Source organism: Tasmannia lanceolata, unplaced genomic scaffold, assembly GCF_043159265.1.
Source record: "Tasmannia lanceolata isolate RefF3 unplaced genomic scaffold, GAP_Taslan_0.1 ptg000019l, whole genome shotgun sequence".
Lineage (NCBI taxonomy): Eukaryota > Viridiplantae > Streptophyta > Magnoliopsida > Canellales > Winteraceae > Tasmannia > Tasmannia lanceolata.
Genome location: NW_027518696.1, coordinates 27,458,937 through 27,603,115, shown reverse-complemented (window position 1 = coordinate 27,603,115; position 144,179 = coordinate 27,458,937). Strand labels below are relative to the sequence as shown.

Genomic DNA, 144,179 nt, shown 5'->3' with positions numbered 1-144,179 from the left:
ATTATACATTCAAAGGAGACTCTAATGGTCTGCTCACAAAGAAGCAACATACAAAATAACCCTACACAACCATTGGAACATGGTTAAACTAATACCAACACAGGACATGAGGATTACTTGAAAATTAAATGGAACAATGCCATAACAGAATCCCAACCGTGGACATGTATAGTGCCAACACTCTTACAAAAGCAAATTAAAAACTGGGGAAACCTTGAGTTTTGATTCTTAATTGTGGAAGAGAACTTGAACAGCTCCTAGTTGACACCTCTAGTAAAAAGTGCTTTCACACTACTTTAATCAAACATCTAGCATACAAAATTCATGTATATGCAGCCACCTGCTCATTTCCACCAAGAATTTAAGTTTTAAAATCCAATCAAATTCAACAAGAGTAGGCCTAGGGCCATCATGAGTAATAAAGCCAACTCTCAAATCTAATTTTTTAGCCAATGTTTCCAAAATTGAATGGTCCAGATCTCAAGTCCTATCAACGGCTTCAATGGAATTCAAAATCACATGTCCTCAAACCTCTCACATAAAAGCTTTTGAAATACAATAAATGTACCGTGAAAAATTCAACACGTAGCCATGGATCTCATAAATTGAGGTGAGAACCCCCTATTCTTGCTAAATCCAGTTGATGATTAAATGTAAGAATAACTTTCTATTAAATACATTTGAACCATTGGCAAAAAATCCATGGAAAAATCTCTCAGGCACAAAATTTGCTCCATGTTTTAGCCACCACGACTTTTTTTACATTATTTGCATATCTACAATTCCAAAAAAAAAAACTACCAGCTAACATATTTCACCAAAATATGTTCACGCCAGTTCATCTCATTTTCAATGAGAGCTTCTGCTTACCTTGTAAGCACAAACTCCTATTAAGGCTTGAATCATACTTTTAGGTAAGCTTACATGCATTATATTATCCAACGGTCCTTTTCTTAGAAAATACAATCAATATGATTCTAAGTTGAATCCAAAATTTTCAGAGCACAATAACTAATACATCATATGTTAAGCAAAAGACATTAAACTAGCTCCTAGCACTCAAGCAAGACAGGGGCAACTCAAGCTCACGTACTTAAATATAAAATCATCCAACAATTTGAAACCTAATGTTACTTTAAACACAATTTCATCAAAAAAACTACGAAAATACAGAGATCATTGAAGAGATTTTTAAGTATTGTTTAAACTAAAAATGAGAAAAATAAAATAAATAAAAAATCTCTGAAGAAAATCATACCTGATATGATGCCCTTGTAAATCACTCAGAAAATCTCAGCTCCAACAAGAAATGATCGGATCTTTTTGAAAAATTTCACTGATATGATGCCTTGAGCCTTCAATAAGTAGATTTGTATAACCTACTTCTAGATCTAAGACTTTAGAGGCATGATGATTATCACAAGGTGTAGGTAATAGAGATTGAAGTTTAAAATCTTAGAATCTGAAAGCTTTAGAACTCAGATCTGGGGTTTTTTAAAATGAAAGCAAAGTGGATCGATCAAGCTTGAGCAAAGAGAGAAAATCTTGAAAGTGATGTCTGCAAAGGAAGAAAACAAGGAATTTTGATCGGAACTTTGGTGAAATCGCCGGAGAAATCACCCGGAGAAGATGAAGGTGAGTTAGGGTTTCAGATTTTCTCTCGTTCTCTCTCTCTCTCTCTAAAAGGGGGAAAATGAATATTTTTTTTAAATGAGCTTTGGTTTGGTATATTTATAGAGATTTTTGGGGATGATATTCACACTATAAGTGGATTGGGAGCGCGGATTTGCGCGAAAAAAGTGATTGGCGCACGCCCGAATAGTGTCATATTCGGCCATGCACGTCCTTTTCCAGGATAAATTCGCCCCCCTCTCAGGATAAATTCAACCCCCATCTTGCATTTGCACTACGACACTTACCTCGGCCAGTTCGCTAGGCAAACGTGCTCGGATTTCAATGAAATTTTACAGGGACCTTGGTAGGGCCCTAACCTAGCTTAGGGTGCAGTTTGAGACCCTAATTCATTCATTTAATAGGGTTTTGCACAAATTTGGAGGGTTTAGGGCACGGTCAAAATGGGGTGTCTACAACTTGAAGCATCGCAATTGAAGATCGAAGTCGTTTTAGAATGTAAAGATCCAATCTTAGTTTAGGTGTTTAGAGGCATAAATAAAGTAATCTCACACACTCCTAAATGTTTAAGAGATTGTCCTTGTGGTGTTCCAACAATTTGGAACCCTCATAACAATCCCAACTTGGTGTAGAGTTGGAAGCCCAAAAGAACAGAATTGAAAATCTGCTAGAAATATGCTTCTCGGAACTCCAAGACATTCCTCGGAGCTCCGAGAAATGGTCCAGTAACATTTTCTTAACTTCTGTTTGTATTCCCGGAACTCCGAGAGAAATTCTCGGAACTCCGAGACCACTACTTCGGGAAGAAAAAAGAGCCGTTGGTGTTTTTACCAGAATTACCACTATGCCACCAAACAGTCATATTTTGGTTTTTCTATATAAATGGGTATTCTAAACTTCCAAATTATCAATCCTAACACTCTAAAAACCTATTGGAATATCCTAAGAGTGAATCAAGCTTGTTTATGCCTCTCATCCCCTAGAATTAGGATTTGGATCATAGGCTCAAATTTGTACATCTTATTCAAAGTTTGTAAACCCTTGTGAGGGATTTTTTTGTTCTTTCTTTCTTTATCAAGAACATTGTATTCAGGCGAGTGTTCGGAGAAGCGGAGCCCACTCTCCGTGGTGAGGATTGCCACAAGGTTAAAGGTGATTGGAATTGTAATCGGCACCGATCTTCGCCATAGTTAAGAAGATCAAATAGTGAAGCCATCAACGGGTTTGGTTGGTGGAGTGGAGTAGGCCTCGCGTTTTGAGGACCGAACCACTTTAAATCTCGGGTGCACTCTCTCTTATCTCTTGCTTTACATTTGCATTGCACTTAGGATTTAACTTGTGTGCTTAATTTTCATCTTTGATCTCTTAATCTTTAAAATTGGGTTAGAAGTTTTCAAAAGGTTAAAACTTGTTAGTAACCTAATTTTACCTCCTCATTGTTGCCATTAGAGTATGTACTCGGGCCTACCCTTGGAATTTCAAGAACTGTCCGTACTCATGAAATATTTCAACTTGGAATCTCATCAAAGATATACAGCCCAAGTGTTCTTTAAGGCTCGCTCTATGACTTCATTTTCTGAAAAGTCTTCTCTTAACTTCTCATCAGCTCCATTGGATGTCTGATTCTCATCTCTCTCAAATTCTTGCTTTCCTACTTGATTTTGAAAGCTGATGGAGTCTTGCTTTGCACCACGACAGGGCATTCACTCACTTTATCCTTATAGGATCAAGCAAGACTACCCTAACCCATCTAAATAGGTTTATCAATTCTTCGCACTCCTCGAGAAATAAAGTTTTGCCAATCCATCCTTCCCGAGTTTCGAATTTCAATACCACTATCAACAGCTTCGATTTTCTCTTTGAGTGACTATGCTCAACGCTCTTCCTCTTATTTGATCATCTTTTAGATTTTGAGAAAAATTTTGTCTGCATTCTCATCCGAGAAGGTTGTCTTTGTTTATTTAGACATTAGATCTAAGAGTGAATTATAAGAATACTAATAACACTAGAATTAAGTGTTTATTTCAATGGAAGTTTCAAGTATATCGATGATTTTAATTTTTTTTTTCGACGCGCCTCAATGGGCTCTACATTGGATTCAACAAAAGACTAGACATTGACTTGAGGAAAAAGACTAACAGACTCAACATACTAAAGATTAACTCTGACATTACTTGATTTACCAACTTTGAAACAAGAGTTGGCATAAACTCAACAAAAGACAGACCCTAAAACTGGGCACTTCTTCATGAACAAGAGACTAGCACTGAAAGTTCCTGGGTAAGACACCTTCCTCTATGATAATGATAACTATAAAGTTTGATCCCAGAGTAAGAATCTCAGAAAAGGTATCCCCACAAAACCTGGGTTAAGTGGGACAATAAAAGGCTTTGTTGACAATGTAGGGGAAGCAATAGACTGCCCGGATCAAATGTGTCTGGAAATGATTAGTCTTTTGGAAGAATGGTCACTTGTTAAACTCATATTTTTAAATTGGAAGCACAAACACAAGATCAATAGTCATGGGGTAAAAATTCTTAACAAATTGAGATAAGAGTAATCTTGAGCATTTCTATTGGTATTTTGAGTTGGAGTATAAAAAAGAGACCGTCTATAAGGGTCAAAGGAAAATAAGCAGTGATAACATAACTTATACCAACAAGGTCTGTAGGAATCCTCAACCACTCCTTAAGTCTTCTTTGAATATGACTGCTCTCTTTTGGGTACGAAAGAATATGAACAATAAACACTCATAATCTAAATAAGTTTATATCTCAGCAATAATCATGCACTCATGGGATAGATAGGCAAGATTTAATCAATCCATTAGTGATCACGATATAAGAATGGTGAATCCGTGATAGAAAATATGGATCAATTCTATGTACAACAAATCAAGGGATAGATTATGGAAGAACCAATAATCTAATGATACTCCACAGAATGGATATATAGGAACAAACAAAAGAATCATGGTAAGGTGAACTCATAGTTTATCACCGACTTTGAATGATAGCGGTCATACTCAAAATATTTTAGGTAGAATTCAGCAGCATAACAGTTGTACCAGAGGAAATCTCGAAGCTAAACATAAGGGTATATGAATAGGTACTCAGTAATGCAGAATGCTCAGCAATGATATTCTCACTCAAATAATGGTGACAAGATAAGCAAACAATCGGTAAATAGAATATGGTTACAGGAGAAAGGTAATTGAATGAAGGACTGATCATAAATGAGGACATGTGACAATGGCTCAGATCCGATGACCGAAAGATTGAAGGATAGATCATGGCCATGGTAACGGCAAGTAAGAGCCACAGACCAAATCTAGACCTGAATAATGAATGGATATAATTGATTGAATTAGATAAGGAACCATAACTAAGAGGAGAGCCCTAATATAATTAACAGTATATATACATATATATCCTAACCAGGGGCACCAACCCTAGTCTAATCTAGTGGAGTTAAGAAAGTCTCGACTCATGACAGACTGATGAGTGTGCTAGGACCGTGCTGTAGCCACATAAGGTGAGCTACCCTAGTCTATAAATGGGACAAGGCTCCTAACTCTAGGCACCATATGTGTCAGTAACACATGTTCGTCCCTATATGCAAACAAGAGGATAATGCAATATATAGAAGGGGTAAGGCTGCGAGGTCCACCTAGCCGGGTCCATAGTCACTTGTACACTGTGACATAGTCTGGTGCACGAACTATGTCTGTTTTACACACGAAGTGTCCAAGTGCTGAGTATACTACTGGTGCGGTAGCACTAGAAGGCGAGTATAGCCCTCACGGCTCTTACTCATAGTATCTCGAATAGGTCATCTGATTGCATATCCACAACAAACCACAATAGAAAAGTAACCACAAAACAGGATAATATATGCAGGAATGAAAGTGGTGTGTGAGCCCTTATTTTATTTATGCACTTATTTGGTGCCCTTGGATTCTAACGATAATGTTTCCATTTAAAATGATTTTGGCTCAAATTTATTCAAAATTAATTAAAATGGCACGTTTAACAGAGTTAGGCAATGTTTCAAGAACTCCCCAGCAGAGTCGCCAACCTGTGGACCCCGATCCTGAGGGAATTGACGGGGATCTCGTATCCTCGCCGCCATCGTCCTCGGGAACGGGGTCCACAGTTGCTTGTAGTGTTGTGCCTTAGACAGGAATTTCACATGTCATATCGCCATTACACAACCCAACACAATACATGGCTTGAGGATCAATATGCACAAAGGAACCAAGTGCTTGCACATACATTTGAGAGATCATCCTCGGAAGATACTCAAGTCAAGAGCTCAAGTCAAGGATCCCACAAGCATGCCTAGCAAGTGCTAGTAGAAGCTTGGAGCTGAACAAGCATTGGTGACACCTCATGGACCATTCAACATGCTCAAGGAATGGAGGAAGTCACAAGCACTAACGAATGTTGAAGAGTTCACTCGCAAGTCAGAGATGTCCAAGAAAGTGCGGAGGAGCCAAGCAATCCAAGAAGACTCAAGGTTTTATCTTTTTAGATTGTATTTGGAGTCCTCTTGTTTTTGTATTTGCACTTTCAAAAAGGTTTTCAAAATAATTTTCATAAACAAATTTAATATCTTTGAAATCGATCTACACTCCCCAAAACATGTGTGAAAACCTTGGACAAAAGCTCAAAGACAATGGCCCAAGTCCCTGAAATTTTATAATTAAAACTGAGATTTCAAAGCAGGGCTGGTTGACCGAGGTTCTCCGAGCGACCTCGAAAAGGTGGCTGAAAATCCAGCACCTACCGAAGCATAGCGGGCCGATCGACCAGGGCATCCCTGGCGACCGCGGAAGTGTTCCTAGAAATCTAGAAACACTCCATCATGGTCGGACCGGTCGACCGTAGATAGGGAACTGGACAAAAATAAAAATATCCAGGTTGCACTTCCCGGGCGACCGCGATAGCTCGGTCGACCGCGGCGATAAGAAAGTTTAAAATAAAAAAGAGCGCCCAATAGGGGCGGGCCACCGCGACACCTCGGTTGACTGCGCCGATGCGGAAAACTAGCCATTGGGGCCTGCGCTGCTTGACTTTTTCAATCCCGTTTTTTACGGTTTTGCCCCCAAACGGTCATATCTTTCCATGGGCTATTTAAACCCCATCCTAGACCAACTGTAGACGCCCCATTTTGACCGAACCCTAATAAGCTTGTTTTGACTAAAAACCTTAGTAAACTAGTGTTCTAGAGCCCCAAATTAAACCCTAGAGTAGTCTATGATCCCATTTATGTCCCATAAAAATTTTGTCGAAATCTGCTAAGAAATGGCAGATAAGACAAGTGTAGTTTGTAGCATTGTGTGGTATAGTATAACAGAAGGGGGTGTATTATCCCGGCTATGGGGTTGCCTGGGAGAAATAAAACATGTGTAATTTGCAGTAAGGGGTGTCCCTGGGCAATGGAAAGGGCCGAAATTCATTTGCTTAATTTTTCATTAAGCATTTTTCAAATGGCCACCAGTTTGCAACCAAAACTAAAGCAAATTTTTTTAAAATGGGTTGTCCTATAAACTAATGGGGGACAAAAATTAAGGAAAACTCTATAAATAGAGCCTTTGGGCTCTCATTTGATAAATGAAGGCTCTTAATTTAATTTTAGAGAGAGGGAGAGAGAGCTTTCTAGAGAGAGAAAGAGAGAATTCTATAGGGAGAAAGGAGATCTAGAAAGAGAAAGAAGGAGATCTAGAGAGAGAAAGGAGGAGGAGAAGATTTTAATGAGAGATCTAAGAGAAGAGCACAAGGTTAGTAGATTTTGAGTTTTCTTTGAAAATCTAACCTAAAATGGAAAATCTAAGTGGAAAATGCTTAAAAATGGTTAGCTATAGCAACCTAGGGCTAAATTCTATCAAAATATGTTTAAAAACATGTCTCATATAAAGATCTAAAGCAAATCACCTTCGATTTTGAGTTCTAATTGAATTTCGATATGAAAATGGCAAAATAAAGTGCTGTCTAGGTTCGTTTTTGCCATTTCTCATTAATTTTTTATTAGAATTCTTAAAAATTTCTCACGAAGAGGTGTAGAGCTCGTTGAGATCTTTGATTTAGCGTATAATGGCCCAAAATTGGGAAAGAAACGAAGATGTTATGCCAATTTTAAGATTTCAGCTGAAAATTAGGGTTAAAATGATGAATTCTTTGATGATTTTTGTGAAAATCTTTAGATCTGATGTGTTTGGATATGGAATTCAAAAACTTATGTGTTAATATGTGTGTGATGTGAATATCTATTGAAATCCATGATAGATCTAATGTTTTTATGTGAAATGCTCTTGTAAGATGTGTGGGACCCAATCCCGCGAGAGGGATGGGGCGCGAGCCGCCACGCACTCTCTTGGTCTCTCGTACGCACGCGATTGGCGTGTGCATTTTTATTATTGATTTTAATTCATCTTTTATGTGAACTTGGGATCACTAAGGCAATCCGAATTCCACACAAAAGATACTGACAGAGTCGCCACCTAGATGTGAGATCTAGGACTCGTAATTAACCAGAAATCTAGACTCGCTACCTGGTTACAAGAATGGAAGGTATGGGGATTTATCCACCACATGCACCATTCTTGTCCGATAATCGGTCTTCGATTCCAAAAGCTAATTCTTTTAAATTTATTTTAAATGGCTCATTCAACTCTCTGTTAATGTGCTAACTACGGGACATGCATCCTATGATTTAATTTCAATGTGAATTCTAAATGTGTATCTTGATTTCTTAATTTGTCTGGATTCAATCTAAGTGAAAGTTCTCCTAAAATTCTAATTTCATGGAAAATCCTAAGTGATTTGATTAAGCATTTACAAGAAAATTAATATACAAAACACCACAATTTGTTGTAGTGCCGACTCGCGGTTGGTATGCCATCAGACATCCAAGCTGCCTACGTACCCAAGCCTCACTGGGATCAGAGTCGACGTAGTTCGGTGCACCTAAGCTAAGCTACTTATGCCTAACTCAACTAAGACACCGATCTAGACTGGATTGACTGTTTCAACAGTTTTAAGAGAACTTATTTAATTCAAGTTGAAGATTTTATTATTCTAGGATTTCATTTAAGATGTTATATGATCCTATCTAAGTGCAAGTTGTCCCTTAGACTAATGCAGGTTAACCTACATCCTAGGTAACTAGGCTTGTCCTAGGGAAAATTTGGGTGACTAGTGTAACTAGACCTATGGCACGGTTGCTATCCATAGCAAACGTCCGTGATGAGGCTGGACTCCTAACTCTAGGACTCCCTAAAACCTAAGACTCCCTAAGACCTAGGACACGACCTGACATAAGTGTTCCAAAGTTGGGCTCTAATGGTTCTTATATCGGAAACCATAATCCAATGGTTCCGAAAGACATGAGATAAATTGATTCAAGTTCTTGAAGTTAATTAATTTCAGATTTCAAGGATTTTCGGTTTCTGGACATTTAAGGAATACCAAAGGTTCTAGGGTTCTCCAATTTCGGCCTCGAATGGCATCCAAGGAAGGGAATCGTGCGCTCTTTCCTTGTGTAATTTAATACTTAGGTTATAGAACCTTATTGCCTGGCATATCTCAGGATTTCCGTGGACAGTAACCTCGGAGCCAATAACATGCTATGGCTTAAATATTCAAATTGTCAAAGATCGGTTGCAATTGGGATACGATTATGGATGCACTGGCCATTTTACCAGGGAAATCTAAAGATCCTAAGATTTCTATTTCAATGGATTAAAGAATTAATATGTAACAAAAATTTAAGGTTATTTAGAAATTTTGATAATGATTTTTAATTAATTTCAATTTTGAGTGGATTTTATCAAATTTAAACCGCAAGAGTGATTTTACAAGTGAATTTATTGCAAACGAATTCGAAATGGATTGAAATTTCTACAGCAGGAAGATGGGAATGTATGTAGCTTACTGAAATTTTTTTACAGATTTTTACATTAAGCTCCTATTTAATTTTGATTTAACAATAATATGACCAGATTGTTAAAATAACACAGAAACTACTAGAAATAGAAATTTAAATTCATTGAAATTTCTACAGAAATAAGATATAGGTAAACATAGCATACTGTGAGATTTTCATGAATTTTAAAAACCATTTACTACCAATTTCGGATTTTTCAATTTTAAGACCAGATTATGGATTTACACTACAACTCTTAGGAAACAAAATCCAACTCACTTGAAACTTTTACAGCATCAAGAAATATGAAATATAAGACTACTGTAAAACTTTGGAGAATTTTAATTGTGATCTGATGTCAGTAAACATTCTCACAAAATCTGATTAGTTTCAAAGAAAATATTAAATAATATATCAAACAAAATCCAAAAATTCTCAAAACTTCATGGTAGAATGTATCATTATTATATTATTTTTCCACGAAATTTCATTAATTTTGGAATCTGTTTAGTATATATTTTATTTTTCTTCGTCAAAAAGATGTTTTTGAAGAGTTTTCTATTTTTAAAACACGATTTTCGAGAAAATTACGACTCCGGAAAATGTCCTTTAACCTTGTTCTGATCTGATGAACACAAAAAAAATTTGAAATTCCACAAAACAAATCATCCTGAGATAGCTATTTTTTCAACTTTTGTAATTTCTCAGCCATTATTTTAAATGAAATTCTACTCTTCACTCAAATTTTCAAAATCCTTTGATTCAATGTCCGATCCGATCCGATGGTTATTTTAGTTTATTTAAATAGATCAGTGTTTTAAATTTCAGGACGAATCGGAATTGAAACACTCATGTAGATCATGATTTTGAGCACACACATATAATATCGAATTAAATTCAATTAATTGCTAAAAACCATGCAAAAATATATAAAGAATACCAAATAATCCTGGAAAAATCTGAGAATAGTGCACCTACCTGTGATGGAGATCCTCGCCGAATCCAAAAGCCAAAAATTCTGAAAAATCTCGCCGACGCTCGATCCTGCGTCCTTTCTTCCCTTTCTTTCTTTGCTTTTTTTTTATTTCCACCACGTTGATCGCGCTCCTTGTCTTTAGGGTGCGTAGATCCGAGGTATACGCTTTGTCGCACCCTTTTTTTATGATGAAGAAGACCCAAAGAACACTCCAATAATTATTGATTGTATAATGTCTTGGAGAAGAAGAAGGAATTCAAGAATTCCTTTTTTGAAGAACACTTGAGAGAGAGATCACACTTCAAGGGAGAAAAAAAAATTTCTTTTCTTGGGAGGAGAGAGAAAATGGACGAATTTGGATTTTTTTCCCCTTTTCTGGATTGTTTGCTTTGATTTTTTATATAAAAAAAAGTTAGGGTTAAGAGAGAAATAGCAATTTCCAATGTGAGAGATCCCTTTTTGGCTTGTTTCCAATCTTCCCCTCTTGCTTTCTTTCTTTCTTGTTTCCAAATTGGATTTGATTCCAATCTTAATTTCTTGTCAATCAAGACATGTTATTCTCATTCCACATTGCTTCTTTGGAAGAAAACCTTTTTAAGCAATCATTCCTCTTTTCCTTCTTTCCTTCTTTCCTTCTTTTCATTTTTTATTCTTTTTATTTTTCTTTTAACAAATATGATGTCACCATTGTGACATCATCAAGGTGGGTGCTCAACTCATGTGGGTCAACCATGTGGGCCGCCCACCATGGTGGTTGACCCATATGGGTGAACCCACATGAGCTCCATCTTTGCGGGCTTTAGCCCAATGGGCCATTTCACACGGGTTTCGGGTTTTTCCGTAAAAAATCAATAAAATCTTTCTAAATTCAACATTCTATATATGGACCCAACCCATTTGACATTTATGGTGTATCCCTCACACATGATCGGACCATCTTTTTGAAAAATAACTTTTCGGACCAAAATGCCCCTACTTGACTGTTAGACATCCAAATGCGACCAAAATACCCTCAGATTGGTTCACCCCTAAAGGGAAAAATTAAAAATGTAAAGTCTTTGTGGTCAAACTTCAAAAATAGAAACTTTTAAAATTGGGTCCTTTCGGTGAGCAATATTAAACAGAATCATTTGGTATCCCCTGAAAATACCCAAAATGCCCTCAACACTTAAAATTTCCAAATTAAGCGAAATTCCTGAGAAATTCTAAATTTAGCAGGTTTTTCAAAATTCAGGAAATCATTCATAATCTCTCAGACATATTTCGGAGATCAAAAGAATTACACAGGAAAAGGCCAAATTACCCCAAGGTGCTAGAATTTTGGCGAGGCTAGGGAAAACCCTGAGAAATTCTAAAAATAGCAGATTTTCGAAAATTTATGAACGGACTCAAGATTTCTTAGACACAACTTAGGGACCAAATATGATATGTTTGGAAATGTCTAAAATATCCCGAAGTGCAAGACTAAGAGAAAATCATGAGAGATCTAAATTTAGCAGGTTTCCCAAAGCTTACGAAATTACTCATAATCCATCAGCCGTACACTCGAGATGGTTTTGGACATATGAGAAATGATTGAAATATCCATAAGATGATGAAAATGTGGAAGCCCCATGAGTTTCTAAAAATAGCAGCTTTTTCAAAATTTGTAAAATCACTCAAGATTTCTCAAATATAACTCGGGGGTCAAACGAGACACATCGGGAATGACCAAAATACCCCTGCAGTGCAAAATAGGCAAAAATGAGGGAAACCCTGAAAATTCTAAAAATAGCAGGTTTTTTCATTTGCTTGGAAACTTTAACTTTCATCTTTCAGAGGCCAAAGGAACCCCCTAGAGACCTTCAGGATTGCGAATCAACTTCAAAACTCTCATAATGAAATGAAATCTACCCTAAAATGCATGGATGCCTAATCTAATGCTGAATACGGATATAAAAATTGATGATACTACCGAATCTTTTGCTTTTTAAAGCCTAGCAAAATGGGGGTGTCTACAGATGCCCTTCTTTGGTAGAGATGATGTAGTCATCGAACACCAAAGCAAAAGTGACAGTGCCATTTTGCGTAGCTTTGATCGACAAAGGACTCTCTAGACACAATGCAACCTAACATAATGCAAGACCCTGGATGAAATCCTAGAATTTGAATATATATCAAAATCATTTACTTTAAACACCATGAGATGACAGTTTAGAATAACAGAGAATCAGATTTATTCTGGGTGCAAAAATCTTGCAATCCAGAACAAAAGATGATTATGATGCGGCGCCGTTCTCGAACGGGCAATGAAGGAATGGGATACCATTTTCAAACGGATTTTCGGAGGAAAAAAGGAATACCGTTTTTGAACGGTTTCCGAGGAAATGAGACGCCATTCTCAAATGGTCTTAGAGAGAATAATTGATGACTTTCGAAAGATTTTTAATGAAAACGAAGCATCATTTTTGAATGAGCTCAGACATATTTATATGGATTCAAAGGACACTAGATATCATTTCGAATGGATTCAACAAGAATGAGGCCTCGTATTTGTACAGGCCCACAAGGAATGAGATATCAGAATGAGACACCGACTTTGTATGGTTTCCCAAAGAATGAACAACCATATATTTATGGATCCCAAAGAAGAATAAGAGACTATTTTTTAATAGACTAAGGAAGAATGAGATATTGTATTTGAACGGTGCTCAAGAGAGTAAGAGACCATTTTCGAATGGACCTGGAGAGAATGAATCAACGCATTTATATGAATTCCATGGAAATGAGACATCACATTTATATGATGTCCAAAGATAACTCAGAGATAATGGAACATCGTATTTATACGAATGCCAAGGAAAATGAGACACCATATTCATATGATACTCAAAGATAACTCAGAGATAATGGAATATCGTATTTATACGAATTCCAAGGAAAAGAGACATCATATTCGTATGATGTTTAAAGAGAAAAGACCACTTTCAAATGGACTCATAGAGAATGAAATGACGTATTTATACGGATTTCCAGAAAATGAGACACCATATTCATATGATGCTCAAAGATAACTCAGAGACAATGGAATATCGTATTTATACGAATTCCAAGGAATGAGACATCACATTTATATGATGTTCAAAGAGAAAAGACCATTTTCAAATGGACTCAGGGAGAATGAAATGACGTATTTATACGGATTTCCACAAAACGAGACACCATATTCATATGATGCTCAAAGATAACTCAGGGACAATGGAATATCGCATTTATACGAATTCCAAGGAATGAGACATCACATTTATATGATGTTCAAAGAGAAAAGACCATTTTCAAATGGACTCAGGCAGAATGAAATGACGTATTTATACGGATTTCAAGGAAATGAGACACCATATTCATATGATGCTCAAAGATAACTCAATGACAATGGAATATCGTATTTATACGAATTCCAAGGAATGAGACATCACATTTATATGATGTTCAAAGAGAAAAGACCATTTTCAAATGGATTCAGGGAGAATGAAATGACGTATTTATACGGATTTCAAGGAAATGAGACACCGTTCACAAACGGGTTCAAGAAGAAGACGAGACCATCACAAATAGCCTCGAGAAAAGAGGCACCGTTCACAAACGGGCTCGAAGAATTTAGAGATTTTTCATGAACTTGAATTTGACGTAGGATTGGATTTTTTGAATCGAGGATTGGATTTGATGAATTTTTTATTTTTGGGAAATGAGGCACCGTCCACAAACGGGCTCAAGGAGGACATGAGACCATTCACAAATGGACTCGAGAAAGAGAGACACCGTTCACAAACGGGTTCAAAGAGAGCATGAGACCATTCACAAATGGACTCAGAAAATGAGACACCGTTCACAAACGGGTTCAAGGAGAAGACGAGACCATTCACAAATGGACTCGAGAAAAGAGGCACCGTTCACAAACGGGCTCAAAGAAACAAGATAGCTTTGATTGATGAATTCAACAACGAAGAATTTAGAGATTTTTCATGAACCTGAATTTGACGTAAGATTGGATTTGATGAATTTTAGATTTTTTGAACTCAATGAAATCGGGGATAATATAGATCGTGCCCGACAAAGATATTGGAAACTAGGACTTTGACGAATGATGAAACGGCAAACCTTAGGAACGAAGAACCATTGCTAACAAGAATGGATTAGGAACACTTTTACGAAACTTCAACCAGATTTTTCTCAAAGAGACTGCTGGTCTTGTCTTCTGGGGATTTTGATAACTGAAACCTTGAACAAGATACTTGAAATTGGTAATCTAGAACAACGGCTCTCTTGGATATAATCATGGAAAGGTGGGATTTGCCTCTTGACAGGTGTTTAGATAAACATTTCTTGTCCAGGATAGTATTTAACTAACTGGAAGGAAATTCTGAATTTTAATGGTTAATCTTTCTGAGAAATTGGCTCAACCATCATTTGCATCTGAGGCTCTTCCAAGCTTAAGGTGCCTTCCTGGGGTATGAACTTTTTACGGAAACTGGGCTTTCTGATGTTTCTACTTCTGAACTCTTCTGAGCTGATCTTCTTTGAAATGAAGCTGCTTGACTAGATTCTCGAGCTCTTTCAGGTACAATTGCAAGGAGCTGATGAGGCCGGGCCTCCTTCACCGAGATAGTTGCATCATTTGGACACAAGGACGACGATTGACTCTTTCTAAAGAGAAAACTTAGATAAAAGGCGCTACTCAACGGATTGAGCAGGTCTGAAGGAGTGAGCTTAGAATAACGAAGATTGACTGACTATACTGACAAATAGAGTGATGCTTCTGACTTAGTTAACGTTTTGTTTGGTAAGTCTATCTTTTCAAAGAGTAGTTTCTCAATTAATAAACACTAGACTTCTTCCTTAAAACAGTAATGCCTCAAGGATTTGGTTACCATTCCTAGGATTGCTTAGCTTCAATGCCCCAGTTTTGAGGATGTCGCTTGAATTTGCTTGAACTTCAGTTGATCTTCAGGCTTGATGCCGGTTGTAGCCTTCTTATAATGATTCTCTTACCGTGACCAAGTCACCTCTTCAGATTTTTTAACTTGGCGGACCGTGCTAGCCTTAACTTTTTCCTGAACCACCTTTCTAGGTATTCGATCCAGCAGGCTATCCCCTTAGCTTTTGCCTAAGCCGCCCTTTCGGGTTTTCAACTTAGCAGGGGAATGATCTTAAATTTTGCCTAGACCACCCTTTCAGGTTTTCAGTCTAGCAGATCTTCAAACTCCGTTCTTTTTCTTATTCATCATTTTTTTTCACTTTTTGTGTTTCGGGACCTAGATCATTAGTTCTGAACACCAAAAGGACTTTATAGGTAGGATATGGCTTTTCAAAGAATGGCTTAAGGCTCAACAAAGATTTCGACCGAACCTGTGAACAGGTTGCCTACATATCCCAAGGTAGGAATCAGGTCGTGTGTAGTTCAGGGCGAATGCCCCTAGGTTGAAGATAAATTGTTTGAAGGTTAATTGGTTTTTATTTTTTATTTTCTTTCTGGAATAATTGATTTCTCTTCTTTTGGAACTTGTCCGTCTTTTTTTTTTTTGAAAGGATTGAATTTATTTTCTCTTTTTTTTTTAATCGACCGAACTCGGTTTAACCGAGCTGCCTACGTACCCCAGCGTAGGGATCAGGTCTTGCGTAGTTCGGGGCGAATGCCCCGAGTTTGATGGGTTTTCAAGAAAATTTGATTCAGGCTCGAAGGGTTTGCAAACCGGTATTCTTTTGACATTGGGTTCTGATTTTGGGATTTAATCGGCCAAAGGAGGCCTTCCGATGTTCAGATTGGGAATCGATCTAGGTTACTAGAGTCCCTCTGGTACTGATTATTTATTTCTTCTTTTTTTTTCGGAGTTTGACGGCATTTCCAGGTAAGAGATAATGGATCTTCTTCTTTCAAGATTCTAATATGTGCTTTCGACTTTCATAGAGCAAAACGTGTTCTTTGACATCCTCCATCTATGGATTTGTAACTCTTGATATTTGATGATCACTTTTCAATACTTGCTCTTGAACTTCTTATCTTGAATTTGTTGGCTTCATGTTATGAATTTGAGAACCGAGGTCATTGATTGGAAATATGAAAGTTGTTTCCGCTCTATGCCCCTTGTATAGCATATGTCTTTCACTTTCTTCATTCTCTTGAGCTTTCTATCTATGTCTTGCCCCTGGTATCGGTTGTAGCTTTTCTAGACAAACTTCTTATTCTTGAAATAAGTTTATCAATTCTTCACACTCTTCAGAGGGTAATGTACTTTTAATCGGCATTCACTGAATCAAAGTTTCAGTGCCAATGTTTACCACTTCAATTTCATCTTTGAAAGGCTGGGATTGACGCTCCTCCTCTTGTTCAAGTAGTTGTCGTGACTCAAGTGGAGTTTCGTCAATTTTGTCCTCATTTGAGGAGGGAGTCTTACTTTAAGATCAGAAGCATACTTAAGAAACAGACACAAGTGAACTATTGGAACTGAAATTTTTATTTAAAGAAAAAGCTATTACATCTGACGACCTATCCTGAACATGCTCAGGATTCACAACTCTAAATAAAAGGAAAGCAAAAGATAACTTGCCATGGACTAGGCATTGACCTTGAACCGTAAGACCGGACTCAACAATTGTACTGACCATGATGACTGACTCAACATAAAATAGTAAATGACTAAAACTTTAAATGCTGCAACTGTCTAGCTTCGGAGGATCGGCGAAAACTGAATCATCATCATAACAAGTGCCTTTTAACTTCTGGCTCTTCTCTTTCACTGCAACTGAACCTGAGCTTCTCAAACCCCAAGTGTCTAAACATCATCCAGCGGCGGTACAACATGGTTTTGCATAGGATTATCAACAATATTTGGCACTTGCTGAAATGGTAGCTTGCGCTCATCGATCAACTTCTGGATCACATGCCTCAGAGTTTTACACTGATCAGTACTATGCCCCGATCCTCGATGAAAATCGCAGTGCTCTTCCGCCCTCCATGTCCTGGGGAGCGGATTAGGAAGTTCCTTAATGCGAGGTAAATAGATATTGCCGGATTCCAATCCTTGCTGCAATATAACAGATGGTGGAAGCGGGAGGGGGGCGAATTGCCTACCTGGCTTTTGCTGAGGTATAGGTCTTGGTTGATCATATTCGATTACCATAGGCTCCTGTGACCAGTTAATCCTCTTTTCCCGTTCCCTAAACCCTTTCAGGATACCAAATCGTGGGATAGGCAAATCAGTGAATTCTCTTTTAGGAGTTTCAGATGGTGGCTCTTGGTCATAATCAAGAATTAAGGGCCCAACAAAATCATGCTGGTGCTGAGAGACAGAGTTTCTGGTAACAACATCTTGGGCTTTGGTATTTTTGTCAGCGAAATGCTCAGAGCCTTGGGACTGACAATACCAGGTTTGCATTTGTTGCTTCATCTGATGAACTTCTTCTGTTAGCGCAGCCATTTGTCTAGAGAGGTTCACAATTAGTTCTTCTGAACCCATAACCATGGAGAGGCTCGGATTTTTGCCCTTAGAAACAACAGTGGTTGGACCAAATTTCTCAGTAAGTTGAGCTTTGATGAATTGATTTTCTTCCTTCAATTCCTTCACATGTTGGACGAGCTGGACCAGGGTTTCTGTGACATGAAAGAGTTGAAAATTTTTCATAGAATCTGCCATAGGTAGGAAAAGGTGGATAGAGAGACTTCCAAAGAAAATGGGGAATTAGCTTCTTCACTGGCCACGAATAGATTCAAACCCAAGAAGCTTTCCTGGATTTTCAGCAGTGAACAATCCTGACATAGAAACAATAAACACGAGATGTAAGCTTGACATTCAGGGAATTTTTCCTTTCTATGATTGACATGATAATTATGATACGACTAGATAAGGAATGGGAAGTAAAGTGATGGTTCCTCAAAACAAATAAACACAACAATGATGACATGATAGCACGTGGGGAATGCCCCTAGCTCAAGGATTATGAGAGTGAACTCTGAAGGACTTAGCAAAATAATCTTGAAAAAGGTAGCCCCTAGAGGAGGAAGAGACCAAGGGTACAAGCAAGATTGGATCATCTGGACCAGGCATGATCAGATCATGAGATTGCATAATCGAAAGATTGTGAGATTCTGCTCCTGCCAGTTAGGGGATGGCATGAAGATACGATCGAATCGTATGACAGAAGAATGAAAGACGCACGATCAAAAGATTAGATGAGATAGCATAAGATTGCTTTCAACGGATAGATCATGAATGACTAATCCTATGAGATCTTTGGAAATGAATGGGATTTATATCCTAACCCCAAAGGAAAAGTTTTTTAATCTTCGCACATTTTATCAGTGTTACCTGAAGGCATCAAACCCTAATCCTAATCTAGCGGAGTGGAGATAGGATCTCGACTCATGACTTTGTTTGTGTATCTAAGGACCGATCGTAGCCATTGGAAGATGGACCACGGCCTAATCTAGACACAAATGGGTAGGATATCCTAAACTAGGCTCACACATGTGATGCACATGTGTTCGTATACTACATGCATGTGTGGGTTAATCTAGGGGTAGGCCAAGAGTTCCCTTAGCGCAAATCCATGTTCGATATACTGTACCAGTGTCCGACGTATCAGTACGTGAATAAGAGATCCGTTTACGTACCATAAAGGTACTGGGATAAGGTGGAATGCTTCTCTAGCACAGAGGCACCAGGTGATGAAATCCCAGTCAACCATGCTAGATAACACTCCGGGTTCCTAAAATAGGACGTGTGTGCACGTGAGATGCAAGGGTTTATATGCAAGTGATGTAAGTGTGTGCAACAAGTTCGCCCAATCTATGATGCCTTCAGGTTTTATTAGATTAAGTTCGAGTAAAATGTGATGAGAAAATAAAGCATACAAACTAATCTAATAAGCATAGAAAGGATAGAGTTTTTATGAGCCAGTTAAATTAAATTCAAATGAGTTATCTTTTGAAATTTTAATGAAGTTAGGTGGTCCTCAGCAGAGTCGCTAAACTGTGGGACCCGATCCCGCGAGAGGGATGGGGCGCGAGCCGCCACGCACTCTCTTGGTCTCTCGTACTCACGCGATTGGCGTGTGCATTTTTATTATTGATTTTAATTCATCTTTTATGTGAACTTAGGATCACTAAGGCAATCCGAATTCCACACAAAAGATACTGACAGAGTCACCACCTAGATGTGAGATCTAGGACTCGTAATTAACCAGAAATCTAGACTCGCTACCTGGTTACAAGAATGGAAGGTATGGAGATTTATCCACCACATGCACCATTCTTGTCCGATAATCGGTCTTCGATTCCAAAAGCTAATTCTTTTAAATTTATTTTAAATGGCTCATTCAACTCTCTGTTAATGTGCTAACTACGGGACATGCATCCTATGATCTAATTTCAATGTGAATTCTAAATGTGTATCTTGATTTCTTAATTTGTCTGGATTCAATCTAAGTGAAAGTTCTCCTAAAATTCTAATTTCATGGAAAATCCTAAGTGATTTGATTATGCATTTACAAGAAAATTAATATACAAAACACCACAATTTGTTGTAGTGCCGACTCGCGGTTGGTATGCCATCAGACATCCAAGCTGCCTACGTACCCAAGCCTCACTGGGATCAGAGTCGACGTAGTTCGGTGCACCTAAGCTAAGCTACTTATGCCTAACTCAACTAAGACACTGATCTAGACTGGATTGACTGTTTCAACAGTTTTAAGAGAACTTATTTAATTCAAGTTGAAGATTTTATTATCCTAGGATTTCATTTAAGATGTTATATGATCCTATCTAAGTGCAAGTTGTCCGTTAGACTAATGCAGGTTAACCTACATCCTAGGTAACTAGGCTTGTCCTAGGGAAAATTTGGGTGACTAGTGTAACTAGACCTATGGCACGGTTGCTATCCATAGCAAACGTCCGTGATGAGGCTGGACTCCTTACTCTAGGACTCCCTAAAACCTAAGACTCCCTAAGACCTAGGACACGACCTGACATAAGTGTTCCTAAGTTGGGCTCTAATGGTTCTTATATCAGAAACCATAATCCAATGGTTCCGAAAGACATGAGATAAATTGATTCAAGTTCTTGAAGTTAATTAATTTCAGATTTCAAGGATTTTCAGTTTCTGGGCATTTAAGGAATACCAAAGGTTATAGGGTTCTCCAATTTCGGCCTCGAATGGCATCCAAGGAAGGGAATCGTGCGCTCTTTCCTTGTGTAATTTAATACTTAGGTTATAGCACCTTATTGCCTGGCATATCTGAGGATTTCCGTGGACAGTAACCTCGGAGCCAATAACATGCTATAGCTTAAATATTCAAATTGTAAAGATCGGTTGCAATTGGGATACGATTATTGATGCACTGGTCATTTTACCAGGGAAATCTAAAGATCCTAAGATTTTTATTTCAATGGATTAAAGAATTAATATGTAACAAAAATTTAAGGTTCTTTAGAAATTTTGATAATGATTTTTAATTAATTTCAATTTTGAGTAGATTTTATCAATTTTAAACCGCATGAGTGATTTTACAAGTGAATTTATTGCAAACGAATTCAAAATGGATTGAAATTTCTACAGCAGCAAGATGGGAATGTATGTAGCTTACTGGAAAAGTTTTACAGATTTTTACATTAAGCTCCTATTTAATTTTGATTTAACAATAATATGACCAGATTGTTAAAATAACACAAAAACTACTATAAATAGAAATCTAAATTCATTGAAATTTCTACAGAAATAAGATATGGGTAAACATAGCATGCTGTGAGATTTTCATGAATTTTAAAAACCATTTTCTACCAATTTCGGATTTTTCAATTTTAAGACCAGATTATAGATTTACGCTACAACCCTTAGGAAACAAAATCCAACTCACTTAACTATTTTACAGCAGCAATAAATATAAAATATAAGACTACTGTAAAACTTTGGAGAATTTTAATTGTGATCTAATGTCAGTAAAAATTCTCACAAAATCTGATAGTTTTCAAAGAAAATATTAAATAATATATCAAACAAAATCCAAAAAATCTCAAAACTTCATGGTAGAATGTATCAGTAGCATATTATTTTTCCAAGAAATTTCATTAATTTTGGAATCTGTTTAGTATATATTTTATTTTTCTTCGTCAAAAAGATATTTTTGAAGAGTTTTCTATTTTTAAAACACGATTTTCTTGAAAATTACGACTCCGGAAAATGTCCTTTAACCTTGTTCTGATGTGATGAATACAATAAAAATTTGAAATTCCACAAAACAAATCATCTTGAGATAGCTATTTTTTCAACTTTTGTAATTTCTTAGCCATTATTTTAAATGAAATTCCACTTTTCACTCAAATTTTCAAAATCATTTGAGTCAATGTCCGATCCGATCCGATGGTTATTTTAGTCTATTTAACTATCAGTGTATTAAATTTCAGGACGAATCGGAATTGAAACACTCATGTATATCATGATTTTGAGCACACACATATAATATCGAATTAAATTCAATTAAATGCTAAAAACCATGCAAAAATATATAAAGAATACCAAATAATCCTGGAAAAATCTGAGAATAGTGCACCTACCTGTAATGGAGATCCTCGCCGAATCCAAAAGCCGAAAATTCCGAAAAATCTCGCCGACGCTCGATCCTGCATCCTTTCTTCCCTTTCTTTCTTTGCTTTTTTTTTATTTCCACCACGTTGATCGCGCTCCTTGTCTTTAGGGTGCGTAGATCCGAGGTATACGCTTTGTCGCACCCTTTTTTATGATGAAGAAGACCCAAAGAACACTCCAATAATTTTTGATTGTATGATGCCTTGGAGAAGAAGAAGGAATTCAAGAATTCCTTTTTTGAAGAACACTTGAGAGAGATATCACACTTCAAGGGAGAAAAAAAAATTTCTTTTCTTGGGAGGAGAGAGAAAATGGGCGAATTTGGATTTTTTCCCCTTTTCTGGATTGTTTGCTTTGATTTTTTATATAAAAAAAGTTAGGGTTAAGAGAGAAATAGCAATTTCCAATGTGAGAGCTCCCTTTTTGGCTTGTTTCCAATCTTCCCCTCTTGCTTTCTTTCTTTCTTGTTTCCAAATTGGATTTGATTCTAATCTTAATTTCTTGTCAATCAAGACATGTTATTCTCATTCCACATTGCTTCTTTGGAAGAAAACTTTTTTAAGCAATCATTCATCTTTTCCTTCTTTCCTTCTTTTCATTTTTTATTCTTTTTATTTTTCTTTTAACAAATATGATGTCACCATTGTGACATCATCAAGGTGGGTGCTCAACTCATGTGGGTCAACCCTGTGGGCCGCCCACCATGGTGGTTGACCCATATGGGTGAACCCACATGAGCTCCATCTTTGCGGGCTTTAGCTCAATGGGCCATTTCACACGGGTTTCGGGTTTTTCCGTAAAAAATCAATAAAATCTTTCTAAATTCAACATTCTATATATGGACCAAATCCATTTGACATTTATGGTGCATCCCTCACACATGATCAGACCATCTTTTTTGGGAAATAACTTTTCGGACCAAAATGCCCCTACTTGACTGTTAGACATCCAAATGCGACCAAAATACCCTCAGATTGGTTCACCCCTAAAGGGAAAAATTAAAAATGGAAAGTCTTTGTGGTCAAACTTCAAAAATAGAAACTTTAAAATTAGGTCCTTTCGGTGAGCAATATTAAACAGAATCATTTGGTATCCCCTGAAAATACCCAAAATGCCCTCAACACTTAAAATTTCCAAATTAAGCGAAATTCCTGAGAAATTCTAAATTTAGCAGGTTTTCCAAAATTCAGGAAATCATTAATAATCTCTCAGACATATTTCGGGGATCAAAAGAATTACACAGGAAAAGACCAAATTACCCCAAGGTGCTAGAATATTGGCGAGGCTAGGGAAAACCCTGAGAAATTCTAAAAATAGCAGATTTTCGAAAATTTATGAACGGACTCAAGATTTCTTAGACACAACTTAGGGACCAAATATGATATGTTTGGAAATGTCTAAAATACCCCCGAAGTGCAAGACTAAGAGAAAATCTTGAGAGATCTAAATTTAGCAGGTTTCCCAAAGCTTACGAAATTACTCATAATCCATCAGCCGTACCTCGAGATGGTTTTGGACATAAGAGAAATGATTGAAATATCCATAAGATGATGAAAATGTGGAAGCCCCATGAGTTTCTAAAAATAGCAGCTTTTTCAAAATTTGTAAAATCACTCAAGATTTCTCAAATATAACTCGGGGGTCAAACGAGACACATCGGGAATGACCAAAATACCCCTGTAGTGTAAAATAGGCAAAAATGAGGAAAACCCTGAAAATTCTAAAAATAGCAGGTTTTTTCATTTGCTTGGAAACTTTAACTTTCATCTTTCAGAGGCCAAAGGAACCCCCTAGAGACCTTCAGGATTGCGAATCAACTTCAAAACTCTCATAATGAAATGGAATACACCCTAAAATGCATGGATGCCTCATCTAATGCTGAATACGGATATAAAAATTGATGATACTACCGAATCTTTTGCTTTTTAAAGCCTAGCAAAATGGGGGTGTCTACAAGATGTTGAAAAACTTCAAAAATATGTGCTGTCCAGATTTATTTTTTACATTTTCACAAAAATTCGGTTGGAATTGAGTGTTGTACTTCACATAAGAGTTGTAGATCTTGTTGAGTTCTTCGATTTGGCATATAATGGCCCAAAAATCGGCCCAAAAATGAAGAAGTTATGCCAATTTTAAGATTTCAGCTGAAAATTCGACGCAAAATGGTGAATCTATGTGTGTTTTTGTAAGAATTCCTTAAAGATCTTCAAAACTGAAACTAACATGGTTAGATCTAAGCCTAATCAACATGTATTATCATCTATTTGTATCAAATTCCCATAGATCTTGTGTTTGAATGAAGTTTTGATGTGAAATGTTATGAAATTGTGTTGAATTACATGCTATCCAAATTTTATTTTTAATTTTTCACTAAAATTCGGTTAGATCTAGCAAAAGTGATGCACTGAAAGTTGTAAATCTTTCTGAGATCCTCGATTTGGCATCTTTTGGGCCTCGTAACGATGAAAAATGAAAACGTTATGCTACTTTTAAGATGTCAGCCAAAAACACTACATTTTCAGAGTTGAATTTGTCCGGAGGTGGTCATTTTCTGGCCACTTCCGGCAAGAACCAGCCAAACTTGTCAACGGAGAAAAGTATATTTGATCAATGTCCTAAAACTTTGTAGTTGAACACTTTTCTTGAAAATATATTTTTAATCCTTGGTTTTACAAAACCAAATCAGACCTTTTGAAAAATAAAACTGTATAAATGAAATCTGAAATCAGCCCAAAGATGACCATTTGTCGCTCACTTCCGGCGAGAACCGGTCGAAGTCCATAACTAATCAAATGTTTCCTGTTGTGTTCCCTACAACCTTTATGTGTATCACTTTTTCTAGGTTTGCTATTTGGATAGTGTAATGTTAAATACAAATTTTTAGCTTCCGTGTAGAATGCAAATGCGTGCTTTTGAGGCTTGATTCATGCTTAGCCTAGTGGGCGATGAAGGCGTTAGCCCAAGCCCATCCTTAGGAGACTTGTTTAGTCCGAGTATCTCTCCCCTCTTTCATTTAGAAGATTTGTTATGTCTTTTAGACGTGTTTAAACCATAGAATCCTTCATTCATTGCAAATGGCGATGAATGCGTTAGCCCAAGCCCATTCTTTTAGAGGGACTTACCTAGCTATGGTAGCACCCTTTTCCTTCTCTTTCTTTATTTGGAGAGTTTCTAGTCTTTTAGATATTCTTCTTAGTCATTTGTCTTTCCTTGCCTATCATCGCTAAGGCGATGAAGGTGTTAGCTCAAGCCCATCCTTTAAGGGGACTTACTTAGTCTCAGTAGTTTTTCTTCCTTTTTCTTCTTTCTATAGAGACTTTCCTAGTCTTTTAGATAGTCACAAGTCATTAGTAGTCCATTCATCATTGCAAGGGCGATGAAGGTGTTAGCTCAAGCCCATCTTTAGGGGACTTGCTCAGTCCAAGTAGTGTTCCCCTCTTTATTTAGTAGACTAACACAGTCTTTTAGATATCTTTTAGATAGTAGAACCCTTCTCATTGCAAGGGCAATGAAAGAGTCATCTAGAGTCCCTAGTAGGAAACACGCCCAGTCTCATTGAGACGATTTTCCTGTAGAGACAAGCCTCATTTAGAACTTACTCTTAGGGAGTTTACAGTAGATGCATTAGAGAGTTTACTCATAGGAGGCATGCCTTGCCTCATTTATAGAATCATTTCTAAGTTGTGCCCCAACTTGCCCCTACTGGTTGGAGACCAATTTGGTCTGTTAGTTGCCTTAGCTCTACTTATTCATTGCGCGGGCAATGATAAGGATACTTGGAGCCCACCTTTGTGTCTAGGAGACCTGCCCAGTCTCACTAACACCTTTGTTCACTCCCTCTTCATAGAGAGTCTTTGACTTATTTGTACCCCTTTAGAGTGTAACTCATGCTTTGATTTATTTGTACCCCCTTTAGAGTGTGAGTCATGCTTTGATTTATTTGCCAACTTCTTTATAGAGTTTTTAGTTATACTTGGACTTATACTCCCTTTTAGTGTTGATTGTTTAGAAGTCTATTTCATAGACTATTAGTTGGTCTTCTAGTTAGGAGTTGGTCTTTTTGGTGTTATTGTCTCCCCTTTGTTAGAGACTAGCTCAGTCTCTTTAGAGTTTATCTACTTAGGATCATAGATCAGTTTCACTTTCCTTGGGATATTAGTTTACTTGTTTTGAGGTTATTTCACTTTTAATGAGTTTGTTTGTTTGGGTTTTTCCCTTTGCCCTAGGGTTTGGCTCTAGGGTGTTGCTTTATGTGTTCCCTTAGGTCTTTGACCAAAATGGTGAAAATATCTTAAAATCTAAAAAAACATCAGAAATTTAAAATTTAAAAATATTTAAAAACATAAAAAACACTTGAAAATCTTTAAAAGAACCAAAAACACTGGAAATCATTTCAAAATTCAAATACATTAAAACTTTTAGAAAAGTTAAAGAGATTTTAGAAGCGTAGTAGGAGAATTTGTTTCCGAACTATGTTGGCTTGATCCTCTTCCACGAGGTACGTAGGCAGCTTGGGATTCTCGTCCCAAGTTCAGTCAAACCTTTCAAAATAAACATTTCAAATTTTGTAAATAAATCATTTTATCCATTTTAAAAATATTAAAATCTTTCATAAAACGTGTTTTCGAAAAGTACTTCCTCTAGAATTAGGAGTTTATCCTAAATAGAGAGTTTTAGAGTCAGGAGTTTGTCTTTGATATGTTGTTTGATTGTTGTGTGTATGGTTTGTGTTTGTGTTAGAGTTGGGAGTTTGTCCTAGCTAGGAGCGCCTCCGTCTGGTCCGTTGGCGATCCACATCACCAACTGATGACTAGAATATGATGCGTTAGTCTGCCCACTGTTTTCCTTAGGACACATAGCCTAGTTAAGCATAGGTATAGGAATCACCTGCATTAGCTTATGGCTAAAACTTGCATTTAGTTAAGGCATATAGGGTGTCCTAAAATCCACAATTCACTTGAATTTAAATAAGTGTTAAAGAAGCTTTAAAAATCAGTTTGGTCTTTTAGGTTGAGTCTAGTTTAGTGGTCTAGATGTCTTAGGCATCATAGTTTATAATAGGCGCGAAGAACTATATTGCTTTGATTCTCATGGAGGGGAGGATACGTAGGCGGCTTTGGATGAATACCAGACCATCTAAAGAATCGGGCGAAATCGTTTAGAGTTTAGGGTTTGTTGTATTGTGTCGTGTGTAGTATCGAGTCATATTGTATGTTTTGTTGTGTTTTCTTACTTTCATGTACAGACCTTATATGTTTAGCTGTAGCATGCATGTGTTTGCCCATAAGAACTTAGACACCCATTAGGCATGACACTCATAACTTAGCTATGCTTAGGTGACACTTCTTTTATTTATTTTGTATGTGCTTATTATCCCTGGGTCATGCATGTTTAGGTAGACATTTTCTCGGGGATATTCGTTCCCATTTCACATGATTTTCGCCCAAAACTCTTCAAAGTTAATAATAAATGGCATAAGAGACCAAGTGCTCGCACTCGGACGGATTGAGATGCTCTTCGGACCTTCCTCATCCGTAATCAAGCACAGACCCATATATATTTCTGGTTATCCATTGCACAGAGGATTTGTTTTTGGGATTCCATGGCCTATCCATGGATGGCAACTCTGAGTTATTTTAGGTACGTCTTGGTTTCGAGCCCTAGCTCCGGATCAAGAGGTATCTCTTTCATTTATCGCCACTCATGCTATGCTGTGAGGGTGGCACCGTTTCGAGAGTTCCTTGGTAGAGCTCTCCTTTCATGTGGATGATCCAAAGGACCGACGAGGGACCCGTTTTCCCGCCGCCTCCTCCGGATCGGGGTCCACACCAACTAAACAACCTTTTGGAAGATTATTTCAAATCCCTTTGAGCTTACACTTGAAAATCTAAGGTTTTTAGTTTTCCTCTTCACGGTTTAATTTGTGAATCTACATTCAACAAGATGATCTCCATAGGGCTTTTATTTGCATTATCTTTTGGAGAGATTGTGAGCTTCTATTATTGTAATCCGCCTATCAAGAGGCTTGAGATATGTTCATTTTAGTTCTTTATTATAAAGAGGGTTCTACGCTTCAACCCTATAGAAGAAGAAGCTTGATTGTAAAGAGGATTCTACGCTTCAACCCTATAGAAGAAGATGCTTGATTGTGGAGAGGGATTTTTGCTTCGGCCTTAAGGAGAAGCTTGATTGTAAAGGGTATCCGATTCAGCCCGTTAAGAAAGGAGAATTCATAGCAAAGAGGGTTTCTCCCCTCGGAGGTGGAGAAGGCGTTTGTAACCGAGGGCTCATTGATCCGGCCCGTTAAGAGTGAATGATCGCTTAGTGAAGCTTCAAGGAGGTCTTGAAGAGTGGACATAGGGCTTAGTCCCGAACCACTATAAAATCATTGTGTACCTCCTATTGTCTCTTCCTCACTCTATCTCTCTCTCCATTGGTGATTGGTAAATCCTAACTCTCTTGTGTGTTTGTGTTTAATTAAACAAGGGTTAGTTAATACATGATAGTAACATCCAACCCTAAATTGATTGTCTTGCTTATTTAAACAATGGTTAGATTAATTAGTGCTTAATTAATAAATTGATTTTTAATAATCCACCTAATTAAGCCAAAAGTTTTTAATTGAACAATTCACCCCCTCTCTTGGGTTGCCACACTTGGATTTTGATTTCACTTGTCTTGAGTCACAGGGTTATGTACATTCTTGAACCCCTGGCCCAGTATCCTTTATTACTAATCCCGAGTCACGAGGTTATGTACATCTTCGGACCTCTGATTCTTTGCCTTTTACTCTTCTAAGGTCAACCCCTTTGTTCAACTTATTTCTTAAAAATCCCGAGTCACAAGGTTATGTACACTTTTGGACCTCTGATTCCGGGCCATTTACTCTTCCAAAGGCACCCTCTTGTTCAGCTTATTTCTTAAAACTCCCTAGTCACGAGGTTATGTACATCTTCGAACATCTAATTCTTTGCCTTTTACTCTCCCAAGGGCACCCCGCTTGTTCATATTATTTCTTAAAACTCCCGAGTCACGGGGTTATGTGGTTATGTACATTCTCGAACCCCCTGACTCTAGGTCTTTTACTCCTCCAAGGGCACCCCCTTGTTTAGTTTATCTCCCAACATAAAATTCCCGAGTCACAAGGTTATGTACATTTTTGGACCTCTAATTATGTGCCTTTTACTCCTCCAAAGGCACCCCCTTATGTAGCTTACCCCTCAGCATAAAATTCCCTAGTCACGAGATTATGTACGTTTTCGGACCTCTGATTATGTATCTTTTACTCTTCCTAGGGCACCCCCCTTGTCTAGTTTGCTTCACAACATCAAATTCTCGAGTCACGAGATTATGTACATTTCTAGACCTCTGAGTATGTGTCTTTTACTCTTTAGGGGCAACCCCCTATTAAAATAAAATAAAAACAACAAAGCAACAAAATACCAAAAATACGTGTCTCATGTTGTCTTATTGTCATTGACTCCTCTCCTCTATAAAGCAGAGATTATGGCAGCAGAAGGACTTTTCGAATGGATCCGGTGTTACCATCGTCCCGAAAATTCTGAATCCCTTGGATGGTTAAACGGCCCCTATGTGCAATTCTTCCCTTTATTAAATTCCATTAAGATAGATTGGAACCTTCTTCGAGCAACAATGAAGTTCTGGGACCCCAATTACCATGTCTTCCATTTTGGTCTTGAAGAAATCTGTCCCATCTTCGAAGAATGGTGTACCCTGCTACAACTCCATCTTGATGGACCTTTGATCCAACCCACACTTAGAGGTGGGTACTGTACCATCTGCTAACAATTGATCTGTATGCCATGGCATGATCCACTTACTTTTATGTCTCTGAATGGTACTCTTACCGACCAGCTCATCCGAGCCTTCGCTCGCATTATAGACTTGGGAGACATTACCTATCGGAATCGCTACCCCAAAAGGGAAACAAGTGGACTAAAAAAAAGGAACCCAATACGACTCACAAAGTAAAGATACTTTATTCGACAAGGCCACATGGCCAAACACTATTTCTTCTATCCCTTTAGCTCCCTTGCTTGTGTTTAAGTTATCATGTCATCATGTCATTATCTGTACCTGCAAGAACTGTAGTAACTTAGTCAGCACGAGCTGACCAAGATCCCTTAGTGGGCTCACATAATAAAATTGCACAGTAATGAAATTGTATTATAACAATGATCCTTATGTCAATGAACATAAGAGGCAACAATTTGAATAGAGATATGGAAATTGAAATAAGAGTATGAGTACATGAGAACAAAGAAAGAGAATATCAATGGATCATAGTAGAGATAAATAACGTAAGAATCAAAACCTCGTGTTGAAGGAAAAACATAGATATGTTTTGTAAAAACAAAATCACATCGTATATCAAAGTACACGGTCTCAAATCTGAATCATCATATGTATATATCCCAAGTCATCATCACCTGTCCGAAGCGGGTGGAAGCATAGGTCTTTATATATATATATATATATGCCACGCCCATATATATATATATATATATATATATATATATATATATATATATATAACGTTACCATACAACGACAAGGAGTATATGCATAAGATCATACGTCTTTTTTTCAAATCAAATCCTTTCAAAACTCTCTTTTTTTTTCTTTGAAATTCCAAGGTACGGAAATATGATGCATGAACATAGGGAACAAAACTATAATATCAAAACCATTAAATGAACCATTATTATGAGAGTATACTATCACTTGCCTTAGTGTTTGACTGTAGAAGGAGATGAAAGGCTCTAAGTATCAATCGAAAAGCAACCCTGTACAATTTACATATCAAGAGTGTTACCATTGGTTCAAGTGTTTAATTCTTTTCTACTGAACTTGCTCGTATTTATACCAAATTTATTACTAAAACTCGAAGAGGCTTCAACTTAAACCTAACTGTTGGTTTCTTCGTAAACCAATTGTTATAACATATTGTATCATTATTTATAAATCTGATTTCTTTTGAAAACCAAAATAAAATAATTATTTAACCCCTTTTAGGTGCCGATTTTAATGAAAATCAGCCCTTAAATACACTGTTTTTGTACTGAATTTGTTGAAAAACTACCATAAATATCATATACGACATACCTAGGTATCATATCTTTCACGAAAAATATCTTACATAATTTATATGACAAGTACTCCATGAAATCTCAGAAAAACAATCACTTTTAAGTGCTGATTTTTAAGGAAAACAGTGACAAATCCTCTAGAAAATCACACGTTTAGGTTTAGACATCCAAAAATAATTCCTACTATTCTCTAGATTACTCTAATTAGGGTTTTTCATAAGTAAAATACAATACATATATTTTTAAGGCATAAAATTTTAAAAAGAAAATTTAAAATAAGTTTCTTAATTCAAAAGAAAGGAAAGAAATCAATAAAACATTGTTAAAAATCCAAATTAGGTTAAAACAAGATCAACAAAAGCAAAAAATTTGAATTTAAACAAAAAATTACAGAAAACATAGTTTTCGGGCATTTACTCGAAGACGAAAAACTAATCGATGCAAAACCGTAGCTTTTCTTCTTCTTTTCTCCTCTTCTTCTCTCTTCCTTTCCTTCAATTATTAAGTGATTAAAAATAACCCTAGATGAGTTTATTTATAAACTTAGCCTAGAGTTTTTTCAAGAAGGATTCCAATTATTAGATTCCTAATTATAGTCTAATACTAACTTAAGAGGGATGAAAATATCAATATTGGGTTTCCTAGCTTATTCTAATTTATTATTAGTATTTAGGTTATATTAGGTTACTTTTATATTTATCTTTTTTTAAATAAAACAACTTAAAAGTTGCCTAATAAGACAAAACTCGTAACTATGCCTAACCCTAACAGAAAAAGAGTCATAACTTGCTCAAATTATGTTCAAATTGCTAAACCTTTGGTCCGTTGGATAGGTATTCGAAATATCCATCTACCGGGACCAAAATCACGTCGAACGGATAAGATTTGATGCCCCAAAAATAGATATACTAAAAGTGATGAAAATACATTATGACCGTTGATTTTTAAGATCGTTTAATCTAATGCGGGATAGGAAAGACACAAGAAGCTTACAAATTGGGGATCTATCCAACATCTAATTTACATATCCTACCGTCCGAAAACTCAAAATCGAAGATCTAGCCATTAATCTTTGATCGAAAGATCTACGGTCTAGATTTAATTAGGATTTGTATCTTTATAGGCCCTTGTTAGGAGCGGGTCATTACAGATCTTTTGTGTGTACGCCAATTATCTCGCATATCAAAGCTCTGATGCAGCTTCCCCTTCCATTTTCAGTATAATCCAACAACTCTTTGAAGGAGCCAACCTTGTTCCTACAATTCTTACAGAAACTTTGAACGGACTGGATGATGTCTTTGAATCTCCTCCCCATATTTTTGTTGGATGCCCAACTCTCCTGTATATTTGGCTTTGTTTAAATCTCTGCATTGCTATTCCTCGATCCGAATGCCTCCATTTATAACTTGGAGTCCTTGAATCATCAGCTTTGCTTTAGCAGTGAATCCGAATGGAGCGCTTGGCTGGCAACTCGCACCTGTGATGACATATCTTGGAAACTACAAGGTTTCAACACGGTTGCCCTAGCAAGCCAAGATTTTGGCTTTGTCCACCTACTTGGCCTTAATAACACTTCTTTGTACATTCCTTACCGCATTGCTCACCAATACGACAGTAGGCAAGAACCATGTTTGGCCCTCACTCAGTTCTACCCTCCAAAAGGTTTCACTCTAAGGATAGCCAAAATTATTGCTTCTTCTTGGGAAAGGCGGAACATCACCGTACTCCGTAACATCGCCCGCTGCCCGTGAAAATGAGGTACATCAAGAGTACTACCCTTTGCTCTTCATGGAGCTCATTCCTGATGCCTCATCCTCTGAGCTTTCAAATTTGACCACCAAAGAAGATATCTAGGAGTCACTTCTCCTTTGCCTTTTATTCGCATATCTCGGGCTCTCGAGTCTTAAAGTCATCTTCAATACAGGAGATAGGAGCCACTCCTCCCTTTTGTTTACTTTTCTTACCTTGTAAAGCAGGAATGTAAATAAATAAAATTCAAAAGTCTCCAAAACTCTTGTCTCATCTCTTCATGTGGATGACTGCATAAAATTTCCTTGCATGGAAGCGCTTCAAAACAAATCACTAAACTAGTGTTTATGTTTTCATTTTCTAGGAGAAAGGACTTCCCGTCTTCCCACCATAGCTCCCAAGAAAAAGTGCATCCGTTTCTCCTCCACCATTCATCATGGCAGAACTGACAGATGAAACCCGGCCAATCTGAAAATGCAGCGAGTGATAGTTGACTTGCCTTGCAAGTTCAGCGTCTTAGCCGAAAAATACCCTGTTGGAAGCCCATCTTCAACTCATCGAAAGGTCTGGAACCTCTAGGGAACCCAATCCTTCAGCGCGGTTTAGCCAGTGGCACCACCATTAGACCCGTTTCTGGAAGAGCAGTACGCAGATGAAAACCATCAGTTCGCCCAAATACTGAAGTCATGGGAAGAGAAATTTTCAAAAGTGACCCAAGAAGTCAATGGAATCAAAACTCAAGGGTCAACTGACTGACCATGCGAAAAGTGTCCTTGTTTCCAAATGTACAACTACCGGCTAGCTTCAAATGGCCAGACATTGACAAGTACAATGGAACGGGTTGCCATCGCATGTATCTTGCAGTATTTGAAGGCATGCACGGATCTAAGAGTCTATCCCCAAACCAGTTAGCCTTGGTCTTTCAGATGTTCTTAAAAGGAATAGCACAAAAATGAATAAGTTTGACTGAATTACCAACCATGGACTGGGACCGCATAATAGATGAATTGGTCAAACAATTCTCCTATGAAGATGGTACAGAGGTCACCCGTTGAGACTTTGAAACCACAAGGCAAAAACCCATGGAGTTCTCGAATTTTGTGAAGTGTTGGCGTCAGAAGACCACCTAGATGCTTAAGAGTCTGCCTGAAGAAGTTCCCTTTATTGTGCAATCTATCTCAATCATTTTAGTGTTGTTATTTATAAACACACTAGATTACAGAAGTTCCCTTTATTGTTTAATAAATAAAAAAGCACTTCCCCTCCCTTGTAAAGACTTTCCTTTAATTTTCACTCTTCGATTTCGGTAATCGACTAGTTTGAGATTGCCTCCACTTCTAGGTGCTCATTTGACTTGTTCAAGAGGGCTTACGCCGAAGAAGTAGATCTAGGGGCAATCTCAATCTTTTCAGCATTACCGTCTGTCGAAGATTGAATTAAAGAAAACCATTTACTTTTCTGTATAAAATAAATCTGAAAGAGCTTTCTTTCATTTTACTTGCTTTCTTTACTGCTTTATGTATTCATATTCAATAATCAGCAAAAGACCACCCTTTCCTTTCTATTTTTACCCTTCCTTCTGTTTGAAATCCAACTGAGGAATAAGCTTAATTGTAAAACGGAGTTTAAAATCCGTTTTGTTAACGTTTTTCTAACATCCACTAATTCAAGTCAAGAGACTGGGTTTCCCGGGCATGAGGGGTGCATAACACCTTCCCCTCACGTAACGATATCCCTTTCCAAGATTTCTGTCAAGACCTTGCCGTAAAACAGACTTAATCAGGGGCTTAGGACCCAAACTAGATGGCAACATCGATCGTTTCCTTTTTTCATGAATTTCGGATTCCCATATCAAATTCACTAGAAATACAGATCACGGGTCCTGGGCCCTAACCTAGGTGGTGACTTTGAAAACCTCTCTTTTCCCATGAAATTCGGAACTTTATCCTAAGTTCATAGGAAACACGGACATAAACACACCCCTGACAAAATAGGGAACAAGAGAGAACAACACACCAAAGCACACACCACCAACACACCCCCGAGTGTGGGGAGATGACGGGGAAGGAGCGGCCGCAGCACCCTCTGCCATCCAGGATCCACACTCACATATGTAATGTTTCTCGATCCAGTGGAGAGCACAATTGATTGAAGGATGTCTATAGACCACCTCATGATGCGACCCCAATTCGGTTCACAACAGGATTGATCTTCTTAGACGGAAGATCAACCTCTTGATCCACTTCAAGGGAAGGATCAATCCTCCTTGGTGCACAAAGACAGACTTTTTGTCACATATTTTTTCCTTGATTTCCATTAACAGTATTCGTACTTATATAAAGCACTTAAAGATGAGCATAGAAAGAGTCGGAGATAAACATAGAAATGATAAATTCAAATCTAAATTAGTATCCTAATCTATATATCCTAACTACTAAATATATGAGATCTGTTAAGATATGATCTTATTCTCTAAAATGCAAGATTAATTTATTCTACTCTAAGCGGGAACGATCTATGCACGTGACATTTTTGGAACATCCTTTGTGAAGAAAGCCTTTGCTCTTTTTAATGCGGTTGAAGGAGCATGGCACCTTCAATCAAAGGCATAGTTTTCTCAATTAAAGGCGTTTGCGTATTTCTCTCAATCAAAGGACTTTCCCTTCTAATAGAACTCTCCAACTCACAACCTACCGTGATGTTGATTGGGCGAGACGTCCCAACACTCGTCATACTACTACCGGGTTCTGTATCATCATTGGTGACAACCCAATCTCTTGGAGGACAAAAAAACAAGAAGTAGTTTCATGCATTTCCGCTGAAGCAGAGTATCATTTGATGGTCTCCACCACTAGTGAGTTATCTTGGCTATGCTATTTGTTGCATAAATTAGGCGTACCTCATCCTCAGATTCTTCGTAGTGAGACCGAAGCTGCACAACAAATCCCTTCCAATCCTGTGTATCATGAATGAACCAAACACAATTGGGATTCTCATCTAGTTCATGAAAAAACATTAGTCTGGACGGCTCCAAATGGAATTCACTCCTCTACAACGACCGATGTCTTTATTAAGCCACTTGGCAAGGACCATTTTCATCGCTTTATTTGCAAGACGGACATGATCAACATCCATACGCCACCTTCCGGGGTGGGGGGTGGTTATTATCTTTCCTTATTCATCAAATCCCTCAAGAGATTTGACTGTGTACACATTACATACTGGGCGTGACTTGCATCATGCGTTACCCTCCGTATTTTTGGAATTTGATTTTATTGCATTTACGTGTTCTTTATCAATTCCATGATATAGGGATCTAATTTAACTCTTGTAATATGTATATACCCATTCTTATTGGAATAGAAACACACGCACTTTCCAATTCTTTTCTGCATTGCTATCACTAACTATAAGGCCTTTTTTCTTCTTTACCTTTATAACTTCGATTAATATTACAGAAATACAAGGGAATTTTTTTTCTTTTTTCTTTATTTTTTCTTATCATAATCCTCTTTGGTTTAAGTCTTTCTTTTCTAAGACATGTCAAGCATACTAGTAATGTGTGGCTGGCTGTATCTTTTCAACATATTTTTTGTGTGGATGAAGGGATACTCAATAGTAACTTTTCATTCCCCCCGGATTTGATTATGGGAATGATCTTTTGTTTTCTACTTGGTCGGAGGAAATGATAGCAGAACCCTGCAAACACCTGTATTTCGATGTATTGGAGAGAAATGTGTGGCTAATGCTAATGTGCGCCTAGGTTGGTTAGCGTCTGAAGAATACCGATTCCATCATTGGATTGGGCTCGACACAACACAATAGGAAGCAAAGTGCCATCAAGTGCGGCCCCCAACTTGAAAGTCCCTCCTATTATCTCTTTCATAGAGCTATCTTATCTCTTTGGATAGATATCTTGCTATCTTATCTTTCATTTTCTTGATATTCCTCATAGGCTTCATTTTAATTTTTTAGGCGATTTATTTATCTCCTTTTCTCTATCATTTTCTTCAAAATCCTGCATATTTCCGTCGTAAACCTAGAGGCTCAAGAATCCTATCACTTAAAATTGTCAATTGGGTCCATATCTTAAGGTCCACAATTATTTCAGCTTGTGACCCAGATGTAGCCAACAAATTTGGCCAGGCATCTTAGATCCTAATTGAGGGTGCCAATATATGAAAAAATCCTACTCAAAACACAAACATTTCATTTTCCAGCATTTGTTTCCATGACCATTCTCGTCTCTCCATGAGTTTCTTCCCTCTTTCCCCTAACCTTATGGCGATCCGAAAAGATCATGACCAAAATATAGGTGGATCCGACCCATAGTGGATCCATTAACTCTTGTAATATGTATATATTCCAATCCCCATTCTTGTTGGAATAGAAACACCCACAATTTCCAATTATTTTCTGCATTACACTCATTTTCTATATGGGCTTTTTTGTAGCCAATTTTCCTACCAAACAGGTTTTATTTTTTCTTCTTTATTATTATAACTATTTTCAGATTAAAATAGTTTATGGGCTTTTTCAGTTTATTCGGTTCCAACTGGACATATGGTGCACAACCATGGCTGTGTTATCCAGCAGGGTGAGCCAACTGTATCTTACATATCATTACTCAGTACATATCCTTCAATTCACATGTTCGACAAGCTCCCACAATGTTCATTTACCAGAGAATAATGTAGAGACCAATAAATAACTAAAAGCTGTTATTTTGGAAGCTGGTATCTGTAGACATCGTAGCAGGACGTAGATCCATTAAGAGGACATAATCGCATAGAGAATGAGTAGGGTACAGGAGGGATGAGGTACTGATCATGGACACATGGAGACCAACTATCATCTCCCCCAACACCCATATGCTTGTGGTCAAGATGAACCTGCAAAACAACACCACTCTTATTAGGGGAGAACAGAATATCAAATGTTACCTAAAACAATAAGATTACAGGATCATCTACTATTCCTTGAAGTTTAGAGCAAAACATCAGTTGCACCAGTGAGAACTTTTTAAGAATAGTTTCCTTCAGAAATGCTAAAATCACAGCATTTCAGTAGAAACTAGACAACCAGTCAACCAAAACATTCGCATCAAAATCACTATTTTTTTTTGCTATGATAAACTCCAGTTGACAATGATAGACGGACAGCACCTGGCAGTGAAAAATGAGAAAGATGTCCTTAGAGAAGAAGCACCTCTCTTCTACAGAGATGCCCAATGATTGGTGTTATATAAAAGGGTCACACCCACAAGTAGATAGAAGGGCTGTAAATTAATGTAGTAAGCTTGAATTGTAGCTATGATGTTAAGGACTGACTTTGGATTTGGATGCTCAAATTAAAAGGGGCTCCATATAATGGGCCACTCGAAAGCAACTTAAACATTTGATGCCATGTTGGTGAGCCTTGCTGTCCTACTTTTCAATCAAAGGACATCTTTCTCACTATGTTGGTGAGAGTGGCCCCAGTGTTATTTCGTCTATTTGGTGAGAAAGGCTCTCCCTGCATCCTTCTGTAAAAGTTACGAATTGAATCTAAATCCAAGAAAAATAGTTACCTCAATGTCATCTCCCTTGACAAGGTCTTCATTGTGTGTTGCTCTGTCAAGTTCTGCAGTGCTGTAATAACTGGCATTCATTTGCATAGGGGGAGACCCACCATACATGGAAGCAAAAAGGCCAAACCCATTGCTATTTTGAAATGCCACCCATCTGACATCTGCCCTACCCGAACTTTCTCCAGGAACTATGTACGGCACATGCATATCTGCCACAGTCTGTTCATATACCCCAACTTGGGCAGCCTCTTTCCGATCTGGATAACACTCGAATGGCCCTTTCCCATACCATTTAATCTGATCCAACGATTTGTCCAAATGGAATTCAACTCCAACACGTGGCAAAGGTGGAAGATCAGTGTTTGGGTGTACATTGCAATCAATAATAACATCTCCAGACCCATATATCAAGTAATTCACATCAACCTTGCATATAACTGAACTTTGATCTATAACCCCACCATCAACCCCTTCAGATTTCAGAAAAGAGTTTTCTTGATCTTTAGGAATACCAAAATAGAGTACTGCTATTTGCACAACATGATTTTTCAGCTTCTGTAAAGAGCAACTTTCGGTATGGAATAGCAAGTTATCAAGGAAAGCGGCCTTCCACTTGGTTGCATAGCTATTTGAATCTCCCCCCTTGTCGTTATCAGTAGGTGCCCTCCAAATGCATGGTAGTATGCCCTTTTGTAGGACTGGAGACCCTCCGACCTGCCATTCATCAGATCCTTAGAATGAATATATTTGAGCAACGAAGAGTATTTCCTCATGATATAAACTTGCATAATGTGGGAAAGGGTTTGATGACTATTGGAAAACAATAGATGAAGGAAAAATGAAACAAGCAGATACAAAATCGAACATCAGAGCGCGTGGTTGCAAAAAGATGCATATATTGTATCACTACTTAATTTACAAATCAAACATGGTTGAGTGCTGTAAACTATGTACAAGAAAATTGTCTATTCTGCAGAAATCATGTGGAATAAAGACTTATTAAGCTCATTTGGCATTTAAAAAAAAACTTCAAAAAACCTGAAAACACCTCAATTACAGCCATGGTTTTAAATTTCGACCGAAATCTAAGTCAAGACCGAAACAGAAATTTCGGCCAAAATTTCGTTAAAATGTTTTCTTCTAATTTTATTTTCCAAGATTTCTGCTGGAATTACAGAAATCTTGGAAAGTTCGGCAGAAATTTCGTTACAAAAAAATGGAATTTTGTTTTTTACAGAATTTCGGACGAAATTTCGGTATTTCAGCCAAAATTTTGGTTTCGGCTGAGTCCGAAAACGAGATTTAAAACTATGATTACAGCTTTGGAATAAGATGAAGCAGTGTACAAATTAGACAAGATAGTCACATCTACTTTTGTGAAGTTTTCTTTACAACTTTCATGATTAAAACGGCATGAGTCCACCAATTATAAACATGCAATGATGAGTCGATGACCTTATACATAATCTAGCATTCGTCTACTCTAGAGGCTAGGTGCATGAAACACCTATAAGCTAAAACAAACAAAAAAGTACGGTAAGAACTACCTTCCAACTCTCGATCATTCCTGTTTGAGTATTGACTTTTATTTCCCATACATGCTCACGGCCAACTGTAATAGTGTCTCCAAGACATTCGGTAAGCAATATGACATTTTCATTCATTTTGATGACCTATAAAAGATATACACTTGTAATATTGAACTGTTTAGAAGCCTGACTGAAATATTAAAAAAAAATTATTTAAGCCCTGTTTGGATTGCAACTTTGCAAGAGTTTTCTAGAAAAGTTTGGAAAGAAAAAATATTTCTAAAATTTCCAACATTTTTTTACTAGTGAAAAAGCATAACTCGAGCTAACCCTACTCAATTTTTATTTAGAGGGACCTTCAATTTCTCATCTCCTCCATGAGAAATGTTTTTCTTGCCATCCAAACAGGGCCTTAGTCATAGATATCTGAGCAACAGTCTGAGAAAAACATATACATGAGGAAGAATTTCTCTTTTGGAAGGCAAACAGATTTGGTTGGAAGTGATAACATGACGAGCTTTGGCCCACCGGTTGGAGTTAAGAAGTTTTCCCGTTATTGTTAAAAATGCTTCTGCGGCTGAAGAGGCTGTCCATAGAGAATACCATGGAGCTGACTCCCATTCTATATCATAACTACTCTGAGGTTCTATTACAGGGAGAGATAGTATCCCAGATCCCAAGTTGCATCCATCTCCGATAAGAATCCAGCTAAACTCTATTGCTTGTGTTGTCTCGAAAAACTGTGCATTAGCTATCTGCAAAACAAGAATGTTACAGTATACCCTCCTTTTGTACTAGAGATCAAAATTTGAGTGACCTAGAAAATACCTTAATGATGTTTTTGCTAAATGAGACCTTTATTGGTTGATATACATATTTAACTTCTGAGAGAATAGTCAAATTAATGAGTAACCACATCCTACTATATAAAAATAATGCACGAATACATAAGACAGTCACAGGTGCACAAAAACAGTATTACCATTAATTGCAGGATGCGGAGTTCGATCCGGCCATGTAAGGCCATTCAAGCAGAAGTTCAAATCATTAGGGGTGTCTCCAAAGTCACCTCCATAAGCCCAGTGTTTACTACCATCTGGACCCTCCTTTAGTAGGCCCTAAACACAGAATGCAAAGGTTATTCACAGAAGTGATTATCAACATTCTTCCCTGTATACAATAGAGAAATGCTAATGTTAATTCCAGGAACAGTTTTTACTACCATCTGGGCCCTCCTTTAAACACAGAATGCAAAGGTTATTCACACAAGTAATTAAAACATCTTAGAATGCAAACTTTATTTACAAGAACCATACATTGATCAAATCATTCAGTTGAGGGAGAGTTGAAACCAAAAAAAAAAAGATAAACCCTATATGAGTGTTAAAACTTTAAATCTTATGCCTGAAAGATGGCTCCTGATACATGTAAAGAGCATTTGTGAGGATAAATGAGAAGGAAACATATGATAGTTTCAGACAGAAACCATATAACAAAGTGCAGTCCCTCCATTTATCCAAAAGCAAGCTTCTCTTCCCAGAAACATTTTTCATGTTCTTTGTTTTCTGTTAACTGGTAATAAATGCATTCACTGGAAAAGAATATATGACATTAGGGAAACAGAGAGAAAAAACAAAGAGTAAACACCAGTTTAACCAGAGAAAAAGAAAATGAAATCCCCAGTAGGAAATGGAAAACAATCTAAAACACTAATGCGAACACCTCTTTGGCGTCAAATCAGCATCCAAGTTTGCCTTTTGACAAACATGAAGAAACAGACACGATGAAAGGAGCACGTAAGTCCTTAAACATCTAAGTCAGGTTGGAATAAAGGGGAAGCTTTTATCTGGAAAGAAGAATTTTAGTAACACGATGGGAGACAAACTCGATTGAGCAAGAAATAGAAGCTATAAGAGAAGATCACTTTTTTTTCCCATATTGTCGCTAGGAGTTAATTGAATATCATTAAGAGGAAGTTCCTTTTTTTCTACTTTTCATTTTGTTATGTAAACTGGGATTGAACCCATGATCTTATGCTTGCGATCAAATCAACTTCAAATTGAGCAACGGATGAAGCCAAGACAACATCTTTTTATGTCATTGGTGTACCAAACCAGGTTCTACCCAGCATTGCAAACTTTCGGGCGCACTGATGAGAATTTTTAGAATCACGGATGGGCTTAGGGCTCATACTCATATAAAGCCTATCAACGGCTGGTGGTTTGGCATATTGCACATTGCACACAGGGCTAATGAAATTATATGTGTTTGGAGTCACTGTGATTGAAGATATCATTTTCTAGTTTCTGTTTTCCAGTAAGACTGTATTGTATCTTAATTTAGGGGAATGATAAGCTCCCTCCTCCCCCCCCCCCCCCCCCCCCAACACACACACACCCTTTAATAAGGTTATTCGTTAAGTTTTACAAGCGAAGAAAAACGTTGGGTGAATTTATCCTCAAGCAGTGAACCATTCTCACAGAAACCGTTAAAGGGGGGGATTTTATCCGTTTAAGAAGGGGGAGGGGGGGGGGGGAGGATATCATTTCCCCTTAATTTATTAATAAAATGTCTTATTTCAAGTGAATCTATTTTTGCTTCAACATATACAACATAGATTTTGAACTTAGGTATTAATTAAAATATTTTGCACAAGGTTAGCCATCATCCACTTTGGCAATTTGATTTTAAGGGGCTCACAACCCTAGTATATCTTACTCTTATAAAACATAGATTTTGAACTAAGTTAGTAGAATATTCTGCCCAGGGCTAGCCATCATCCACGATAACCACATTAACCATGTGATTTAAGGTGCTCACAACCCTAGTATATCTTACTCTCTCATCACATTACCGATAAAGCCCCTGATTTCTTCCCCATTACTAACAAGGAATCTAAACTACAGTATGTATAAATGCATCTTGCCCATGCGAAGACAGAAGATAGTTATGGTAAAATATAATACTGATCGAAATATCACATTAGAGGTTGTAAATCACTGGTGACATTTAAGATAAAATTTCTTAGAGCTGTAAAAATTCAAAGACTATCTTGTAGCATCCATGGTTGAATGGTTAAAGTGCCCAACTCATAATCGGAAAATTCGTAGGTTCAATTCTTGCTGATGCACGCCATTAAGCATATCAACAGAATGTTCTAAATGATATCAGAGGTTTGTGTACCTGATCCACCCATTCCCAAATAAAACCTCCTTGGAGACCTACTGTGCTATCAATTGCTTTCCAATATTCATGTATATTTCCATTACTATTCCCCATTGCATGTGAATACCTGCAATTATAATGTGGGGGCAGAACTTATAAGTAAATGGGAAAGAAGATATATATTCTGAAAGCAATCTATAACTGTAGGCATATTTTGAGCTGATAATTAGGATCTGAGAGTAAAGGAAACATACTCGCATAGAATCAATGGTCTAGTTTCGGTTGGATCATTAGCAATCTTAACTATGTCCCACACACGCATATACATGGGGCATACTACATCTGTTGATGATGTTCTTGCTCCACCTCCTTCATAATGTAATAATCTAGAGGGGTCCTTCCCACGAATCCAACCTGCATTTAATATAGCCCATGGATTCAAATTTTGGTTTCAGTTTCGGTTTCGGACTCTATTGAAACCGATTTTTTTTTAAATTGCAGTCATTTCGGCCGAAATTTTAAAATTTCGGCTGAAATGAACCAATTTCATCCGAAATTTATGCCGAAATCCAAAAATTTTAAATTTCGGTACCAACCGAAATCTGAAATTTCGGATTTCGGTCGAAATTTAAAACTATGATATATCCATTAAATGCTCAACCATTAAATATCATTGTGATGATCATCAAACCCAAAAGTTATGATACCAGATAAAGCAGAATGATTAGGCCCATATCCAGACTCGTTTCCCAAAGACCACAAAATAATACATGCATGATTTTTGTCCCTCTCCACCATGCCAATGACACGATCTAGCATAGAATAGGCCCAGCATGGTTCTAAAGTAGGATGCTTTCGATGACCCGAAAGATTAAAACCATGTGTTTCGATATTGGCTTCATCTATCATGTAGATACCAAATAAGTCGCACAACTCATACCACCGTTGATGTTGGGGGTAATGGCTATTCCTCACAGCATTAATATTGTTTTGCTTCATCAAAACCAAATCCTACAAGCGAATAATACATGGAAATCTCAAAAACATGTCAACTAGAACAACTATAATAAGAGATGCAGATATACAAAGATTGTTTGGCACATGAAATAAAAAACAACATATCACCTTAACCATGCAGGACTCCAAATTTGTCTTCCCTAAGCGTGGATGGTGTTCATGTCTATTGACACCTCGTATTACTATAGGATGCCCATTAACAAGCATCTGTTTTGGGGCTTGTGAAATTTGCCTTATGCCTACTTGGCATGATTCACAATCGACTAGTTTCCCTGAACCATCTTTAAGGATGATGACGAGAGTATATAAGTTTGGCTGTTTGTGAAGGGAAACAGGAAATTATTACCAAGACAACAAATTAAGCAAGATGCATTGTCCGAATGATAATTAACACCTAAAGAAAACAAGGAGAAAACGTAGCAGACAATACCTCAGTAAAAAATAGCAAATACGTGATATGTCGTGACATATTTTCTTAACAAAAAAGTGTGCTATGAGGACAAGAATGTTCAAATCACAAGTTCTTGTTTGCACTTGATAATTACTAGTGGATATTAAGAGAAAGTATCATTGTACAGCTTCTAAGCAGATAATACCTCAGTAAAAAATAGCAAATAAGTGATATGTCATGACATATTTTCTTAACATAAAAGTGGGCTATGAGGACAAGCATGTTCAAATCACAAGTTCTTGTATGCACTTGATAATTACTAGTGGATATTAAGAGAAAGTATCATTGTACAGCTTCTAAGGAGATTCTAAATAGAGTTAGACTACTCACATTCTCTGCAGACCAAAGTTTAGGCATTTCTAATTTACCAACAAGATTGAATCCATAAAACCCATTTCTTTCTTTAGGGGATTGATCAAGCTCCATATGAGCCACTTCAAAAGAAGAGACATCCACATTACTTCCAGAATCATTCCACCTTGTAGTGTCGTATAGTACAGCTTCTATGGAGAAGTTGGAAAGCACGTCATATTCAGAAGTTTGCGCCAAATCATCAATTTTTATTTCAACCTGTATAGTGAATACAACCAAAAAGTTAAACTGTAGATGTTTTCGGTAGCACAGTTCAACAGACATGTACAATGTAGTAGTGCATTCCTCATGCATGGAAATTCAAAGCAATTACGAAAGAAAAGCTACCAAACAAAAAGCCATATGCTTAAAGGATTAGATCCACACTAAACAATTACTTAAAGAGGAGACAACCATAAGAAGCCCAAGTACATAACATTAAAGAAAGAAAGAACAATTAATTTTATGCCAAATTATTAGCAACCAACATATATGACACGTAAAACATAAAAGGTAGATAATGCCATTAACCCTATTGTTGCCAAGATGATGAGAAAAATGAATTGTTTTCCTGGTATGAGTTTGGGCCGTAATCCGAGTAAGGCGTCTAACTGGCGTCCACTCAAAGCAAACTAAGGAACCTTCGGTCTTGGATATATACCTACTGAAGAAGAAGAAGAAGAAGCTCTGGAAGAACTGTTGAGATTGAGAGATGAAATTCGCCGTACTGGAGGGCCCCATACTCTCTATCGATGAATGGTCACTTTGTCAAAGAAGGCGAGACTTCACCATACTATGGGTTTTCTGAACCATGGTATGGTTCGGTGACAGGAATTGTGGTACCTGGATTTGAAATATTCAATGGCCTTGCTCTCCCAGAAACAGAACCGCCGGTACTTTGTGTTGAGAAAGTTGTGGAGGACTGGTTAGTTAAACCAGCTGATACAACAATCATATTTTTTAAATTGTGGTTTTACAAAGCATTTTTCTTCATGCCCCCGCCCTCCTTCTCTCCTCCTCCTCACTTTTGATTGCATTTATTTCTTCATGTTTCCCCCATTTTTTTAAATATCAGTGATGTACGTCAGGTCATTACACGCATTAGATGCTCACTTTACTAATAAAGTTACGCATTCTCTCCTTTCGCTTTCATTTAATCCCATCCTCCACTTTTTCCCCATTGTTTCAATAGATGGTACTAGTAATAGCAATGGTTTATGCATTGGGATATAGGAAGCAAAGTACATAACATGAAAGAAAGAAAGAACTATTAACTTTGCGCCAAATGGTTAGCAGCCAACTTATATGACATGCAAAGCACTTAGATAAACCAGCTGATACAAGACTCATGTTTTTTTAAAATTAAGGTCTTTTGATGGCATTTTTTCTTCATGTTTCCCCCATTTTCTTAATATCAGTGATGTAGGTCAGGTCATTACACGCATTGGATGTTCACTTTACTAATAAAGTGATGAATTCTCTCTCCTTTCGCTTTCATTTAATCCCATCCTCCACTTTTTCCCCATTGTTTTAATATCTGGTACTAGTAATAGCAATGGTAAGAGCCGTGTACCAAAGGATTCTTCAGTTAGAAAAGGAGTATCTTGATCATGTAATTGTGGAAGGGGAGTCTCTCTAAATACCATCCGGTGGCTTCGAGGATCTTCAGTTCCTCCTTGGAGGTTTGCGCAGTTTTTTGATGAGATTCAAGACAGAGTTATCAGGTCCTCTATCTCTTTCAATCATGTTAAACGATCGGCGAATAGTATTGCGGATCATCTGGCTATGGAAGGAGTAGATAGGTTGGCCTTGGAGTGGTTTGATTTTTGCCTCCTTGAATTGGCCCTTTCCTTCTTGTCTTTTCCAATCCCTTTGTATTATTGAATGTAATGCTCCTTTTGGGTTGACATTCTCTGTCGCCCTTTTGCTTTTGAATAAATTTTTGCTCCCATTCAAAAAAAGAAAAATGTAATAGCAATAGTTTATGCATTGGGATATAGAGATTCAATAGTAATTGGTGACTAGTCTATATCAAAATTACTTTGGGGTCTTGTGGTTGATGAGTTTCTATGACAATTTTTTTCTTATTGGATCCATTTTTTTTTGGTGTGTGTGTGTGGGGGGTGGGGGTATTCACTTATTTACATATAAATCTTGAGTAAATGGACAGTAAATGAGTAAAAACATTGAGATAAATGACTTTACATATAAATAGATTTTTTTGTAAAGAAGCCTATTTTCAGGACAACTGGGTAAAATACCGAGCCAACCAACTTAAATCGACTTACATTAAAACGAAACCATAATTCTAAGAGGGTCAAGAGAGCGGGGAGAAAAGGAAAGAAGGGGTAAAGGAAAAGAGAGAGAGAAAGGGGATGAGGGTTTACGTACAGTGACTATTCCACGATCTTTGAATTTAGGTTCGAGTTTTGGTTTTGACTTCATATTATTCTCTAAAATTCTGGCAAAGATTCAAATCCAAATCTCTATGTTATTTCTGTTATTTCTTTGAATCTTGCATAGATTCCTAATGACTGCCATAAATTACACCGTTTAATTAAATGGAAATCTAACTTTTTTTAAACTCGAAGATTTATCTTGGGCCCCAGGGAAGCACCTTGAATTTATTGATGAGAAAACAAAAAATACAAAGCGGAGGTAACAAGGCAGCCTCTAACAAGACATTACAAACTAGAACCACTTTATCCTTTTCTTTCATACTAATGTTTGGGATACCCAAATGGTCACACCTTACTTGCTCCTCTTGCCATGTTAGGGCGATCTTTCCACTGGTAATATATCTTGTTGGATTGGTCCTGGCAGGCTACATTGCCAAGTGCATCAGTTGCTGTGTTCCCTTCTCTATAGTGGTGAATGAATGAAGGCGATAAATCTTCAATGAACTTCAGAATTTCATGCCAAAGGCACATAAGAGTACAAGGGACTTTACCATTTTCTTCAATAAATTCTATAAGCACTTTGCTATCAGATTATACCTCCATTTTTCCAAGATTCAGACTTTTGCAAACTATCAAGGAGAGGCGGAATTCTTCCTGCATGGTAGTGCCCCTTCCACAGTAGTGGGAGAATGCCAACACAATGTCAGCATTTTCACCAGGGAAGATAATCCCGCCGCTCGATGTCCTCGGGTTGCCCATGGCGACTCAGTCAATGTTAATTTTATATGTTCCTCATGTCAGTCTAGCCCACTGAACAATTATTTCTCTTCGACCTTGGTCCAATGCACCTAACACCCAAATTTTCGTAGATCTCCTTGGTTTTAAGGATGAAAATTTTGGCTTAACTTTCTGCATTAAGCGATCCATTCCTTAACCAAGCTAATAATTCGCTGAACAGAATTATACTTACCTTCCATTCATATGCTGCATCGTTCCTTCCACCTTTATCAAATGATCAACATAGTAGTAATTCTAATGATGAAGCCCATGAAAGATTTACCTTTTTGCATTTATGAACCAATTTAGCATTCTAGCATGAGTAGAAAAGGAGTTCATACATCCAATGTGGTAAATGATAGCAAAATGAGTCCACAAATTCACAACAAGATTACTTTCCTTGAATAAATGGTTTATGGATTCTCCTTTTTATTAACGCAACAATCGCACATAAATGTGATTGGAATGGTAAGATCTAAGGGTATTTGCTAATTTGGGGTAGACCTTCAGGAGTTGTATCAAGTTGAATATTGATGGTGCCTCTAAAGGCAACCCAGGAGTACCTGGTGGAGGAAAAAAAAAATATTGGGATAGTAATGCTAATGTCATACTTGCTTATTCTTATTACTATGGAGAAGGTACTAACATGCACGACGGATGTAGGGCTTTATTGGACGGCCATAGATACTATAAGGCTCTGGGGATCCAAAGTGTGTGGATAGAATTTAGATAACAAGGTCTTCTTGCTCAATACCATTCAAGGTAAAGGAAAAACCACTTTGTTGATTCTTTATTATTGGTATGAGATCGAGTACCCATTGAAGCTTATCAATCCATCAACTTATCAATCCTACTGTTTCCTACTAATTTAGAAATGGTAACCAAATGGCAGATCTTTAGCAAAGTTTGCTTCTATGAATAAAACTAACAAATCTTATTGGAGGTAAAGCGACATGTCCCCCTCCTATATTTTTTCCATATTAATAAAATTTAAGGAGTTGGTCCCTGTCCCAAGATAAATTTCGGGTTTGAAAAAAAAAGGATCTTCAATCTTCCTGTCCACACTAACAACTCAACTCAACTCAACTCAACTAAGCCTTTGTCCCAAGCTAGTTGGGGTCGGCTAATGAATCCTTTAGAAACTTTTCATGAAGAAGGTGAAACCGTGAAAGAATCTACCCGGCTCAAATTGACTAAGTCTAATCCTGACACTAGTTGGGTTCGTCTACATGGATCATTTTCTTCTATTCTCTCCTATCCAAGGTCATGTTCTCTGTTATGTTCCTAGCCATCAAGTCTTTCCTCACTGTTTCTACCCAAGTTGCTTTCGGTTTGCCCCTGCCTCTTTTTACTCCTTCAACTTGGCACGAGTCACTTCTTCTCACTGGAGCATCCAAAGGCCTACGTTGGATATGCCCAAACCATCTTAAGCGGTGCTCTCTTATCTTCTCCTCAATTGGTGCCACCCCACCTTTTTATGGATGTCTTCATTTTTCATTCTATCTAACCTTATGTGGCCGCACATCCATCTAAGCATTCGCATCTCCGCTACACTCATCTTATGCGCATGCTGCTTCTTGGTGGCCCAACATTCTGAGCCGTACAACATGGCTGGCCCACAACTGTCTTATAAAACTTTCCCTTCACCTTGGTAGGCATTTGGTGCAAATCCGGAGGCTCACGACTTTCTATAGGAACTTTTAGGAGCTCGTGGGAACCAACTTCATATTCGCGTAATCATATCAAAATCCAAAATAAATGATCAAATAATAAAAGATGGTTAATGACCACTTAAAGATTCAACAGTAAGCTTTAAAGAGAATCCATGAATGGGAAAATAATCTAAACTAAGCATGAATGCATATAGTAGCATAAATAACACGGAAGGAAGGAATTACGAGGCTCAAATACTTGAATTTAGTCAATGTTTAACTGCTTGTCATGAAGAAAAATAGCAATCTAGGGCCCAAATATTATTAGAAATGTGATAAAATGCTTAAACTAGGCTAGGATAATTAACTAAGGATGTCTAGGGAAGGTTCTGAAGGCTAAAACATGACTAAACGGAGCTGAAATATGGAAAATAGTACCCGCAAAGTGCAGCAGTCCTTCCACTTGGAGATTTCACTAGCAAAGAAGCCAAGAGCGTGGTGGAGAAGCCCGTTGTAGCATTCCAAAGTCCCGGACAGCACCGTCTCATCAATTAAGGCTTGAAATTAGGGTTGAAAGAGAATAAAGAGAGTAGAAGAAGAGAAAGAAATAGACTAAAATGAGTGGAGATGAGAAATTAAGAAAAGTGATGAAAATGGATGCCAAGAAAGATAAAGAATAATAGAAATAGGGTAGGGGAAGAAGAATCAAAGAAATTTGGGTAATAAGACAGATTGTGAGAAGATTGAATGAGGGAGAGAGAGAGGCCAAGAGAGAGAGATAGAAAAATAAGACAGATTGTGAGAAGATTGAATCAGGGAGAGAGAGGTGAAAGAGAAGGGAAGAAGCAAGGGGGGAAAGAGAGGGCGAGAGAGAGAAATCAAGAAAAGATGGCTAGGTAGGGAGATTAAAGGAATATGGAGAAAATAAGGGGCGAGAGTGAGATCAAGAAAAGATGGCTAGGTAGGGAGATTAAAGGAATAGGGAAAGAAGGTAGAAGTTAAGAAGGGATGAGAGGGAGAGATAAGAAAAGAGGGTGAGAGGAGAAGAAGAGAGATAGGAGAAGAGAGGAATGGAGGGAGAAAAACCTACCTCGGGTAGGGGGAAGGGAATGACGCACATGGCGTCTGTGGAGAGAGGGAGGTTGCGGCTCCTTTCTTTCTTGGGTTTTCTCAAAATGTCAAATCTAGGGTTTTCTCCCCTCTAATTGTTATTTATATGCTTTTTGGTGGGCCCTCCTTTGCTAACTCAATCTTCCAAGTGAAAGTACTCATGTACCTCTACAGTAAAACACAAATAAATAGTGAAATAAGGGTGAAAATGGAAAAGGCACCTAAATAAATAAATAAAATCATGTCTGGTGTGCAAGTGGGCCCTAGATGATGTGGATATCCCCCACATCTAGGCATATGAAATAAACATAAATAAGTCTAATAATCCGAATAACATGTGCAATAATGAAAATAAAGATGATCCAATGGTTCGGATCACATCAGTATTTTATGGTCACACAGAAGTCCTGAAGCATGCTTCCACTTCAACCAACCTGCTCTTATTCTGTGGTTAACATCCTCTTCAATCTCTCCTTCTTTATGTAGGATTGAACCAAGATAGCGAAAGATATCCCTCTTAGGTACCTCCTGTCAAGTAATATTTACTATATCCTCACCCCGCCTCTTTACATTACTAAAATTGCCCTCCATATACTCTGTCTTAGTCCTACTCAGTCTAAAACCTTTAGATTCCAAAGTAGTTCTCCATAAATCTAACTTAGCATTAACTCCTGCTTTGGTTTCGTCAATTAGGATTCATTTCATATAAGTGGCAAAGTTTACAGCTGGCTGCCCACATGACACCAACCCTTCTCCTTTATCCTGACTTGAGATTGGCCGTGGAAAACACAGGCAGAGTTCCTGTCCACACTAACAACATTCTTGAATAATTTCTAGTTAAATATAGTGTTTTTGCACGACCATCCAATAAAGCCCTACATTAGTCTTGTCCACAGTATCAACATTCATGAATAATTTCTAGTTAAAAATAGTGCTTTTGCAAGGCACATCGCTCCAAATGTTGCTGGACCAATCAGGCTTTTGGATGTTAGATCTGACCACCTTTTTTATCAAACTCGCACTGAACTGTCCATTTCTTCTCAACCCCACCACCAACCCACACACACGCACGCGCGAGTGCTCGCGCACACACAGACATATATATATATATATATATATATATATATATATATATATATATATATATATATATGAGAGAGAGAGAGAGATGAATGGATAGATATAACTTATACAAGGGACTATGACGCCTATTAAACATGAAGTTGCAAATCAGCAATATATAAACAAGAAAATTTAGTTAGAATGTACATCCGTTGCAGAATACAAAAACTTCTTCCCAAACTGAATAAAAAATTCTTTCCAAAATAATGGTAAGTATACCTGAACATCTGCATATGAAAAATTTTCACCCAAGCTGGATTTGAAGAAATAATCTGTGATGAACACCTGGAGAACATATCATTTCTCTTGATTACAACTGTGCATGCATATCTTCACAAACTTCCAAAGCACAGTAGTAACTACAACCACATTATAAACTAAACTGGTAAAATGTAATAAGGAAAAGCAAATATTTGATAGTGTAACAGCTCAATCAGACAAATAAAGCAGAAGCATGCATATGATTAATGTTATTGGTCAAGAGATCTATGAATATAAGATTTGTTTCATTATCATATGTTATGGTTAATATACTGCAAGCGCATGATTCATCAAATAGAAAATGTGATGGAGCAAATCAATCACAAGCTATAATAATTACAACCCATGCAATACAAATACTAAGGAATAACAATGAGAATACTAGAATATACGGTATTGATTTGCAATAAGAACACAATAGAAGAGAAGCACAAATATAAAATTTATAATTAACAACAAATTGAACTTCCCTACATTCTGAACACTAACACCTCAGAGATTTCCTACTCACTTTTTGTAACTGCAATATACGAATTAAACTGATGTAGATAAAAATTGAAGACTTCAAATACAATTAAAACCATGAATATCTAAATTTGAACTTGCTAAAACCCAGAAATATAGTAAAAAAGTTCAATTAAATTCACCATAACTCCTGGAGAATAAAAATGACAGACCTTGAATTTCTAGTGCAATGATGCCTATGTGGGCCAGAGCAGGCATCATGATGACGTCACCTCTAAGGTCACTTGAGTGCGGCCTTCCCCCCTTGTTTCACTTGCTTTTTGAGCTGTGTCAACAGCAATGAGCGGGACTTCATTGTTTAAATTGAGGCTTCACCAAGCCCCCATGGTTGGAGACAGTTCGGTAGTTTAACATGGCTCCATATATTTGATAGATGGCATCTGGAAGTTTCAATTTTTTTTTTGAATGATTGCATCTGCAAGTTTCTATGACCCATTTATCTGTGTACGATCCTTTTGTGCTTTGTTCTTCCATTTCACAAAAAATTGACTACAATTATTAATCAAGGCCCCATGGTTGGAGAGAGTTCAGCAGTTTAATCGGGCTCCAGATATTTGATAGATGACATCTTCAAGTTTCTACAACTTACTTATCTGTATGCTATCCTTTTGTGCTCTGTTCTTCCATTTCAAAAAAAATTGAGTAGAATTATCAGATTTTTGTGTTTTCGTGGTTAGCATGTAAAGAATATCGTTAGTTTTTTATTTGAATATGCTTCGAAGATTCTCGTTCCTCCCTTTGCCCACCCCTTCTGATCTTCCTCATCAAGACACAAATATTCGTTTAAATCTAAGATGTTAAACTCATTAGAAAGCTCAAATATATAGGCACATGACCCAATTATTTTCGTAATTTGCTGGGCCAAACTTTCCTTGCTTGCACCTTATGATAGGTGCCTTGTAGAAAACCTTATTTTTCCATGCATGCACCACTGGTAAAACAGGTTAAAAATTTTGGTTTCAGCTGTGGTCGCCATGGAAAAAAAAACATGGGGCTAGGGGTTTTTGGTTTTCTTGTCCTGTTAATTATACCCGCATCATAGAAAGTAGATATGCCGAGTCTTACGAGAATTGCCACCTTAGTGGGAGTCTCGTGCCTAGGAAAATCACCTTCGAGGAAAACCATATTACAATCTCGATACTAGTTTTCCAAGAGAAGGTGGTGCATGTCTCTGTCCCTGAGGAAACAATTGAATTTGAAGGCATTTCCGACACAGCAACCCCATCGATGAGAGCCCAGTGGATAATCCCACTGAGCAGCCTCTGTGTAACTCACAGAGAGAAAGAAGGTCGGTTGGCCATTTCTGATGGTCTACTCAATAATTTTAGGCTCCAATTTCCTTATTTGGGGATTATAAACTTTAGCCTCGACCGATTTAGGATGACCTTACTAGAAATCCGATTTAGGATGTGCACTGCCGTCTTCAAGGCTTCACCTCGTAGGAACTCAATCCAGGGTGAGTTACACAACATGCTTCTCACCATGTCCATAAGAGTACGATTTCGCCTCTCAGCAATACTATTCTCTTGCATATGGAAAGCAGCCTGCGTCAGAGTATTTAGTATTTACTGTAGTATTCACCGCCTTATCAGACTTCACAATTTTAATCGTTAAATCTAGTTGATTTTCAACTTCGGATTTACAGATTTTAAACATATCCAGGGCTTATATGATTGATCTACCTGGGGCCATGGTAATTTCTACAACTTTCAACGTAGATGAATTGAAGGTATATCATGGAGATAATGGTGATGATCATTCATCCTCGAGGATGAGTCCTTTGCAACCTGGGGAGTATGATGCAGGACCATCCTTTGTCAATTTGCAAAGGGAAGAACCCAAGCCAACTCACCTTATGGATTTTGTTCCCTAACGGTCATTCTTATCTTTAATTAGAAACCAATCAATTCAGAGAAGATCATATGATCTATTTTAAGAGTTATTTTTGTTAGGATACACATTAAGTAGTTTGATAGCTATTAGTTCCTATATTTTAGTGATCATGGTTAGTTGAGGATGCTTCAAGGAGTTTTTGTGATTTGGGTATTAAGGACATATGGGAGATGCGAAAATAGAGCTTTTGGATCTTTTAAACTATTCTACTTTTCTTTGTGTTACGGTTTCACAAAACAGTAGATTTAAGTGGTTTGGATGCTATTTGCATTTCGGATTTGTGATGCCCTTCCTTCACTGCACTATGTCACTCTTAGTAACTGGAAACAAAGAAAAAATGAAGGAATGATTAAAAAGTGAGGAATTCGGTTCGGCTGTTTAGGTTGCATTCTTTTGCAAACACCTAAAAAGCCCTTGAAACCAATATGAGGAACTATGTGACATATCAGACTGGTAGGGCTGATACGGTACCAATGCGCCTGTATTTTTCCACAACCCCTAAGGTAAAATTGTTTACTTGATGTTTATATGCATGAATGCATGTATATATGTATGTATGCAAGTAAGAAATATTGATAAAAAGGAAACCCAAAGGCCCCTCAAACAAGAACTTGAAAAAAGAAGTTTGACCTTTGAACAAGGACTCTTTTTTTTGAATTATGGTGATCTTTATTTGATTTCGAGAAGATTTTGTTGGCATTGAAATCTCTAATATGTTTTTATTATGTCATAATGGTGTAGTCAATATATTACCAAGTGGGTGTATTATCAATTTCTTAATCCCACACTTTGTTTCTTCTTTGTATTACATGGGAATAGGAAACAATTGTTTTCTTTTCGCCTATTTGGAGGGACCATTGAACAAGGATTGTTTTTTGGTGATCTTTATTTGATTTTGAGAAGCTTTTGATGGAAGTGAAATCCCTAATTTTTTTAGTCATAATGGTCTAGTCAAATATTACCAAGTGGGTGTTTTATCAATTTCTTAAACCCACACTTTGTTTCTTCTTTGCATTACATGGGAATAGGAAACTGCTAAAGTATAAAAGATTAAATACTGCCCTTCTCCAACAACTTAAGCTTTTGGAGAAGTTGGTAAGTTTCAACATGGTATCAGAGCAAATGCCTGGGTTCAAACCTCCTTGATAGCAAAATCCACTTGCAATGGCCAAACCCAAAAGTGGGGCCACATGTGCCACGTGGAGGCCAACCCAAAGAAAGAGGGGCCACACGTGAGGGGGAGTGTTAAAGTATAAAAGATTAAAAACGCCTTTCTCCAACAGCTTAAGCTTTTGGAGAAGTTGGTAAGTTCACAAAAACAAATGTTTTCTTTTCACCTATTTGGAGCTTTCTGGTATTTTATTCAAAATCATAGTTAGATTATTTAACTTTTGGCCTTAAGATATAAATTTCAAATAGCTAGAGGTTTATTACCCTACCAAAATTTCATAGCACTGCACACATGCATTTTGCCCTTACATTGAGCGTGCCTTCTGATATTTTAAAAGTTAACATCACTTTCTCAATAACATAAAAAACACATCAAGCACTGCAGACATGCATTTTGTTCTTAACATTGAGCATGCCTTCTTCGGATACTTTAAAAGTTAACATCACTTTCTCAATACCATTAAAAACAATATTTTCTCAATTTTATTCTCTTTTAACCTTTCAAAATTTCAATCAAGATAGCAGAATTTTGGATTATTTAAAGTTTAAACACTGAGGGTGAAATATGTGCAGTTATAGGCCCAATTTACAAATTCCCAAAAGAAACTATATAGTTGTTAGGCATATCAAACACTGTTCATACATAATGTGCCCTTGCTATGTCATGGAACGCAAGCATAATATAGGAAATAAAATTAACAACAAGTGTTACTCCAAAACAATTAAGAAAAAAATGTATAACAAGTATTACTTCATAAAAATTAAGTAAAAATTGTCTAACAAGTAATTACTTCATGAAAATTAAGAAAAAGAACTTTGGTGTACTATAAACAAAGCAGAACCAAAAATATATTTCCTAGAAACTTCTCATAGGGTTCAATCATTCTTAAATTGACCTCTATCCTTAAAAAATAGAAACATATGTCCTATTGTTTCAATGATTCTAGTTAGCATATAGATTATTTTCAAAGAACTAGTTCAAACGAGAAAATAAAACATATCACCAAAATAATGGCATGGATTAGTTCAAACGAGAGAAATCTCTAGAAAACAGCAAAATCTATCACCAAAACAATGGCATACCAACCTGTGGTTTTGAGAAAAGAAGAACATCCCTATGAATACCAGACAACCACCAATGATCTTGATCTTCCAGATAAGAACCATCACTCCATCTCAACACTTGAACAGCCAATACATTTTCCTTGGATGAGCCACAAGGATGGCAGTAGTCAGTTATTTCAAACTCAGCAGGAAGCCTGCTGTCCTGACTGCCGGAACATATTAAATTTAGGTGTTCGTTAATAGAGTGAAAGAGAAACTGAAGAAAACCAAATCAGCTAAAGAAAGGAATAATCTAGTAGACCCCTATGGCAATACAAAAAATTATATGCTGCCTTGAAACTCTATTGATTAGAATCACATATATATTAACAATGCCTTCTTGGATAACTCACTGGGACAGAATAAAAGATAGTTCATTATAAGAAACACTTATTAAAGAAGAACAAACAATCAATTAACACCAATAGGAAAGATATGGAAACGACTTTAAGCCTCTCAAAAGTATACTATAATAATACGGAATCATTTAAGTGCGGCATTACAAAACTATTTCTAGAATCGGAATGCCAGAGCCACAAAAAGTTTATGGTAGAAAAAAGAAAAGAAATCATGAGATAGAAATATTAAATAACATGAAAACTAACTCAAAACCTAGCATAATGTGAGGGGTTATATCGTGTAAGCGCAGTGTCCGTCAAGCCACATCAAAGCTGCCAGCCCAACTTGTTAATACATCAAAACTAAAGGAGTGACATCGCAATAGATGAATACCTAACAAGATCTACTTGTTAGATAATATTTGTCAATAAATATTTCTGCAACTCAACTTCACCAATTATAGTAAGTTATCTATCAAGATAACTATGAGAAAAAAGTATTTGCATGTCAACTCCACCATTTATAGTAAGTTATCGGTCAAGATAACTATGAGAAAAAAGTACCTTCACACACCACATACATGCTAAGCATTTAGGTATGATCTTATATAAGAAAAGGTTGCTCTTATGCACGCACCCGCACACAAGCCCATGCCCACGCCCACGCGCACGCACACACGGCACAACCCACAGAGAGAGAAAAAGAGAGTTGGGGCTCTATTAATTAATGCTCCTTAAATTTATAATCTCTTATAGCTTATTGCTTAAACCAGGAACCAACATTGTTCCTATGCTTTTATACTCTCTTATTTCTAATACTTAATACAAAAATCTAGTGACATAAGATATAAGAGAGTAACTTTTAGGAAACTTTGTTCAAAGTACGTACAAGTGAACGTTAATGGTGTACATATTGTTTTTTTTTAAGAGGAATGGTATACATATTGTATAAAGGTACATACTGTATTTAGGTACATAAGAAATGTTCTTCAGTCTATTTAGTGGAATCCGTTGTGGTGGTCACTACAGCCATGGATTCTGGCATGGCAATGATAGCGGCACCAATGACAGATGCAGGCAGGACAACACTAGACTCTCGCCTGGAAGTGGCAGTATGTCGCTTGGTTTTGTTATCCTCAGGCCAATAGGTATAAAACATGGTGCACCAGAAACGTGAGCAAGGCAAAGACAAAGAGTTTGACAAGGATGTGTCAAGTGGGGACTATGTGTGCGTGCGTGTGTCGTGTGGGAGGTGGGGTGGGAGCGCCTATCTAATAACTAATACTCTCTAACACCTTACATAGATGCGACCACCAGCAATAATAATTATTAGAGTGCTGACTACACACACACACAGATATATATATATATATATATATATATATATATATATATATATATATATATATATATATATATATATATATATATATATAATGGAGAATGCTAATACGCTCGTTTCCGACTCCATGGACATTTTTTCTCTCATAGAAGTACCCATTTATCTTTTTCCCATTTAAAAGCACAAGACATGGGCATTCTGGGATATCGAGCTTTTCTCTCTCGTTTTTCTTATTTTCCCCTATCCATTTCTTCCTTCTACATAGTCCCTGCTACCTCTCACTGCATGGGTTTCTCTTATTGGAAACCTGTTTTCTCTCAAATGATATTACTCGATCAACTCAAATCTCTACCATTTAGAGTCTCTTCATAAATAAAAAAACAAACAAAAAACAAAAAAACGAAGCGTTTCTTGCTATTTTTTTAGCTAGACTCTTAAAAGGAAATTTGAATAGCTTCTTAGTCCCATCTTCATAGTCAGCTTCTTCATCGAATGCTCTCCTTGGAGGGTATCTGACACCATCACAAATGTTCTTCAACTAGTTGGGTATATTCACGGGCAGTGATACCGCACCTATAAGAATCCCATTCTCAAAGCTGTTAGTTGATTTCTTCAAGATTTTAGAACTAGGTATTTGCTTCTTAACTTTGTAGAGTGTTTCGGCGTCGATGATGCGAAATTACCTTTGTTGAATTTGAACATTTCAGCATCTGAATTCATTGGATTTTCTTTCTCATCGACGAAGAATTAGTATGCAGGTTTGGGGTGGTAGCTTTTTTTTTCTTTCCATGGGAGAACTTCAAAAAGGATGTGTCTAGATGCTCTATTTCTCAGCCTCATAATGCCTTGCTCTTGGTTTCTTGTAGGGGTCATGTCCTTTTATATAGGAAGAAATTGAGAAGGTTGTCACTCGGGCCTTTCTCTCAACCAAATAAAGGTGTTCAGCAAGGATTTGAGAAAGAAGATAGAAGCTTGTGATTGGGTGATAGCGGCACGTGATGGTGGATAGAGTAGGCAGGACGCGATAAGTGGGTCTGGGCACAAATGGTGGCAGTCGCAAGACATTGTAGTGGTGGAGGTCGTAAGTAAAGATGGTGGTTGTGGAATGAGAAACATGGTAGTGATGGTGGCCACGGAGAGACAGGTTAGTCGTGTTGAGCAGAACATGATAGTGATGGTGGTCATACAATAAGAAATCTATGGTAGTAGAGATCAAGATTCAAATATTGATATTGGTCATTAAATTGACCAGAGACTAAAATCTAAATAACACATATTGGTTGTATTGACGAGACACCAGTGACTGATTTTAAATTTCATCCGAAATATTTCAATTTCAACTGTTACTGAAACGGAATCCACTTGGACTCGGAAAATTACCAAATTTTGCCCGAAATTTTGGAGATTTATGGCGAAATCCCGAAATAAATCCTAACAAAAAAGAAAAGTTTCTGTCCAAAATTTCAACATAAGTCCTAACAAAAATCAACTCCATACGCAGGAAAGTGAAGAACAAGGACTCTTTTAAGATATTTAAGATATTTCTAAAAAACAATACAAAAAATAATCAGTAGTGAAGCATCTTACCTAGATTTCGGTCGTGCTTTCGTACTAAATTATTTCTGAATTTTACATGAATTCGGCCGAAATTTCATACAAACCAAAAGGTTTCCGTTTCACTAATGACTGAAACCGAAATTTAAAACTCAACCCGTGAATAGGATGATAAGAATTCTCATGGTCTCATAAACAGAACGAAGTGTAATGTTTTTTAAGGCAGTAATTGAGGATTATGTTGTATGTAAAGGGAAATATTAGTCATTTTGCGTTCTTTACATTCTTTTGTAATTAAGGCTATGTTTGGATGTAGATGGTTACCGTGTAGATTAGTGGTTAAGTAGTCAATAGGGAGGAGACAAACTTTTGTAATGTTTGATCTACCTAGGATTTACCTGGTAGAATAGTGATAAGTAGTGTTTGGTTGCCAATATCATATAAGTAATGATAGGGGGTGTCATTACCAATATATAGAACGAGAGAGAGAGAGAGAGAGAGAGAGAGAGAAGAGAGAAGAGAGAAGAGAGAAGAGAGTGAAATGCAAGTGTGACAACCCAAGAGGGGGGGTGAATTGGTCAATTGAAAATTCTTGGCTTAATTAGGTGGGAGATTAAAAGTTAATCCACTAATCAAGCACTAATTAGTCTAACCCTTGTTCAAGTAGGCATATTAATGAAAGCTAGGGTTTAGACATTCTAATCATGCACATTTACTAACCCTTGTTCAATTAAGACATAAACACAAGTTAGGGTTAGAGTTTACCAATCACCATAGAGTGCAAGGGAAGGAGAAGAAGAAGTCACACCACAAGGAACACACGATTTTTATAGTGGTTCGGTCTATCACAAGACCTACTCCACTCTTCCAAGTTTTCCTCCTTGGATGCTCCACTAAGGTTGAGATTCTTCAATGGCGAATCTCCAAGCCGTACAAACCCAACTTCTCCTCCAACTCCAAAGGGGACATACCCTTTCTGCACAAAGCCTTGCGAGGGGGCACACCCTCTTACAATGATTCACCTTTCTTATCGGGCCAAATCGGAGACCTTCAAATACAATGGATTCACCTTTGTTACCTAGCCGAATCGGAGACCCTCAAATACAATGGAATCACCTTTGTTACCGGGCCGAATCGGAGACCCTCTATGAAGAACAAAATAAAAAGAAAAACTCTCAATAGTCTTCATAGGCGGATTACAACTTTGATAGCTCAAAATCACTTCAATGAAAGACACAAATATAAAGCCTATGGAGTTCCTCTTGATAGAATGTGAAAATACAAGCTCAAAGAGGTTTTGCTTTTGATTTGAAAAGTTGAAGCTCAAAAAGATAGGATTTGATCTTTCAAAAACGTTCAAAAGCTTGGTTACAATGGTTTGGATAGTGTATATATAGCCCTTGAAGAAATATGACCATTTTGGGGTAAAACAGTAAAAAACTGGGTTGAAAAAGTCAACCAGCGCAAGCCCCAACGGCTCTATTTTCCAGGCCACGGTGGTCGACCGAGGCACGGCGGTCGCCCGCCCTTATCGGGCTCTCTTTTATAAATTCAAATTTCAAACTGGCGCGATCGACCGGCCCTATGGCGGTCACCCGGCTAGGGCAATCTGTTTGAATAAAATTTCGGCTCAAAAACACTATCCTGGTCGACCGACGCATGACAGTCACCCTCTCAAACCATGACGGATTGTTTCTGTTTAGACAGAACCAATTCGCGATCGCCCGGATAACTCCGGTCGACCGGCCCGCTATTTTCCTGCAAGTGCTGGAATTCCAGCAAGCTTGCCACGGTCGCCCGGCTAACCCCGGTCAACCAGCCCTGTATAAAATTCCATTTTAACTTATAAAAATTAGGGGCTTTGGGCCATGGTCTTTGGGCTTTAGTCCTAGGTTTTCAAACACATTTTTAGGTGTGTGTATGGTTTTCAAAGATATAAAAATTAAGTGTGAAAACCATTTGAAAACCTTTGAAAGTGCATTTAACATAAAATCAAGAGGACTCTAAATATATTCTAAAAATAAAGAACCTTGAGTCTTCTTGGAATGTATTCGCTCCTTTGCACTCCTTGGACTCCTTCAACTTGAAAGTGAACTTCTTGACCTTGTTTGGCTCTTGTGACTCCTCCAATCTTCAATGCATGTTGAAAGGTACATGAGGTGCCACTAATGTATGGTTTTCAAACACATTTTTAGGTGTGTGTATGGTTTTCAAAGATATAAAAATTAAGTGTGAAAACTATTTGAAAACCTTTGAAAGTGCATTTAACATAAAATCAAGAGGACTCTAAATATATTCTAAAAATAAAGAACCTTGAGTCTTCTTGGAATGTATTCGCTCCTTTGCACTCCTTGGACTCCTTCAACTTGAAAGTGAACTTCATGACCTTGTTTGGCTCTTGTGACTCCTCCAATCTTCAATGCATGTTGAAAGGTACATGAGGTGCCACCAATGGCTAGTTCAAATTCAAGCTTCTTCTTGACACTTGCTAGGAACTTGTGGGATCTTCATATTCGAGCTTCTTGACTTAAACATCTTCAAATGAGGATGTCTTCACTGTAGGTACAGGCTCTTGATTCCTTTGCTTCTTGATTCACAAGTCATGTGTTGAAATGAGTTGTGTAATGGCGATTATGACATGAAAATCCTGTATATAATACAACACCTCAAAGCAACACATTAGTCCATAAATGCAAATCAATTTGAGTTTGTTAGCATCAAAACAAGAAGGTAAGGTGAATGATTGAACCCATGGGAACCCTTGGGCTTACAGAGAGAGAACGAAGGGAAAGGAGAAAAAGCAAAATTCTACTTGAAGAATTCCACCATTTTGGAGAAATGAGGCATGGAGGGTATAAGGAGAGCTCATGGTTGCCACGTCACCAGACAAGCAATAATTAGCTATCATTCTTGTCTGGTAGTCTCCATGGAGTGTGATGCTAAATTGGCAAACAAACACTAAAAAGTGCATTTTTGTGGTTGGGGATTGCCCAAGGATCCTTTGCAATTGGCATCCAACCAAAGCCTAAGTTAATACCCAAGAATGTTCAATGAACTTATTTCAAGGATCTTACCTTCTCTGCTACTTCTTATACAAAGATTGAAAGTGCACTATCAGCTTTGCATCTGCAACTGTCCATGTGGTGAAATAACATAACTCTTCCATGTATTGGAGTACATCGACAAGTTAACGCAGTAAGCTGCTCAGTATTTTTTTAATGAATAGTAAGTTGCTCAGTATATGATCTCAAGGGTAAAAATTAAGAGGAAACGAGCTCGCAATTTGAGGAAGCATTTTTGCAATTTGATTAGCAAGTTCTTTGGATGAGCTAAGTACTCTTTTAGTATGATGAGTTGATGGCAAGGGAATGTTGCTCTAACTCTATTAGATGTAGATGATAGCCTTGTTATTGGAAGTGAATAAGTTTGGAACTGCAAACAAAAAAATCAATTGAGTAACTTCATAACAAAGTAACTAGGAAATCTCACACATCCATTGAGTGCATCATAGTCCCCATTCTAGTATTGAGACCATGGTTGTAACCCACTTGTAAATGTCTTTTTTTTGCTGGGATTGAACCTCCGAACTCCACGTTGAAAAACAAAGCTTGACCATTGAGCTAGAAGCTCAATCCCTTGTAAATGTCCTTATTCAAGATTATACTATGACTGAATTATTAGGGAAGCCATATTGACTCTAAAGCACAAGAATAGAATAATTTCTTTAAAACTTACCTTTTCATGATGCACGTGAAACCAGTATTAAATAATTATGTGCATCAATCTATGAAATATTTATCAAATCATAAATCTCTATACACAGGGAAATGAACAGAAATAATTTTTCTAAAACTTATCTTTTCAGGATGTATGTGAAATCTGTATTAAATAATTATTTGCATCAATCCTCTATGAAATATTTATAAAATCATCAATCTCTAAATCCAGGGAAACGAACAGCAGTCAATAATTGAATGGCCACAGCAACAAGTTTTATAAAAAAAAAAATCGTTAGAGAGTTCCCCAAACTAAAAATAACAGTGCAAGAGTTAGCTAAACAGTAAAAACCTTCTGTATGTAACATTTTTTTTGAATGGCACCTTACATTTGTAACATTACTCTTTCAAAATTAAAAAATGCCACACTAGAAAATATAGGTGCTAAAGAAACTTGTCATAAACTGTATACAACTTTGAAAAAATATGATGCAACAGATGGAGGGCAACAAAGCATCATATCCAGTACAGGGTGAACAATTTGAAATACAAAATACAAACCTATATCCAATAGGAGCTCCATTTACCCAAGCGAAAAATGCAGAATCAACACCTTCAAAGTGCAGCAAGATGCGGCGTCCTGTCAAGTGGCAACTGATATATCAAATATATAAAATAATCATTTCACAAGACAGGGCATCAAAACAAGAATGGTAATGATAACAACACCCAGATGTTGTGAAACCATAATAACATAGAAACTACCATGTCAACCAAGGACGTAGTACACAAATTATTTGTTACCTGCCTTCCTATCGTAACCAAGGTAAGGCCCACAACAACTAAAACTGATATAATAACTTTACGTGCTGACACAAAAAGAAACATTTTCTGAATCACGAGATATCATTCCAGAGCCTATGACCTTTTCCTTCATACACAGAAGCATTGCAATCCCAAAATAGTAGTGAGCAGTAATTAATATCTCTATCAAAATGAATCTCTAAATTATAATATATAATGGAACTTTCTCTGGAACAACAAAATTGAATGGGTCTTAAATCTATGAAGGTGTGGATCCTGGACGGACAGAGGGGGGGTTTGGCGCGGGCGCGTCGCCACGTGCCTCTCTCCACGCATCTCCCCACATTAGGTGTGTGCTTTCTTCGTTTATTGATTGTCCTCTTGTTCCCTTTTGGTTAGGAGTGTGTTCATGCCTGCATTTCCTGTGGATTTGGGAGAAAGATTCGAATTTCACAAGTAAAGAGAGGTTCCTAGAGTCGCCTCCTAGGTTAGGGCCTAGGACCCGTGATTTGCATTTTTAGTGAATTTGGGATTAGAATCTGAATTTCACGAGAAAGGAGCTGATCAAAGTTGCCTTCGAGTTTGGGGCCTAGGCCCCTGATTAACACTGTTTTTGGCATGGTCTCGTTAGAAATCTGGGTAAGAGATATGGTTACATAAGGGAAAGGTGTTAGGCACCCCTCATGCCCGGGAAAGCTTGGTCTCTTGATTTGAATTGGTGGATGTGGGAAAACTTTAGCAAAGTTGATTTTTAACTCTCATTAAGGTTAAGCTTATTTTTTAATTGGAAGTTAAACAGAAAGGACGAAAGTAGAGGTAATGAAAATGATTTTTTGCTCCCAACTGTAAGGGAAAATAGGATTTGTATTATATGACTTGGGACAAAAAGGATTCCCAAGTCCTATAATTATCCTAATTATTTAAAGTAAATGACAGAATTTAAAGAAAATCTTTTAATTGTGGAAAAGAGACGGGATGATTCCTTGAGTAGTTTACGGATTTGCATTGTAGTACTTCTCTTATATTGTTTGTTTATACTCAACTTAGTCGCTGAATGAATCTGCTCTAACACTGCTTCCCCACACACAGAACTTGCGATCACTGACGATGGAGCTTTTGCAAATGAGAAAACCTAGAATAAAAGGGGTGTGCAAGAGCGAGGACAGAGTAATTGGTTTGGCAGTGTGGCCTTGGCGGGAAGCCCACCTTAGTTTTATTTTATTTCAGTTGTTGGTCAAATTATTTGTAAGCCCAAGGGTTCCCATGGGTTCAATCATTCACCTTACCTTCTTGTTTTGATGCTAGCAAACCAAATTGATTAGCATTTATGGACTAATGTGTTGCTTTGAGGTGTTGTGTTGTATATAGGAACTTCATGTCATAATCGTCATTACATAACTCTTCTCAACACATGGCTTTTTATCAATGATCAAAGGAACAAAGAGCTTGCACCTACAGTGAAGACATCACCGTTTGGAGATGATCTAGTCAAGAAGCTCGAGATGAAGATCCCACAAGTTCCCCTAGCAAGTGTCAAGAAAGAGCTTGGAGTTGAACATGCCATGGTGACACCTCATGCACCTTTTCAACATGTATTGAAGATTGGAGGAGAAGTCACAAGAGCCGAATCAAGTTCAAGATGTTTACTCAAGCCAAAGAAGTCAAAGAAAGTGCAAAGGAGCTGATACATCCCAAGAAGACTCAAGGTTCTTATTTTTAGAATGTATTTAGAGTCCTCTTGATTTAATGTTTAAATGCACTTTCAAAAGGTTTTCAAATAGTTTTCATACTTAAGTTTTATATCTTCGAAAACCACACACCCAAAATGTGTTTGAAAACCTAGGACTAAAGCCCAAAGGCCATGGCCCAAAGCCCCTGAATTTTCAAGTTAAAATGGAATTTTTACCAGGACAGGTCGACTGGGGGTCTCCCGGGCGACTGCGGCAAGATGGCTGGATTTCCAGCACTTGCGAAAAATAGCGTGCCGGTCGACCGGCTTGGAATGGGTTATGTTTCAACAGAACCATTCTGTCATGGGTTTGGGCGGGCGACCACCGTGGGTCGGTCGACTGCGGATAGGTTTATGAGCCAAAAATTTGAGCAAACAAGTAGCGCTCTCCGGGTGACCGCCATGGGGTCAGTCAACTGCGACGGTAAGAAATTTGAAAATATAAAAGGACGCCCGATAGGGGCGGGCGACCGCGGTGGCTCGGTCAACCACGACGGTCAGGCAAACTAGCTGTTGGGGCTTTCCCAGGTTGACTTTTTCAACCCTGTTTTTTACAGTTTTCCCCCAAACGGTCATATTTTCAAATACACTATATAGACATCATTAAAACCTATCTCTACAAGCTTTTGAACATTTGAGAAAGATTAAAACCCATTTTCCTTGAGCTAAAACCTTGTATCAAAAGCTAAACCTCTTTGAACTTGCATTTGCACATTTTATCAAGAGGATCTCCACTAAGCTTCTTACATTTTCTATCTTTGGAAAGTTTTGTGAGCTACATGCTTGTAATCTGCCTACCTAAGAGGCAAGAGAGTTTTTCTTTTATTTTCTTCATTATATTTGAGGGTCTTCTCTTCGGCCTGGTAACAAAGGTGAAGACGTTGTGAGGGTCTACTCTTCGGCCCGTTAAGAAAGGAGAAGACATTGTAAGAGGATGTGATCCCTCATCAAGGCTTCGTGCAGAAAGGGTTTGTTCCCTTTGGAGTTGGAGGAGTCGGGTGTACGGCTTCGAGATTCGCCCTTTGAAAAATCTGATTATTTTAGTGGAGCGCCCCAAGGAGGTAAACTTGGAAGAGTGGAGTAGGTCTTGTGATAGACCGAACCACTATAAATCTTGTGCCTTGTGGATGCTTTCTCTCCTCCTTCCCTTTGCACTTTGTGGTGATTGGTAAACTCTACCCTTTCTTGTATTTATGTTTTATTAAAACAAGGGTTAGGGTAAATCAGCTTAAAGTAATATCTAAACCCTAAATTTCATTATCTTGAATATTTGAGCAAGGGTTAGATTAATAAGTGCTTAATTAGTAAATTAGTTTTAATAATCCATTTAATTAGGCCTAAAAATTTTTAATTGACCCATTCAGCCCCCCCTCTTGGGTTGTCACACCTGTATTTCATTATTTGATGTCCTTAAAACAATTAGATAGAGTTTTAATTTTAAAGGAATGGACTTGATTCTAAATCAATTTTATTTGAGTTTTTGAATATATGTCAGTTACTTTTTGTCTTTTATCTTGTGGTAGCGATTTAAACTTTTGGATATCTAAAAAAAATTGAGTAAAAAAATCTGGGTCATTCCACTTGGTGTTGGATTCTTGGAGGTATCAATGCTCTTTCAATCTCATCCTATCCTTGGAAGACAAAATTCATGCATAAAGTAGATGTGACATTGTATGTTGCACATTGATAAGATTCCATCGGGCAACTTCTCAATGTCAAGTCCTAGTACACTTCTCAAGAATTCAATCAGATGGTACTTATTCTCCATTGATCAATGCAATCAACCTCTTGCTTTTGTTGGCTTCTACAAATTTTACAATGTCTAGAAGATTCAAAGCCTCCACCTTTTGAGATTTCACTGAAGGCTCTTCTGTAATGGAGAAGGCATAATTTTCTCTCCCTGACTACTAAAATTATAATGCCTCTTTCTCCCAAGTGAAAAGAATCCCAAGCATACTGGCAAGTTCGATCAAACAATGTACAAAAAACATCCATCAGGACTTCTTCACACAATATATTGTCCTTCCAAATCATACCATTGGGTACTAGCCCCACTATTATCGGGCATAGCCATTATCATTGTTGTTGGCAAACTTAGCTTGCTTTGCTACTTGCGTAATGAAGTTTAATATGTGCATTGAGAAAAGGTCATTGAAGTTTTGAAGCTCCTCTACCTTCAGTCCCAAGCAAAATGAAGTGCTTGGCAAATTGGGAATGTTAGAGTCAATTCACGTTGAGGCAACTACCACTGCAACCCAAGTCAAAGCATAGTAGGTCAACTTGGCAACAAAAAGTTTCACCTATTTATCGTCAACCATCTTCTTGTACTTGAGCACCTCTTCCACCTTGGAGATCCAATCTATGAAGCCCTCCACATGCATCCAACTCTGGAACTTGGATAATTCGACATCTAATCCCAAGTCCTAACTACTCTCAAGAACATGGAAAAGTTGATCCTCGACACCTAGATTGACATGAATTTGAACAGGAGGCACAAAATTTATGAGGATTTCCTCTGTGACCTCTTCGTATAGTAGACTTCTCTTGTTCTTTGCATTCCCTTCTTTCTTTAAATCCACAACAAGAGCTAGATTTTTTAGTCCCTGAAACACTTGTTGAAGAATCCGCTGGAGACAATCAATTATTCCGAAGAAACCCTGTTGCTGTATGGTTTATCCAATCCAAAGCAAATACCACTCAAGTTATAGTTGATGCTAGAGAAAGAATGAAACGGCTCATGGAAGATCTGGAAGTCCCAGAGATTCGTGCAGAAAAAAGAACTGAAAAAAGAAATGTCAATAGTAAACTATATCATTGAATTCTAAGCAATTATATACGGCAGTCACAAATCTCTAGAAACATAATCAAAATACTAATTTATTACCCTAGACTACTCTTATCCGTTAGGTGTATCCAAAACGAAACAATTTCCAACTTTTAGCAACTCAAATCTAAATTTTAAAGCATTTACAAATTTTAGAACTTTTTGAAACTCCAAAATTAACTTCACAAAATTATATAGTTATACTCAAGTCTACCTAATTTCTTTGTTGAGTTTTTCCAACATGGAAAAATTCCAAACCCTGCATTCTCAGTCCATATACTTCCCTAAACATTCACTTTTCAAAATCCATCAAAAACTAAAAGTCACTGCAAATTTACCATGATACATCTCATACAAAAACCACAAAGGGTGCATTTTCTGAAGTGGGCGAACCCCGCTGCTGACACCAACTAGGCAGTGACAAAGCTATTCGGGGGATAAAAAAAAAAAAAAACTAGACAGTGATAACACCATGCTGACACTACCAATATATGCACCTGTGGTCGCCAATTTTTTTCCTGCTTTATTTGTTTTTCTCACTATTGCTTTCATGATCCTTGGATCTTTAGTGCCTTAAATATTTACCTTAATGTCAGGAAAGAAATACAAAAAAAGCAATTTTACAAAACTCACAAACTTTTGGCTGTAATAAAATCTGAACCAAATATCATGGGGCAATACAGAAGCAGCAGCAGCAGAATAAAAATTAATAGTACGGTGGACCAGAGGATGATATGGTAATTAAGTACTTGTAACAAAATATTATATCATCAGTATCACCACATTCGGAGCCAATTTGTGAAGGACTGATAAAAAACTGTAACAACTGAAAAAAATATTTATTCTAGGAAGAATTGTAAGAAAATAGAAAGGGGAAAATGAAACTCAGCAACATTTATTAATCAAGTAATGGAAAGTTACAAATAAATCTATACTGATCATACCATTCCATTCTTTTGGAGTGCAGAAGTATTTCCTGTAACAGCCAGTGGGGTTCTCATCAGAAACATATGGTGGATTAAGACCAAACGGATACAGAACATTGGTATAAATGGGTCGATCAAACCCATGCAACTGCCAATTTGAAGGAACTGCATCAAGAAATAATAAGCATTTAGAGTAGTTCAGGAACGGGCATATCTCCATAATTACATAAACCAAAAAAATATTTTAAAAAATCCAAGAGAAAGGAAAATCTATATGAAGTATTCATCTATAAATGTCAAATATTGGGGCTACAAAAGCTTATTGGGACAAGAGAAGAAGTCAACTAGGTTAAAATAACAAACTTGGTTATCCAAAGAGCGATTATCATATTCTGTTAGAATATACCGGAATTTTAGTCAAATCAGTATGTTTTTTTTTAATGGAAGCAGATTTTATTCAAGAGAAATGGGGCGACTGAGAAAGTCCACCCAAAGAATACAAATAAAAGCGGAATAAAGAGCAAAAGACCAAATACAAATAGAAGGCCCAATTATGAAGGAAGGAAATCAAATAGCTCCAAACCCGGTTTATCTACTCCTTCCCTAGCTAATCTCTCCGCAATCCCATTGGCTGATCTTCTAACATGCATGAATGATAAAGAGGAACTTAGTGAATCTATCACCGATCTCATCGAAAAAAACTTAGTGAATCTCCAGTGAGGAAGGGGGCTGATAAACCAACGAATGACATTGAAGGAGTCCCCCTCCACAATCACACGGTCCATGCAATCCCTCACCAAACGACTAATCCCCTATGAGCGGCTCAAACCTCTGCACCACTCGCATCTGCTATCCCAATAGGCCCTGAATATGCCCACATAACTTCGCCGCTTGAATCCCTTAGAACGCCTCCTATGGCCGACGGCCCAGGATTTCCCATGTTGGAGCCATCGAAGTTTAGTTTCAACACCCCAAGTGGAGGTGCCTGCCATTGTTGCACAACAAAGGGCCTACGCTCACACTGAAGCAAATCTCCATCCAATCCTCCCACAAGGCAAAGGCCGATACAAAACGGAATAATAGGAGTGATTTTGCCCAAGCTATGGTGACGGCTATAACTTCGATGAATAAAAAAGAAAGCGACTTTGCGACACCTTCAAAAACTCTATCATTCATTTCTCTCCAAAGGACCCACACGGTTGCTAGAAGTGTCAAATCAGTATGTTTTGTAAAGACTATATTCTTACCTAAGAATTTTGTATATACTCCGACAACCATTAACGAGGATGGAAAAATGGACTGTCGAGATACACCTCTATCCACTTTCCCCACTTAAGATCGATAGCAATCTTCCACAATGTCCACAAGAGAAACGGAAATCCAAGCCTACCATAAGCTTCCTCAAGGTCGAGCTTAAAGAGTAGTCCTTGAGAGCAACTACTAGTTGAATCAATGACTTCATTTGCAACCACTATCCCGCCAAAAATTTGCCGACTAGATATGAAGTCACTTTGATTAGAAGCAACCAATAGAGGCATAACATGCATATGTATTAATGATAGAACCTTGGATATAATTTTGTACATGCTTCCAATGAGACTGATGGGACTAAGGTCCTTAAAATCCTCCGCAACCCAAAATTTAAGTATCAAATATATGAACAAAGCAGTCAAATCCTTGGAAGTAAAGCAACAAAAATAGAACCCGTTCACCACATTCATCAGATCGCATTAAAAACTTTCGAGAGCACGTTTTCTAGCCGAATCAAGTTCCAACGCCCACCAAATAGTGTCAGATTAATAGCAAGATGGAAGTATCTAATTCGTTGGAAAGGACTTCAATTCGAGGTAGGCGCGAGAAGTACCTCCACTATCTTTTACGCAAAATCTGAATTTGAACTCATGGTGGAGTTTTTTTTCAAGAAGGGGAGTCTGATTGAGAAGCATCTCGTCAGCCCAGGCAGATCGATGACTGAAAAGTTCAAATCCACGATCGGGCCGTTGAAATTCCTCAGGTCGGTAATTTCTATTTAGGGCAAGTTCCAAATTTGGTAACTTTCCAGATTTAGAAACCCCTTTCTAATTCTGGGTTTTGAGTTCCTTTTTTTGGAAAAATTATAATTTGGGATTTCTTAGATTAGAATGTTGTCATTAAAAACCTACCAAAGTAAGGCACCATTTCTATTTTGATGATTGCTATGTTCAAACCGTGAGATGCTTGGGAAGTTTGCCTTCAGCTTTGTAGCTTAGAATACTTGCCCATCTTAGGAAATTTCCTTTGTGATTTTTAGCCAATAGGAAGCTTCATTTCTTTAGTTAGTAAGTTGTTTGTTTCATTTAGAGTGGTAAGTAGTTTTTACCTCTTTTATTTCAGTTGCTATTTATAGGTTTTGAAAGGTCACCACATTTCCAAAATCTATGTTATTTCCTTAGCAAGCATGGGAGCATGGGACGTCCAAAGTTTAATTATATTATCAGTTACTATTTGTAAGAACATTAGCACCTATTTAGAGGGAGACGAATTCAATGAAATGGAGAGCTTGTTTTTTTACAGTTAAATATTCAATGAAAAGTGTTTTTTTCCTTGTGGAGAAAAGGTGTTTTTACACTTATTTCTTGGATGGAAATAGAAACAGCTGCCATGCCCGAGCCTCTCTCTCTCTCTCTCTCTCTCTCTCTCTCTCTCTCTCTCTAGGCTTAAAATAGCTCTACGGTCCTCGTCCTTGAAGAAACGAGATTCATTAAAACAAACAGCCTCAAAGATTTGAGGAAGATCACCAAAGATACAAGACTTGATTCCCCAGTTTGATTGCAACATCTTAAAATAATAATTAACTAATTCCGAGTACATCCCCGCCTTAGCTTCTGTGAAACCAATCACTCCAAAAGCTTAAGCTGTTGGAGATGGTGTTATTTGATCTTTTATACTGTAACACTCCCCCTCACGTGTGGCCCCTCTTTTGGGTTAGCCATTAAATGTGGATTTTTAATATATCAAGGAGTTTTGAACCCAGGACCTTCGGTCTGATACCATGTGAAACAACCAATCAATCCAGAAGCTTAAGAGCTTAAGTTAAGCATTTGGAGATGGTGTTATTTAATCTTTTACGCTGTAACAGCTACAAATTCTTCTGGTCATAAATTTACTAATTTTCTTCTGCCTCTAGAGGTGGTTGTGCAATGAAAGTAATCTGAATTACGGACGCCAGTAATAGTCAGCCACAAGGACCAAGAGCTCTATCTCAAGAGAAATACATCTTAGTAAATAAGCCTTACCCACTCATTATTTAGGACTTCCTTAATCATGTTATCCCCCTCAGACAATGGAGTTACCTCCTTTTTTCGATCAAGAAGTGTGACCTCCTCCTTAATTATCCTATTACCCTCAGCAAGAATTTTAAAAACGATCTTATTCCAACGTGAAGGAATTCATTCAGGGATTCAACAGGAAATTTCTTTCACTATCTCGTGTACTTATTATTTACTCAAAAAATAGCATGTGCTATGTGTAGACGTTATTTGTGCAAAAAAATATGTGCTTTATGGCTAATTTTTTTTATGGGGCCAACTACTTAGACCTTCAGTCTCACGTAGCATACATGTGTGGGGCCAATGAGGTGTCTTGCATGGTCTTAGCCCCAAGGAAGCACCATCAGTAAGATCAATATTTACCAAGGTAAAAAATTTAGCTTTTCTTTGTAGGGCCTAAGAAACATCTAATTGATCATAGTGGGACCACCTTTCATTTATCATTTTTTATTTGTATAAATTTAAATCACATCATAGTATCATATAAGCAGTATACATATTCCCTTTAATTTAATTATTTCTCATATAAAGTAGTAGACATCTATTACATTTATTAGCTCTTAAATAACCTCCTTTTGATATATAAAGTATTTAATATACTTAAAGAAGCTTAGAACTAAAAAGTGCGGCCCAGTGCACGAGGCTCCTGCCATTGCGGGGTCTGGGGAGGGATAGATGTACGCAGCCTCACTTCTGCTATGCAGAGGGGCAATTTCCGTAACTCGAACCCGTGACCACCAGGTCACAATGGAGCAACCTTACCGTTGCGGTAAGGCTGCATACATCTATGAGGTTTTAAATAACCCAAGGGCTTACAAATCAAGTTTTCCCTTCTATGTACAGTATAGAAATGCTTTTATAATGTATTTGTTCGTAACAAATTTCAAGTGCATGAAAAGGGAAATCACACACATAAGATGTATTGAGATTAAATTTCCCTCTTGCGAGAAGAGTTTTATTAATTTGGGTAGGGATCGTACACTTCCGGCTCTATTGGCCGTTGATTACATTTCTTGAAGAAAGAAAATACCTCTGATTATCCATCAAGAGGTTTCCTATCTAAATACAACTTTTGGTTAATTACCCTCCAGAAAGAGATCTGATTTTTGTGAACAGATCCTTTTGAATAGAATTTCTTTGCCCTGGAGGAAACTTTCTTTATCTTTATCATCTTTCTCTCTTTCTCTTAGAGGAGAAAGGTCTTCTCCCTTTAGGGGGCCTCTAGGAAGAGATCCTGAGAGGACCTTTAGAGAGTCTCTGGAAAGAGATTCTAAAGGGATTTTATTTCGTCTTACTTTTGGGGAACCTTTCATCTTTTATCATCTTTCTCCTAGAGGAGAAAGGTCTTCTCCCTTTAGGGAGTCTCTGCGAAAAGATCCTAAATGGACCTTTAGAGAGTCTCTGGAAAGAGATTCTAAAGGGATTTTCTTTCGTCATCCTTTTGGGGAACTTTCATCTTTATCATCTTTCTCTTCGAGGAGAAAGGTCTTCTCCCTTTAGGGAGTCTCTGGAAACAGATCCTAAAGGGACCTTTAGAGAGTCTATGGAAGAGATTCTAAAGGGATTTTCTCCTGTCTTCCGAAGGAGAAAGGTCTTCTTACTCATCTCCTTTCTGGAACCTTTCAGAAGAAGTATGCAAAAAAAGAAAGAGAGAAAAGAAAGAGAACTGTTAGTGCCAGAAATCTTTTTCCACATTTCTCTCTTCTTCTTTTCTCGTCTCATATAGCTTTTTCGCTCCAAAAGATCCGATCCCTTTTCTAAAGGATCTTCCCTCTATTTATAGAACTCTCTTTAAGTGGTTGGCAACTGTCACCTCACCCCTTACTTATCAACTTCATGATCTCCGCTTCCCCTTTTGTGGAGAGTTACGAACTTCCTCTTTTGTGAAAAAATGATGACTCATTTCTTCCTTCGCGAGAGCTATTTTGTTCCAAATAATTTAGGGATTTCGTTTCCCTTAGTGTGGGCTCCCTTTTTTGTTTTCTTTTTCAATAAAGTACTTTAAATTATGTTTAGCTTTTTATTACTTTAGGGAATAACATGATGCATAACCGCAACAAGATGCGTAACCTCCCCTTTTCTCTTCATATTTTACTAAGGGATTTTACTATTATCCCCTTTTTGCAAAATTTCGAATCCAACAAATGCCCCCTCAAGTCTTATAAGTGGAAGGGTTCTGAGGCTTGCAAAACTTGATCTTGATAAGGGTATTTTAGTTATTTTCCATTTTCCTTGACCCAAAGGTATTCCAGTCTCTTTATACTTGATTTTGTGGTATTTTGATCATTTTCCTTGACCCGAGGGTATTCTGGTAAAACTTTACCTGATTTGGTGGTATTTTGACCATTTTCCTAGTCCCGAGGGTATTCTGGTCTTTTTTTACTTGATGTAGGAGTATTTTTGTAATTTCCCTTGAATTAGGGCCATTTTGGCATTTTTGACAATTTTCCCAAGGTGGTATTACATAGGCCGCGCTATTTGGGTGATCCAAACCATTCACCTGTTGGGCCCTGAAATTAATAGGGTATGCTGAGAAAATCTTCTCCATAGTATTATCCTAATCATCCGATTTGTGGAGGTTTAGAATGGACAACATGGTATTGAAACGTCCGTGGATTGGAGGATTAAGATCATTTTATAATGCTCATGTATTGGACAGCCCCGACATAGATGGGGTATGCCTAACAAATCTGCTCTGTAGGATGCTCTTAACCGTCCGATTTTTGAAGGTTTAGAATGGACAACATGGTATTGAAACATCCATGGATTGTATGATTAAGATTGATTTCCACGACGGTTATTCCATGTCGGTTTCTGTGGAAATTTAAAATCATGCTCTCAATAAGGAGCATGAGATTTATTTCCACCAAAAAGCGGCATCACTTCAATATTACGAGAAAATAAACAAAATAAAAGTTTACAGGATACAGTTGGAAGAGGAAATAAGATCATATAGAGAAAGCCAAAATATTTTTTTTTTCAAATAGGTATTTTATTAATAGAAACAAAGCATAATACCCAAAAAGGCAAAATGGGGAAACTGGGACATGATTCCAACTAGATGAGCATCTCATCGCACATCATTAAGCATGTACACAATTTCCCATAGTTTGCTAAAATGTCAGCCCTAGAGTTTGAATCACGATACATTTGAATGAAATTTATCTGCAACTCCTCTAGGCACTTTCTTATGTCTCAATTTCCAAGGATAACTCTTCTTTCAGGCAAAAAATAGTAATGAGAGAATCCCCTTGATCCACACATTGCTGGCACTGAAATATTTAAGTTTCTAAATCCCCGTCCAGAAAATCAACATGGAATCTATACAAAGAGATTGCATACTCAACAAAATTAAGAAAAAATAACATAATCTAATAAATCCTTTAGAAAGCATTAAGCAAATAACATAATGCAATATATTCCTTTAGAAAATATTAAGCCTGTCCTAGTTCGGAAAAATATTTCCTAAGGATATACTGGTTTTTTATTTCTGATATTTGTTTAAAGATTCAGTTACCCAGACAAAGAATAATAGTTTGCATCAGGAGAGCTACTTTCTGGAATGTGCTTCATATAATTGCAGTCATTTAAGTTCCTACAACATTTTACTTCGAGAGAAGCTATCGTATTTATCATTTCCATCCTTCACTAGTGCAACATATAATAATATGAGAAAGTTACACAAAAAGTAGCAATCAGACTTAGCCCATGTTTGTTTTAGATTGTGACAACCGATTGTGACCCCAAACCTTGGGCTCACAATCGGTTGTCACAATCTAAAACAAACAGGGCCTTAAAGTAAAATTTGAAGCAAGAAACTATGGAAATGGAAAACCAATAGTTGAAGCACATGCAAGGCATTCTTTTAGGCCTATAGAAGAAAGCTGAACTATACATGCCTGGCAAAGTTTCCCAAGTAGAATCCTCGAAATCAATGTCACAAAAGTTGATAGGAACATTTGTAGGGCTTGTAGCCAAGAAAAATTTCCAATAACCACTTAAAGACTGAACAAAAGGCAATCCATTGACCCAAAATGCAGCACAATCAAGAGCAGCAGACACAGAGTCGTCATTCCATGCAGCTGAATTAGAAACCAGAAAGTCTACTTTGTTTCGCTCAAACCAGTATTTTAGAGATCCTGTCCACATAAAACATGTTAAATTGTGCTCAAAGAACTAGTGACTTCTCAAAGATTAACTGCTAGAATGCTGGAAAACACTTCACATAAGAAACTAGAAACTAACATAATCAGCACAGAATGCAATCTAATCAGCTACAAAGATTCCATGAATGCCTTAGCAGAAGCAAAATCAAAATCATCAACATATTCAAGGATGGTATAGTCTTTTTTTTTTGTTCGGTAAGCAGGGATCTAACCTCCGACCTCATGTTCGAAAGCCAAAGCCTTTACCATAGAGCTAGAGGTTCAACCCCAAAGGATGGTATAGTCCACGCTTTTTTTGATGTGTCAGATATTGAAGTCAATGAAATTGAATATAGCTGATGTGAAATAATCTTATGGGTTCCTGTTTGCCCTTCGAGATAAAAAAATCGCACTGTTAAAACTTAGTAACTGGCGCTATGAAACAACAAACACAAGTAATTCAGTATGGCCAACAAAACAACAGATACACGGAAATGGTTCCTGGGATGGGAAAGTGGCAAAGGATCTGCTCTTACAAGAAATGGGAGGATGGGAAACAGTAAGAAACAACCTTTTCCTAAAAATCTGGCAAATAATCCTCATTTTTAAATAAAAACCTACAAATTTTATAGTCCCGTATCATTTATTGTGGATGGATGGGATATGCATTTTCCTAAAATGCATTTCTCTTTATGGGGAATTTTTTTTTCGCAAAGATGAAATAAGTTTCCCTTCACACCGATGGGGAAACCATCAAAGACAAGGTCGACAAGGACAAGAAGAAGAGAAAGAGGATAACCAACCAACGATGGGAAAATCATTGTTTGAAGACAAGGTCAACGGCATGAATATTTTGTCGACAGGGACAAGAAGAGAAAGAGGATAACCAACCAACGATGGGAAACCATTGTCTGGAGACAAGGACGACGGCATGAACATTGTCTCCTGAAGATAGGAAAGAAAAAGTGGGAGATGATAATCAACCACCGATGGGGAAACCATCGCCTGCAGACAAGGTTGACGGCATGAACATAGTCGCATGAAGAGAAGAAGAAAAGGAAGAAGAAGATAACCAATCAACGATGAGGACACCATCGTCTGCAGACAAGGTCGACGGCATGAACATTGCCGTCTGAAAAGAGCCGACCAACGATGGTGAAACCATCGCCCGAAAAAGAGAAGTCGACGGGAAAATGAAGTTGTCGCCTGTAAGAGAGCCGACCAACGTGGGGAAACCATCGTCCTGAAAAGAGTGGTCGACTGGAAAACAAAGTTGTCGCCTGTACGAGAGCCGACCAACGATTGGGAAACCATCACCCGGAAAAGGGAGGTCAACGGAAAAACGAAGTCGTCGCTTGTAAGAGAGCCGACAAACGATGGGGAAACCATTGCCAGAAAAAGATAGATCGACAAGAAAACAAAGCCGTCGCTTGTAAGAGAGCCAACCAACGATGGGGAAACCATCGCCCAGAAAAGGGAGGTCGACGGGAAAACAAAGTCGTCGCCTGTAAGAGAGCCGACAAACAATGAGGACATCATCGCCTGGAAAGAAGGATAAGGCGTAAAGCCAGAAATTAATGCATAAAACTACGCCAAGAACATGGAGAGGAAACAACAAACATGGCGAAGAACATATGGAGAACACAACAACACTCCCCCCCTCGGGTGAGACTAGATAAGACCGGAGATGACAAGACAAGGAGGACAATATCAAGACAACATGAAGAGATAAGGCATAAAGGCGAACAACATGAAAAGTCATGAAAACAAGAGAACAACAAGACAACTATAAGGGAACAACAAGACAAGGATACAACACACTCCATCCATGGAACTACATGAGAACAACAAGACAAGGATAACAACACAATCCATCCATGGTACTACATGAGGGCTTCAACACTCCCCCACTTGCAACAAAAAGAATGACTTCAAGGCACCACACCTCTCTTGGACATTTCACCAAACACTTGGTGATGGGGGCAAAAAATAACCCTCCAATCGCATACCAACATGTGGCAACAAAGCAAATATGTAGTTACACCACCTGATCAAAGGTAACTGGGAAATTGCAGCCTCAAAGGCAAATCCCTCCCAATCATTAGACAACACCTATCCAGGGGCAGCAGATAAATGTAAAGTCCACCCAATCACAGGCTGACACCTGTCTAAGGGTAGAAAGGTAATCTAATACCCAGACTCCAACTATAAATAGACTTCAGAGGCTCAAAGGTAGGGGTCTGAATCTCGAAATTTACTATTCATACGAAACTTTCTTTATCTGTTGCATTTACTGACTTAAGCATCGGAAGACCTTCCTGGAGTAACCACTCTAGGTCGGTCGTTTGACAGTTTGCTACCTCGTGCAGGTGCACCTTAGCTCTTACCAAGCCATCACAGATCTAAGAACATGGTGGTTAGGAAGAGCGGCCGAGCCGGATCAAACCGAGTTGTACATCCGACATCTAGGAGCATCTCTCACATTCCGCGCATTGCCTCTCAGGTGGTGATCCCTCCCCCTCCGATAGAAATGCAGCCCTCGATTCCTCCCGAACCTGGCACACAAGCAGCAACACCTACCATTGAATAGTTACCATGCGCTAGTCCAATAAATGGCTACCTTGGCCGAGCAGTACGGGAATTTAGTTCAGCATCCTCCACCTCAACGTCATATTTGCCCTAAAACTCCACCCGTTCGGCAGGGTGGAGCCAACCCTGAGTTGTTGCGCGCACCAACAAATTACGAACAACATCCCAGATCGTCGGGAAGACATGAACTTCGCCCTGAAGGAATACCAGCATCCTCGGCTCGTCATTGTCATCCTCAAAGCCAATCTCGGACCGCCCACAGACATGATCCCGAAATGATCACCCAAGCCAGGCAAAACATCGTCATCATAAGAAGAGCACCAGCAGCAGATCAGACTCTGCGTCGAGCCCTACGGTGGACATTACAGTCGGAAGAGATAAGATGATTGACAAAAGAGCTGATCACGTACAATGAAAATTTGAGGAGATCAACCATCGCATTGAAGAGCTGGCCAGGGGACACAAAATGTCTGATCGAAAGCCATTCCCCAGTGAGCCTCCCTTCACGGAAAGAATCCTTAGCGCCCCTACTCCTCATGGGTTCAAGATGCCCCCAATCCCTCAATATGACTGAACTTCCGATCCAATCGACCACCTCAAAACTTTCAGAACTACGATGCTATTACACAAGGCTTCGGACGGCTTCTTGTGTAGAGCTTTCCCTACCACTCTGGTGGGGGCAGGGAGGGATTGGTATGCTCGCCTGAAACCCAACTCCATCGACTCCTTCGCGGAGTTGGGAGACAATCTTGTAAAATAGTTCATGAGTAGCAGGCGACCCCGAAAGACGGCCGCCTCATTGACAGCATTGAAGCAATAGGAAAGCGAATCATTGAAAGCATTTGTGGGCCGGTTCAACAGAGAAGCATTGCAAGTAGTAAACCTGGACCCATCAGCGGCCATGAATGCGCTACTCGCTGGTGCAAACTTCGAAGACTTCAGACGTTCAGTCGCGCGCACAACTCCCTCTTCCTTGGCCGATCTCATCGCCCGGGCAGAAAAATACATCTCTGTTGAAGAAACCGTAGCGGCTTTGAGACCAGGGAATAGTGTCAGAGTCGCAGAGAAAAGAAAAGCATCAGAAGACGAAAGAGTTGGACAGCGGCCCACACAAAAATCGTGGCGAGAAGATAAACCGGCCAGAAGAGAGAGTAGTCCGCGAAGAAGAGAGGAGGATTACACCCCCGTCAATACCTCAAGAGCTCGAATATTAGCAGCTATAACGACCAACCCTTTCATTGGGTCTTGTAAATTGAAAATTTGATAATTCCACCCCAAATTTTAATAAAGTGGGTGTGACTAAATTACCCAAATAAGTGTATTATATTAAGTATTAGTATAGGGGTATTTTGGACTTGTAAAGTTAAATTGAGAATCCACTTTTAGGCCTCTAAAAAGACAGTCGTATCTCAACCTCCAAAAATATAGGTGTGTCCCATTATTTCTCCCCAAAATTGGGATCGAAATTCCAAATCCCTAAAATATTGCCTCCCACCCCAATTTTTGGAGTGGGTACGGCAAATAATTTTCTTTCCCTTATGGGCGTGTATAGTGGGCCCTCAAATCGACTATAAATAGGTATAATTTTATATCTATAAATAAAGTGTGTGATTATATATGTTAAAGATATACAACACATAGGATTAGAAGTTAATCAATAAAGAAAGAAAGAAAATAGGAAAAGATATCCAAGTTGCTAAAATTGTGGAGATTTCCAAATCCCCACAATGGTATGGGCGTGCACGCTTCCCAAGGAGGGACGTGAACATGTTTTCTTTCCCCAAATCTCCTACTAAATTTTTATGGGCCACTTTCCTCCTTGCAATTGGAGTTTTGTAAATTTGCTATTCTCAATAGATACGTAGTTAGGAATAAAAATACGAAAATAGAATTAAAAATCAAATAGGGAAGTGATTTGGGAAAGGTTGCCCCAAAATAATTGGAAACACAACACACCACAAATATATATATATATATATATATATATATATATATATATATACATAGTGGGACGTCCCACTCTCCCCCCAAGTTTTCCACACGTTTGAGAGAGAGAGAGAGAGAGGTGCGTCCAACGAGAACAAAAAGAGAAAGAAAGAAAGAAAGAGAGAGAGAGAGAGAGAGAGAGAGAGAGAGAGAGTACTCCAGGAGGAAAAAGAAAAGTAAGAGGGAAGGAAGAAAAAGAAAAAGGGGGAAAGGAAGAGAAGGGAAAAAGAAGTGGGGAACGGTGATTCATCGCGATTTTCATCTCCAAGTAAGTACTGAAATAAATCAATCTTTAGTTTTCCTTCAAATAAACATATTTTCGTTTGAAAAGGGTGAATTTCTATTTCGAATAGGTTATGGATTGATCTAAAATTATGATTTAGATAATATGAATAAGAAATCTCAATCTGGACTCAATTTCGTGCCCATATGAGCTGAAAAACAAAATTGATAACCGCACCAGATAGGTTCGTCCTATCTGAAATTTAAATGAATTAGGGTAAAAATCTAATGGAAATCAACTTGAAAATAAATATGCTTGCTGGAAATCATATTTAAGAACTGATTTAATGATTATCATGTTTTTTATAACGGCACCAAGTATCTTCGTTTTATTTGAAAACAATAAGAAATAGAATAAAAGCATTTTTAGGAATGAATAATACATTAAATAAGTGATGGAATTCATATTTTTAAATTCAGATTCAGTGACTTTCGTGTTTTTTTATAATGGCACAAAAATTATATTGGACCATATGGGGAAATCCGAAATCAGTTATTAAAGTTTTTATAAACATATAAGAGATAATAATTAAATATGCTGAAAACAGAGGAAAATCAGTAAATTTTTGTCAAACCCAATTTTGATAACAGCACCAAAATCAATTGTTTTTGCTGAAATTTTTAGGTACACTTAATTTGGGACAGCAGAACATAAATTAGAATAATATGAGACAGTTTTCTAATCCTTGGCAAGGAAAAAAAGAAAGGAGAATTTTTATAACCACACATAAGAGTTTTGTCTTTGCTGAAATTTAAGAAAAGTAACAAAAGATCAGCAGTAAAAACTTTGCAAAAAAAACAATAAGTCAACTTTTAAATTAAAATAAAAGTTTGATAATAAAAATGGTAGATAGGAATTTATAGAAAGATTTGGAAAAGAAAGAATTTAAAACGCATTAAGGAAATTGACGAAGGCAAACAAACTAAAAGAAGAGAGAACAATGAACTTTAGGAAAGGCTATATGAATCTTCATGTATGTTATTGCCAGGTTGAATATTTCGGCTTCTTTCTTAGAGATCCCTATTTGTCGAGCTCAGAAAAATCAAGGCAAGTATTGGGTGACGCAATCACTAAGGCTACTCAAATTTTCTTGAATTTAGATAATTGTTTTTATAAGATTTTTGTATGATTTATGAAGGACTTGTTTTAAATAGAAATTGTGTTACGAACTCTGTTATAGGTTGAATCATAAATTCTTATGAGTAGATTTCATTTAGGAGATTTGTAAAAAAGAAAAGATTTAAGTTAAAAGGTAGATATGCATGGTTATCAAAAGAGTCTTATCATACTTAGGATTTGGTAGATGGGAGGGAGGACTAAGAAGAACCTTTAGATCCAACCTTGAGCGAAAAGCCAAAAGCCGACCAGTCCGAGAGCGTACAACAGCTGGTAGGCGATGCAATGGGAGGAACCCATGTGGTGAACCGATAGGAATCCTAAAGTGGATCACGTTTCAATAGGGAAAGGAGGGTCCTTGGTAGTCAATTATCACCGGCCAGGCTAAAAGCCACCGCTGAATATAAGAAGAAAATCGATAAGGTTTGCCGCATGATCATTGGGGAGAAAGGAGATCAATATTTTCATGCACTGCATTTTTAATAAATTTAAATTGTGTTCCAATTACTTCAAAATTTGACTTATCAAACTACTATTTCTTGTGTAGAGATCTGATTGTAAATATCATGATAATTGTTAAGATTTAGTCTTTGAGCCTTTTCAATATTTGCTTTTAACCCACTTACCCTACAGGGAATGTAGGTACCGAGGAATGAGCATTCGCCAATGAAAATATTTGATGAGACCAATGCAGGATGGGGAATGTGCGGTGTAGGAAGTATGGTGTGACTTGATGTCATTACCAAGAGTCGTCTTTAATGGACTTTAGTTTCTTTAGTTAGTTGGTTTTTCAGTGTTATGGTTGGATTTGATTAATTAGGATAGTGGATTTATAATTTGAGAAATGGTTATTATTTTGGTTGATGAGAATGACATTTATGGGTGGTTTAATTCATTAAGTTTCATTTATCGCTTCCGCTATTTATTTTGTTGTGGTTTTAAAAAAAATTCTGTAGTTTTTGGTAGCGACCTCAGGCAATGGAAGCCGGGTGGGTCGTTATAGCAGCCAACCAAGAGGAAGACTTCTTTAGGTGGCCAGCGAAAATGCAGACTAAAGGAAACAAAAGAGATAAATCAAAATATTGTCGGTATCACAAGGATCACGGACATGACACAGATGAATGTAGACACCTAAAAGAAGAATTTGAACTCCTGATCAGGAGAGGACATCTCAAGAACTATGTAAGGAGAAGAGCACCAGGGAAGGGGGTCGCGAGCTCCCAGTCCTGAGAATCGGAGCAGCCCCAGACCATCCCCAACCCCAAAGGATCAAAACAAGTCATCCTCACAAAGGAGCCCCCAAAGGGAAGAGCAGCATTTCCAGCCTGTCGGCATCATAAATACGATCCTCAGAGGACCAATCGCGGGAGGAACGTCGTCTGCAGCCCGCAAAGCTTACGCCAGACAGATTAATTCAGTACATGTTTCCAACAAAAAAAAGATGAAAATGTCATTTCCTTCTCCGATGCAGATCTAGACAATGCGATCCCACCACATGACGACGCTCTAGTCATAACCATGATGATGGCAAATTGGGAAGTAAAAAAGATCCTGGTAGATAACGTAAGCTCAGCTGACATTTTATATTACCACTCCTTCAAGCAAATGTTAATCGGAGAAAACCAGCGAATTCTGATCTGTATGGGTTCTCTGGAGAAATAATGAAGGTTGAGGGCTCCATAGAACTTCCAGTGCTCGTGGGGAACACACCTCACCAGGCTACAGCTATGGTAAACTTCTTGGTGGTAAAGGCCACCTTGGCCTACAACGCCATCCTAGGAAGACAAGGTCAAAACCTACTCCGGGCGGTGGCCTCAGCTTACCATCAAGAAATGAAGTTCATAACCCCACAGGGAGTAGGAGAAATCAGAGGGAACCGGGGACAGTCCAGAGAGTGTTACGCCACAGCTCTCAAGGGAAAGAGGGTATCTGAAACGTTGCCAATTGAGCTTCTTGATCTTCGAGATGAAGCGCAAATAACCGTAAATGAAGCAATAGAAGATCTTGTGAAAGTACAGTTGTACGAAGGTTGCGAAGAAAAAACAGTTCAAGTAGGGTTTTTGCTGGAGGACGGACTCTGGCAAGAACTCGTTAAGTTCCTGAGAGGCAACACGGATGTGTTCGAGTGGACACCTGCTGACATGACAGGGATCGACCCTGAAGCAAGTGTACACTGACTAAATGTCGATTCGACCTGCAAGCCAATCAAGCAGAAGCGGAGACACTTCGCACCAGAGCGGCAAATGGCCATTAGAGAAGAAGTCGAAAAACTCTTGCGTGCAGATTTCATTCAAGAAATTAAATATCTAGATTGGTTAGTGTAAACACCCTCATTTTGCTACACTTTAACCAACAATAACCTAATATGTTGATCCGTGGAATTTCACTGGTAAAATATGCATCATCACATTCCCTGAAAACCAGAATGATAAAGAGATGCACCTAGTAAGATGATTAGTTCCAAAAAATTGGAAAAATGCCCTGATTGGTGACTTTAGAATGTTAAATTCATGTAAGAGTTCCTCTATCATGGATTTATATGTTTTAGGTCATTAATATCTCAATCTGACTTTACGGATCATCAATCGGGACAAAATAACTAGGGTCACTACACAGCCCGGGCCCTTATTCTATTCCGAGACCCGATTTACAGATCGAGGGCACATCTTGACCTGGGTGTCTTTCTTTACCAAGAATTTGAGATCATTTAGTCAAAGTAATATCAATCAAGGTTCATCTCAAGTTCGGATTAAATACCGAGTCACCTTAATTAAGCAAAAACCCAGTGAAAAGTTACGGATCAAGGAGGGATAAGCAAGATCCGTCGAAATCATCCTATTTAATCATCGATATCAAAACTTTATAATGTCTCAACTATTGTCGATATCATGGTTTAATAGTTTTAACCGTTGGCCCAAAGTTGATCGAATCAGTTGGTTCGTTTGGACCACCGATTTGCTCGATCTTTGGAAAAACGATCTACCGACGGAGATCGGGGACTCGCATTGGTCGAAAATTCTGAAAATAGTATTTCTATGGCAATATTAGGCTTAAATGAAAGAGGAAAAATCAACGATTGCAACGGCGAAAGAATTATCGAAATCGGACTTCAAAATCTCCTGAAAACTGCGTTTTTCAATTTTCACATTCAAAATATTTGAAAAATCTTCTACAAAGATTCTAGGAGATTTGGAGGCATCATCTCGTCCATTCTTTCGATCCCCTAAAGATCACAATTGATCTCAACCACCCAATCTCATTCCGTATCTTTTACAAAGATTCTAGAATATTTGGAGATCTCATCTCGTCCTTTCTTTCGATATCCTGAAGATTACAAGCAATCTAATCCATCCAAGCTGTTGCCATTCTCAACAAAGGCAACCAATTTGGACGTTTCCCTTCTCTTGAAATTTGCTTCCAAATCCACAAAGATTCAAAGGACAAGTGGCGTCATCCTAGACCTTGAATTGTTCCTAAATCTTTAGTGCTTGATCCTGGCCGCATAAGTGCTTGCCATTTGAACATGGTCACGGCTAAAATGGAAGACGCCAAAGAAGAGGGAGAATATTCTAGAAAAAATCAATCTTGGCCATTCTTTCCCCTTCCTTTTTTCATCACTCAATCACCACCCTACACCTCTAGGACCCAAAGATGGCAACTCAAGCTCATCCTTCCCCTATAAATACCCCTTCATTGCTCCATCCCAGGACAACTCAATACTCCAAGAACCCACACAAGGGAAAAACCTCCTCCTCCCTCTCTCTCTCTCCCTTAAAATTCGTCCAAACCTCCTCCTCCCTCTCTCTCATTTCTTCTTATCCTCTTTGGTGGTGGAATCGCTAAGGAATCAAATCATCAACAAGGAATCATTGTCAAAAAGGATCCAAAGGCAAAAGGAGTCATCTTCAAACTTGAAAGAGGTAAGTCATTCAAATTTAAGAATTTATAAGTGCAAACATGCAAGTCCTTTTTGTATCCTTAATATGTTTGAACCTGTGAAACTCTCATATTCGAACATTAGAATTAGAGGAGTTCACCAATTTGGCATTCTTAAGAGAAAAGATCTTTAGTCAAGGATGGAGAAATTCCTATTGAAAAATTGAAATTGGAACAGTTACTGCCATTAATAGGATTTTGTCTAGTGGAAATTTTCTTAAAATGGAGTTCTCTAAAATTGATCAAAAGATCTAAAAAAGGACTTGTGTGTAATTGAGATTTGGAAATATTTTATATTTGCAACCTCTCTCTATCCCTTCTCTTTATACCTTTTTATGTTGGGCCTCTCTCATCCTGTATCCCATGTCCCATTACCCCAAACCCAACTAACCTTACTCAACTGATTCAACCTCAACTCACCCGAACCCAGTCAAATTCAGCTTAACTGGACTCGGCCTAACTTGACTCAATTTGAATCAACCCAATCAAAGCACCTGCAACCCAAACTCGCCCCAATCTGCAGCCAAAACCACCCCAACCCTCACCAACCCGACCAACCCTCACCAACCCCGACTCAACCTGAGTCAACCCCGACTCAGCCCGCACCTCAACCCACCCCGTATCCCAAACCCAAAGGCCCCACCTCCATGACTATGGCTTTTGGCCAAAACCCATGCCCCATTCACCATTAGCATACCCCACCACTATAAGCTCACGGTCAAAATTCATACTCCATCACCCATAGCCATAAGCCTCACATCTCATCACCCATGTTCATCAGCCCCCTATGCCATTACACATGGTCACTACCCCGACCCCATCGTCCATAACCATCAGTTCCTTTACCCATGGTCATAGCCACACACCCCACACACCCCTCATTTATCCCCATTCCTACTCGATACTTTCCGAAATCTTTTGTCCAAACTCCAAATTCAACTATACCCTCATTCTCTTTCAATATACCTACCCGAACCCAATTAACCATTTTAATCCAATCGAAACTCAAATCCGATCCCGATCCGAACCACGAGTGCAACCCTTACCTCTACCCGCACCCCGAATCCAAAACCAGCAATTCGACCCCCACGTCTACCCTCACCCCACACCTCAACCCGGACCGGAACTTGAATATGAACCCGGACCCCTACGCCAACCCAAATAAGCACCCATAGCTCAAAGCCGCACCCCAACTTGTACTCCTACCTACCCCAACCCAAATCAGCACCAATAGCTCAAGCCGCACCCCAACTTGTACTCCTACCTACCCCAACCCAAATCAGCACCCATAACTCAAAGCCACACCCCTAGGCTGCCACCTAAGCCATCACCCCATATACTTCACTTCATTAGACCATGTCCCCCTCTATAAACCTCATAGCATATACATCCACATACCCATACTCCTACATCCCTCATCCACATTAGACCACCCCATTTAGTCTAGAATTATTCCCATAAGTTCAACCGACCATGTTGTCCCTCATACCCTTTTACATACCTCACATCCCTATTAGTTCTACCCTCCATCCCCATGTCCCATGAGGCCATCAGACCACATCACATGGCCATAGCCAACCCATACCACACCACCGTATCATAATATTCTCATCCCATGTATCATATTGTCACAACCCAAATCCCATCCGAACATCCCATATACTTAATAGCATAGCTAATCTCATCCCTTTAAATTCGTCCATAGCCTTACTACTATGAAGAGACCATGTTCATAACTCCCATAAGACCATACCCATATCCATCTCATCTCCACCAAAATTCCCAATCCAACCGGACCCAAAACCCGCAACCCGATCCCAACCCGGTTTTTGCCCCAACCCAGTTCAACCCCACCCCACACCCCAACCCAAAGCCGCACCCCAACTTAAAGTAGGACCCCAAACCCCAAACCCGCAACCTGACCCCGACCCCGACCCGTTTCAACTTGAACCACTCTAGCCCAAACCGGTCCAACCCGGGCCCGAATCCTCCCAATCCGGTTAATCCCACCGTCAACTTGAATCCTCCCAATCAGATTGATCCCACAGTCAACTCAAATCCGCTCAACCCAATCGACCCTACCGTCAACCCGAATCCGCTCAATCCAATCGACCCCGCCATCAACCCGAATCGGCCTAATCCAATTCTCTAATATTTCATAGTTTGGAATTAAGCCATATGGCCATGAATCTGAACCCAATGAGCCTCATCTAATCGGTTTACTCAGCCGGACCTACCTCATCCAACCTCAACCCAACTCAATCCCTTTTCAACCCGGGTCCAACCCAACCCACCCACTTGGTACAGTCAACTCAACTCACCCAATTTAATCCAGTCCAACTCGGACCAAACCCAATCTAACCCGGTTCAGCCCAGGTTCCACCCGAGCCAACTTAAGCCAACCCGGGTCCAACCTAAATCGACCCGAGTTCAACCAACCTAGCTGCACTCCCCCGACCCTAACCGGGATCATCTAACTGGAACCCCAACCAATTCGACCCAATTCGAACCTAACCCGGCCTGAGTCAGCCCGAGTTGGACCCTAAGCTGTAGCCTAGCACCTTATGCCACCTACCCGACCCAAGCTGCGCCCTACTCAGCCTTGATCCAAACCCCCAATGGCCTATTCAGCCTAGCCCACAACCCATGGCCTACTCGGCCTATCCCTCAACCCCATGGCCAAAAGCCCATTCGACCTAACCCAAGGTTCATTCGGCCAACCCTTTCCCCTCTAGTACTCGACCTAGCTAGCCAATCCCTTAGCCCCATCCCAATCCAAGCCCGACACCTAACCCAAGTTGCATCCCTACCCAGCCTAACTCCCCTCGGCCACCCTATTTAATTTTAACCGAACACCCACTCCATCACCTTATCTGATAGCCATTAAACTTTTTCATCATCACATCCGTGTAATACCCCATCTCCCTCAGCCACATCCATGCACTACTCCATTACCTTAGCTACATCCATAACCCATAACCGTAACAATACGTATATAAATGCATCAACCCATCCCCCATTCAAACTACCACATCACTATACATCACATCCCCATCCTCCACATACCCTTCACCCATATATTCTATCCCAACAGCCTACCTGTATCCATCTTACACACAAACCCATGATCCTTTTCTATCCAGCACATCTTTTCCATCAGCTACATCCTTTGCAATCCCCATTATCCGAGTCATTGCTTAACCCCTTACATTATACCGAGTCTTGCTTATTAAGCCCAACTGAGTCCACCCTTTTGTCTCTTAGTGAATTTTGTCCCTTCACTCCAAACCCGAGTTGCTCCTGTTGTCCATACCAAGTCAAGCTAACCAAGTTGCTCCTCAATCCCTCTAGTATCCCAACTCAATTCACTTAGACGAATCCCATAAGCTAATCTCTTTGAACCCCTGAGTGCAATATCTTGATGATTCCTTTGAATCCAATTCTGAACCCAAGTTCTCACCTCAATCTCAAATCCCAATTCAAAATCCAAACTCCTTCCACGGAAATACGTGTGGCTTGATTCCCACGACAGGATACGTAGGCAACTTGGTAAAACCAAGTTCAGCGGCACCTTTCTCCATCCTTCCCGTTCCCTCACACCCTTCTTCATCTCTTCCATCCCTCTTTCTATCCCTTCTCCCATTCTCAAATCATTGATTGCATGTTTAGTTCTTTGGTCATTTTGCATGATTAGTTACATTGCTTCCCATGTTTAGTTTCTTTGCATGTTTTATCACTTAAAAATGACATGTTACTTGTCCTTGGCAGAAATTGCATGTTTAGTTATTTTGTTTGAATTTGGAACCCTTTGGAATTTGAAAACCTTAAAGAACCTAAGAACTTTCACCTAATTGAAAAATCACAATTCAAGATCATAAATTCCAAAAATGCTTTAGGTTTTAAACTTAAAGGTTACACTCTAGGTTCCCCAGTAGAATCTTAGAGCCCAAACTTCACAAATATACTGAAAATGCAACTTAGGCCCATTGCATTAGATCTAGGTTCATATAGCATAGGTCATTTTAAGTCAAATTAATTAATCAAATTCAACTTAAACTAAATCTTATCAAATCTCATAAAATGACAAATCACTCATATAGGCATCTAAGCATTCTAGCTAGGCATTTAGGATCATCACTCCTGGCCCGCATGAGTCTAAACTGTGAACGGCCAAATCATTAGTAGTATTTAGATTTCCCAAACAAAACTCACATTTATACCCTTTTAGTTAAAACTTAAACAACTAAAGCATTTAAAAGGAAAAGTCTGACTTTCGTCAGGCAAGATCGATGTTGTACACTTCGTGCGGTACACCTTCCGATCTCGTAACCAGGTAACTTACCCAGAATTTAAATTGTAGACCAAATATACAAAGTTAATCATGGGTCCTAGATCCCTAATCTAGGTGGCGACTCTGGTCAGTTGCTTCTTTCGTGAAGTTAGGACTTTTATCCTAAATTTATGGAAAAGGCAACCATATTCAAATCCAATGGACAAAGGTACTATCATCATCGCAACACACACCCTCGTGGGCCACCCTCATCGGGACGGGATCCACAGTTAGCCAGCGTAGTCATGGTGAAAAAGTCTTAACGAAAAATGGAGGATCTGCATAAACTTCACCGACCTGAACAAGGACTGCCCAAAGTACAATTATCCCCTACCAAAAATAGATCAGCTCATAGACGCCACCTCGGCCCATGAACTACTGATTTTCATGGACGCGTTTTCGGGATACAATCAGATCAGGATGTACGAGTCAGATATATCGAAGACAGCTTTTGTAACGGACTAGGGGTTGTATTGCTACCGAGTGATGCCTTTCAGCTTAACGAATGCCGGAGCTACCTATCAAAGGCTAGTTAACAAGCTATTCCAAGAACAGATAGGCAGAAACATGGAAGTGTACGTCGATAATATGCTGGTCAAAAGCAAGCAAGCCCCTGAACACATAGCTGACCTCCAAGAAACATTCCAAGTTCTAAGAAGCCATGGCATGAAGCTCAATTAGACTAAATGCGTTTTTGGAGTCACCACAGGCAAATTCTTGGGGTTCATGGTCAGTCAAAGGGGGATTGAAGCTAATCCAGAAGTGATCAGAGCAGTAGTGGAGATGACTCCGCCTACCACCATCCGGGAGATTCATAGACTTCCAGGGATGATTGCTGCACTGGGTCGCTTCGTCTCTAAGTCAACTGAAAAGTGCCTACTCTTTTTCCAAGCAATCAAAGGAATCAAGACCAATCCCTGGACAACAGAATGCCAAACAACCTTCGACGAATTGAAGCGATATCTTACTTCCCCGCCTTTGTTCACCAAACCTGAACCCGGAGAGGAACTGATCTTATATCAGTGAGCCCGTCGGCGCTCGCAGCAGTATTGGTTCGCAAAGAAGCGAGACAGCAGAAACCGATTTACTATGTTAGCGAAGTTCTCCATGAAGCTGAAGGTACCAAAGGGTAGAGAAGTTAGTGTATGCATTGATCATGGCCGCCCGAAAGCTCAGGCCATACTTTCAAGCACACACCATCAAGGTCTTGACAGACCAGCAACTCAGGCAAGTACTACACAAACCTGATACCAGGGCAGCTGGTGCAACGGTCAGTGGAACTAAGTGAGTAGTCACCATGGACTACTTCACGAAGTGGGTAGAAGCTGAGCCGTTGCCTCACGCATGGAATACTAGGAACTTAAAGAGATACTACCAGTGAGGCCGCACCATCCCTCCCCCAAAGAAAAAGAAAGTAGCAATGAAAAGAAAGACAGTGTGAAAAACCCCTTCCTCTTTCTGTAATCAAGGTTATCAAACCAACTAATGTATGAAGATCAAAGTAATCAATGAAACGTTCTTGTTTTTCTTTTTTGTACTAGCTTTCCCCAAATGCACCACTCTCTCAGGACAAGATAACGCCTTTGGTTACATCCCTCACACTTCGAGGAGCACAACCTCGAAGTAGGGATCAAAACCGAACTTGTAAGATAACACAAGGCATTAAGCTCGAGTGTCACGAGTTCGGTTACAGCCCTCACACTTCGGGCGCAACCTCGAAGTAGGGATCAAAACTGAACTTGTAAGATAAAAAAATTGAAAAACCCGAGTTCGGCTACATCCCTCACACTTCAGACACAACCTCGAAGTAGGGATCAAAACCGAATTTTAAAAAAAAATCCAAGGTGGGATTGAAACAAAATGCAATCAATTACTCAAGACTTGTATCACGAACAAAGAAAACAAGGTCCTGACGAGCTCAGTGACAGAATGTTTTTTGAAATTTTCATTCATCATCAAAGAAAGGAATTCATTTGGAGGGCTTCTAGGCTGGACATCACAAAAAGAAAAATAACAAGGACCAAGCTTCAAGCTTGAGGGGCCTTCTCCGACTCAAGGGGTTGGGAAGATACGGGAGCGGTCTCTTCAGCATCCACGATGCGCGCCTCGGCTTGTTGAAGGACGATCTCCTCCAAGGAGATGTCAGGATACTTCGCGGCAACAAGGGCCTTGCAGTCGGCAAACCCTTCAGTGTAGGACTCAGCCGCGAGATTGAAGAGCTCCTCTTCCTTAGCTTGCACCGCGGCCGTCTTAGCAGCCCCAAGATCCTTCAGCCTCGCCCTATACTTTTCAAAGTCAGCGTTATACTTTATCTGCAAGTGATCCAAAGACTTCTTTAGTTGCTCAATATCTGAATCCCGGTCGCAAACATTTTGTTTACGCTTGATCCCCTCCTTTTTCAAATCACCGATCTCAGTGTTGAGACTGGTGATCGTCCCTGAAGCCTTCCTCGACTTCCCAACAATGTCTCCTGCCCAAATTTGCACGACATAAAGAGACGAACACAGCCCCTCAACGCTCAACTCCAGTGTCTGGTCATAAGCTTCAGCCTTGTGCTTGGGAAGTTGGCTCTCCAAGACAATCTCTTTTGCCACGCGAGGCGCACCTAAACCCCTATCTTCTTCAAAACAGCCCAGTTTGGGCGAAAGACAGGGTCCTTGTCACCAAGGATGTCGCCCACTAGCTCAACCTGTTCACTAGAAGATGGTTCTTGACCCCCATGTGTCTCTTTGTACAAAGATCGAAGAGACCCAGGTGATTTACTACGAGAACTATGGCGACCAGTCTTGCCCGGGCGGGGGTCGCCAATGAGGGCCATGTCAGACGACCTCTTCTTTTGGCTGCCTAATCCCGCTCTCCCTTTGGGGACAGCTCTGCCCTAAGGAGCATTGCCACCTTGGGCGAGCGTCTTTACCTTCTTAAGATTTGCCGAGCTTGCCATTTCTGCAAAAAATGAGCATTGCCACCTTGGGCGAGCGTCTTTACCTTCTTAAGATTTGCCGAGCTTGCCATTTCTGCAAAAAATAGGCAAGTGTGAGAGATTGGGCAATCCAAAATAACGCATGTATGACAAATCGCCCTAAGACACCTACATGCATCTGTGGCGGTGCTACTGTCGATCTCCACTAGCGTCTGCTCATTGATGAACTGTTTCCAATGAATAGCCCCATGCCTACGAATACGAATAGCACGAAAAACCTCCAAATCCTCACGATCTAAGGTTGGTGGTCTGTTAAGCGCCTTGGTATTGGGGCGAGACCAGTTTGTAGGCACCGACCAACCATCCCCCTGAGTGATGAAGAAAAATACGTTCTTCCAACCGTGGATGGAAGTCGGCTTGCCCTTGACCATCTTCACATCGGTGCACTGGCTTATATAAATCCAGCCCCCACCTCGATGCCTCTTCAAAGAAGCGCACCTCCAAAATAGCCTCAATGTCAGGACCTTCGGGAGCTTCACCTTGACTATATACATGAAGCCGATCAGGACCCGCCACGAGTTCGGCGCAACTTGAGCCGGGGCCAAACCATAATAACGAAGAACCTCAGCTACGAAAGGGTTGACAGGGACTCTGAAACCAAGTCTCCTCATATACGCAAATATCGGTACAGGATTTACAAGCTCGGTCTCCTTCTATAGCTATTCTAAGACCGAACTGGTCATGGATGCAATACTTGACTCTGATGTGCTCCAGCCTAACACCAAGAAGGACGTTCTTCTCGTGAAGAGCAGCAATTTATAGGTCAGGCTAGCTTCCATACGAGCTCTTGCCCAAACTTCAAAAGACCCTCCCTCAAGAGGGTTATTCGCCTCATGGTCTTCCTCCTCTTTATCATCCTCTTCACCACCTCCCTCTTCATCTAGTTCGCCCATCTCAAGAGAATCAGGCCGAACCCCTAAGTCTAGGATCTACTCTACCTCCACGATCTCTACCTCCTCAGACGAACTGCTTGACAAGTTACTCTAAGAGGAAGAACCTCCAGACTCAGACTCTGACTCAGAACCAGGCATGACGAAGAAAAACGGCAAATCCAAAAAGACGGCAAAGAAGAAATTATTACCGTTCTAAAGGCCACGATCTCAAGAAGCGACGAACAAGGAAGACGAGGATGATCTCATCTCTGCAGCGAAAGAAAAGAAATATGCGAATGATGGAAATGAGAACCCCTCACCCTACTTTTATAACCACTCTGACAAAATGACCACTGTTCAGATCGCGGCTCGTCATCTCCACAATCAAGATCTTGCCACGTGTCATCATTCCAGTGACATCATTAATTGTGGCACTGAACCTATAAAGGGGTGACCCATCCATCAACTTCCTCAAACTAGCCAAGGAAAACTACCAAGTATGGTAGTTCAGAAAAATATCCAGTTCGTCCTAAAGCTGTAATGCCCGACCCCACTAAGGGTCGACATTGGCTATTTTTTAAAAGTAAATTAGACAGTAGATCATCCGATCAGCGATCTTGATCGAAAAGATCTCGGTGTTCGGTAATCATATGTACAAACTTATGATTTGGAGCCTTTCGGACCGTTGGATCAACCACCGGATTCCTCCAATCGTCGATCTATCTCAAGTGGATAACTAACCATACCACTTGAGCATCTAAACCCTTTGATCCACGAGAGATAAAGGAAATTGGGGAAATCGATGGCTCATGTTATATTTTCGTCACTTTTCTTATAGCTCACTTTTAGGGCATCAAATCTTGTCCGTTCGACTTGATTTTGGTTTCGTTAGATGGGTATTTCGATTATCTATCCAATGGACCCAAGATTTTGTGATGCGGACATGATTTGACAAAGTTATGGGCCATTTACTATTAGGGTATGGCCTTGTGACGGAATTTGTTTTATTAGGCAAGCTTTAAATTTATTTTATGGGTTAGGGCTCTTGTTTAATCTTTGTAAAACTTTAATTAACATATAATTTTCCTCATAATTAAAATTCCACGGAAAACAGCGAAGTTTGTGGAAAAATCTGCAATAAGATTTCTTCCCAAGAAGGATCCACGTTTTTCCCTCTCATGGGGAAACGTGCGCACACTTACATATGAGTGTGGGTCCACCCTCATCAGTATAGTTACATATATATATATATATGGTTGCCTTGTATTTAATAAAAGATGTGCCTTGAAACTTACCAAAAATATCTAAATATTTAAAGAACCAATCAAAAATCATTTAAATGTAAAAAGAAAGAGATAAATTAGGGGGAGGATATGCGGATTTCCAATATTGGGGAGATCTTGCGCACGACTCAAAAATTGAGTTGTGCGCACCTCTTTTTGTGGAGATTGGAAAAGGTATGAAAATATTATTGGCGCACCTCTTTTGGGTTGAAATTCAAATCCCTTCTTTAAAGCCAACTTACTTTTGTGATAAGCCAAAGAGAGTAGAGAAACTTGGAAGCTTGCCTTCTATTGGTAAAGTTTTAGCAAGTAAATAAAAAAAGGGGGGACGAGATATATTCGACTTCTATTCTTGCCCTGTGCGCACGCTCACAGTTGGAGCAAGACGGAGAGAGCGAAAGAGTTAAAAAAAATCAATAATAAAGAGAAAAAAAGAAAGGAGGAGAGAAAGAAAGTGATCTAGCCTTCTTCAACCTTGATCCACCAAGTAAGTACCCATTGATCCTATAGATTCATGGGTGAGTTTTGCCATCCACAACTACATATTTTCTTTTCTTTTCTTTTCTTCTAAAAATGATTTTTGGTGTATGTCCGGCACTAAGCACTTAGGGCTTCCAATCAAAACGATTCTTATATACAGATTTTCAGAAAAATGCATAGATGTCTTTATTCAATCAATTATGAGAATAAATACAAATTTACTTTCCTCCTTCCATCTTGAGAAAGATGGCAAGTATCCCATAATTACTACCAGCCCTAAGTGCTTAGTGCAGGACATACACCAAAAATCCTTTTTAGAAGAAAAGAAAATATGTAGTTGCGGATGACAAAACTCGCCCATGAATCTATAGGATCAATGGGTACTTGGTGGATCAAAGTTGAAGAAGGCTAAATCACTCTCTTTTTTTCTCTTTATTATTGAATTTTTTTAACTCTTTCTCTCTCTTCGTCTTACTCTAACTGTGGGCGTGCGCACAGTGAGGGACAAGAATAGAAGTCGAATATATCTCCTCCCCCTTTTTTTTTATTTACTTAATAAAAATTTACCAATAGAAGGCAAGTTTCCAAGTTTCTCTACTCTCTTTGGCTTATCACAGAAGTAAGTTGGCTATAAAGAAGAGATTTGAATTTCAACCCAAAAGAGGTGCGCCAATAATATTTTCATACCTTTTTCCAATCTCCACAAAAAGAGGTGCGCACAACTCAATTTTTGAGTCGTGCGCCAGATCTTCCCAATATTGGAGATCCGCATATCCTCCCCCTAATTTATCTCTTTCCTTTTACATTTAAATGGTTTTTTATTGTTTCTTTAAATATTTAGATATATTTGGTAAGTTTCAAGCACATCTTTTATTAAATACAAGGCATGTATCTATATTGATGAGGGTGTGCCCACATTCATATAGAAGTGTGAGCACATTTCCCCATGAGAAGGAAAAACGTGGATCCTTTCTCGGAAGAAATCTGATTACAGATTTTTCCACGAACTTCGTTGTTTTCAGTGGAATTTTAATTCTGAGGAAAATTATATGTTAATTAAAGTTTTACAAAGATTAAACAAGAGCCCTAACCCTTACAATAACCTTAAAGATTGCCTAATAAGACAAATCCCGTCATAAGGCCATACCCTAATAGTAAATGGCCCATAACTTTGTCAAATCATGTACGAATCGTGAAATCTTGGGTCCGTTTGATAGATAATCGAAATACCCATCTAACGAAACCAAAATCAAGTCGAACGGACAAGATTTGATGCCCCAAAAGTGAGCTATAAGTGACGAAAATATAACATGAGCCATCAATTTCCCCAATTTCCTTGATCTCTTGCGGATCAAAGGGTTTAGATGCTCAAGTGGTCTGGTTAGTTATCCACTTGAGCTAGATCGACGATTGAAGGAATCCGGTGGTTGATCGAAGAGTCCGAAAGGCTCCAAATCATAAGTTTGTACAGATGATTACCGAACACCGAGATCTTTTCAATCAAGATCGCTGATAGGATGATCTACTGTCTAATTTACTTCAAAAATTGTCAATGTCGACCCTTAGTGGGGTCGGGCATTACAAAAGCCGATCTGGGTACAAGTTTTACAAAACGACAAAATCCAGCTCGTCTCACAGACGAACTGAATGCTGCGTATTGGATTGTAAAATTGCCCAAGCATGGCAGTTCGTCCGAAAAGACAACAACCATAAGATGAACTGGGTGCCAACTTTTCACAAAAAGACAAAAATTGCCCAAGCATGGCAGTTCGTCCGAAAAGACCACAGTCAGTTTGTCCATAAGACGAACTGGGTGCCAACTTTTTACAAAAAGACAAAAATTGCCCAAGCATGGCAGTTCGTTCGAAAAGACAACTAGTACGTCCATAAGACAAACTGGATGCTAACTTTTCACAAAAAGACAAGAATTACCCAAAGAGGGCAGTTCGTCTAAACTCCAATTCGTCTATAGGACGAACTGGGCGTCAAGTTTGCAGAAAAAACAAAAATTGCACAAAGAAGGCAGTTCGTCTGAACCTCAGTTCGTATAGACGAACTAGGTGTCAAGTTTGCAGAAAAGACAAAAATTGCCCAAAGAGGGCAACTCGTCTAAACTCCAGTTCGTCCTCGTCTATAGGAGGAACTGAGCACCAAATTTGCATAAAGGATAGGAACTACCCAAGTAATGTGGCTCTCTGAAATCCTTCCCCAAGTCTGAAACATCGACTTAAGGAATCGGGGGCCAAAAATAACCCTCCAATCGCAGACCGACATGTGGCAACAAAGCAAATTTGTAGTTACACTACCTGATCAAGGGTAAGTGGGTAATTGCAGCCTCAAAGGCAAATTTCTAAGGCAAATCCCTCCCAATCATTAGACAACACCTGTCCAGGGGCAACAGATAAATGTAAAGTCCACCCAATCATAGGTTGACACCTGTCTAAGGGCAGCAGAATAATCTAATACCTAGACTCCAACTATAAATAGCCTTCAAAGGCTCAGAGGTAGGGGTCCGAATCCCGAAATTTACTATTCATATGAAACTTTCTTTATCTGTTGCACTTACTGACTTGAGCATCGAAGGACCTTCATGGAGTAACCACTCCGGGTCAGTCGTCTGACCGTTTACTACCTCGTGTAGGTGAACCCCAGCTCTTACCAAGCCATCTAAGCAGATCACCAATTTTGAGCGCAACACTTGGTGTGCACCTTGAAGTACAAAACAAAAGACAAAGAAGACAATGAGAAGAAAGGATTTAGAATATAAAGAATAGGATGGAGAGGAGATGGAGATTCAAAAGAGAAACAAAGAAAGGATTTGGAATATAAAGAAAGAGACTAAGAAAATAGAAAATAGAAAGAACCCAACAAGGGTATGGATTTAGAAAAGAAAAGAGATTTGTAGTTTTGGATGTTGGATAATGGAGGAATAGAAGGTCGAGTAGAACCTAAAATTGGTTTACGGCAAAGAGGGAAGAGGTTTTTTTTTTTTTTTTTTTTGTGGATTACGGCAAAGGCAAGGAGTGGGTTTTACGGAAAACACAACACGAGGGTTTATGCATGAGTTGAGAGATGGAGAGATTTTAGCGATTTGGGGAGAGATTTTCAAGAGAGATTGAGAGAGGGTTTCACGCGAAAAACCAAAGAGAGAAGCATGGATTGAGAGACAGACAGAGAGAGAGAGAGAGAGATGGAGCGTGGCGCAACACACATGGAGATGAGATAGAGAGAGGATGGCGTGACTCTTCTTCTTTTCTTCCCTTCGGATCTTTACTCTGATACGATGTTAGATAATGGAAATAGGGTTGGAGAGGAAGAAGAGGAATGGAGAAGATGGAGAGTGTTTACTAGGGAGCTCCTCATGTAAATGGTGTATATATAGGTCCAAATAGGGCATCCAATGTAAAATGACTACAATACCCTCTATCATACCAATAATGACTACACTACCATTTACACATTATTCAACAGTTTTTGTTTGGTTGGATATTTTAGTGGAAATCTTGTAAATCACGTAAAAATATGCCATTGATAAAATTTAAAGATGAAACTTCATGAAATACAAGAATAAGCACAAATACACACTTAAAATCCATCGAATAAGCAAGAAAACCACACATAATGGTTTACAAACATATAACACCTACTGACATGCACTGTTGACTTGTCTGATAATTTAGAACATATCGAATTTAACACGTAATTCATATAAATATTTATACATAATACATGCACCGCATGTTGCATGAAATTCATATAAATATAATTAAGTAATAAATATTAATATAGTATACCACTATTACACTTATGATTTTGTTTTACGCATTTCGTTCATTTCGGATTCTATTTACAAGAGGATGGAATCAGAAACATTTCAGTCATTTCGTTTCAGTTTCAATGGAAATTTAAAATCATGCTATGTATTGGAGCAAGTAAAGTCCAACATATAGCACCGACCTTCAAGTTCTTCCTAGTAAGCAAAAAGATACCACTAATTGTAAAAGATCACGACTTGAAACTAAACAAAATGAGTGCTTAAAGAGGGTACACCGATGATTAAGGAAAATGACTTAAGAAAACAATCTTCTCACAACTTTCGAACAATAAGAATAAAGTGGTAAGTTCAAACCAAGGATTGTTTACTCAATGCCCTAAAACGCAACAAGTCTGGAGTTATTTCTTTGGCTTGTTCAATGTGTTTCAGGATATATCTGTGTTGCTTAGGTAAAGTTGTAGAAGAGGTAAAAACCAGCGGGTAATAAGAAACTTGGTTGCCTTCAGAAAATTCTGCTTCTTTCAGCAACATGGATCGTGTGGAAGGATAGAAATAATAAGAAATTTAATGAAATTGGTAAAATTATTAATTGGGGGCTCCCCCAATCCAGGGTTGGATTAAGTTAATTTTTTATGACAGCAGTAAACTCCATAATATTTGTGGTAAGGCCGAATCTTTTTTGTGGTAAGGCTCAGGCATGGAATCTACGAATAAGGGGACAGAATGTGGTGAGGAAGTTCGATCGGTTCTACAAGTCAGTCATAACTGAAATGACTTCTCCCTAATTAGTACACAGTTCTTCTATTCTATGCAAGCCCATTTTGTGAATGTGACGCGGCAGAGGCAGAAGTTCATTGTGTGTGGAACGAAATCAATTCGGTTACTCATATTGGAGTTGAAAAGTGGTGGGTTGAGGCTGACTCGTGGTTTTAAATTTCGGCCGAAACGTTTCGTTTCGGCCGAAATATTTTGGTTTTGGTGGAAATCGAAACGAAATTCACAGTGAGTCGGAAAAGTACCAAACTTCGCCGAAACGTTTCGGAAATTTCGGCCAAAACGTTTCGGAAATTTAGGGAATTTCGGTGAAACGTTTCGGAAATTTTGGTGAAACGTTTTGGTTAAGTATAAAATTTCGGTGAAACGTTTCGGAAATTTCCGAAATTTCAGTGAAATTTTTACAAGATTTTGTCCGAAATTTCGTACCGAAAACGAAACGTTTCGGTTTCGCTGATGACCGAAACCGAAACCGAGATTTAAAACCTTGGGCTGACTCCCTCAACACAATTTAATGGCTTAGGAAGGATACCCCTCCCCTCCTTGGAGAAAAAGAACCTCATATAGGGAGATTTTTTATATATTGTGGAAGATTGAGTGTTCCTCCTCCCATATTCAGAGGGAAGGAAACACTTCCGTTGACAAGTTGGCAAATTTTGGTGTGTCTGGCACATGATTGTATCGTATGGCAAGAGATGCCTGGATTGTAATTTTTCTTTATTCTTTTGTGTTCTTGTTTTTGTATTGTTGCAGCTAGCTCCGACTAGCTTGGCTTGTTTATTTCATTCATTTATTCTTACTTGTTTGAAGAGAAAAATAGAAAGATGTATCAAAAAATAATAATTTAAACAGAAACAGTATCAGGTATTGACGACAATCAGATGCCAACAAAGTATGAATCAATGTTAGCTCTCAACAAAACAAAACCCTTAGAAGGAAGAGCTGATTAGTGACTAAAATAAGAAGGAAAAGCTGATTCTTTTAGAAGTTCAAAGCACTTTCTGAGAGTATTTAAATGTTAGGTTGGTGGTGGAAGCAAACTTGAGCAATGCTATTGATTGTGCATCCAAAGTAAGCATAAAATGTGCCTATCCATGGACACGTAAAGCAGTGGCAGATCAACATAGGTGTGAACAAAGCACCATTCCGTCAATTCGCAAATCTACAATAGTGATAACTGTCTTTTAAAACACTGTAGCAGCAGTCGTTTTCAGCTAGTTTAAAGGTTTCACTTGTCCATATCCCAAGGGATGTAGAAGCAGATCATTAGATAGGGAAAGGGTCAGCCACTATGAGATTTCTACCCGGCAAGTTCCACTCTTTCTAGAGTTTCTTTCTCCTTTTTAATAAAGTCGTCATTCATTAAAACAAAATGAAAATTGTTTTGGAAAGCAAAATGCAAAGTCCGTAAACAATCTGTAACTAATGGTCCATAGCAACGTTTGCTTCATTAGATGGCATCCTTAAAGATCATGTAACTAATGGTCATTTTGCTTCATTGGATGGTATTAGATGAAACTTATTATTGAAGAGAAAATACCAAGGACTAACATACTACGTTGTAAACTTATTTCTCTGGGTAAAAGAACACTTGTGAAAGAAATAATCTCCACCTAATTTGTCTCTATCCACAACCTTACATGAATGGTAAAGTGGTGCTTACCTTCAACTGTATCATGGCAGTGCAATGAAACATGAGCATCTCTCTTTCTCCACTTGATGAAGGATTCATCTTCCCAAATTCTTCGAGCATGGCCAGAAGGAAACTGTGGTTGTCCAACCAGAGAAGCCATTTCCAATATCCAATACCGTATCCTTATTCTATGGAAAAAAAAAGTATCTCTATCATTAACAGATAAGCCCTACAATGACAAAAGACAGCATTAACTCACATCTTAACTAAAGCATCTTACAGAACAAAAAAATTCAAAATTTGCATAGAAACAACAGACAACATATGTTTGTAACTAATTATAATCATTGCGTATTTACATGCAATATCAAAAGGGGAGTGATAAATCGACCCCCATATAGGGCAGCGCTTGGAGAGAGAGATAGAGAGAGAGGAGAGAGAGAGGGGAGACAGAGAGAAATGGGGGTCGATATAAAATATTAGGGGGTCGATTTATCACTGCCCTATCAAAAGTGAGGACAGTCATACAAGAAATGTAACTAAACAAATATGTTACATATGTTTGTGCACAATAATGTTCACAGTGTCATAGTCATAGATATAATCATACACAGGATAGCTTGAGTGAATGTTGAAGCCCCATAAGTTGTAAAATAGGTAGAAAGTAGTAATATGCTAGTTGCGCATGGTTGTCCATTTGCAACGGGGTGCTAAAATCCAATAGCTTCGGGTTAACAATGTAAATGTTGAAAAGGCAAGAAAATCTAGAAAATTGTGATTCTTATTACAGAAACTCTATTCAAAAGTTATAAAAATGATGCCAACATAAAAAATAAAAACATATTGTCCCTATCATAAGTAGTAAAAGACTATCTTTTAGGAGGGAATGCATATTATTACTTTAAGGCAAAATTGGACCTTCACAGTAACTTATATAGAAAAATAGTTAACCAAAATTTATCCAAATCAAAAAATAAGCAAGCAACTGCAAGTTATTCCTATAAATTTCAGAATTAATTCTAGCCCTCAGAATTTTAAAAGTCACCAAAAACTCCCATGAATCTCTTATTCTACAACAAACCTAATAAAGGTATCTATAAATCATAAGAAACAAATTAACAAATTAAATACTTTAGCAAAAGGAAAAGGCTCTATTGTTACCATTCAAAAAAAAAAAAAAAACCTCCACAGATAACAAATATGCAGCTAACCAACTTGCCGATAATAAGGAATAAGAAGAAGGAGAAGAGAAAGAGGTTTCTGGGAATGAAAGGATATGCTCCCACCGTGGGACATGGGCATGCCCTATTTTATTCTCATCAGTCAAAGTGTCAAACTTTACATAATGACAAAATAACCCCTCGCATAATTTGCATAACATAAAAGAGATACATCATAAGCTCATTGATACACAGTACTCAACTCAACTCAATTCAACAAAGCCTTTTCCCAAACTAGTTGGGGTCGGCTAAATTTTAGAAAAATTTCATGAAGACGGTGAAAGGAATCTACCCGACTCTAATCCTAGCTCTAGTCATGGTTTTAAATTTCGCCCGAAACGCGCAACCGAAACAAAATTTACATGAAGTCGTTTCTTTACAAGATTTCGGCGGTGAAATTTCGGTTGAAATTTCGTTTTTAGCTTTTTTTTACAAAATTTCCACCGAAATTTTAAAAAAGTCCACCAAAATGTTATAATTCCCGCCGAAATTTATGAAATATTCACCGAAATAGCCAAATTTTCCACTGAAATCGACGAAATTTACACTGAAATTTTAGACTTTTCAGTCGAAATTTTAAAAAAAAACGAAATCATAATCTTATTTTTACATGGTTTCGGCCGAAATTTCGGCCTGAAACCGAAATGTTTAGGTTTTGGTGGTGACCGAAACCGAAATTTAAAACCTTGTCTCTAGTTGGGTTCGTCTATGTGGATCATTTTCTTCCATTCTATCCTATCCAAGGTCATGTTCTCTGTTATGTTCCTAGCTATCAAGTCTTTCCTCACTGTTACTACCCAAGTTGTTTTCGGTTTGCCCCTATGTCACGCCCCAAACCCCCACCCTGGGTGTAGGACATGACAGTGCCGTACACCTGCAAGACAAGTCCCACAAATGTACAAGGCTACAGTGCAATAACAGAAGTAAGCCTGGCATTTCATAACTAAAATATCAAAGTCTCAGTTAATGCGGACCCAACAAAGTCAAATCAAATCTCCATACTCCCCTGAACCAAAATAAAATAATAAAATCTTGGGAAAACTACTAGAAACCCCCTGGATAAAAACATATCTTCACGAATCCCCCCAAAAATTTCCTAATTACCAATCACCCCATAAATAGCTTTTAATTTTGCCCATTATCCAATTTACCCTTTCTTATGTCACCTTACAAATCCTTAAAATCTCTCCATCCATTATTCCCTCTCTCTCTCTCTCTCTCTCTCTCTCTCTTAATTGATAAATTTTAGCCGTGCATGTACGTGCCCCCAAAAATACAGCGGGCCCACATTATTTTCATGATCCAAGCCATTCATTTGTTGGTCCCTGACGTGGATAGGAAGTGCCTAGAATATCTCCTCCGTAGGACGATCCTAACCCTCCGATTTGTTTAGGTCTAAAATGGGGATCGAAGGGTTAGGATCATCCTATGGAGGTCATTTTTTGGGCACATCCTATCCACGCAGGAACCAACAAATGAATGGCTTAGATCACCAAATAATGTGGGCCCACTGTATTTTTTGGCTGCACCTGTATGCACCGCCATCCCATATAATTTGTGTGTGTGTGTGTGTGTGTGTGTGAGAGAGAGAGAGAGAGAGAGTTCAATCGATTAATGGATGGAAAGATTTTAGTGATTTGTAGCAAAATGTGTAAAAGGCAAAATTAAAAGCTATTTATGGCCTGATTGGTAATTAAGAAATTTTACGGGTGATTTGTGAAGATAAGTTTTTATTTAGGGGGTTATTAGTAGTTTTTCCTAAAATCTTTACATCTTATTCAAAGTATTGACTTCCTAATGAAGCGGAAATAAATAAACTAAATCTCCAAGCCAAATCCGGTTCAAATGCTAAGCGTCCTGTTCCTCGTTATCCTCACGAGGGTCAAGACCTAAAAAATGTTATATAACCACAATCAGCTGAAAAGCTCAATGCATAATAAAGCACTACTCTAAGTACAGGTCTAAGCATGCTAAGGCTCAATAAGGATCAGATAACAGAATCAAAATTGAATACTGAAGTTCAACAGAAATAATAGGCACAGAAATAATTATAGGTCCATGTCAAATAAAATTCTGAGTTTAAGGTGCATTAGAGCAATTCAATATCAAAGTTATTGTCAACGCCAAAAAGGTGTTCAGAATTCAAATCCACTTCAGAATCATCGGCATGGTCCAGAAGACATGTTATTGCTTACACCGACAGTCCACGGTGTTGGAACTAGTTCCTCAAAGTTCATATACAAGTCGACAGGGCCAGCATTTTATCCCACTGACGGGCCAGAAGTTCCAGTGTACTACCCCCACGGTGGGTCCAGAGTTGCCAATTGTACTACCCCCATATGGCAGGGTTTCAGAATTTACCCAAGTCTCCACAGAAGTGTCCAAAAAGCGTCCAAGGTTCATATTGAAAGGTTCAAATTTCAAAACTGAGATTCATAACAGTTATTTCAAAGGTTCAGAATTGTAATGGTACAGTACTAAATGGGTAAAACATAATTAGGCATGCTACCCCCATATGGCAAGGTTACAGAATTTACCCAAGCCTCCATAGAAGTGTCCAAGGTTCATATTCAAAGGTTCAAATTTCAAAACCGTGATTCATAACAGTTATTTTAAAGGTTCAGAATCGTAATGGTACAGTACTAAATGGGTAAAACAGAATTAGGCATGGTAGACCCAAGGCTATTTCAGAGGTTTAAAGATGTCAATCACAAGGTTCCAAAGTCAATATCAATTCAAAGTGTATAGGGTTTATAAAATACCCGAAGTAAGAAGCCCTAATCAAAGTCAAAGTCTTACTGACCAAAAACGCCCCTCTTAATAGAGGGGGACGAAATTTTAATAAGGGGGTATTTTGTGTACTTACACCCTACCTCTTTTTTCCATCAACTTTGCACGAGTCGCCTCTTCTCACTGGAGCATACAAAGGCCTATGTTGGATATATCCAAACCATCTTAAGCAATGCTCTCTCATCTTTTCCTCAATTGGTGCCACCCCCACCTTTTTGCGAATGTCTTCATTTTTAATTCTATCTAACCTTGTGTGGCCGCACATCCATCTAAGCATGCGCATCTCCGCTACACTTATCTTATGCACATGCTGCTTCCTGGTGGCCCAACATTCTGAGCCGTACAGCATGGTTGGCCTCACAACTGTCTTATAGAACTTTCCCTTTAATATGATTCTATGGTTTCTTCGAGGGAAACCAACCTTCTAAGCCAAAGCTTGAAGATAATCTGTCATGCATTATTCAATCAACTAGTCTCTCCTAAATAGAGAGATTTACAAAAGGAAATAATCTCTCATAAATGGAGAGACTTACAAAAGAAGAAATAACAAATATAGAAGTTCCCAAAAGCAATAAAATCTAGAAGAAACCTACCAAACTAAAGGACCTAAACATGGCATGAAATAAAAGCTAAACATGGCATGAAATAAAAGCATATCTTGAAGATCTTCTCGATCTTCTAGCTGGTCCACGATTGCAATCATTCCCTCCCCCTTCAAGATGAACCTTGTCCTCAAGGTTGAAGTGAGGAAACCGCTTCCTAAGATCGTCACAGTCAAGCCAAGTAGCCTCATCGGTAGGTAGACCTGCCCATTGCACCAGTGCCTCTGTGATGAATCTCCCACTTTGTCGATTCCAACGATAGTTAAGAACTGCAACTGGCTCAGGCTGAAATACTCTGTCAGAAGAAATAGGAGGTAAATCACTAGAAGTAGGCACAACGGTTCCGAAATGTTTTTTTAACACCGACACATGAAACACCGAGTGTATACGCGAACCTTCCGGTAACTCCAATTGATATACTACCTTGCCAATGCGTGCAACGATCTTGTAAGGCCCGTAATAACGCTGAGCCAACTTCTAATTAACACGTCGGCCCATAGTAGATTGGCGGTAGGACTGTAGCTTGAGGTATACCATATCATCAACCTGAAACTCACGCTCGGTACGATGTTTATCATGTTGGACCTTCATGCAATTTTGAGCCATCACTAAATTATCCTTAAGGTCACGGAGTAACTGATCCCTTTCACATAAAGCCTTATCGACCTGGTCAACAGCAGACGTACCGACAATATATCGCTATAGGACAGGTGGAGGACGCCCATATAACACCTCAAATAGCGTCATCTTTTCTGCCAAAGGAAGACATCTCGTCCAATGTTTCGGCCGATCAGCAATGAAGCACCTCAAATATGTCTCCAAGCTCCGGTTGAGAGTCTCCGTTTGGCCATCCGTTTGAGGATGGTAGGCGGAACTCATCTTCAATTGGGTTCCCTGTAGCTAAAAATATTCCTTCCAAAAAATTACTAATAAATATGGGATCTCGGTCACTCACAATGGAGCATGGCATGCCATGAAGCTTTGAAACATCGCGAACAAAAACTTCCGCGACAACACGTGCTGTATATGGATGACCGAGAGCATTAAAATGAGCATATTTAGACAAACGATCAACAACCACCATAATCACCGTCTTACCCGCCGACACCGGCAGTCCATCAATGAAATTCATCGATATGTCCTCCCAAACTCTATCTGGAATCGGTAGTGGCTGCAACAACCCCGCCGGATCCAACGTCTCATATTTATTTATTTTACAAACAACACAACCAGCAACAAAGCGCTTAACATCGCCTTTGAGTCCTTTCCAAAACAAGTTCTGAGAAATACGCTTGTAAGGGATAAAATATCCCGCATGACTTCCTGTAGGCGACGAGTGAAACTCCGCAGGCAAAACCTCGCGCAATGGTGAGTCAGATGCTAACATCAACCGCGCAATGGTGAGTTAGCTTGATCCATCCTTTTTTAACAGCGAGGTGAGGGGAGCAGCGATTTTACCGTAGTTGCGAATAAAATGACGTTAATACCCAGTGAGGCCCAAAAATCCACGAAGCTCACGGACATTTCTTGGAACGGGCCAATCAAGCATACTATGGATTTTTGAGGGATCGGCAGACACCCCTCTATCTGAAACAATATGCCCCAAATATTCCACTTCTGTTCTCCCAAATGATAATTTCGCATGGAACTGATGTTCCTTGAGCACTTGTAGAACCTCTCGTAAATGGAGTAAGTGTTCTTTCCAGCTACCACTATAGACCAGAATATTATCAAAGAAGCCCAAAACAAACCTCCTCAAAAATCTACGAAATATATCGTTCATGACTCCTTGAAAAGTAGACGGCGCATTCGTGAGTCCGAAAGGCATCACTAAAAATTCATAGTGACCGTCATGAGTGCGAAAGGCTGTCTTGGAAATGTCCGCTTCCTTCACACAGATCTGATGGTATCCGGAGCGGAGATCGAGCTTCATAAAATAAAGGGCGCCATCAAGTTCATCCAATAACTCATCAATCACCGGAATTGGAAAACGGTCTTTGACGGTGATATGATTGAGCGCCCTATAGTCCACACAGAAACGCCAAGTGCCATCTTTTTTACAGACCAACAACACCGGGGATGAATACGGACTAGTGCTATGGCGTATAAGGCCGGCTTCTAACATCTCCTTCACACATCTCTCTATCTCGCTTTTTTGAAAGTGCAGATAGCGATATGGCCGAACATTTGTAGGTGATGTACCCTGCTGTACCTCAATTTTATGGTCCTGAGCACGCGATGGTGGTAACCCCTTGGGTTCCGAAAAGACTACAGCAAACTCTGTAGTAAGTATTGAAGATCAAGGGGAGGAGTGGGAGAGTTACCCTCATTGGTATGTAGCTGGTATAATAAATAACATGGGGCATCATGCCAAATGAAGTGTTCTAAAGAATGAAGAGAAGCCAGTTGAGGACCCGGAGGGCGTTGACCTTTGATATGATGTTTAATAGTACCCATTGAAAAATCCATGGTCAATTTCTTCCAATCGCATAGTACCGGCCCAAGGCTCTCTAACCATTGTACCCCCAACACTACATCAGCACCGTTAATTGGCAGGAGATACATATTTGTTTTACAACAGTACCCTGGAATCTCAACATCAAGGTCTGAACAACGGCCATCGCACTGCAGCTTGTTACCATCTGCTGCCATCACCTGAAATGCCAGAGAGGGGGAAATTAGGTACCTCATTTTTTGAGCAAGGCGGCTGTTGATGAAGTTGTGGGTATTGCCGCTGTCGATTAGAAACGAAATGGCTCTTCCTTGTACCGTCCCCATTACCCGCATGGTACGGGAATAGACCCCACCGGCTAAAGCATGAACTGAAATTTCAGGTTCTTCTGGAACGGTGTCACACTCATGATATTCTTCGCCTTCTTCGTCATCCGCCACCAACAAAAAAATTTGTTGTGACTAGCACTTATGACTCGGGCCAAATTTCTCATCACAGTTGTAGCATAAACCCTTATCGCACCGGGCTTGCATCTCAGCCCATGTGAGCCGACGAATCGGTGGTGTTGTAGTTGGTGTCCGGGTCAACGTTACTGCTGGGGGAGAAGGGCAAGGTGGTGCTCTCATGAATCCACCCGCATTCGGGCGTTGGCTCCGACGGAGGCGCTGCAATTTTTCCTCTTGCATGCGCGCTAGCCCAATGGCAGCCGTGAGAGTAGTGGGGCGAAACATCCGCACATCGGCTGCAATATCTTCTCGAAGTCCCCCCAATAAAACAACCAACAAGCGCCATTTCTGACCAATTTTGAACCCAATTGGAAAGGCGTTCGAACGCCCTCTGATAATCCCGAGAGGATCCTTCTTAGCGAATCTTCGCTAAGGCTTCATCAAAATCCTCATACTCATTGGGGCCAAACCTTACCAACAACGCTTTCGAGAACATCTCCCATGTAATATAATGGTAGGAGCGCTTCATAGATTGGAACCACTGGTTCGCCTCCCCCTCTAGGTGGAACAAAGCGAGCAATACGCGTTGGTCCAACGGCGTGTCTTGATAGCGAAAAAATTGTTCCGCGCGATGAAGCCATTCTGTAGGTTCGGTGCCGGAATATCTCGGAAAATCCAAGCATGCAAAACGAGCCTTAATAGTGTTGTTGTCCGCACTAGTCCCTGTTTGCAAGTTGGGTGGTCGTTGCACATTACTTCCATGCGTGCCCTCACTCTCCTGCGACATCACGTTCTCATGGACAAGGATGTCTAAGGATGCATGTAATTGTTCATTCTGAGATCTGATAATAGCCATCCCCACTACCAAATCTTGGACCGCCGTAGTGAGCTCCCGTAGAGAGGCCGCAGTCTCCTGTTCCTTGGTTTCGAGAGCCTCAATCCTCTCCTTGTTAGTGGCCATGGATCGATGCTCTGATACCAGTTAATATGATTCTATAATTCTATGGTTTCTTCGAGGGAAACCAACCTCGTAAGCCAAAGCTTGAAGATATTCTGTCATGCCTTATTCAATCAACTAGTCTCTCCTAAATAGAGAGATTTACAAAAGGAAATAATCTCTCATAAATAGAGAGACTTACAAAAGAAGAAATAACAAATACAGAAGTTCCAAAAGCAATAAAATCTAGAAGAAACCTACCAAACTAAGGACCTAAACATGGCATGAAATAAAAGCATATCAAGAAGATCTTCTAGATCTTCTAGCCGGTCCACGATTGTTATCCCCCTTCAACTTGGTAGGGATTTTGCGGTCGCACAGAACTCTGACGCAAGCTTCCACTTTAACCAACTTGCTCTTATTCTATGGTTAACATCCTCTTCCATCTCTCCTTCTTTATGTAGAATTGAACCAAGATAGCGAAAGATATCCCTCTTAGGTACCTCTTGTCTATTTACTACATCCTCGTCCCGCCTCCTTACATTAATAAAGTTGCACTCCATATACTCTGTCTTAGTCCTACTCAATCTAAAACCTTTAGATTCCAAAGTAGTTCTCCATAACTCTAACTTAGCATTTACTCCTGCTTTGGTTTCGTCGATTAGTATTATGTCATCAGCAAATAACATACACCACGGCACCTCATCCTGGATACCCTCCGTAAGCTCATCCATAACTAGTGTAAAAAGATAAGGGCTTAGAGCTGATCCTTGGTGCAGTCCTATTGTAATTGGAAACTCACTAGACGTGCCATCCGTGATTCTGACACTAGTTACTGCTCCCTCGTACATATCCTTAATCAAATTAGCATATTTAGTAGGCACTTTTTTCCTTTCAAGGACCCACCACATAACACTCCTGGGAACCCTATCATACGCTTTCTCCAAATCAATGAAAACCATATGAAGGTCCTTCTTATTTTCTCTAAATCTCTCCATTAACCGCCTAATCAAGAAGATAGCTTCCATTGTCGATCATCAGGGATAAAGCCAAACTGATTCTCTAACACCTTAGTCTCTTTTCTTAGTCTATCCTCAATTACCCTCTCCCAAAGCTTCATGGTTGACTTAATAGCTTAATTCCTCCGTAATGGTGCAACTCTGAATATCCCCTTTATTCTTATAAATAGGTATTAATGTACTTGTTAGAAAAGAGATTAGAGAATGAAAAGTTATGTGTTATGTATTTGCCCTAACACACACACACATATGTATATATATATATATATATATATATATATATATATATATATATATATATATTATGAAGAGAATATGAAAAGACTATAATGCCCTTAGGCTACATAAGCTTATTCTAACACTCCCCCTCAAGCTGGAGTATGAATGTCATACATGCCCAGTTTGTTACATAAATCACTCGATCGAACTCCATTCAACGGCTTGGTAAACATGTCTGCAATCTTATCATTCATTCGAGTGAACTCGGTTTGAATTTGGCCTGTCTGAATCCTATGACGAATAAAGTGGCAATCCACTTCAATATGCTTAGTTCGTTCATGAAATACCGGATTCATAGCTATGTGAATGGCCGACTTGTTGTCACAGTAGAGGGACGCAGGTGAGGAGTATGAGAATCCAATCTCTGACATAAACGATCGTAGCCAAATTAATTCACAGCTTGTGTAAGCCATAGCCCTGTATTCTGCTTCTGCACTGGATCATGATACAACGTCCTGCTTCTTACTTTTCCAAAAAACTAGATTTCCACCTATGAAGGTACAATAGCCATTAGTAGATCCCCGGTCAGCAGGAGATCAGACCCAGTCTGCAGCAGAGTATCCCTCAATTCTCAAATGGTTATGCTTCCGGAAGAGAAGACCTTTCCCAGGAGCTTTATTCAGATACTTCACTATATGAATCACTACTGACCAATGTGCTATCTGAGGCGCACTCATATACTGGCTAACCACACCAACAGCATATGCAATGTTCGGGCAAGTGACTATGAGATAGATCAAACGTCCTACTAACCGTCTGTATCGACCAGGATCTTCTAGTGGCTCCCCCTGATCAGGTGAAAGCTTGACATTCAGATTCATAGGAGTCTGTGCAGGTTTTGCCCCCAGAAAACTTGTTTTTTCCAAAATATCAAGTGCATACTTCCTTCGGGACAAAGATAGCCCCTTTTGTGAATATGCCACTTCAATTCCTAAGAAGTATCTCAGAACACCATGGTCTTTTGTGCTGAATTCATTCTGAAGGAAATCTTTGAGGCGTTGTATTCCTGCTTTGTCATTCCCTGTAATAACAATGTCATCAACTTATACAACCAAGAGAATCAGACCATCCTTGTTTCGAGAGCTGAACACGGAATGGTCTACAGCACATTGTTTCATACCAATCGTATGATGGCCTCACTGAATCTCCCAAACCAAGCACGAGGACACTGTTTTAGACCATAAATCGCCTTTCTAAGCTTATAGACGGTATGCTGCAACTCCCGCTGAGCAACAAACCCTGGTGGTTGCTCCATATGCACCTCCTCCTGCAAATCACCATGGAGGAACGCATTCTTGATATCCACTGATATAGTGGCTAAGACTGATTCACGGCCAAAGAAATCAATACACGGATGGACGGAATCTTTGCCACTGGAGAGAATGTCTCAACATAATCAATCCCATAAGTTTGAGTAAAGCGCTTCGCAACAAGACGGGCTTTTAACCTCTCAACAGAGCCATCAGGTAGGTATTTGATGGTGAACACCCACTTACATCCGACTACCTGAGCACCAGGAGGAAGAGAAACCAACTGTCATGTCTGATTTTTAGCCAAGGCATCTATCTCAGCCTCCATAGCTACCCGCCATCCTGAATCAAGCTCGAGCAGAGCGAGGAATAGAAATCGATGACAAAGAAGAGATAAATGTGGTATACGAAGGAGATAACCGAGCATAACCTACCGCATCAAAAATAGGGTGATGAGTGGTACGAGAACGAGTACGGCTCGCAATGGGGGCATCAGGAGAGTCATCAACCTGAGCAGCATCATCAGAGGATGAGGGTAAAGACGGACCTGCTTGCTGAGAGAAGATTGCAGGGCATGAAGGCTCAACTGAAGTAGTAAAATGCTTGCAAGTATATACTTGTACGGGACGCTGAACCTGATCCAGTGGCAAACTTGGAACCGGTACCGGATCTGGTGGCAAACTTGGAACTGGAACCGGCAATAGCAACGGAGGAGGAGATACCGGTAAAGAAGAGGAAGCAGGAAAATAGGGAGTATCCTCAAAAAAAGAGGCATCAGCACTGATAAATGTGCGGTGAAGCTGGGGACTGTAGCATCGGTAACCCTTCTGGGTTTGTGAATAACCGAAGAAAACAACACTTGATTGCCCTTGGGGCCAATTTATCAAGTCTTGGGGTGAGATCCTGAACAAAGCAAACACAGCCAAACACCTTGGGAGGTAACGGAAATGGATCCCCAGAAGAGTGTAACACCGAAAAAGGGGACCGATTGCTAAGAACTGAAGAGGATAGACAATTAGCCAGAAAGCAGGCTGTAACCATAGCGTCTGCCCAAAAAGGTTTGGGAACATTCATCTAATATAGAATGGAGAGAGCTATATCTACAAGATACCGTATTTTCCGCTCGGGAACACCATTATGTTGTGAAGTGTGGGCACAAGACAACTGATGAATAATTCCACGACTAGAAAGAAACTTCTGAAAACCGTGCTGATCAGAAAAATACTCACGGGCATTATCAGTACGTAAACATTTAAGGGAACGTGAGTATTGATTTGTAATTTCAGCATAAAATAAACAAAATGTAGAAATCACCTCAGAACGATCCTTTCTTATATAAAGCCAGGTCATCCTAGAAAAATCATCAACAAAAATAACAAAGTACTTCCCACCAAACATAGAAGGAGTACGACATGGACCCCAAACATCAGAATGCACTAACTCAAAAGGACTACTGACACGACTAACAAAACGAGACGGGTAGGAAACATGATGGTGTTTTCCATACTGACAGAACTCACAATGAAAAGGACTAATAACACTAGAAACAACTAAAGAACGATGCAGACGCTCAGAAGAAAGATGACCGAGCCGGCAGTGCCACATAAAGGAATCTGCTGAGGTACTAAACGTCGTGGGAGTGATAGCATCATCTAGGTAGTATAGGCCAGCTGTCTCATGCCTCGAGCCAATCTTCTTCCCAGTCGTAAGGTCCTGAAAAACACAATAAGACGGAAAGAATGTTACTGAACAGTTAAGGCGATTAGTAAACTGACTAACAGAAAGCAGATTGCAGGGAAAAGTAGGAACACAGAGTACGGAAGATAAGGATAAGTGGGATGTGGACGTAACAGTCGCAGTGCCCGAAATAGGACATCGAGTCCCATTGGCCAAGGTGACCATCTTAGTAGGAGCACAAGAAGTAAAGGAACTAAGAAGTGTACTGTTACCGGTCATATGATGAGAGGCACCAGAATCAATGAGCCAGGAATCGGAGTGGCTAAGGGAGCAAGATGAGTTGCTACCTTCTGTGGTAAGTTGAGTAGCCGGTTGTTTCCCTTTCTCCTGTAGGCGCAAAAGTGACTCATACTCAGTCCAAGAAACGACCATGGTGTCTGAGGTAGCAGGAGTAGGTGCAGCAGGTGTCTCAAAAGCGAAGTGGGCGGCTCGAGTGGGACGCAGCTTGGGATGTAGATCGTAACAGAAATCAATAGTGTCACCCTCCATGTCACAATGAGTGCAATAACGGGAGCCACGACCCCCAGATGTACGGCCTCCCCCTGAATCTCGGCCAAAGCCATGGCCCTGTCCGCGACGACGACCCCGACCACAAGTGCCCTGAAAGGAACCAGCCTGGGTAGCAAAGGCAGACTGATCGCCAGCAACAGAGACAGTCGGATCGATACGTAGAGCGCGTTGAACGAGAGAAAAAATCTCATCCAAAGATGGGAACGTGCCTAACCCAAGGATCTGCTGCCGAAGAGGGACAAACTCAGGCCCTAAGCAATCCAAAAACGAGTAGTACGGAGCTCATTCTTCTGTTGAGCCAATACCGTAATGTCGGTGGACGGTGGATGATAAATATCAATCTGCTCACAGAGACCAACAATGTCCGAATAGTACTCAGCGACGGTCTTATCGCCACGCAAGATACGAAAGAAGTCACTATAAACATCAATAATCTGCGTGAGCTTGTTGCTGCCGGAATAGACTGTCTCAGCACGCAACCAGACTGCCCGTGATGTATCCAAAAATAGCATGTGGCTCGCAATCTTTGGTTCCATACTCTAACAGAGAAGAGACTGGAGCTAGGCATCCTCCTGACTCCACTTATCATACCCAGCATCTTTCGGATTCGGAGGATCCGTAGTGATGAAACGTAACTTGCCCTAACTTCGCAGATAGAGAGAAACAGAACGACTCCAGGCAGGGTAATTAGCATCGTCCAACTTAATGGATGTCATAGAGGTCACCGGGAACGGAACTGAACCAATAGAAGAAGCTGATGGCAAGGCCATAATAAACACCAAAACTCAAAAAAAGATGTCGGTGAAGCAAACCGAGCAACACACACCACAACAATCACACACACCCAAAGAAAGGGCAGCCAAATATAGGCAAGCAAATCACCACGAAGACAAACAATCAGAGGGAAAAACCACAGACATCCAGCGGAGAAATGACTCCGAAAGAACAAGCACGAAGCCCCATTCTTGTGGAACTACAACGAAACATAGAGACAAAGCTCAAGTCATCTGGAAACCTTGGTTGGGGGTAGTCTAGGAAGAAAAAAAAATTCCGAGAAAATTATTTTTTTTGAAGGGGAGAGATTTTCCGGAAAAATTTTGGGGGGGGGGGGGGGGGGCAAACCTAAAAATCCAGGAAAATTTTTTTCCGGCCAAGAAAATTCCCGCGGGGGGGGGGGGGGGGGGGAGGGGGCAAATCAAGAGTGGGAGGGAGAGGCGGCAAGGCTGGGAGGGGTGGGGTTGGCGAGGTTTAGGGTTTAAGGGTAGGGAAGAAGGGTCGGCATAAAAAAAAGAAGAGGAACAGGGATGGGAGGGGACGGCACAGAAAGAAAAGTGGAGGTAGTGGTGGCGGCAAGGCGATGTTCCCTAGGGCATCGAAGAACCCTAGGGCTTTGATACCATGTTAGCAGAGAGATTAGAGAATGAAAAGTTATGTGTTAGGTATTTGCCCTAACTCACACACACACACACACACACACACACACACACACACACACATATATATATATATATATATATATATATATATATATATATATATATATATTATGAAAAGAATATGAAAAGACTATAATGCCCTTAGGCTACATAAGCTTATTCTAACAGTACTCTTCCTCCACTCATCAGGCATCTTCTGAGAGCATACGACACGAAGAACTTTTTGAGTGGAGGAAGAGTGGTGATGTTATTTGATACGACACGAAGAATATTTGATAAACAATAACATCAAATTTGATAAACATCATCAAATAACAATAACATTACCAATATTTGATAAACATGGGCTCCCATGTTGGTCGTGTAGTGTTTAAAGGGCTTTAAGAACTTTTTGAGTACCGTAATATTCCTTTGACAGCCCTTTAAACACTACAGGACAAACATGGGAGAGCATACGACATGATACGGATACGTGGATATGTGATTTTTAAAAATAGGATACGGGATTGTTGGGGTACGCTGAATATAATATAGTTTTATATTTTATTACATATTTATAAAAATTAAAAAATTAAATATTTTGTTAAAGAATTCAAACAATTTAATTGGAGAACAATCAAATAACAATAACAGCGGCAAAATCTAATATTACTTCACCAAAATCGAATGAGAAAATGAATTTAGCGCTCCAATATTTGATAAAATGCGCTCCCATGTTTGTCGTGTAGTGTTTAAAGGGCTTTAAGAGCTTTTTGAGTACCGTAATATTCCTCTGACAACCCTTTAAACATTATAGGACAAACATGGGAGCGCGTGTTTATTAAAACATTGGAGCGCTGAAATCATTTCCCAATCTAATATTACTTCTAAGTTGTTAGGTTTTTAATTACGGGATATATATATATATATATATATATATATATATATATATATTATAGATATTTTGATATATCCACCCTCCTTCGTTAATTGGGGCAGCCCCTCTACTGTAAATCTGCAATTTTCAATTTAATTAGAACCGGGTGCGCACCCAAGCGCACCTGATACTTAGCCAAACTCCCAAACTGGATTTTCGTTTTGTTTGTTGTTTGGGTGCGTACCAGTACGCCCCCAAAGATACCCAAGCGCACCCGCACCCAATACGAACCTGATACCGGTGTGTGGGCCTCCGGAGAGTACCCGTGCTTCTTAGCTAGCTATTGAATGACAAACATGTCCAACTTATCAAGAATCTTTTGAAAATAACTTTTGGGAACAGCTTTAATGAGAATGTCAACAACTTGATCCTTTGATCCGACGTAAGGAATAGTGATGAGCATAGCCTCCACTTTTTCTCTCACAAAGTGGCATTCAACCTCTATATGTTCCGTCCCGTCATGAAATATTGGTTAGAGGTGATATGAAGGGGTGACAAATTATCACGATAGAGCTTCATGAGATCATCAATACAGCATGTTTCTCGCTCTTATAGGTGACTAAATTCCTCTATGTGGATGATTGACACATGGCAATCGATGCTTATGGGAGAACATAACTATTTGCGACTCTCTCGTTAAAGGAGAGACGGGCACATGTCATCCCATAATTGTCTTGATACTATATTACAAACTTTGGCGCAGAAGGCATTTCGCGGGCCGGCTGTTGCATGAGAGAGCAGCCACATAGGCTTACTTTTCAACAGATTTTGTCTTATTCATTTAATCCATCTGAGGTGGCTGCTCTCTAATGCAACAATCAGTCCACGAAATGCCTTCTGCGATAGTCCCTAGCAAATCCCTACAAACTTACAACATATAAATAAACAAAACAAAATAAAAAAGAAGTTCAAACAAACATAATGTACACATAAGACACATAAAAAACGTTTGGATGAGCTAAGGCATTTGAAACTTTGTTAGGAACAAACACAAAGGCAAATAAAGATAGGAAAGCATTGTAAGAGGTAAGGACTCCCTGGAAACAAAGTCAGAAATTGAATAAGATGTACAAGAATGTTTACCCTTGCATAAGGCAATAGGTAAGTTCGGAGATAAAGTTGTAGAGGACACATTATGAACAGTAAATGAATCCAAGGATTCAGATTGGTGAGAGAAACTTGAGATCATGGCTGGTTCAACTTAGCAATTTGTAATCTGCAATCTGTAACATTCTTAGCAGTTTGTATGATTATTTTTTCTTAGTTTCATTGATGTATTGCCATAAATTGAATGTTTTATGTAATTAGATAAAATTTACTTGAGAAAGGATAGGAGTTAAGGCGTCACACCACTAACTAGCCAAAGGCACCGCAAAAAGGGCTATAACATGAGCATCACACCGATTTCTAAGAACAACGGAAGGTCATCTTACATCCACACAAGAGCAAAATCTTCTAATATTTATTTATTTCATCCATTATTCCAAAAAAATATAAGGCTCCCTGTTTTAAGTGATGAGAGGTTATCATAGTTACATAACTACCTAGAGCTCTGTTTAAAAGAAAGATTGAGACATGGCAATGGGTGATTATAGTAGAATATAACTGTTTGTGGCACTCTCTTTAAAAGAGAGACGAGCATGTGGCATCCCATAAATTTCTTGATATAACATTACAAACTTACAACATAAAAATAAACTAAACAAAATAAAAAAAGAAGTTCAAAGTTCAAACTAACATAATGGACACATAAGACACAAGAAATGTTACATTTCACGGTTTCCTAGTAGTAGCCTAGCATAAAATAACTAAAAATCTAATGATCTCTAAAACTCTGGACAACATGTGCTTTACTCGATCAAAACTAGAAAAACGGTCATCGAAACAAATGGGGATGATGGTTGGCCGCTGGTGATAAATAGATGCTTAATACTTAAAAATTAAAATATATTTACTTTGATATGTTTGATGATTGATCATTCAAAATAGAATTTAATAAAATACTGTTGATTGAGGGAATTGTGAGTAGTATGTACTAGATGCAATTACCAAATTGACTATGGTTATTTTCGAAATTTCAATAGTGGTTATTGGATGCCCATTTAAATGACCATTTAACCCCACAAAAAATGGGAACTTAATTATTAAACCAAACATTAAGTATAGGGTTTAAAGACTAGCACCCAGTGGGGATGACCAACATGTGACACCAATCGGGAGTGGAGCGTTGAACCAATTAGGCGTGGACACGTGTCATCCAATAGGAAATGGACAAGTGGTAGACTCATAACCAATGGCAAGAAAGGACCCTAATATTTCCTATAAGGCACAATCGCCAAGTTATAGGACTATAACCATTTTTGCATTCGGTTAGTTCCAGAGTTCTCATCAGACTGCTTATATTACTGTATTCCGCTCTGACTTAAGCATCGGATAGCCTCCCCGGAGTCCAAACTAAGGCTTGTTCGTGAGCACAGGTCACCTCCTCAGGTGTGCAGCCAGCTGGGACCGATTCAACCTTAGGTCAGATTTCGGCGACAACAATACCCATTTGTTGAAACTGAATGATTATGTACCGCACTGGCCAAGGAAGACAGAAAAACAGATAGACAGAACGGACATGCGGAATAAAGACATCCACAGGAAAACTAGAAAGCACGCTTAATCACCTACAGTGCCCATGTAAGACATTTATACAGAGAGAAATGCCAAACAAACAAAAATATGGTACAATAAGAAAACATCCGGATGGGATTATGGTAAAGAAACGAGAAAAATTTAGCAGCAAAGCAAGAACTTACTTATCCCCTGTTCCTTTCTTCTTATCTTGGATATCTGATTCTGATTTTCCTTCCTTATGTGATCGAATCTATGTGAACCTCTGAGGTGGGAAGATCTCCAATCTTCCAGCTAAATAGTTAGGTTTGCCGTTATATAACCCAATCGAAGTTCTTCAACTTATGCGAGCATTATTTTGTTAATTCTCGATATATTTGCCGGGTGAGATTGAAGGGAAACACGCCCTACATCAAGGCTGAAGAGGATATATATATATATATATATATATATATATATATATATATGTATGTATGTTTCTTGTTTCTGCTAAGACCATCTTTAAACGCCGCTCGATTATCATCGGACGGTTTAAACTCAAAAACTAGAAGCTTGGATTTATTATATTTTTAAAAGGTATAAAACCATGTATGGAAAGTCACAGGAATAGGAGATTTGACCTTAGAAATTCAATGGAGTTCCTGTGCGGGTAATCACGGGCAAACGGGTAACCCGTGCGGGTATGGGTACGACGGGTAGGGTAGCTTTTACCCGTGATTCTACGGGTAGCCATTTTATGTACCCAGATCTTACCCAGGCGGGCACGAGTACACCCGCGGGTAACCTGGCCTCTGAAATTTCAAGAAATGGGTAGGTAAAATTGAGAAAAAAAAACATTACAGAATAAACCAAGACATATGATTTCCATTCCACAAACACTAGAGATATAGAATGAAGAATTAAATTGAAAAGCAAAACCCATCCATCAATCAAATATAAATAGTTCAAAAATCCTCTTTCAAGAAGTATCAGAATTTCTTAAAAACCATTCTCATTTTGTTAATAGTAAAAAAAAACTCTATACGAATAAAAAAACAAAATTTTCAAGATGAAGAGGATTCTAAAGTTCTCAAACCAAATGCCCATTTATCGGGACATACCCAGTAAGCGAAAAAGGAATCAATTCACTCAAACCAGAATATACAAATAAAAATAAAAGAAAAAGAGGACGAAACCAGATAAAGAAGAGCCAAATCCATCTAGACCCTTTGAAAACAAAAAAAATAAAATCAAAGATTTTTTAGACCTTCGGGTATAATACCCTTCTCCTTCAAAATCCTAACCCTAACCCTAACACTAACACTAACAGACAAAAAATCAAAACACTAACCCTAACAGGGATTACCCAACCCCAAAGTTCAAACCCTACCACAAAAATTTAGTGACTACAGAGAGAGGGCGAGAGACACATAGAGTTAATGTTAGGATCATACCCCCTAACCATGTTAAAATCAAAGTAAAATTTAAACAGATGAGAGAGAGAGAGAGAGAGAGAGAGAGAGAGAGACCTGGATGAAGGTAGGAGGCCGTCGGACACCGGCAACGGACTGGACGATAGGAGACGGCCGGAATCACGGCCGGAGAGAAGGCGGTTAGGGTTTCAACTTTCAAGCCTATTTGTTCTGTTGAGACTTGAGACTTGAGAGAAAATGAGAGCCACACACGATAGATATTTAGCATATTTAGGTTTTATTAAGTTTTTACTTTTAACCAAGTTTTACGGGTACCCACGGGTCAACCCGCTACGGGTCATCAATTTTACTACCCGTATGAGCCGGGTAAACATTGCAAACGGGTTCTAATTTTTTACCCAGACCCCGCAATACCCGGACGGGCGAGGTAGACCCGCGGGTCTGGGTCACTTTTTGCCGGGTCTATGCGTATGGGACGAAAATCCGACGTGTTCGAATAATAACCCTCGGATCGGACAACCCGGCTCCAAAACTTCCGGCCATACCTTGTTCGGACCCCTCCTCGGACTCTAGTTACCGAAGCTCAACCCGGGTCAACCCGCTACGGGTCGACCCGTACGAGCCCGGTAAACATTGCAAACGGGTTCTAATTTTTTACCCGAACCCCGCAATACCTGGACGGGCCGGGTAGACCCGCGGGTCCGGGTCACTTTTTGCCGGGTCTATTCGTATGGGACGAAAATCCAACGTGTTCGAATAATAACCCTCGGATCGGACAACCCAGCTCCAAAACTCCCAGCCATACCTTGTTCGGACCCCTCCTCGGACTCTAGTTACCGAAGCTCAAGCTCGTCCGAGCCATAGTTAGCAAAACGTGATTCCGCAAAGAAACGGGACAGCAAAAATTCGAGTTTAATACGGTACTGGTTCAAAAAAACGTAGTAAAAAAACGGAAACACAAGAAAATACGTTTAGAATTTTGTCATTTACAAAATATGGTGGGGTAAAAACCAAAAAATGTGTTTAAAACGATTAAAACGCATTTTAAACGTGTTTAAAACGTTTGCTTAAAAAAATGGAGTTTAATTCGTTGTAAAAGTTTTAAATGGAGTTTTAAACGGCACACCAATAAAACAAGTTTTTTTCAAAAAAAAAAACGCCGTTTAAAATGGAGTTTTGCTCACTATGGTTCAAGCAGATCCTTTTGAGGGGTTTGGATTCTGAAGGTGATGTTTAGTTGTGCGGGGTGCCTTGGAGAGTAGGAATTTATCTAGAAGAATAGTGGTAAGTAGTGTTTAGTTGTGTGTTAGTTCTCTCAGAGAGTAATGGAAAAAGTAGGGATGTCATTTCCAAAAAGAGAGAGAGAGAGAGAGAGAGAGAGAGAGAGAGAGAGAGAGAATTGTTGATGCTCAAATCAGGACGAGCGATCAGACGGCTGCGATGGTGTCGATCCCGCCTGCTGTCAGTTCAACCTGCGACTTGCGCCCATAGACAACAGTTTAGGACCACCCGGAGTCAGAATTCCAGGGGGGGGGGGGGACCTCAAGTCAGTTTAGAGATAAACAAAATGAGAGGTTAGCACAAGGATGTGGTGTGTTAACTCTCGAGTGGTGTTTTGGACCCGTGAGGAGCCGATGCCTGTGGAGGGGAGGGTTCCCCTTTGTAAGAGGAGGTTCCGTGTTCCGAGTGTGACGCAACGGCAATATGGCGCAGTGTATATCGTTGGAGAGATCTTCGGGATATGAAGGAGTATGGTGCATCAATGGCAGTGTGACAGGGTATGACACTAGTGTTGTCATTGATAGTGACAATATCGGAGTTGTTTACTGGCGAGATTTGCTATTGATGGCGATAGGTGATGGCAATGGATAGGGTACAGACCTTGAGCGGCGCTATCTTTTTCGCCAATGGCAGTGTGACAGGGTATGGCACTAGTGTTGTCATTGATAGTGACAATATCAGAGTTGTTTACTGGCGAGATTTGCTATTGATGGCGATAGGTGATGGCAATGGATAGGGTACAGATCTTGAGCGGCGATAGGTGATGGCAATGGATAGGGTACAGACCTTGCCGAGTGTGACGCAACAGCAATAGGCGCAGTGTATATCGTTGGAGAGATCTTCGGGATATGAAGGAGTATGGTGCGTCAATGGCAGTGTGACAGGGTATGGCACTAGTGTTGTCATTGATAGTGACAATATTGGGGTTGTTTACTGGCGAGATTTGCTATTGATGGCAATAGGTGATGGAAATGGATAGGGTACAGACCTTGAGCGGCGCTATCTTTTTCTGGGCCAAAAGGGCCTACTCATCGAGGCATGCTTAGGGTGTGAGTGGTGGGCCTAGATGCTCTTTGATTCTTGGCCACGTTTCATCATGCGGCGGATTACTCAAGTTTTACCCCCATCATATAAGCCCCCCATTTCTTCGAGCCGGTACAGGTCGGAGAAGTAGTTTTGGCAATTTGATCACTTCGCTCGACTAATCGAAGAAGAGAATGGCAGCGTCGTTCAAGTGTGAAGGTCATATGCTGGAGATTCTGGTCCTTCCTGAGGCAGGGAATGGGACTTTGGATCGAAGGGCGCAGTAAACGTGCGCCTTCTCAAGGCATGGTGGGGAATCGAACGTGCGGGGATCCCGTGTTTTGAATCTTTTGACGGTGGCCAGTCGACTAGAAACGTCCACATGTCGCGGTCTTGAAGAGACACAACTTTCGCTATGAATGTGAGTTGGCATTCCCAAAGCGGCAAAAGGGGGTTTATAAAAGGCGTCTTTTGGCTCCACTTTTAGGCATTCTTTCCTTCATTTTTTTCTTTCCCTCTCTTTCTAAGTCATTTGGAAACTTTGCCGGATGGAGGCGTATGGCGGAGGGAGAGTGACTCTGCTTTTAGGCGGAGTGACACCTTGGTGCAATGGAACTTTGTTCTCAAACCGTGAAGGAGATTTGTCTCATATTTCGACCGTGGAAATGAGAGTTTTCTTGAGTCTTGACCGTGGCGTCGAGACGGAGGTCCCGAGCTCGGATTTGGCGGGGCTTGATTGTGCAGGCGTCGCTGCCGTTTTCCTAGAGGAGCTGGAGCTTGCTTCGAGTGTTGTGGAGGCCAGGTGTCCCTCGAGAGGCCGCAGTGCTAAATACTGGTCCGCGGGTGTCCAGACTGCCCAACGTCCTTTCCCTAGGCAGCTCCTTGGGGGCTTCCGTCTATTAGAGGGTATCCTTCGGAAAGGGTTAGACCAGTGGTTACTGACGATGGATAAGAGGTGATTTGTGTCGCTGCCTGCCTGAAGACACTGGCTATCCAAAGCTTAGAGCGGTGAAGAAGAAGAGGAACTTCGCAAGGCGTGATCTAGCCTAGGGCGGTCTTCCATTGTTGTCATGTATCGGTGCTCAGTCCTTGAGTCTCAACAGTGGCGATTGTCCTCTTTTTCTTTTCCGCCGAGAGCCTTTCTTGTAAACTTTTGGAGCAAAATGAATAAAATTCCTTTTCTTTCTTTTTTTGTCTGCATTATGTTTCTCTCATTATTGGTGTGCTTTCGCCTGTCCCGTTAGCGGAGGCGTGTTGCGCTTAGTGTTTAAGTACCCTTAGGGTGGTGAGGCGAGAGCTTCCATGCGGGGTGGATAGGGACAATGTTATTTGGAGTTGTGGAAGTAGGAGTGTCTATGGCCCGCCATTGCTGGTGAGTCGCCGCTAAAAGCGCACCTTTCACACTCTTCGTAGGAGCTGGCGAGGTAGTTGGTTAGCCCATAGAATGTTTCACTTGGGTGGATCGCGAAGCTGGACCCGCGAGGCTAGACACTCTTGACCAGGTCACGCTTCGCGAGGCTAGACACTCTTGACCAGGTCACGACGCTGGAGAAATCTAAGGCACTTTCGTCTAGCCTGTGAAATGCTCTACTTGTCTAGGCTGCGAAGCTGAAGCACTTGGCAGGCCCGCGAACCTAGGGGCCTTCGACTGGACTGCGAGGCTGGAGAAATTTGAGGCGCTTTCGTCTAGCCTGTGAGATGTTCTGCTCGTTTTGGGCGTGAAACTGAGGCACTCTGCGAGCCCGTGAGGCTAGAAGCTCGCGACTAGGCCACGAGGATGAATAAATATGCGGCTCGTCTAACCCATGAGATGTTCCTCTCGTATAGGCCGTGAAGCTGAAGCACTCGTCGAGCTCACGAGGCTAGATTCTCTTGGCTAGGACCCATGGCTGGAGAAATCTGAGGTGCTTTCGTCTAGACCACGAGATGTTTCACTCGTTTAGGCCGCGAAGCTTAAGCACTCGTTGGACTCGCAAGGGTAGATGGTCTCAACTAGGCTGCGAGGCTAGAGAAATATGAGGTGCTTTCATCTAGCCCACAAGATGTTCCACTCATCTAGGCCGCAGAGCTGAGGCACTCGACAAGGCCACAAGGCTAGGCGCTCTCGACTAGGCCACGAGGCTGAAGAAATTTGAGTCACTTTCGTCTAGCCCGTGAGATGTTCCACTCGTCCAGGCCGCAAAGCAGAGGCACTCGGCGAGCCCGGGAGGCTAGACGATCTCGAATAGGCCAGAGGTTGTTTGCTGGAGAGACGCCTTTTCCCTTTTCCGGAGGGACAAAATGTATCTATGATCGTAAACTCCCTCCTTCATCAGGTGGCTCATGTTGATTTCACGTATCAGACGGCATTTTGCTCCCCGCGCATTGTCCCATTCAAGGACGGAAAGGTCTTTAGAGGGTTTAAAAGGTGTAGGCGCTATAAATTTGTATGCCCTTGTTAGGTGTAGCACTGTATCTCTAGCAGCATTTCGATGGTGGGACAACCAAGTGAGGTTCACACAGCGTGGATCAGAAACGAGGAGGTGAAGCGATATCTCTTGGTCCATCAATCTTAATGATGGGGTGTCTATAAAAAAAAAGGGGGTCGCCTAGTATTACTTTCATTTTTGCTATTTTTTCTTTTCCTTTTTCGGAGTTTCGGGTGTTCTTGCTCTCCTTCTCTATTAGTCATGGTGCGATTGGAGGAGTTTTCTGTTGCCAATGCTCACTCTAAGTTGGTTTTCATGGACGTCATTTGTCTTTCGGATGCCTATTAGATTCCCTAACATAGGCCTTATTTCCCCCAAGCCAAACCAGAGGGCATGCTCCTCCGGCGAGCCTAAGAGGCACTGACTAGGGGTCCCTGGACGCACTGAGGGAGAAGAGGCTCCGCGAAGATGGCACTGAGTCGTTTGATGTAGTACCTCCGCGGGCACTAGTTATCTCCGTTGGTCTTTAGGGGGATAGAGAAGAGGTCGAGGACCTATCAGACGCTGCTTTGGCTGAAGCGGTTCATCTGGCCTTCGAGAAGGTAAAATGTTAGCATTTTCTCATATCTTAGCGAACCTTCCCTTTAGTAACATGTGTTCTCCTTTGCAATTTTGTACTGTGGATGCACCGGCCGTATGCTTAAGTACTCTTCGGCTATGATGGACCTTGTGAGGGATCTAGAGAAGGCTCGCGAGGATCTAAGTCAAGTGAAAGAGATTGCTGCATGTGTGGAAACAACGCAAAGAGAGGCAGTAGCAACCAAGGCCCAGTTGGTTGTGTAGGAGGAGGAGACGGGAGTTGCAAGGGTAGAGACAACAAATCTTTCGGCGCGAGTAGAGGCGATGTCAAAGGAGTTGAGGGTAGAGGATGATGAACTTTTTTGCATAGAATGCAGAGATCCATCGTCTCCAGCTTGAAAATGGAAGCTTGGTGACAGTGGCGGAGGCCATGAAAGTCGATTCCACAAAGGCCGAGGAAGGTCAGAGCAAGGCGGTAGAAGAATTGGAGAGCACCAGGGTGCACAACGCAGGGGCACTCTTGGCTGCGGGTGCCCCTGTTGTGGATAACATCAAGCAGTTCGCAAACTTTCAAGCAGCAGTGGATAGGGAGGCGGTTAAGTGTTGGAGAGCCTATTATAATTACGTTGTGAGGCAGATAAAGGACATCGATGCAAGCTTCGACACTAGTCGACTTCAGATTGGATGCCCTCAAGCTCAAAAATCCTCTTACCAGTAACTTTGTGAACATCATGTGTGCACTTTCCCATCTTTTCCTTCTTCTCTTTCTCTTTCTTTTATGGCCGGAAAGGCAGCGTTTTGGGAGATCCGAATGGAATTTCAGCCTTTGCTCGATTGGATATTTTCTTACAGAGAGTTATAATAACTGCTTGCAGGGGCGGAGTCAGGAATTTGTTCCAAGGGGGTCAGACAATGGTTGTTATAGCATGTCGGGCCCACTATTTTTTACTTCATGTTTTGATAGATGGGCCCCACCATCTCCCCCTAACCCATGCATAAGGTGAGCCGACAGTTTACACCTCATATTTTGATGCTGGGACTCACTATCTACTACTCATCCTTTGATGGGTGGGGCCTACTAGTTTACACCCATGCATAGCATGGCCCAAGAATGTTACGGATTTAACCGGGATTTTATATGTTGTGTACGTGGGAAGTCTAATATTTTACAAAAAATACCATGGGGCCCACTTCATAGGATGATCCAAACTATTCATTTGTAAGGCCACAACGTAAATAGGCCGCACCGCATAAAGCATTTCCATAGGATTATCTTAACCCTCCGATCCATAGAGGATTCTGTAACAGTTAATCCCATTGTTGATCTGAGGGTTAAGATAATCCTATGGAAATGCTTTATGCGGTGCAGCCTATTTATGTTGTGGCCCAATAAATGAATTGTTTGGATCATCCTATGAAGTGGGCCTGCAATACTTTTTGAAAGTAACTGGACTTTTGGTGCACCACACCATATAGAATCTCATAACAATTACTTAGCTAAGGCCTCTTATCCGGATTTTTTAGGTGTTTGGTTGCTCAACGAATTAAGAGAGAGAGAGAGAGAGAGAGAGAGAGAGAGAGAGAGAGAGGGAGAGGGAGAGAGAGAGAGAGAGTGTGTGTGTGTTAAGGAAAAAAGGCATTAATTTAGAAACAACTTACAAAACAATTCTAATTTTGAGGAGAGAGGGCCAGAGGGGGAGGAGAGAATCGGTATAAGCCCAATGGTTCCCACCTTGGCATTCCCATATTCTTTTGATGATTCCAAACTCAAGTGATTTTATTTCACTAATGTGTTTGATTGCCTTAGTTGTAGATCATGATAATTTAACATCATGGTTGCTCGGATCAAGTCCAAGAAGCGCTCTTATTGGACCATATTTGGAAGACCAAAGTCATTGGAGATCCAAGAAGCAAGAAGACTTGAAGCAATGCAGAGTGAAGACCATATCTTTGAAGTCTTATTGGTTTGTGAAGATCCAATCCTACTTTAGGTTTTGAGAAGCATAACTGAAGTAATCACACACCCCTAAATAGACTAAATGATTAAATGATTATCCTTGTGGTGTTCCAAGACTTTGGAACCCTCATAACAATCCAAACTTTGTATAAAATTGGAAGTCCATGAAGCCTAAAACAAATCATCATTTTATATCTTAGAACCTGCTGGAATTAGGCTTCTCGGAGCTCCGAGAAATGGTCCAGGGACTAAATTTCCAATCTCTGTTTGTATTCCCGGAACTCCGAAAGAAATTCTCGGAACTCCGAGAGAAATTCTCAGAACTCCGAGAACATTATGTCGGGAAAAAATTATATCCGTTGGGGTTTTTCACAGAATTACGACTATGCCCTCAAATGGGGATATTTGGATTTTCTATATACATTTGAGATCTAAACTTCTCCATAATGAATACTAACACTCTAAAACCTTATTAGAACATCCTACTAGTGAATTAAGCTTGTTTTATTACTCTCATCCTCTAGATTTAGGATTTGGATCATAGGCTCTCATTTGTAGATCCTTTTCAAGATTGTAACCCTTTGGAAGGGATTTTTCTTTGTTATTTCTTTCTTGATAAACCGTTGTATTTGGGCGAGTGTTCGGAGAAGCGAAGCCCTCTCTCCTTGGTGATGATTGCCACCAAGGTTAAAGCAATTGGAGATTGTAATTGGCATCGGTCTTCGCTAAGGTTGAGAAGATCAACATAGTGAAGCCATCAACGTGTTTGGTTGGTGGAGTGGAGTAGGCTTCGTGTTTGAGGACCGAACCACTTTATATCTCGGGAGCACTCTTTCTTGACTCTTGCTCTTTTCATTTGCATTGCACTTTAGATTTAACTTACTTGCTTCAATTGTTTTTTATCTCTTAATCTTTAAGTTGGGTTAAAAGTTTTTCAAAAGATTAAACATTGTTTTTATAAATAACATAATCTCCCTCCTCCTAAGTTGTCACTCATAATACTCGGGCCTATCATTGGAATTTCAATCGGGGGCAACTTTTACTGGAAAAAAATCCAACTAAACCTATCGGTAAGGAAAAAATCCTGAATTTTAGTGGTTTGAGAGAGAGAGAGATCCAAAACGCATCTATATGGAAAACAAAACAAATCCTGAATTTTAGGGGGGCAATTGCCCCCCTTGGCTCCGCCCATGGCTACTTGTGTAATAATAATAATAACTTGATGGTACAACTGCATGGGGAATACAATATTTTCAACAGTGTGGCAGAGCCGTAAGACAATCGACACAGCACAAACAACTTAATTTTCTTCGGGAGGTGAGAAGGGATTTGTCAAGAGTTAGAATAGTCTTCCTGGTCGTCTTCACTCTCTAGGCGCACAAGTCATTGTACAGGGGATGGCGAGCCCCCTGTCTACTATGGTCTTCTGGGGGTATCCGCCTTATGACATATTGACGAAGGTAACCCGGTCAATGAGATCCTCAACTTGATCTTTTAGCTGCTGACATTCTTCGGTGTCATGGCCAAAGTTGCGTTGAAACCAGCAGTATCTAGCCCGGTTTGCATTCTTCCACTCTGGTCACCTTTTGGAAGGCCTTTACGGCCGAGTCCTTCAAGGATGACAGTCCGAGTGGTATTGAGTTCAAATCTAGGGGTAGCGGTGCTGGGCGAGCCAGACCCTCACTCTTCGAGTAAGAGCGTATGTAGTGACAACAACAATTCCCTTGGGGCGCCTGATCCGGGTCGCGAGCATGAGGATGGCGTCCAGATTCTCCAGAATGGGGTAGGAACTTTGGGGGCATGGAGCATGGTGGTCATCACGCTAGTTGTAAGCCCAATGGTTCAACCTTGGCTAATTTTCATCTTGTTTTAATGATTCCAAACACAAGTAATTTTGTGTTACTAAAATGTTTGCTTATTTAGTTGTAGATCCTTTGTTTATTGTGAAAATCAAGGATGCTTGGATCAATGTGGAGGAGCAAAATTGCAGCATATTTGGATTGCTAAAGTCTTAGGGGATCCAAGAAGCAATCTAAACTCAAAGTGTTGAAGCTCAAAGTGAAGATCAAGTTCATGTCAAGTTGTTTTAAGATTGTACATCCATGTCTTAACTTAGGGTTGTTTGAGTCACAAAATCAAGTCAATTAGGATCCCGAACCATGATAATATATAAGGTACAAGACCTAGACCAGACACTCAAAGGACTGGAATATAAGAAGAAAAAGAAGTGCAAAATCTCAAAGGGCCGGTAGACCGACCATGCCCCGATCAACCAACCATGCTCTGGCTGTTGAAAAAAAAGGTCTGAAACACTGGGCCGATAGACCAAGGTAGGGCGTTCGACTGGGTCTGGCTAAAAAATATAGCCATTAGAGCTATAACAGGTAGTTTTGAGGCATTCCGGTATTTATGAAAATACCCCTAAAACGGCTTGTTTTGAGCTAAAACTATATATATGGGTTCCCCAACCCTATAAACTCATCTAAGACACTCTTGAGACTAATTTGAACATCCGTAAGAGTGATTTAGCTTGTTTTGTGCCTTTTGTGCCTCTTTTAACCTAAAAGCAAAGATTGGATATAGGACTTCATTTGTACATCTTCAACACATTTGTAACTCTCTTGAAAGGATTTTGTTTTTCTTTCTTTCAATGATCAAAGATTTTAATTGGGTGAGTGTTGGAGATGCAGAGCCATCTCCAGGGCGAGTGTAGGAGATGCAGAGCCATCTCCAGAGCAAGTGTGAGACATGGAGCTATCTCAGTTGTATTTGGTTTGGTCGTCACGGTTAAGAGGATTGGGATTAGTGAAGTCATCAAGAGTATTGGTGGAGTGGAGTAGGCCTTGGTGTGGATCCTTGGACCAAACCACTTAAAAAATCTCAGTGCACTCTCTTCCATCTCTTCTCTATATTTTATTTTTGCATTGTGTATTTTTAGCTTCCATTGTGCTTATTATTTAATTTGCTCAATTATTTTTAATTTCTAAATCAACAAGGGCAGAAGTTTTTAAAACCCAATTCACTCCCCCTCTTCGGTTGCCAAGTTTGGGATTTCATATGGTATCAAAGGACAAGGGATTTTTTATTTTTCAAAAATTTAAAAGAGTAAAGATCTTTGCAACCCCATCCGGATATGTTGAAGGCCAATCCATTTCAAAATCCTCATATTTTAATGGTTCAAATTATGGGTATTGGAAAATTTGGATGATTTTCTTTCTTCAATCTCTAGACTATGAGATGTGGGAGTTGATTGAAGATGGATATATCATCCTCACAAAAGAAAGAAGTGAGTGGACAACCGCCGAGAAAAAGAGAGACGCATTGAATGCCAAAGGAGTAAACACAATCTTATTCTAAAGAGAGATGGCGAGAAAAAGAGAAACCCATTGAATGTTAAAGGAGTGAACACAATCTTTTGCGCTTTATCTCCTGAAGAATTCAAATTGCCAAACGGCTAAGGATATATGGACTATCCTTCAAGCCTCATGAGGGGACGTCTCAAGTCAAGAAGTCAAAGTTTAATTTATTAGTTAATGATTTTGAAGCTTTTACTATAAATAATTTTGGATCCATTTCGGATATGTATACATGTTTTACTAACCTTTTTAAATGAGCTTGAAGATTTAGGTAAAACTTATACCAATGTCGAATTGCTGAACATGCTTCTCCGTGTCTCCCTCCTAGTTGGGACCCCAAAGTCACGGCTATAGAAGAATTCAAGGACCTAGGAAATGTGGACTTAGAGGACCTAGTTGGTTCTCTCATCACACATGAGATGAAATTGAAGAAGAGAGCAAGCCGAGTAGAGGACAAGGTAAAGCTCTCATCATCATTATCCTCAAGTGGCGATAAAGAAGAGGAGGCCTTGAGAAAGTTCAAGAAATTATGGAGAAAGAAGGAAAGAAAGGAGGAAAAAGTAAAAGAGAAAGATGAACCCCAGTGCTTCGAATGTAAGAAGATTGGACACATACGATCGAAGTGCTCGCTACTCAAATGCTCCAAGCACAGTGGAAAGAAGCATTGGAAGAAGAAGAAGAGGCAAGGCAAGGACGCTACTTTTAATGGCCTAAGCGTTTGTGGAAGTAGCTCATTCGAGGAGACCTCAAGTGAAGATGGCATTCTTTGTGTCACGACCAATCCAAACATATGTTTCATGGCATACACTGACGAAAATGAGGTAAGCTCACACAGCTCTTCTTGTAGTAGTAGGTGAAGATGGATTATCTTATGATGAGTTGTGTAGTACTTTAAATTCATAAGTTTCAAAAAACAAAGTTCTTAAGAATTCAATTTCAAACTAGAAGAGGAGCTTGAGTTTTTGAAAAGAGAATCATCTTCCAAGTTTCAAGCTCAAGCAATAGATGAAAAAGATTTTACAAATTTAAAGCTTGAGAATGAGACCCTTAAGGGTCACTTGGGTGAACTTGAGTCCTAAATTTTTAAATTTCAAAATATGGCAAGTTCTTCCAAGACCCTTGAAGATGACAAGTATGTGTTTTCAAATCAAATAAATCATCTTCAAAACAAAAACGAGAAGCTTAGGATATGTCTACAAGGATTTTTTAACAATTACCAAATCATAGACATAATCCTTAAAAAGGATAGTTTTAGACCAAGACATGGATATTATAATGCAAATCTATTTTGGTATCTTTTACCTTGTCACGTATGGTTTTGAAAAAACCCCTCATGTTTTGTTTTGGTATTCTTGAAAGGGGGCGGTTAACTTTGACAAAGGGCGGTGATAGACTCACCAAGATTTCATGATTTGGACATGATTTGATGAAGTTATGGCCAATTTACCATTATGGTATGTGTTTATTATGGGATTTGTATTTTTAAGATATTTTTTATGGAAAGTGGGTCCCACTTGCTTATTTTAGATAACCAGAATTAAATAAAACTTGATTTGATTAGGATATTAGTCTTATAATAGGAATTGAAAACTTGTATGTTACAAATATCAACTAATCAAATTATAAAGTGATATGGCATACTAGAGAAACATAAGGGAATATGAAACTTTATATAAAATAAGGTTTATGGCTCACGTTTCCCCATAAAAAAACATGCGCACAAGCCTAAATAGGTTGGCCGAATTCCCCTTGGAAAAAGTGGGGGCCACTTGTTTAATTTAAAAATCCAAATTAGTTAAAATAGTAATTAAATAAGAATTCTCTCCTTTAAGGAGTCCTTGCCACATCTTGGTTTCTTTATTAAGCAATTCTCATCAAAGAAGGAATTAAACAAATTAAAGAAAGTTGAAAGAGAAAGGAAATTTGAAATAAAAATTGTAAATGGTGCTTACGCTTTCCCATAGAGTAAAAACTTTTGCAATCTCCAACCTAAAACCATGAGAGTAAAAGAGAGAGAAAGAAAGAAAAAGAGAGAGAAAAAGAGGGAAGAGAAGAAGAAGAAAAGGAGGAGGAGTCCGTGCGTTTCGTCTTGCTCAAGTAAGTACCCTAAAAAGAATTCCATCATTTTCAAGATAAATCATGTATGTAGGAGTTTATTCATTTTTTTGGGGTTTCAAATCAAATTTTTACCATCATAGGAATATACGCATATGCGTAGGGTTTTAATTCAAAATTTTCATTATAAAATACCTATATTGATGTACATGGGATAAAAAAAATTCAAGATCTTGCCAAATTAATATAAATTCATGACTTTTAGTATTAAACATTTATAAATGTTATATGATTTTTGGCAATTATGTGAAAACATATGTGCATTTAAAATCAAGATTTTCATATAATTAAAATAGTAAAGCAAATATATTAAAAATCACTATTTTCGCATATTTAATAAATCCAAAAAATTAATAGTATTAATTATGTTAAAACAGTAATTTTTGCATATGTAATAAATATTAAAGCTAAACAATGAAATAAATAGATTAAAAACAATGATTTTCGCATAAATATTAAAAAAGTTAACAGTGAAGTAAATATATTAAAACTATGGTTTCCACATATTATAAAATTCAAAAATTTAAACGGTAAGATATTTGTATTAAATATTATGAATTTCAAATATATAGTAATTACAAAAATTAAAGAGTTGAATATAGGTGTTAACTATGATGAATTCAAAAATATATTTGCTCCCAAAAATTAACAGATGGTTATATGTATGAAAAATCCATAAATTTCAAATATACACTAATTTCCAAAATCCAACAGTTGAGTATATATGCATATATTTATGATTTTCGTGTAAGTATTAGTCCAAAAAAAAATTAGAACAGTTGAGTGTGTGTGTGTGTGTGTGAGGATTTAGAAGAAAGAATTCAGTAGAGAGGCGGATTAGGGTAAGAGAACACTTACGCTTAAAAGATTCCAAAAGTTAACCTATAGGGAAACTTAAAAACTGTAGAAATACTTACCATGTGTGGTGTCTTATTTTCATAATCCCACTTGGAGGTTTTCAGAATTTCTCTCCCAAATCAGGTTTGATTATGATAGGTGACAACTTTACTTGGACTTATAGTTATAGACAATATAGAGTTTGCCATGAATCTTGTCTATTTATGCAGTTTATGGTTATGATTGTTAATGCAAATAACATGGTAATTATTTGAAAACCGTTGGATAAGAAGTATAGATTGATGGAATTATTCACATGATATTAAAATTAGGAATTTTGGAAAACCAGGATTAATGTTGTAATTAGATTCATGATATCGACGTGCAGGGGTCGTAATAATGGGGGATGTTGGGAGATCGTTGAGCCGTCTGGGGATTTTTAAATTTAAAGTCAACATGAGTAGTGTGCTCAACCTCCTGTTGGTAATGCATCTTTAGGGACCAAAAGTCGCTGAGGGGGTATGAGAATACCGTAATCAAGTTCGGCACGACCACTACCTATAGACGGGGTGTGGAATGTCGTGAGGCAAAGGTAACAGGTTGATTGGGAGCTGGAGAACCTTGAGTACCCATCTCATGCATTGCTTACATTTCATGCACTACATAGCTTCGTTTATCTTATGTTTCACTTGTTTTTTATTTCGATGCCTCTGTTAGAGTAGTTCTCATCTTATGATTATTGAATCTTTCTGTATATCTCGTTTATGTTGTTATTTTCATGTTCCTTAATGAATGGAACTACTTGTCTTAATTCTATTATTGTTTATTTGTGCTAGTTGTCTTAATTATAATATTTTTTACTGTTTATTTTCTTTTCATGTTCCTTAATGAATGGAATTCCTTTATACACTAGTTGTGCTAGTGTATTTTAAATACACTAATGGTATTGCGACTTTAGATGATGATACTAATGCTAATGGGGAAGCACAGAGGCTGTGTGTGTGCAGAGTATTTGGTTTGGCCATGTGGCCTTGACGGGAGGACCGTAATAGTTTAATTGTATTTCAATAAATTATGTTTATTTTATGATGTTATGTTAAAATTATTTGTTGAACTCTATTAAGGAAAATGGATTTGATTTCAAATGAATGGTGATAGAGTTATTTAGTATATCTTAGTTTTCATAAGAAAAAAAATTATTATTTCTTATTAACGGTCCGGGTTTAGGCTTTCTAAAAGTCCAGGTTATTACATGAAATGGTTGAAATTATGCTCTCTCGTGAGTTGTCTAAACCGTCCATGCCAGTAGTACTTTTTACTCCAAAGCTGTCTAACGACAACAAATGGGTGCTTCCGACTTTGCGGTTTTTAAAGAAAAAAAAGACTTGTTCCACCTTTTAGACCGCGTTGGAGACTTAACCTGAACAGTGCTTCTGACTTTTATTTTATGATTTAAAGATGCTTGCTTGGTATAACCTAAATAAGCTCCAATCTAATAGCTTGTTGAACCAATTTTGATTAACTAAACAAGTATAAGGGGTTTGACTTGACTTTAGCTTGAAGGTATTCTGATATATAATCATGATTCGTTTTGCCAGTAACTTGCCGATTTTCTGGATGCTGCTAACAGTTCCTTCAATGCCAGTTCATCTGGAAATGCTAATGCGTTGATAAGTGAGAGTGACTCAAAAGGGGTGGAGAATCTTTAGTTCTTGGTATTTATCCTAGTTGTTATAGCTATCTTGTATATAAGAAAATGATATTCTTGTTCTCCTGAAAGCGAATGGAAATGGACCAGTGCCCGGGTGTCTAGACTCATCCCACCGTGTAAGCAAATCCGGCAATCGACGGTAATTAGGAGGTCGGGAATGCTATGTTTTAGGAGATCACAAGCACAGATGAGCTGGCCGATGAGCAAGGTACGATGTTCAAGAAGTGGTACGCTACTTGAGTGAAAGCGAATGAGACAGGTGCAAATGAGCATTGTTGTTCATATTGAGAGCCCTAACTAATATGCTAAATGGGGCCCAAATGACATCAATGTGATGTTATGTTATGCCATGGGAAACTAGGGACATTTCCAATACTGACACTCCCCTCCCACTCCCTCCCGGTTTTAGCTCAGGAAAGGGTTCACTTCCATTTGTTCGCAATAAACTCACTCTTGGTAGGATTCCAAGATAATAAAACCCTTTTATTTACATACCAAACCCTTTTCATGAGGAACTACATGTTCTATGATTATATAAGATAGCAATAAAGAGAGGGATTTTTACATTTTTTTTGTTTGATTTTTGATTCATTAAAGAATTATTTGCATATCAACAAATATGGGATTTCTTACAGTTGATTCCTATGAGTGTTGCTTGGGCAGCTCGGGTGAGTGGCACGAGCGGAACACATTGATGCTAGCTTCACTGATTGCGAACAACTAGTCTCGCATTCATCACGAGGAGCAGTTGGGAGCATTATAATTTTTCTCGATTATATTTGGGATGTTGATCATGATCGGTGTTGATTTTGATCGTATGGTGTGTTCGGAGGTGTAGACACCTCATTTTGACCGAACCCTAAATTCTTTTGTTTGAATAAAAAGCCTTCAAATGAGTGAACTAGTGTCCCAAATTTCATCCTAGAGTAGGTTAGGATCCCAAGTAGGTCCATATAAAATTTCGTTGAAATCCGATCAAAATTACCTAATAGGACGAGTATAGTTAGGATAGTAGTGTTGGAGAGGGGTGTGTATTATCTAGACCAGGGGGTGGTCTGGGGAAACAGAAAGTGAATAAGTGGCAGTAAGGGGTTGTCCCTCGGCAATTCAGAGAAAGAAAATTTATCTTGTTAATTTTTCATTGAGACATTTTTTAAGACCACCCTTATAGAACAACACAAGTTAAAAATACATTCAGGGGGGGGGGGGGGGGGCGCTGTACCAAGGCAACTAATGGGGGGCAAAGATTAATGAAAACATCTATAAATAGAGGGTTAACCCCACATTTTGAGGGGGATTAGGTTATCTTAAAACCCTAGCAAAAAGAGAGAAAAGAGAGTTCATCAAACCCTAGCTCATCTCCTCATTTTCTCTGGCCCAAAATCCATTTTTTCGGACGACATTTCAGTCGGATTCCGACAACTAGTGTTAGTTCCATAGTCATTTCACTTCTCTGTTCTTCCTTTCCTTTAGAATCTTTGTTTCAAGCCCTAGATCTGTGGTTTCTCTATCTTCTTTAGTAGATTTAAGCTCTAAAACCTAATTCTGACCTCTACAAATCTTAGATCTAGCTTTGTAATCATTAGATCTTGCATTTCTTTTTGCTTTTATTTTGAAGAATCTTAGATCCGAATTATTTCAATTGTTCAAACCAATTTCTTGAAAATCGATTTGAAGATCTAGAGGTTTTCTCTAAGCTCTGATAATTTGCATTAAGTTCCAAGCTCTACTTGTAAGATCAACAGTTTCGGTGAGATTCTTCAATTTCTGATCGTGTTTCATATGATCAAAATCTCCATCATCAGCTTCAATATTTGTTTTCATTAGGTATTTAACAAAAAAACTGTTACGTTACTTTTTTTGTGATGAATTGAAAGTTTTTTTATTTTATTTGTGAATTTAGTAAGAATTATTTTAATGATCATTAAAGCTTTGGTTGATTTACAGATCAAATTTAAGTTCTAACAGTTTAACTAATAATTCCTTTTGAATTCGAGAAATGAAAAGTTGATCTTATAGTCTGTTTTTAATTCTATTGATGAAGATTGTGTAGCTTTTGCTCAAGTTTTACTGAGAAGGTAATTGAAATCCTTTTGAATAAAGTGACAATTTGAAATTGTATTTTCATGATCTTATCTTGATAGTTTTTTTTTATTGATTTTTTTCTTCTGTAAAATATATTAAACACTTATTCTTATAATTCTGTTTTGATCATTGGTGATTTTTCTTAAGACTTCATATCTAGTTCAATTTTTTTAGAGGCTTTAGTTATGAGATTCATGCTTGCATTCCCTTTTGTAGTTGTTTTAGTTCAACAGACACCTGTTTGTTGAAAAGAAAGATGACCTATTGAATTGAACCAACAAATTTAAAGCTCTGTAATGTTAAACAATTTCAAAATCTGTTAGGGCATGAAGATGTTGAATTCATAATCTCTGATATTGCCGTTGTAGAATTAGTTTATTGCCATAGTGGTATCAGCTATCATGGTTTGTATAATCTTTGTTGATGTGTTGATTGACATAAGCGGAAGTTATTACCTGAAGTAGAAGGTTATTAAAAAGGACATTTACTGTACAGAGGTGTTGATTAACTTTTATAAGTTGGATCAATGACGATTTAAGTCTAGAATTTGTGATTATAATCTATCTGAGAAATGTCTGGTGTTTATAAAATCGACTTCAAAATGGTAAGACTTTCTCAGTTATGCATAATGATAAGCATATGTCAATTTTGAGTTTTTTTATGGGAATAAGTGCCTATTACATTCTTTCCTTCCTATACAATTCCCCTTGATTCACTTTAGCTGCGCATGCCTCATTCTTTTATTATTCATATTTTAATGATTGTTTGAAGTTGGTTAAGTTTACCTGCATATTCAAAGAGTCATTGATTTTATAGGATAATGAAATGAACTTGGAATACTTATGTAAACTGGATATAATTGATATGATCAATGATTAATAGCATAGCATGGTCAAGTTGGACAATTTCATTGAACTTATTTGACTTTCTTTTGAAAAACAATGTCAACAATGTCTTATTTAATAAATTCTATGTAAAGCATGACCGAACACATTTTTAAACACACACTTTAAATACGATTCAATATGGAGGTCATAAATATTGGTTGATTTATGATTGCACAGTATGAGTCATTTTCATGAATTTCTTTGTTCATCTATAAAGCATGTTTAAACATATTGCATTGTCTTTCTATGTAAGGAATGAAATAGTTATGTATACACGTTTAAATGATGATAGCTTATAAGAACATTGATAATTATTAATGTAAAACTGCTTTCACAATGAATTTATCTGTTTTGTAGACAAATAGAACCGATTTGGTTATGTTTTATGACCATGTTTCAAAATATAGTTAAAATAGAATTCTTAGAACTTCATGAAAATTTTGTTGTAACTCAACTTGGAGATTATGGATATTGGTGAGTTTGTAATTGTACTGTGTGATTCTTTTCTTTGCTTATTCGTATTAATTTGTTTAATTTCTTCTACTTATTCTTAGAATTTACACACCCATATTCCATTGTTTTCATAACTTTTGGTGTTATGCTCGTATAAGTAAGACATGGCCAATACAGGCATTGACAAATATTGATGCAGTACAGTCTTAATTTCATCAGGTTTATTTAATTTCTTTGGGATAAATGTTACTGATATGGTTATGATAAATGTGGCATAAAAGAAAATTTTATTATATAATTTGTCTGGATGATATTTTGGTAATGATTATGAAAGAATATTTGAGGTGTTGAGCTTATTGTTCAATTAGTTCAATCTGGAAATTCAATGTGAGATGGGAATTAAGATAGGATTATTATCTAACTGACCATGTCTCTTGGACTCAGAAGGTTAAACTGTTGAAGAAAGAAATCTATTGATTATTAGAAAATTTGATTACATCAATTAAGAATAGTAAAGTGATACTTATTTTATATCAAGTAGCTTCATATCACATATTGTTACCTGTTTTGGATAAATTTGAGGTCCAAGTGGATTATTAGATGTTTGTATCATAAAATGAATAATAGTCTGAATGATTCCATTTTTCTCCTTTTCTTCAATCATCAAAGGATACTTTAGAACCTATATAAAAGTAAAAAAAAATATATACAATCAGGCTTATTCGTTTGTAGCTCTTACTAAAGCATATTTTTTACTACCATAGGTTGTCTTCGTATATATAATTGTTTTAGTTGTATATTTTATTCTTTTGCTTTCCTTCTTCACTTGAATATTTGTTAGTTTAGGGCTTTATACCTTGGTTATATATTATCTGTTTATTATTGTAAGGTCAATGAAAGAGTCATCTAGAGCCCATCATTTAGGGGATTTGCTTAGTCCCTATAGCAACCCATTCTTCTTCTTTCTTTAGAAAGACTTTCGTAGTCTTTTAGATGTCTTTAGACATTAGACCCCTTTCTCATAGCAAGGGCTATGATGGAGCTATCCGGAGCCTCCCCCCTTTAGGAGACATGCTTTGACTCATTAGAAAAGTTATATCTTTAGGAGACAGACTTTGTCTCATTAGAAAAGTCACACCTTTTGAAGACAAGTTTTGTCTCTTTAGTAAAGTAAACCTCTAGGAGACTATCCAAGTCTCAGAAATAGAACACCTTTGCTAAGTTAAAGACTAACTTAGTCTGTAAGAAGTCTTATTTCCTATAAATCATTGCAAGGGCAATGATAAGGTTACTTGAAGGCCTCCATAAGAGACATATATTGTCTCATTAATGGTAGTTCTTTCCTCTTCATTTAGGATCCAGGCTTTGTTTCATTAGCCCTAATTGTCTTCTCTTCCATTAGAGATAGGCTTTGTCTCATTAGCCCTGCTTGCTTTCTCTTCCATAGGAGATGTGCTTGGCCTCATTTGCCTTAGTTATTCTTTTCTTTAGGAGACATGCTTTGTCTTATTAGCACTCCCCTCTTAGGGTTATTAGTTAGGAGTCTGTCTTCTAGTTAGGAATCTGTCCTTAGATAGGAGTCTGTCCTATAGCATATCTTCCTCTTCTATAGAGACTAATTCAGTCTTGTCAGAACTTTACCTTCTTGGGATCTTACCATTTCATTACCTTAGGACACTAATTCACTTGTTTAGGGATACTCTTAGGGCATATGGATTCTGTCTTTTAGAGTTGACACCCCGCTAGGCTATGGATCATGGGATGTGGTCATACAGGTTCCCTTTAGCTAAAATGGTGAAACACATGAAAATACAAAAATATTGAAAACACTTAAAACAACAAAAATATCAGAAATAAAAAAGAACAAAAGCACTTGAAATGCACAAAAACAACAGAAAATCTAAAAGACACAAAAAACATCAGAAAAAGTTAAAAGACATTAGAAATGTATGTTGGAAAGTCTGTTTCCGAACTGCGTTGGCTTGATCCTCTTCCACGGGGTACGTAGGCAGCTTGGGATCGTCATCTCAAGTCCAGTC

General features: G+C 38.9%; 2 protein-coding genes across 3 annotated transcripts; both read right to left on the bottom strand.

The window, feature by feature from the left end:
• Positions 1–37,522: 37,522 nt before the first annotated feature.
• Positions 37,523–122,461, bottom strand: LOC143852591 (glycoside hydrolase family 2 protein). 2 transcript variants are annotated; one of them, XM_077362044.1, is made up of 18 exons: positions 122,222–122,461; positions 103,857–104,055; positions 77,544–77,783; positions 70,355–70,501; positions 64,615–64,693; positions 57,087–57,270; positions 52,370–52,435; positions 45,070–45,309; positions 44,397–44,603; positions 43,979–44,282; positions 43,526–43,685; positions 43,290–43,398; positions 41,089–41,224; positions 40,935–40,990; positions 40,562–40,861; positions 40,125–40,250; positions 38,578–39,291; positions 37,523–37,900 (listed from the first exon to the last, which is right to left on the bottom strand). In XM_077362044.1, the coding sequence occupies exons 2-18, from the start codon at positions 103,984–103,986 to the stop codon at positions 37,730–37,732; spliced, it is 3,369 nt and encodes a 1,122-aa protein (XP_077218159.1). In that variant the 5' UTR covers positions 103,987–104,055; positions 122,222–122,461; the 3' UTR covers positions 37,523–37,729. The 2 variants fall into 2 exon arrangements, with proteins under 2 accessions (XP_077218159.1, XP_077218158.1); XM_077362043.1 differs by having other exon boundaries at positions 103,857–104,014.
• LOC143852458 (uncharacterized) lies at positions 108,466–109,825 on the bottom strand. The gene is made up of 3 exons (XM_077361843.1): positions 109,244–109,825; positions 108,973–109,104; positions 108,466–108,723 (listed from the first exon to the last, which is right to left on the bottom strand). The coding sequence occupies exons 1-3, from the start codon at positions 109,823–109,825 to the stop codon at positions 108,466–108,468; spliced, it is 972 nt and encodes a 323-aa protein (XP_077217958.1).
• Positions 122,462–144,179: the final 21,718 nt, after the last annotated feature.

Coding starts and splice junctions, on each gene's coding strand:
- LOC143852591 (XM_077362044.1), bottom strand. CDS start 103,986: ATGGCTTCTCTGGTTGGACAACCACAGTTTCCTTCTGGCCATGCTCGA. Junction 70,502..77,543: donor TACTTGGGAAACTTTGCCAG/GCATGTATAGTT, acceptor TTCTTGATGCAG/TTCCTTCAAATTGGCAGTTG. Junction 40,991..41,088: donor TCCGCATCCTGCAATTAATG/GTAATACTGTTT, acceptor CTATTCTCTCAG/AAGTTAAATATGTATATCAA.
- LOC143852458 (XM_077361843.1), bottom strand. CDS start 109,825: ATGTTAGCATCTGACTCACCATTGCGCGAGGTTTTGCCTGCGGAGTTT. Junction 109,105..109,243: donor AGCTTGGAGACATATTTGAG/GTGCTTCATTGC, acceptor GCTGTTGACCAG/GTCGATAAGGCTTTATGTGA. Junction 108,724..108,972: donor AGTTTCAGGTTGATGATATG/GTATACCTCAAG, acceptor AGAGTATTTCAG/CCTGAGCCAGTTGCAGTTCT.